The following is a 144,179-nucleotide window of genomic DNA, read 5'->3' as shown; positions in this document are numbered from 1 at the left end:
TTTCTATCCTTTGTGCACATGCTATGCAAATCGAGTGTTGGCAAACGCTTGTGCAAACCTTCCCTCCATCATCTCCATGTTCAGTTCTCAAGATGAAAAGACACCTGAGTGGCTTCTCCATGGACGTAATACAGATGTGAGGCTATGATGAGACATCTCAATGACAACATGAAATGGAAATTTTTAATTGAATGGTGACCTCAGATGTTCTTTAGGAAGTAAAACACACATATTTCTATGCAAATGAGAAGACAAACACAAACAAATATGCTAGTCTTATGGATCACCACATATCACACAGAACCAGGTGCCCAGACTATGCTACAGACTGAACAAATATGTATTGCCTCTTCTTTATTCATTGCTTTTGTGTTTAGTGTGTTTCCTTGTTTGTTTGTTCAGAGTATTATTCTTCTCCAACAGTTATCAGACAGCGGACAGTTCAATGTTCACACAGCGATGGAGACTAATGTGTTTTAATTCAGAAACAATGAGGCTAATGTGCAATAAATCTAAAACAACAAAGAAAACTAAACAGATATATTCAGCACGAAAATGTGCTTTAGAAGGGAAGATTAGTTTGACTGCTACAATGACACACCGTTTACCATGAGGGAATCAGTGTTGATACATCTCCTTGACGATAAGCCATGATTATCTGATGACTGATAAGCAAATGCTGATTTGTTATTGCATTTGTTGATTAGAACAGTTCATAACTTTAAGTTGTATTAATATTATTATTATAATTATTAAAACATTCTAAGAAACTATTTTTGCCCTCAGCAATTCTACGTGTGTATATGGTTTATTTCTTGTTCTGGTCTATACAGTCACAGATAGATCTCACATCTACAGATCTCCCGTTTAACACACTGTCAGCAGCACATCAGCACTTTTCTGCAGCTCAGCTGTCAGACTTTCAGCTGCAGACAGAACATTGAATAAATTACTTTTTCTGTGTTTTCTATCGTTTGCCTGGGCAGGAAACCTTTCAATTGTATAACCACAAACCAGACTGAAGAATGCAAGCCAACTTAATGGATTCCAAAAGGGATGCTGAGGAATGAAGTGATTAAATGTTGTAGGTCATCACTGGTGAGCACCAAGGCCTTGTTATGTTTATGCTGTTTGGATAAAGTATAAATTGATATATCAAGGAGTCTCCTCTCTTACGCACGCCCTCTCTCTCTCTCTAAAGACAAATGTTCAAGGTATCAGATAAGAGGCCATGAAATCTTTACGGTCCCAGACCCAAATATTACAATTTCAATGAATTATAAGTCAGATTAAGTGTGAGAAAAATCAATTGATGACTTGGTTTTCAAGACAAAATACATAATATGAAAACGAGATTGTTTTATATTCACATGACGTCTGAAAAATGTTGGCAGTGTCTCAAATAAAAAAAATCGAACTAAACTTGAACAGTTTATCAATTTAGAGAAATATCAACTTAAAGGGATTTAGGAATTTTGCAGTGACTTGTACAAATTATATGAAGTATTTTTACTTTGTAGTTTTGGAGTAATCCACATCACGCATATTTGTCTGATTTTGATTTGGCATTAATACAATTCCATATGTAGTTTATGGGCCTTATATCTTTTCAGTAAGTGCTTGTTATCCAACTCATATTTACAAAATGCTTATACTATCTTTATTTTAATTGTTTTGTTGAAAGAGGTTATTTATTTTATATAATTTTTCATTTACATGGTGACATTCTGCAGCAGTAAAAAGAAAAGGACATATTTTTTTGCATTTTAATTTCATCAGTGTGTTCTAGGGAAGTACTTGTCATATCTCACATGTGGTTTTGACTTACAATTGAACATTTTGTATGAGATAATATCGATAAATCTTGTATTGCCACTCAGCCAAAATGACTGAGATATGATTTCTGGCGCAAAGGGTCAGCCCTTAGCAGAGATCAGCCAAACCAGTCCGATTTCATGTTACATTGGTCGGATACCATGACATTTACCTTTTCTATTTCACGGTAGTTTACCAGACGGTTGTGGGAGGTCATAGAGGAATTGTTGCATATCAACGACCATCCTGTGATTTATGCGAAAATGCGACAATTTATCATACATGATATTTAACGACCTGGCTGCCACTTTATAGGTAGGTGTTATAGGCCTGAGTCTCTTCGAAAACACAGCATTGTGTAAAATACAGGCTGTTTAAAGTGATTACTCGTTAATTCATTAGATTTAGTCTTTAGAAGAAAAACAAACTTTTAATCGCGATTAATCGCGATTAATGAATTTCAAAATGTGAGATTAATTAGTTAATTTTTTTAATCTATTGACAGCCCTAATATATATATATATATATATACATATACATCATGTATATATAGTATCCTGTGACAATCTTTCCCATATTTATTCTAGCATCTCTGCACCCTGCATCATTGCACTATTTGTCCATTTCATTGTCAATGTTGTTGTGTTTCATGTTTATATATACGGTACATTCTTTTGTTTATATATTTATATTCATACTTGTACATATTAGTTAAATGTTTGCATCATCTTGTACTGCTTTGCTGTCCTTGTTCTTTTTGTTTATTTGTCTCTTTCTGTACGTTGAGAGCAGCGGAAAAACTGAGTCAAATTCGTTGTATGTGTACGCATACATGGCCAACAAAGCTCATTCTGATTCTTATTGAATGTCATGAAATAACAGCAAATTCTTAGAACGCTGATGTTTGCCTGACCATAACCTTGCATTAAGCTGCTTGAATCACATCTCTTGTATGTGACTGCATGGTCAGTGATGAGAAAACTACACTGGGTATATCACGAGTACATTCTTCCTTCCTGGTACTCATCGGCAGACAACAGAGGATTATAGCCGTACTCTGCACATCTCTGTAGTGAATTTTGTGTAGGCAGAAATTGCGGAGCTGAAAATACCAGCGTGCAGCACTCTGAGAAAACGTCCCTGGATAAATAGACGTTCTGAAATGTGTGAGAAAAGGTCACACGTTCTCAAGGGTAAGGCAAAAGGAAAGTTTTATTCATATTTTCTTTGTTCCCTGAGGGTCACTAACACATGCACATAGTGGCAGGTTTAAGCTGAACCTTGTATAATTGGCTAGTGTAGAAAGGTGCAAAGCATGACGCCATAATGTTGATGCTGCTTTAGCAAAGATAATTAAATTGCTCTGAGCTTCAGTTATGGCCAGTTCTCTGTAAGTGAATTGCTACTGTTTGATGGCTTTCAATGAACAATAAAGAAAGACACTTTGGCATGGCACTTTTTTGTGCCGAGAACTGTCATGTCTTCCTATTATCTTGTTTGCCTTTGCAGAATTGAAAGATCTGTTAACTCCAGCTGATTTCGCCAAAAAATAGAAGAAAAAATAAACTCTTGCTGTAGCTGTTACTGAGCAATGAATGCAGGTGGACAAGGTCATACTGGTTGTTTTTGTAGGCACCAGATCTCGTTGCTGCTTCTTTGACAGTGCCGTTATTTAAAATGCTCAAATCCATTTGAGAGAATCACATAAAAGTAAAGTTTGACGCTTACAGTGAGCGACAGTTTTACTCAAGACTGAAGAGATGACCCCAATCATCTGCGTTTAACTTGCATTCATATTTTACTTACTTGTAAATCATTAGCTCAGCCAGTGGCCTTTATTTATGGCAGCAGAAGCCTCTGTGTAATGACAGCAAATGTTCTTAAATAGGATGAAATGTCTCTGCTTAATGCTTAAGCCTCATCCTGCAGCAGAAACACTACATCGTGTACAGGGCAGAGAGTTGTTCTCGTGTATTTATAAATGTTGTCAGTATTAATATCACAAGTGAATCCAGATAAGCGGATAGATCTCAAAGTGCATTTAATTTCTTGCTCATTTATTTCTCACTGCCACACAAAAGCTCAAGTTACAGTCCAAAATGTATGATCACTTGGATTAAATGGTAAATGGTCTGTATGTATACAGCACAATTCTAGTGATGACCACTCAAAGTGCTTTACTGTACCACTACTGTACCCATTCACACACATTTATACAGTGCATCTATGTTCAGCACTTTCTCTATCACACGTCGGTCATGTACTGCAGGCACTGCATCCGTCAGGGGCCTATCGTTGTTCAGTGTCTTGCCCGAGAACACTGTGGCACAGGGAAAGGAGAAGCCAGGGATCGGACCATCTTGCTATTGGACGACTGCCTGCATCCACAATGGAGTTATTGTTATTTGTCTTCTTACAGCAGAGTAGGCTTTTTATATTTTCTGCAGTTGACTGAGAAACGTCAGAGTAAAGTACTGAGGTATTAAAGAAAGAAACATAAAACACAGAGTAGAAGATGATGGAGAGCTGAAAATAACAAGAAAAGAGAGAAAAGATCGATTTTTTCTCAGGTGACTGAATGAAAATTACCTTGAAAACGCCACATCTTTTAATTTATCTGCTTATTGTGGACGTGGGCAAGATAACTGCAGCCCAACCTTTCTTTCGTTTCCCCTGCACTTATCATTGCACAGCGAAAGCCTCTGACATCAAACTGTGCACAAATATCAGTATGTAATGGAAGCAAGGTCCTGAGATAATTAAATCTGTTATCACTTGTAGAAACACAAGAATGGGGGTAGTGGATGAACTATCCTCATAAAGCAATAAGAAGGGGCGACTGCAGACCTGCATGCAAGTTTTGCTGGAGGAGGCAGGAGTGGAGAGCAAAGAAGATCGAGGTGAGGTGAGAAAGAGGTTAGATAGAACAACATGATATCGCTCACAGGTTCTTGGTTTTGTCAGCAGGGTTTGAAGTCAGTGGATGGTAGGGAAGGGAAATAGGATTCAGGAGCGAACTGGACAGAGTTTGCATCCAAATGAAGGACAGAGCGAATGAGTCCATCACCACTTTTGATGTCTCTCATCTCAACTGGAAGTCTTATTCTGCCCTCTACTGGGACACTGAAGGAAATGCATATGAATGCAATTTTCATAACCAATAGCACATCACTTTTAAAAACCATGTGTCTATCATTTTGGTAGTCTGGTCATATTTCTTTCCCCTTTGTTCGTTTTACTGCTACCATTCGCAAGACTCAGCTCACATCATAACTTCCATTGAATAATAATATGGCCGTTTTATTTGAAATGCAAGTTCTTTAAGGTGAACAATACATCCTCTGTGGTATTTTCCTCATTTTAACTTTCTCCAGAGTACTAAACTGGCACTGGTAAATACAGATTCATCCAGAATTCAGTGATTATATTCAATTACACAATAGCAATCCCTCATTCACTTAGTGTGTGTGTCTGGACCTTTTCCAAAAATTTAAACTCTGACCTTGTCAGGACTAGATGACTTTATGCTGTTCATCAATTTTTTTCTTTCACTTGTACTACCTATCTAGTAGGCCTGTTTGTTTGCACTGTCAAAGGTCATCCCTCAAGGGTTCTTTCAAACAAACATGACAGCAGCTCATCTCATCTCACATTGAGACAGGGGAGACTAATCACTGAAATTGCTTTACCTTTGGTTTGGAGAGAGAACCTGCAAACATTCTTCGGGGGTTAGAGCTCTCCAATGTGATGTTTCAGGGTTAAATATTGAGTATTGTGTTTAGATGTTTCTAGAAAACCCCTTTATGTCTCACTTATTGTCCAGTTGTGAGTTGGTGTTTTCTTAGCAGCAGTTGTAAAGGAGAGAGGGGAGGTAGAGGGTTGATTAACTGAAAGTGCCACAGGGAGTTTTGGGTTGTCTAGGGTTATGGAGGTCCCCAATTATTTCCCTCGCTACATCGAGAAGAGGAGGTGATGACCCCACGCCCCACATCCTCCGCACACACAGAGTGATGAGTGACAGTTTGCCTTCAGCCTGGGCTGATGCTGCTCCAAACCTGCCAGTTGTAGTGATAGTGAAGTGAAAGTGAAGTAGGTTTTATCTGTTCAGGAGTGGACTCTGATTAAAAATGGACAGTTGAGTATGGTCAGCAGCTGTGATACATCAGCACAGGGTGGATGAACTCAGAGGGTCATGGACTCAAGCTCCCCAAAAAACTGCAAATATCAATGAAACATTCCAAAGTATCCTGAAATGTTAAGCATCTACTTAATACTTTACTGACAATTATCAATCCCTGTCAGAATTAACACACACACATACATACATACATACATACATACATACATACATACATACATACATACATACATACATACATACATACATACATACATACATACATACATACATACATACATACATACATACATACATACATACATACATACATACATACAGAATCAATAACCTTTCATAAAGAGTTTGTTGAAAATCTACAACTTTTTATAAACTCATTATTTTGAAATCTACCTACTTAAACAAAATTCTTGCTCCTCAGGAAAACCCTGAAAAGTTTTTCCCTCAGAAATACAACTGCACATAAGTGATGGAATGAAAATTATTTTAACAAATGAAATTGAAAAAGCAATTCAGTCCAGTGTTTTATTTTTAAGAGTAACATTTGAATTAGTAGTTCAACCTCACAATGAAAATATAGACCTTATCTTGAAAACAAAATTTTTCCTATTGTGTTGTCGATCCGAATAACTGTTTTAGCTTTTCATTACAACATATGTAAACGCAACATATAGCCTGGCCTGTCATCTTAAACATGTAAGGTTGAACATCTAAGTACCCATCCAGGACACCACAAGCCATTCAGAAAGGGAACTGTCTTTCTCAATTGTTTGAGGTACTCCAACTGAAAGAATAAAAAGGCAGCAGCCAGGTCAAGGGAGATGTCCACGCTGCTGTCATCAAGAAGCATCGAAACGCCATCCGTCTTCACAGTGATGGCCTGCTCTGCTGGAGGGAATTGGTTCATGCAGTCACTCAGAACACATGTTGGTGCCAAATATACTGGATCCTGTAAAATACAATAATAATAAAAAGTCTGACACACTGCATTGTCTAAAAATGCGATGGGTTGTTAAAAACAATGGATAGTTCACCGAAAAATGAAAATGCACACATCATCTACTCACCAATGTGCTGATGGAGGGGTGGGGGAAGTGTTTGGGTCCACAAAACACTTCTGGATTCTCAGAAGCAAACATTGTAGTGGCATAGTCCAATACAATTGAAGTCAATGGCGACTTACACTTAAGTAATAAAACAAGAGAAAAAAACATAACAAGCCTCCATACTGCTCGTGTGGTGTCACCCAGCTGTCCACAAGCCCCCCCATTCATATTCGACTCGAAACAAGGTCATTTACACTGTGTTTTATGCCTCAATGTCGACTGCAAGTTGCCCAACCAGTGAACGTAGTGTGTCCAAGGCTCCGCAAGTGCATACATATATAAATAAATAATAAGATAAGATTTTTTGATCAACACACTGGGGAAATTCAGTTGTTACAGCAGCAGGCAATTCAGAATGAGGTAGATTAGAGAAGTGAAGAAATATAAAAAGGCAATAGAATAAAAAAAAAAAAATGTTTTGATGAGTATGAGGCATGTAGATGTATGTATGACTCTGGCCCCTCTTGAACAGGACGTCTGAATTTGTTGACCAGTTCAGTTTGTTGTTGAAGTGAACACCCAAGTATCTGTAGTCCATCAGGATCTCAATGTCCACATCCTGTATGGTCTGGTGCGACTTCCTACGAAAGTCTATCACTATCTCCTTTGATGTTAGGCAGAAAACATTGGTAAAGGTGTGTGAAATGCAATCATGGTTAACTAAGACTCCACCATGGATAAATAATTTCATCACATTGTTTGACTGAATTTACCATGACTGTACTTTTCCAGCGCCAGACCAGAGGGCGGAAAAACAAGTGTTGTCGACATGAGCATTCTTCTATGAAATGTTATATCACCTGACATCCATGGTCTTCTTTTAAAAAACAAATGTTTTTCCATGATTATTTTAGAGGCTTTGTCCCACATGTGCAGTTACTGGTTGAGAATGATTGTATCCCTGATCTCTCTTTTTTTCACTGTTGTCCCCTCCCTTAGTTCACCACACACACAAACACACACACACACACACACACACACACACACACACACACACACACACACACACACACACACACACACACACACACACACACACTCTCACACACACAAAATAACATGCAGTGTTTTAAATTACAATCACATCAATTTCTCTAGGGCTGACTCAACGAATCCTTTTGAATTCACCAGTCTAAGGAGCTGTCAACAAAAAAAGATGATTCAACATGAAAATGTTCTTCAAAGCACCAAAAGTGCTGTACAGTGTGTTTTGAAGAACTCTTCTTTTGAATTCAGTTCCCCAAAGCACCATAAACAGCAAAAAAAGGTTATTTAGCAAGAAAAGGTTCCCCAGAGCACTGGAAAATGGGATTGTTGGATTTTTTTAATGTTACCTCATTTAAATATGTTTCTATTTATTTAATTATAAAAATTATCATGCTATAATACATCCAATGTAATGAAGATGTCAAAAATATTTCTGAGGCTGTGTTAAAAAAAAAATGGTGGTTTTATAGCTCAATCAAGGAGGCTGCTTAGCACTGCTGCCTCATTCAAATCCCACTTCTGTGTGGAGTTTGCATGTTCTCCTCATGTCTTTGTGGGGGTTTTCTGGGTACTCCAGGTACCCACCAATGTCCAAAACATGCAGATTAGGTTAGTTGTATGTATGTCGCCCCTTTGATTCGCTGGTGACCTAGACGTTCCATGCCTCTCTCCCAATGTCAGCTCGGATTGGCTCCAGCTACCCCTGTGGCCCTAATGGGTAATATATATATATAGGTAATAAATGGATGGTTTAAAAGTATAATTCTTAATGAAATGTTTGCCCTGTTTAGATACTCACATACTTTTTTAATCATACATAAATATACACTCACATAGTACTTTATTAGGTTCAACTGCAAACCTGCAAATGTCAAATCGGTCATATGGAAGCAGTTTAACGGATAAAATCCTGCAGATATAGATCAGGATCAGGAGCATTCAAAAATAGGATCTCTAGGACTTTGACTGTGTATTTCTGAAATCTCCTGGGTTTGTGACACTCAACTGTCTCAAGAGTTTTAACTCAGAATAGTGAGGCTAAAACTAAAGTTAGAGCTGCAGATGGAAATGCCTGGTTGAAGAGAGGGGGCGGAGCAGAGTGGTCAGACTGATTGCGCCTGTCAGAAAACACACATATATAACCAATCTAAAACTGTTTAAAGCGATTGAGAATTCTCAACACACTGCAGCTTGAGGTGGATGGTCTGAATTTGAACCAAAATACAAACACTAGGCTTCTTTTTAATTGTAATCACTTGAAAGTAAGACAATTGAACAATAAAAAAAAATTGGGAAATTGAAGTCTCTGTACTTACTGTGAAAACTAATTAGATAGTTCTAAAGTGTAGACTGTGCCTCCACATCTAAATAATGTTGTGATAGCAATAAAATAATATGATGCAAATAAGCTTCAAGAGCAAAATGAAAGGTCAATTCTCCTTTTTCAGGAAATTTGCTAATCTTACATTTTTTTGCGTGAGACAACGAATATTCACAGATGTTTTTCAATACATCCTTAATTCATTACTGTTCACACTTCTGTACTAAGCATGTGTATTTTTCTTTTCCTGGTCGGGCTTTGTACTTACTAAGGATTCATTTAGATCCTGTAGCTCCATTAATCTGAGCTGATGAGCAATGTCTTCTCCTGCACTGCAGATATTAAATAGCATGTCAATCAACTACAGGAGGCGGCCTATTTTGTTCCACAAAGTCTCTCATTGGATGAAGTGTGCCCACCGGAACCGCCTTGAAGACAGTTCTCCCTTGCGATTGGCCAGAATCGACGTGGCAACAAAGAACGTGACCAATGCAAATGGTTGACTTCTCGTCCCCCGTGAGGCAGCAGCTCTCTCTCTCAGCCCGCGACCGCAGACGAGCCCGGCTGCGTGGAGTGTGTTGATGTTTGTTTGTGTGTCCGTGCGCTCAACTCTCAGCTCTCAGCGTCCAGCTTCCTCACGTCCCTCACAATACTCGCGTTCCCTCTTCAACTGTCTCATTTCTGCTTTGGAAGTCACACTAAAATACAAAACTGAAGTTGCTTTGGTAAAGGTAAGGCCGATTTTCTCCCTTGCAAAACCGCACCGGTTCATCCAAAATGGCTTCTGCTAGCTAGCAAGCAAAGATGTTGACGACAAAACAGCAGAATCTTGCTTTAGCTAACTGTAGCATATGAGCTTCTGAGCCGGGGTGTCGCGTCAAAAAGAGACCCTCTGTCAGAAACTGGTCGTGGTTCGCGGGAGCGCGCACAGTCAAAGCGGAGTCTGGTAAAGATAAAAAGTTTCCCCAGCAGCTACGAAAGCACTGAGCCTTCGCGGCTGACAAATACCACCACCAAAGAAAGAAAGGTCGTGGACGAAGTCAGGGCATGTTGAAGCAGAATAACTTCTATAAACAAATAAACCAAAGAAGAAGGAGCTGCATTCACTCTGTCGAGAGGAGTTGTTTGATTTCGACCCGTTTTCTTGGGGCCCAGAACAGGTGGAACAGATGCAGTCATTAGGATGATGTCAAAAATGACTTTAATATGTAACTCAGCAATAAATACGGGTAGTTACAGTGCAGTTTCCAAATGTAGCTTGAACATGGACATTAGACGGCAAGTAAATCAAATCCACTACATGATCACCATACTGTCATGACCTCAACTGAGATCATTCGGTTACGATAAACGTATCGTGTTTACCATGGTGTATTTGCACGTGTGCACAGTTCTCAGTCAGGTCCTCTATATATATATACAGTCTATGGTCAGGTCAAAGCAGCTGAAAACAAACGGGGAGACACAACTTCAACAGACTGCGTGCGCGCTCCCGCTAACGGCCATCAGTTGCTGGCAGATGATCCTTTTTGGCACGACACCGGCAGATAGCCTAGTTTACGAATGGCTCAGCTGATTTACTTTCAAGAAGAAAATGGCGTCGTCGCCTAGTCCAGCCTTACAAGTATTTGTAGAAAAAAACTATTCTGTGCCATGTTATAGGACTTCTGGCGTGGATCACTTCTAAACAGTAAATCCTGAATGTCAGGCTCCAGCCGCGATGGATGGCGATACAAGCACAGTGGTGACGTCAGCGCCTATCTGACGTCCTGCCCTGTCCCGTTGCTCTGCATTCTGATGCACCGATCATGTCAGGGTTTGCAGGCTCGTCCCCACCATCGATCAGAACAACACACAAACAAAAAGCCTCTCAGATCCAGACCGCAGCATTTCCCCAGTGCAACACCACACACCCCCGTCCTGAGATTAAAACACACTGCATGTCAAATCCTGCATAGACAACATGTGTAACGGCACCGGTGTGTGTCAAACACATCGACGTGACGTAGCTAACTGGGAACTTAACAGCCTAGCGGGCTAATTGTCAACAGTTAGTCCGTTAACTGCACATCTGCTTTGTTGTAGCCCAGAATAGACGAGCAGACATTCTACGTGTAACCCTTTGATGTTGTTGAGGAAGGACGTCGGTAGTTAACTTGTACATGAGACAGATCATGTTTCTATTTTCTATAGTCAAGTTTTTGCTATGATGATTTTTGCGTTTGTCCAGATGCTCGGCCAGTAAAAGACCTTGCTACTGAACATCAGTATCAAGCTCAGCTGGCTCACTGATATTGTCATTATAAATAGTCTCACATGTAATAGTACTATTTTAAATGCCTGGTAATGTTGTTATAGTTGCTGCCCAGTGTCAGGTCTAGTTAATCCCTCGTTTCCCACATGCAGTCACTAATTGCATTTCCCCCTTTCTCTCCTCAGCACCGTTTTCCCCATCCCTTCCTATTATTCTTATTCTTTTGAGTATTCTTCATTGTCAAGCCGCCAAAGTGGAGAGTGTGATTGCAGAAGGGGGTGCTTCTCGTTTCAGGTAACACACCAGCGCTTGTGCAGGAAATATTCCATGGTTACTTCTCTGTTAGCTGTCTCTGCTTGCATTTTGGAAAGGAACTTCCGGCCTTTAAAACAAATTAGGATGTGGGGAGGCTAAAAATAGCTGTCAGACTCCTCTTGCAACAGCAATGGGGGGATTGGATAGATATTATGTGTCATGGGAGGATGCCGGTTTCAGTGGATTGTGTTGAGGTGATGACTGCCCACACCCAGTTCAGTATCCAGGGTTATAGGGTGGGTGTCTCACAACCAGGACAAAGTATTAATGTCTCTAAACTGCTTCAAATGCTCTGCTCTGTTATCTCACTGTGAGTGTAAACACCACCTCGCTCCCAGTCTGAGGAGTCTCAGAACGCATTGTCTCTCGGTATACCACGTGATGACCTATGTATTGATGAACGGTGTCATAAACGTGAGCAGCATTTTCTCTAGTGGGAGTAAACACCGCTCACATTCGTCATTTGTAAACTGATTCGTTCAGTACAGCGCTCACTAAAAACATGAACGTCATGCACAACAGTGGTCCCAGGTTATTAATTAATTTGAAACATGAAACGGATGAAAGTAACAAAGGCAGGCTTTTGCAGAGTCATACGGAAATAAAAAAAGTAGTTAGACAGATACTTCGTTTGAACTCAAGGTAGCTGAAAAGGAAAATTAAATCTCACCAGGAGGAATTGCAATCCTGCTTATTAGCAGATGGAGCTTGCAAAACTCATGAGACTATTGAAAGCCAAATTAATGCTAAATTTATTGATAATGCGGGCAGTAACCCAGCTAAGAAGAATGCAAGGAAGGAGGTATGCCTACCTCTGCCAAGTCTTGCCATGTAAAAGAAAAAAAATACAACAATCTGCTTCCTGTTTACATCAGCACACGCATGCCCCAGTGAACGTGAGCGGTCATGGGATTTGTGATGCAGAGCTAAAATGCTCCTCCCGCATTGTTTTAAACTAAAGTGTAATAATAAAAAGGACACACGCGTTTCAATATACAACATGTATTGAAGACATCCATCTAAATGCCTTTTGTGTTTCTTGTATTCTTGTAGATATGTTGTGGGGGTTATTAAGAAGTTAATTCATCTCCTATCTATTTGAGGGCACTTGGTCCTCAGTGTCTTTCCAGTTTAAATTAAGGCGATTTGAATGAATGAGCATTACAGATAATCCTGTTTTGTATGAGAGCGATATAAAGGAGCACTACATTTTGTGCAGTGATGCTTATACCTAATGTGTTCTAAACTTTGTGTTTGCCTCTGCAGTGCTTCTTCGGGGGGAGGAGGTGGTAGGGGTGCACCTCAGCACTATCCCAAGACTGTCGGCAACAGGTTTGTGGTTTTCTTTTCTTTCTTTTTTTTTGGAGCATATGTAATGTATTATTGATTTAATTAATGACACCATGGCACCAGTAACTATTGTAAGCAGCTTCCTAAACTGCACAACTTTGAGTAAGAGAGGCTGAATTCCTGGAAACTCTGATTTGAACCTCAGATAGTTCACATACTGTATGTTTGACGACCTGGGCAGTACTTGTACTGGCAACATAAACATGTTAATCCCAATTAAGTGAAACATAGAGAATAAATATAATTTCTAGTGCTTGTGCTAAGATAATTGTCTATACCTAACACCTGGATTTTATTTTAGTAAAAGTGTGTGGGGGGGGTGTTCTTCTCTATAGACTAAGCAGTACGGACATTAAAATAAGCATTGGAAGTGTAAGGTTGTATGCTTGAGCATCAGCCAGATGTCATCAGTTTGTGTGAGGCTCTTCATTCAGTTTCCTATCTTGTGCTCCTGCAGCGAGTTCCTGGGGAAAACCCCAGGGCAAAGCCATCAGAGATGGGTTCCTTCACGAAGCACTAAACGAGATGCCAACCCCAGCAACGAAAAAGAGCGACATGATGCAATCTTCAGGAAAGTGAGGGGGTAAGGTTTAAAGCTATATGCACATTTGAGGACTCATCTAATACGAAAAATCCGATTTATCTATCCCAAAGGACAAAATGCTCGCTCTCTTGTTGCCCAAAGATTGTTGATATTCAAACCATTTCAGTTTTGTGCAGATTCCAATTCTCACTGTATGTACAAAACCTATTGCATCAACAGATTAGTATTGTTTGGTGACCACTGGTATATTCTAATGTCGCTATCCAATCATATACATAATGCAACTCTGTAAAAGCCCAAAGTTCCACTGGCACTCTCTCAATACAGAAATAATCTGTTGTAATGAATGACCACTTAAAAGTTTAACCATGAAAAACGTACATGTGTCCTATAGGGCCAGAACACAATCAATTCCCTCCAGAGCAGTAGAGAACTCTGGGTATAGTTGAGGTGTTGGCCTGATGTTTTACGTGGTTTAAGAAATCTTGCGCAAAGATTATTTGTGAAAGCATCCTGGTATAAGCGGGCCAAGTGTCAGAAGTAATTATTCTATGGAAGTACTATAATGTGGTAAATGTAACAATCTTGATCTTACACAGTCAAACTTACTTTCTTCTTTGCAGCTTCTCATTTCACTCTTGATTTAATTTCTCTAGCATACTCAACAAACTCACGCCTGAGAGGTTTGACAAGCTATGCCTTGAGCTCCTGAATGTGGGCGTAGATTCAAAACTCGTCCTTAAAGGAATCATCTTGCTGGTAAGCGTATATTTTTTGTCAAGGTCAATCTTATTTATTCAGCACATTTAAAACAACTTGGTTGTGCTTCACAAGGTCAATGGTACCCTTTTGTCCTTTGCTAAATGGATGTGAATTCATCCATGCTTGGCAGGCTACTCTCAGTGACTCATACCCATACACTGCTTGTTTAAATGACCTTGAGTGGTCTGTCTCTGGTTCCCCCCGCTCTTCCTCTGTGGTTCAGATTGTAGACAAAGCCCTAGAAGAGCAAACGTATAGCTCACTCTATGCTCAGCTATGTCTGCGCTTGGCAGAGGACGCACCAAACTTTGATGGCCCTTCATCCGAGATCCAAACATCCCAAAAGCAGAGCACAGTAAGTGTGACTGTATCTTTCTACGGTAAACACCCTTTAAACCTCTAGTACATTTATTTTACCTCCATAACACGAGTCCCTGTCATGTTCTGACATTTGATAAAAGCTAATAAGGATTTTCCTAATGATACATTGTTTTTTAAACCCATTTGAACTAAAAAATGTAAAATACAAATGCTTTCAATGTATTCTTCGAAACCTAGCCTTTAATGTTACTTGCTGTAAGGTTAACTAATGGTTGTGATGCTGCTGTTGTAGACCTTCAGAAGACTGCTGATTTCCAAGCTTCAAGATGAATTTGAAAACCGCACGAGAAATGTTGAAAGTAAGTCTCCATCTTTGTGCACTTTGTCACACAATCAGAAGCTCATCTTGTCATAGCCTGTTCACTCACTGCCTTTCCTCCCCTCTTATTCCAGTCTATGACAAACATGACAACCCTCTTACTTCTGAGGAGGAAGAGCAGCGGGCCATTGCCAAGATCAAGATGCTTGGCAACATTAAATTCATCGGGGAACTTGGCAAACTCAACCTCATCCACGAATCTATCCTTCATAGGTGCATCAAAACAGTACGTCCCTTTTGTAATCCCTGTTTTCATTTGAAAGACTTCACAAGGCAGTACAAGTTAGAATTTAGAGAAATCCTGCATGCCATCATGCAATTAGAGTACCTTGTGTGACCCCCCTGCTTGCCTTCTCTCCTTAATCTGTTCTGAAGCTTCTGGAAAAGAAGAAGAGAGTCCAGCTCCAGGATATGGGGGAGGATCTGGAGTGCCTCTGTCAGATAATGAGAACAGTGGGGCCGAGACTCGACCATGAGAAAGCAAAGGTAACCAGCCCTTCATGGCTGCCTAAAAGAGGTGCAATTCCCATCGCTACTGCTCCTTCTCACTCCTACCTTCCTTCTCTCTCATTTCTTTCTCCAGTCTTTAATGGATCAGTACTTTGGCCGTATGTACTCCTTAATGAACAACAAGGAGTTGCCCGCTAGGATCCGCTTCCTGTTGCAAGATACAGTGGAACTGCGAGTAAACAACTGGGTCCCCCGCAAGGCTTTCATTGACAACGGACCAAAGATGATTAACCAGATCCGTCAAGAAGCAGTGAAAGTGAGTTTCAGTAAAAATAAAGAGGCTCATTGTGTAGATCGCCCACATTTTGGTATGATTAATAGTTGATCTCCTACAAGAAAAGCTGAGGATACCACATGCATGGCTTAAAGGATTCCATAAATAAGAGTATAACATTGTTGTTATCATGCCTTGCTCACAAATGTCTGCACAGCAACCAAACATGTTGTTGCGAGGAATGACTCGGCAGCACAATGACCTGAAAATAAAATGTGCGCAGCAGGATGTAATTAGGTTTTCTAGTTTGATAACCACCATGTACTTTAGTCTTACACACCTGGAAACTTGAGTTAATGATAGAAATTGCAGTTGAGTCCTAGGTTTTACTTTTAATCATGTCAGACAGTTTAATGACACTGTCTGTGTTCTGTGTCCCCTAGGATTTGGGTGTTTTCATCCCAGCATCCATGTCTCAGGGGATGAGGATGGACTTCTTCCTGGAAAGCCCCTTCTTGCCCAATAGAATGAAACTGGACAGGGAGACTCTTGGGGGATTGGCCGACATGTTTGGACAGATGCCAGGTACATACTGTTCTTTGGTGTCTTTTAAAGCCACATCCCAATCTTTTAATCTTCACTTTCCTTCTCTTCAGTGTTAATACCTCACTCACTTGTTGTACTTGATGGTATTATAACTCTTTATAATGTTTAATTAATTTAACCCATTAATACCAAATAAAGCATTTTTTGAAACCCACCAACTAAACCTGCAGGTTTTCTTAAGAGCTGACAGAATTGCCAACATTTACAAAACTTCTCAGCCTCTGAGGCAGATATAGACATGAAATAAAAATCATTTGATTACTTAAACATTTGGCTTTCATTGTTAACCATACCCTTTTTGTGAAAAAAACAACAGCAAAGCTGTCAAACTAGCAGAGATCCCCCTTCTTTGTCTTCCTCATTAAACATGTCTCTTACTGAATGATCCTTGGTCAACAGTAACATCTGAGGTGGCGAATCCTCATCACTGTTATTTTCATCTCTGCTGAGTGTTACTTAGATTGTTCGCCTTTTCCGTCTCACCTGCTTGGACTCGCTCCAGTGTAAAATCTGTACTAACGTGATCTTTGTACTTTGGTTTCTCAGGCAGTGGGATTGGAACAGGCCCTGGGGTTATTCAGGATAGGTACTCGCCCACGATGGGACGCCATCACACCAACCCGCTCTTCAACGGCCACAGCAGCCACATCGCCCCTCCACCACAGTCACAGTTCGACGGGGGGCCCAAGTCTTTTGTTAAGTCCAACCAGGTAATCTGGGGATGTAATATTATCCTGCAAACACTGAATGATATTTCTCGGCAAATCCGGAGGTCAGCTTTCTCAAGAATCCTTCATGACTTGACAGGTTCAGAACCAACATTTCCTCAACCAGAACCAGAACCACATGGCCCAGCAGCAGGTCCAGTCCAAGGACATGCCTCCACGATTCGGCAAGAAAGGACACCTCAATGCTGATGAGGTAATAAGACCTGTACAACACTGAACAATGTATAAAATATGTAGCCTTCTATCTTTTTCTCTATCACCGTCTCCTTTATCTTTCTTCTCCATCCTCCTCTTCTCTTTAAACTGGTGGCTGGTCTGCTGATTGTGATTATGAGATATGAGGGCATGGATTACCAGTGCATTCGATAAAATGATTATGATCTTTACAAAATTCATAACCTGCCTATTTCTGTGTCCATTATGCCTCATGGCCCCACAGATTAGCCTCAGGCCTGCTCAGTCATTCCTCCTCAACAAGAACCAGGTACCCAAGCTCCAGCCACAGATCCCCACCATGATGCCACCCAGCACTCAGCCCCCACGCACTCAAACTCCCCCTCTGGGTCAGGTAAGAGATAATCTCTTCTCACAATTGACTAGGGATGGGTATCGTTTGGTTTTTATCCGATACCGGTTCCTAACCGATACTTTTAAAACGATACCGGTGCCTAAACGGTGCCTGAACCGATACTTTTTTCAAAAAAGTGCACAAAACGATACTTGACTAAGAAAGGCTTTTTTATTGCCAAATATATTAACTGTATAAAGTAGATTATAAATATGAATAAATACAAAACCCTTTTGAACTTAAAACTATGAATAACATATGAACTGTTAACAAAAGTTTACACTATACTTAAATAAATAAAAATAAATACAAAACACACACACTCTGACTCGTGACTCTGACTGAGGTGCCTGAGCCAAATGAAGACTGAGGGTCGCTTTCCCCCCCCCCCCCCGTGTCTCCGCGGCTGGGGCTGCCGCAGGCAGGCTTCGGCCCGCCTTCGTCCCCCTAAAATGCGGTCGCTTTTATGAAACATTTCTCGGCGTGGTCTTCGTTCCTCCCGCCCCGAGCCTTTCCAAGCCGAGCCGGAGCCGGTGCCGGAGCCGGTCCCGGAGCCGGTCCCGGAGCACCGCCAAGGAGGAAATGCGCCCGGCGGGGAGGGGGGGCAGCCAGCGCTGGGGAGAGGTCTCACCAGGGGGATCCCCCCCCCCCCACCTGCACGGGAGCCTGTCCTGTCAGGAGTCTGTCCACTGGCAGCCGCGCCCGCGGGGGCCCGGTGGGAGCCGCCGCTTCCCGTGAAGGAAGGAGCGGAAGTGTGAGGAGGCGGGACGAGCGGAGACCTCAGTCTTCCATTGGCTCAGGCACCGAAATGAGGCACCGAAATCTCCGTTGCATTTCGGTCCGGGTAGGTACCGGTTGTATTGGAACCGGTTCCGTATTGTGGAACCGGTTCTCGGTACCCAACCCTACAATTGACCACTACATTAGTTAACGTAACAAACATATAGGTAGGATAGATTACATTTAAAACATTCATAAATTATTAAATAAATAGATATATAAATAATAATGTTCCCCAGCAGGGCTGTTTGCTACTCCCCAAGTAAACACTCTGGATAATGTCCCAATGAGCTTATGTGAACACATCGCAGGAGTTTCTCTGGAGGATTCATGAGTCAGAGATTCATGATGTTTCAAACAAGCGACAGACGCAAACCTGAAAAAAATATATAAACAAATTCAAATATCTCAGGACGATTACACGTAAAAGACATTGACAAAGATGTCAATAGAGCTTTTGGTGCTGTGCCACCCCTCACCTGATTGCTCTTCAGATTTCTTGTGAACGCACCTGAGTGGAGAATCTTATACTGAGTTGCTCATATGTGAAAGGCAAACTCCAGAGGAAGTCTGGACCCAACTGTGTGGACATTCTCCTGTTTGAACACAGCTTATGGTTTAATCATAAACACTTTGACCTCAGCCTCCGCAGCTTGGCCTGAAGACCAACCCTCTGCCCATCCAAGAGAAACCTCAGAAAACGAACAGGAAACCGCCTCCTGCCAAGGAGGAACTGCTCAAGATGACCGTAAGAAAAATGATTTGGTGTGCAACCACATTTGATGACCACATTTACTCTGTATGTTTATGACGCAACATATTTCTTTTGAAGCAAAGGTAATTGTGATACCAGAAATGCAATCATAGAAATAGTGGACAAACATGGCTAAGTCCAGTTTCCTTTGAGGCTCGCCTTTTTGGTAAAACTTGTAGTTACTTTTTATTGCAAGCCATCAAGGTAATCAGCGTGTTATAGGTTTTTAGAAATGAGGCATAGTGCCAGAGCCATTTGGGACATAAACAAATAAATCTATAAGGCTGGGCTATTCATGAGAAAAGCAGAGTTTTCATTTGCTCACATTGAATCTTCTCTTTAGGAGGCAATCATGACTGAGTATTTGAGCAGTAAGAACCTGGCTGAGGCTGTGAGTGGTGTCCGAGAGATGAGGGCTCCCAAGCATTTCCTGCCGGAGATGCTCAGTAAGTTCATCGTGTGCTCCCTCGACCGACCCGATGAGGACAAGGAGCATGCCAGCACTCTGATCCACATGCTCCGCACTGAGGGCATCACTGGAGAGAACTTCATGCAGGTGCGCACGTTCAGCATCAATTTAAGATCAAAATAAATGCCAGTCAGTGGTAATGCAGTCACAGCACAGAAGTTAACAACTCATGTGAAAAAATTTGACTGATGAGTCTCTCCTAAATATAAACTGAATAAATAGCCAGCACAAAATATTTCTGGTATTTTCAGAAAAATTATTGATGATTATGAAATCATTAATTACATGTTTTACACAGATGAGCCCAGAGGGCAGCTACAACATTATTCATGCTATGGTATTTTTCCTGTTTTTCTCCTGAAGGCTTTCCTAAATGTCCTGGACCAGTGCCCTAAGATCGAGGTGGACGTTCCCCTGGTGAAATCCTACTTGGCCCAGTTTGCAGCCCGGGCTATCATCGCCGAGCTGGTGAGTGTGGCAGAGCTAGCTCACCCCCTGGAGAATGGCACCCACTTCCCCCTCTTCCTGCTCTGCCTGCAACAGACAGCCAAGCTGAAGGACAGGGAGTGGCTCACCGATGTCTTCCTGCAGAGCAAGGTCAACATGCAGAAGATGCTCCCAGGTATTTCCATCCTTCTCACACTCCCCTCCTCTTTCCTGTCGAAAATGGTCTTTGCCTTCATCAGATTACCTCCCATTATCCCTTTGACTGATATCTCATCCCTTCTACTTTAGAGAACGCTAAGGGATCACATCAGAAACAAACATCCCAATAACTCCTTTCTGTATAACTGACTACTTGGCAGAAATCGATCAGAACAAGGACCGCATGCTGGAGATCCTGGAGGGGAAGGGCCTGAGCTTCCTGTTCCCGCTGCTGAAGCTGGAAAAGGAGCTGCTGAAGCAGATAAAGGCAGACCCCTCTCCACAGTCCATCTACAAGTGGATTAAAGACAACATCTCTCCCAAGCTCCACATCGATAAAGGTTTTGTCAACATCCTCATGACCAGGTAATTAAACCCCTGAAGGCTGTGGCTCAGTGCCCAAAACCTCCAGTATTTGTACCTCAAATATTTATTATTTATTTATTTTAAAAGGTGACCTGACTAAATTCAAGATTATGAGTCTGTATGAAAAGGCCTGTAGTATGACTAATATGTCATTCTGTTACCAGTTTCCTCCAGTACATCTCCCAGGAGCTGTGCATGGCGGAGAGTGACGAGCAGCAAGCAGCCCTTCCCAAGGAGCAGCTGGAGCAGGAGAAACAGCTGCTGCTGGCCTTCAAGCCTGTCATGCAGAAGTTCCTGCACGACCACACCGAGCTGCAGATCAGTGCCCTCTACGCCCTGCAGGTGCACTGCAACGCCAGCGGGCTCCCTAAAGGTACAGTACCCCAATGGTCTGCTAGAGTCCGACCCATAAAAATCAGGCAGGCAGATATAAGCCTACTCCAGGTATATTGGTTATGCTGCATGCAGTGACTGGTTAGCAACAAACTAGACAATGAAAGTGTTTGGAATCAGTGTTGCAGGTGCGTAGTTTGTCCACCAGAGAGCAGTGTCAAGTTTGTTTCAGCAGAAGGTTTCTGCTTTATAACAGTCCTCGTCATGATTCTTGTTCCAATGTGGGTGTTGTTTTTAGTTTTTATTGAATAGAATCAGCCTGTGTCTGTTTGAGTATATTTAGAGCAGATGGCATGTTCTGACTCAAGAAACCAAGTTTGACGTAGACGTTTTTTTATTTGAAACAACTCTTTTCCCCTGTGCTTAAAGGTATGCTGCTGCGCTACTTTGTCAACTTCTACGACATGGAGATCATTGAAGAAGAAGCCTTCCTTGCATGGAAAGAAGACATTACCCAAGAATTCCCTGGAAAAGGAAAAGCTTTATTCCAGGTACAGTGATGTCAGCACAGTGGGTTTCATTATTTTATTTATTATATGTCTGCATTTGTTTGAAAAAACATCAGAGGAAACGAGTCAATGTCAGAGCCAGAGGGATTTTGTCGGGTAAAAGAATGACCAGAAGTTGCGCTTACCTTGTTCATCCTTCTCCAGGTCAACCAGTGGCTCACCTGGCTGGAGACGGCTGAGGAAGAGGAGTCTGAGGACGAAGCAGATTGAGAAACCCAAGTAGAAGCATCATGGTGTAGAAGATCGAACTTTACCTTATTACTACACTCCCCTTTTCCTTTATTAAACTGCATGCTTAATTGAACCACTACCGCGTGGCACTCAGCTGCTTCTGTTTTGCAAATGTTAACGAAAGCTTGTACCTGTAGGTCCTTGTGTGTTACCACCCACACCGCGACTTAAGGCTGAGACGCATCATTTGAGCTTTTGCCTGATGGTTGTTTGATTTTGGAGCTGTGTCCTGATCAGCTACATGAAATCTGGAGTGGCTGATTCATGTTTCTTTTTTTGTCTTTTTTGCTTCTTCTTTATTAGGGGTGAAACCTAATTTTCACTATTAGGTGTTTTTTATTTGCTCTCATTTTCCTTTCAGATTTGAAACTTCCTCAATAGGAAATGCCCTCTTAAATATGTCAGATTAGTGGTGATCTTCACTAATGTTAGTTACAATTAGAAGACCAGGTAAGAAAAGGTTTTGTCAGCGATCTGCTCAGTGACCTTGAGTAAAGGCTCAGCCCGGATTCCCTTTCATCACACACACAGTGATTTAATTCACTGCACAGCCTGCAGAATCCTCAACAGTAAAATGTATGGGCCCTCTGAAGTGGTAGTGAGGCATAAGCTGGCAAAACATTTCATAAGAAATGAGTTACATGTTTGGTTAACCCTTTCTTACTCAACCTTTCTTTAATATAGAGGTGTCTTTATAGTCACTGATGAGCATCTTCCCTTTCTTTTGTTTCCCCCTCATCAGGAGTTTCACCTCTTTTTGATATCTGTCTCTCTTCATTGTCTTTAATTTCATGAGTGTTTGCAAAAGTAATCCAAATGTAACAATAAGTTAGAAAAACGAACTAATCATTTTGTGCCGCCGTAAACGTTTCAGAGCTGCCTGTGTTTCTACCTCTTAGTTAGATGGGCTTCTGTTTGTTTTTTGTGCTGTAATAATGATATCTACTAAGAACCTAGAGGCCAAGCAGAATATGAAGTATTTGATTTAGTCCTGGCCAGATTGCACATTATATTCATGAAAGCAAACGCTTCCCTTTGAAGCTTCACATGATTTACAATTGTTGATATTTAAGAATGAAGTGTTCTTGTTTTTCAAGTATTCGGCTGTTTAGTGTTCCTGTTTTGGTTTACACACTTAAGTCTCACCCAGAATTTGAAGTCACAGTGCTTATTACGTTGAATATGGAAAAAATAAACCAAAAGTGAATTTTGTATGTTTTACTAAAATTGGCAAAATAAAAGTAAAAACTGTTACATTGGTTGAAATCTCCCAATCACCTCCCTCAACAGCTACACATGAAAATTCCTGCTCACAAGCCATGTTAATGTAGAAGGTAATGGATTTGGATCATATTGTAAGATAAAGAAAATGTATTGTGCACCTCTATTGCTTTAATGCCAATAAAGTCCAGGACATGAGCACCAACAGTACTTTTTAATTTTATTTCTACAATTTCTCCTTAAATATCTGAACAGTCTGAGCAGCTCCACTCAACCATCTGAACTTCTGCTGCCTTGCTTAAGAGCACATGGGAAGTGTCAGATGTGGTGTAATTCCCGATCACTCCTGGTCAGTAGGGATCCAGAAGTATTCCACCACCTTCCTGCTCCTGCGAGTCAGTGCAGAGTCTGGTCGCTCTCCTCCGAAGGCGGGCAGCTCGTCGAAGTGGCTCGGATCCAGACCCCTTCCTGTTTGGGGGGCGGAGACCCTCAACATGGTTCTGAGTAAATAAAGGAAGGAAGGACAGAACATATATTTGCCTTTAAAATTACCTTGATTCACTGACAGGACTTTGGATTTTTTTTGAATTATGGTTTTCTTTCCTGTGGTAGCTTGCCAGTCTATCATCAAAAGTTTAGTAGAGTAATCAAATTGCTGTGTCACATGAGCACAAAGCTACTACACCCAGTGTGTGTGGTGGCCACAGGACCCACAGCAGCTGCTGCTTTGACCCTTTGTTTACCTGGATGAACTCCTCTCTGGCTCCTCTGGACTGGACGCCGGTGTAGAGATGTACACAGGATCTCCCTCCTGAACAAAACCATATTACATCAGACTCACTAACTGGTTTCACAATGCTACTGTCAAATTCAATGCCTATTCCTGCTGGCACCAGTTCCAGATGTGCAATTTTCTGCCTATAATCGTATGAGTTGTTAGATTTACTTAAGAAAATTAAGATTTGGAATCATCTCACTGTGAAATTTCTCGGGGTGCCATCTTGACCTTTCAGTATTCTAACCCTCTGGTCGCTCTCTGTCATGCAGAGGAAGTAGCTCTTGATGCTGGCTTGACACTGCGGAGGAAAACACATTTTCAACATTTACCTTAAAACTCTGTTCAACACCAGACCCAGAAATACATTCTGAGTTTACAATAAAAATGTGCATTCATGCAGCTATTTTAACGACTATAAAGCACTGAAGCAAACAGATGACTACTGTTAAAACTTGTGTTATATGCTAATGTTTTCTCACTGCTTTGTTCTGCCTCAGAGCCTTTAGATCCTCTTGAGCTCTGAATTGTTCTGCCAACCCCTGGTGCCTCTCCCTCCAGCTGAGGCACTCGGCCGTTCTCTCCCGCCTCTCCTTCTCGGCCAGACGCCTCTCAGCCTCGGCCTCCCGCTGAGCCTGGTTGGCCTTTTTGCTCTCCTCCTCAGAAGCAGTGGCTCTGCGCCGCGTGTTCGTCTCACTGTAAACAGAGCACTAAAAATGACGTCGCAGAATATCCCATATTTGCAACCAGGCAACAGAGAAATATTTCAGATTCCATTTATTTCATTGGGTGTTGTTACTATATTAATTTTCTTTAAGATATGTTTCACAATCAGCTTAATTTGGCAAGTATGTGTACAACAAACTAGGAATTTCACTCCACAATTGTGTTCAGTGTCCTTACACAGATAGACAGACAATTAACAACTGAATACAAGAAATTATGAAAATAAACATACAGTAACTACCATGCGCAATTAGAGATAGGCTGTGCAAGGCAGTAGTGCAACCAGAAACAAGATGTGCAAAGGTGGACAAAAAGAAAACATTTATCTACTATTAACTAATACTTTTACTAATACTACTAATTGTGACCAGAGGACAACAGTGCAGTGGTGCAGAGTGCAAAGATGCAACAATAAAGCAGGTTACTTATATAAATGAGGTGGATGAATCATTTGGTGCATAGTGCAATTTTGTTTGAAACTGTATATTAATGTTCAGAGTAGCAGTAAAGGATAACAAACTACTGGGGCTTGTGGTGGATGACTAATGTAGAGATATATTGTCCTGATGTTGTTCCTGGAACTGTATGAGTGGTTAGGTGTTCAACAGACTGATGGCCTGTGGGAAGAAGCTGCTTCTGAGTCTTCCTGTCTCCTGACTCTGGACGAGAATTAGTCTTTGATGGAGGGCAGGTTTCCCCCAATGAGTTCAAAGTACTCTGGCGAGGAGGTCATGTTTTCACCCGGTCCGTTTCTTCGACAGCAGAAGCACTGGATCAGGGGGAGGATCAAGGAATTTGTTCATAATTTCTCTTACACATCGTTTTTCAACTAATTGGTTGAATTCTCTGAGAATAATTCATGGATCTTGGGATAAATAAAATCTGACTGGGGACTGATATTTATGAATGTGTGGAATTTGGTAACGGTCCAATGTTAAAATCTAGATACTAGTAAATTTAAATGTGGATTCATGAGGGCGCTGTTGGGCCTTGGTTAAATTATCCACGCTGCAGAGTACAATTATAGTTAGTTGTGTTTTTGGCCAGGCAGTTTGTCTGTTTTTTTGTCAGCGGGATTAAACACTGACTACTGAACAGCTCTCCATGAAACTTGTTGGGAGAATGGAACAAAGAAGAACCCAATACATTGATGCAGATCACAACTAAGGGGCGATTGCAGGGATGTTTTTGTTTTGGACAATCTCAATAGTTTCTGTGGGACCTTGAAAATCGGACATTGATAGAGACTGATATTGATGAGTTTGTGCTCTACTGATAGACATGCTAATTCTCCCTGTTTTGCAAAAAACTTCAATGCAAACTTGCTAACTGAAAATAAATTTCCTTCAACTTTAATGCAGATACAACATTATGATCAAGTAATCAGACCTTGTGATGTACCTGTGTTACCACATTCACGTGGTGCGCTTGCTTAAACCTGTTCTTACTGAGCACATCTGTTTTCGGGATTTTTACCCTACTGCTCCCCTATGAAGAATAACCCAGCTTCACTGGCAATTGATAGGGACCACCTGCACATGTTAAGATTAAGTGTGATGGGTGGGGTGGTGGGTGGGATGTGATTTATAGGGCTATAATTGATTGGAGCCTTGTGACATGTGTTTTAGTATCAAACTGTCCTTCCCTTCTCTGACTTTCATTCGTGTTTTGTCTTGTTTCTACAGTTTTTTTTCTCCGACGGCTATTTCCATCTCTTCTCTCTTTCATCTCATCCTTTCCTTTCAGCTCTCCCATCCTCACGCAACCTGTTGGGCTCTGACTATGCTCAAAGAGTTGTTATGTGACATCTCATTACTGTGACAATTGCCCAGTGTCTGACCTCAAGGATGCCTTTAATCATTCTAAAAGCAATGTTTCTCAGTTATAGCTGATTGAAAAAAAAAAACTTAAACACAGAATGTTTAGCAAGGTCTGTCAGAGGATGGACAAAATCAGTGTGTTGAGTACATAGCATTTTAAAGGGTTTTGAATACTCTTCTAGTTCAAACAGATACTGCTGAATAATGTATGTTGCTGATGCATTGCAGCAAATATTACATGTATTATTGTTTATTTCAATTGTATTATTTTTACTGACTTCTCTGTTAATTTTTGTGGATTTTAACATGTATACACGTCTGACTCTGCCCTGTTGAAATGTCTATCCTTTGTCCTCTTTACTTTCTTTAAGCAATACATGTTTACCCTCTAAAGTGTCTAGTGGGTTAACCATTATTTCTTACCCTTGTTATCTGACCAACTGTGACCAGAAGAGGTAAAGGACTCCCTGTGACTCTGAGGCAGGTTATGTATGGCTCCAAATGAGAAACTAAAAATAAAATGAGGTAGATCCATAATATCTCGGTCAGAAGGGAGGGGATTTCTCTACTCTTCTGTTATGTTCCATACTTTATTTTGGTTTCATTGCCAGATGCCATTGAAATGCACTGACCTCTCTTTAAGCTTGACATTTTCTTGTGTGACCTGTCTCAGCTTGTGTCGGAAGTCGTCTCTCTCTCCCTCCAGGCTCGTGGTCTCCTGCAGCACGGCCTGTTTCTCCCCAGATACCCGGTCCAACTTCAACTTGGTCTCAAAATAGTTATTTTCTTTTTGTGCCAGTAAAAGCTGTAGATCGGTGTGCTACAAAAAAAAGACCAGATGCCAAATGAATCAATAGATTCAGTCCACTGAAATTGTTATTTCCTTTGTATGTTCTCAGGAAAAATGCTGTAATAAGGAGAGGGTACTGTCTCTGTCAGAAAACTGCACTGAAATGTCCTTTACCTCATTTGCTGTTCATTGCACTGCGAGATTGTCATGTGTTTCTTATTAGCACCATAAAGACATCACTACTGTACTGGTCTCACTCTCTAAATCAAAATGTTACTGTATGTTATTATAGCAACTGGTGACCTGGAAACCTTGTACGTCTCAGGCATTTGAAATTATCTTAAATCATCCGAGGTCTTCTGACCTTACCTGTAGAGTCAATAGACCAGACTATGAAAAATGGTAGGGATCAAGCCTTTTTCTATGGACACTAGTTTATGGAGTGCTTTCACAAATAAAACCTTGTAGGTACCTTTATGTCCCTGTCTGTGTTTTACAATAGAACTTGCTTTGCAGAAACAGGCAACCAGCAGAAAACGGGTAGGGGCAGTGTGCCTTAAGTCTCTGGACTGAGTTGAACAAGTCTTCTTCTATGACCTCAAATAAACTACAGCAGTGGTCAGCAACTGGCAGCCTACAGCCAATACTATTTTTCCCGCCAGCTCATTTACATAATTTGGATTATTTTTTTTTATTTCACCATATCTGACTGACACAGACATTCAAGAGGATTGATGGTGCTGTTCGCCTTCATAGCAACAGCATTCAAAGCATAATTTTCCTCTTTAGCAAATTGTAAAAGCACAACGTTTGTTTTGTTGCAGCGATGCTTTATACCCAGCTGAAATGCAGAGCTTTTATTTGTTTCTGTGTTGTGAACTTTGGTCTGAAGCTTGTGCTTAACACACCTCTGAAATGGTGTATATGTTCTCTCTGAAAAACAGCAGTAGAATAGATTTATCAAACTTATATATAAACCATACACTTGAATAGTAACAAAGCAGTTTCATTTTATGAAAGATGTTGACTGTAAGATCTTCATTGTAGATATGGCAAACATAATAAAGACAATAATTTCTGATAAAAAGAGCCTAAAATAATAATATAAAAGAAGCCTCTAATATTCACAGTGTTACAGAAATGTAATTTGTCTCATACTATTATATATCTAAACGGCCTCTATTCCAATTTAGCAATATTCCAAGGAGCAGTTTTTATTAATTATAGAGTATAGTAGATCTAGTTATATACTAAAACTATTATACACAGACACATGTGTTCTGCTTACAGTTGCATAACAGGTGCTTAACCCAACATGCTTTTCTAGTTGCACTATGATTACACCAACTGCTGTCTCTAGTTATCTCTGTTATGTTGCTAACAAGTGGTTTGTGGGTGAGTATGCAGGTCAGGTGATGATGTTTGTGTCGTGTTTGTGTGCGTACATCTTTTTTAAGCTGCCGCAGCTCCTCGCTCAGGCAGTTCCTGTCGGCCTCAGCGGCCTCTTTGTCCCGCTGACACCCGAGGGCCCGGGCCTCGGCCAGGGCCCTGCTCTTCTCTGCCTCCCCCCTGGACTCCTCCGCTTCTTCTGCAGCACGGGAGCATAATGTCGCCCTCTGCTGATTCTGATACAGCTTCTGGTTCAGCTGATGGGGGTCAGAGCGAGGTAGAGAGGTAGGTGTATGTAGTGACTTGGTCAGGAAACAGTAGAAGCCGGCATTTGTTTCTAGATGTAACAAAACACCAAGCACTCAGCGGAAGAATAAGACACAACTACATGACAGGAATGGATATGGGTTAATGGTACTGGATGGAACTCCTTTACATATTCATGGAAGAACACCCTCATATTAGATTTAATCTAAATATATATTCCTCTTTATAAACCTCTGGTTTTACACATGAAACATATCTTTATGTCAAATGCAGGCTTATTCCAGCTGAGCTACAAATGAAAATACAATTCTTGGCACCTCACACACTGTAAATCTGTTTTTGAAGGGTAAAATGTTACCTTTATTTCAGGCTGTCAATAATATTTATGACTTACAGTAAACAGGTCATTATATTGCAGCTGATGTGAGGACAGAGGATGTATTTAATGTTGACACTGATGTTGATACTTTCTTTTTACTAGTGCTTTGAAGAGGCAGGCCTTATTTTCTTATCTTTTGAGTGATGCGCTGGCTGAGACTTTGTTCGGTGCTTGGGTTTACCTCTTTGACTTGGGCCTGCAGCTCCTGGTTCAGGTTCCTGAGGTTTCTCATGGCCAGTTCATTCTCTGTGCGCATCATGATCCGCTCCATGTGGATCTCATTTGATAAGTACTTGTTTTCTTTCTTCAGATCCTCACATTCCTGAGGAAAGTTTGAATCATCGCAGGTATATGATATGGAGAAAAAAAACAGACTCCTTAAATGATGGATTACACATAATTAGGACAAAAGGACTAACAATGACCTTGCATCAGAATTAATGGTTAACTTCTCTACTGTACAGTGCTGAAATATATCTGATCTGTCACATAAAAAAGTTTTGACTTGTAGCAAACTGACTGGCGCCAGCAAGAAGTTCCTCATTCCAACATGGTAATTTTGCTTCACTCTTATCAAAGTGAATAGTTGCTTCTCAACTTCCACTATCGCTGTGACCATTTTAGGTTACATTTCATCTTGAAGGCCAGAGTTCACTGCAGACATTGAAAACATGTCTAAGTAATGTAGGTTGGAGAGAAACAGTCTCACCACAAGGGCTATTTATTACTGAACCTTTTATTCTATCGACTAGATGATTTGAATTGTCATGGAACGTTCACATTTCCCCTTCTTCCTCTCTTCTTGGACATACTCCAGTTGGGGATGAAGATTATATATTTGGCAGAAAGCCCCAGGATAGATTCTAGATGTAATTTGTGGTGAGAATGTGTTTGAGTGTTACTTTAAACCAGGTTTTGTTCTTAGTTTTGCATCCTTACGAATATTTTATTCATCATTTTCACAATAAACACCAACAAACAAGCAGATCACACAGACCCGCCCACCACACAGACTGTCATCAGTCCAGCTTTTAGCCAAACACAAACAAAATACTATCATAAAATCATACACTTTTTTTAATGGATAGATTTTTTAGATTTGTAGATCAGAGTTTAAAATGGACTATGAGACTACAATAGCTTTTTGTCCTCCACACTCTTAATAAAGCAAACTAAATTTCTCATGATCGCCCTGATCCAACACATTTCCACACTCATCCCTCTTCCCGCTCACCTTCCTCTTTCTGACCAGCTCTCCCTGCAGGTGGTTGATCTGGATGAAGGAGCCGTTGGAGTTGATGGCGCTGACGGGCCTGACCGCCCGTACAGGCCTCCTGGCTGGCCTGGGGAGATCCTTTATTTCTTCAGTTACCCCGTTCCCGAAGCGACTGCCCCTGTTGAAATTGCTACTGCTCATGGAGAAGGACTTAAACAAACTGCCGTCCAGCGAGGATGTCCCAGCTGTCTGCAGGTCCGTGTGAGATTTGGCTCTGAGCGACATTTTAAAGTCGGTTCGAGGTCGTGCACTTCACCGTCACTGCGATACTGCCGAGGGAAGATGGGGCTGGTTTGTGCCCAGAACATAGGACAACAACTTGAATGACGTTCTCAGTTTCATGTCGAGTTCATGGGGTGATCCAATCACCAACTGAGCATTATTCATTATTCATCAGGTAATGTGATAGGACAAACGTATGTAGGATGCAGGCAAACCGTCTCTGTGTGTTTGTATGACACCGTTAGTCTTTGATGACTTTCAGGGAGGATTTTCACATGAAGTCTTCCAATAGATGAAGTATAGTGAAACATTCAACCCTGAAGAAAAAGGTTTATGGCAAGAGGCAGGGACAAAGCTTTGATGGACTCTTCAGGAAGACAGAGCAGTGAGGACAAAGATGTGCTGGGTCAGGTCAGCTGTTACTGAGACTCAATAGGAAATAACTGTAGGATGTCTTTTGTTGCACCTAATAGACAACATCGGTATCACTGTGCATTCAAATAATCCTCTGGAGGTCGTTATTCCTACTTTGGTGTGTTCATGTGCAAGTCGGAATGTGGAAAAAACATGGATGCTGTGAACAAGATGTTTTGTATTTAGAGCATTTGCATTGTAACAAGAGGCATAGGGCAAGGATCAGTGGATATAAATCCTGTGTAAATCGGATGCACGTAAATCATGAAATGTCTGTATTGGCTAAACATTATGGGTGTACTTCAAATGACACATACAATGCTGATATTAAAGTTCCTTATTTTAATTTGCCCTAATGTTCAGTAAACACACCATTCTCTGTCCACTGCTGCAGCTCTTTTTTTTTGTCTGAAACACTTTAAGTGTTTAAGTTCCCCTTTAAGCCCCTCCTCCTGCATAATCCCAGTCTGCTCTGATTGGCCAGCTGGACCACTCTGTTGTGATTGGTTCCAGCATTTGTAGGAAAGGTTATTATGTTGTACGCTAATACTGGACAAGCCTTATGCAAAGGTAGAGTACATAAAAACCTATATAACACAAAAGAGGAGGGAAAACTCAAAGTATAATACCTCTCCCTTAAAGAATCCAAATGATCTGCTCACATACCAGTTGTGCTGGTGCACAGATGAGCTTTAAACCTGGAGCAGGGCATTCTGTTAAAGTATCTCTCCAGAGGTTGACAACAGTTAAGATGCCATGACGTGAACAATAACAACAGTATTCTTTGTTCAGTGCATGTGTATTTCTTTAAAACATTGTTACAATGAGGAGAAACAGCGCAAACATTTGGATGCAGAAAAGTCTTGAAAAACTGTTTCAATTACAATCTGTTTTTATCCCCGAAGGCAACATTCTGCAATGATGCGGAAGGAAATTGCTGCACTTTCATCCCTCAGTTATACTGTTCCCCCCGTTGGGGGAGACGAGACTTGTACTGCTCTTGACCAGGGAACTCTAACCATTTAGCCTCTCCTCCATGCTCTCTAACAGCCTGACCCCAGTTATCCACGCTGGAGCCGGAAGCATGCAGGAAGGCCCATTGTTCACATGACATCTACTGAGTCAGGAAAGAGGGATTTGGTGAACTCCCTGACCTTCTGCACCACCGTATATCAAAACATCCTCGCTGTCAGCAAGTGATGATTAAGTGAACATAAATACTTCAGAGTGACATAAATACTTCTGTCAGCTCTCATGCTGACAGACCTCTATTTTCTCCAAATTTAGGGTTTTCCTAATGCTGGGCTGCAGAGATTAGAGAGGCATGCAGGCTTTTGAGTGAAAAAGAGTCTGGTTTGAATACCTTGAATTCAAATAATGTGAAATGTTGAGCACTTCAGTGAGCTTAGAATATTGAGGTTTGGTCTTATTTCATTGTTTATTTCATCTGACGAAAACTTCAAAGGCCATGAATGAAACCGTTTTTGAGCCCTTTTATTAAAGCTCTGAGATGTCTGCATCAATAAAACAAATGAGGAATAGAATAATACATGGTTTCACTTTGCCTGACTTTGACAAGGTCAGCTGTTTTTACACTTTGATACATTACTCACTGCCACTAGATGTCAGACTAGCACCAGCATCAAATCACCACAGCACTTGCTTCTATCGATCGCCCCTTCACCCTTCAGATGTGTCTGAATTAACCATGTCTGAGGAGAGCGGGGGTCCTGAGCCGTTTGAACCACTCGCACGGGTAGTCGTGGTCTTATCCGCTCGGAAACTCTGAAGGCAAGAAGCCCTCTACCTCACGCAGCAGTTCTGTTGCAGAAGAGTGTGAGGGACAGCCGGGGGGGAAAAGAGGCCTGTCTGAGGCCCTGCACACACCTGGTATTAACATGTGGTTTTGTGATCCAATCTCAGTACAGGTCTGAACGCACTCAGAGCAGATATAGATCCGATCACACCGGACAACATTTGGAAGGATGGTCTGGGCCACGTGTCCACATTCTCTGCCTCTCTTTTGCTTGCTCGTGCTCACACACACAGTGACACAGAGCCCAGTCTTGGTATAAACAACATAACTTGTGTTATGGAAATTTTCTGGAAGCTGGTGAAAGGAGAAATCAGGCAGCAGCTGATGTCTTATGCAGAATAATTTAATGTAGACTTGATGCCTCAAGGAGACCAGAAGGTGGAACAATATACCAATGCTAACAGAGTAACATCAGCAATTGTCACCCCCAACGTCTGAAGATGTCTCCCACAGCATCCCAGTATATCTTCCTCTACTTGCATCCCCCATTCCAACAGCACATCCATGAATGGCTAGAATTGCTGTCACTCTATGTTACATGTAGGTGTGTGCATCCTATTGGATAGTTAAGCCTAAAGTATGCATTCCTAAATCACATTGTGTCCTTATGTCTTGCCACTGGTGAAATTTAGTGAGTTGAAGTTGGTGCCTCTCTGTCTGGTACATCTGAATTAGATATGACAGTCCCTGAGTGTAGAAACTACAATGTACTGTTGTTGGTCCTTTATCTATAATCTGAACTTGGGTACTGCTTAGAGAGAGAAGGGAGTATCTGTGGAATTAGACAGGCACTCAGGGAGAAACGTCTATGGTGCAGCTTGATATCGCAATGATGATAATTTCTTAAAACATTGCGCAGCCCCAGTAAAAATAATGATAGTGTTTCTCTGACACAACTGTGACTTATTTGTCACAATTAAAACAGAGTTAGAGGATTCAAAATGGTGGAAAATTTGTTTTTCATTTCACATATAAAAATACAATCTTCATACATAAAAGCCCCACGTTGGGCCGGTGTGTTCACGGGGTTTTTCTGCTCTGACGTTACATAATTACTTAATAAACAGTGGAGCGACTTCATGCACACACACACGCAGTATCACACCACTTTAGCTTTACATAGAAAGCAGTTGAGGGCTCAGTTCGACCGAATACAAATAACATCACATTCTGGGACATCAATACCCCACTGTACATTTCCTTTGTCTTTTTTGTTAAATAAGATGAATATATATGACGCAGCCTGACTCTGAGCTTTGTCAACAAAAGAGGGAGACGGACGAGGGATGAACAAAATAACAAGTATTTATTATAACACTAGGTTTAACAGTAGCCGAAGTCAATAACCAAGTGAAAAACAGCCATCTGCAACCGGGAAGGGATTCCCCCCCCGAACTGGAAGAGTAGTCTTGATATACCCAGCCCGGGCACAGGTGTGGCTCATCGGGCCTGATGACCCATCACTCTCACAGGACACCTGAAAGACAACCAGCAATAAAGAGAGAAGGACACCTAGTGGAGTGGAGGGTCGTCACACATTATGTGATCATGTAGAGCACATACAACATATAGAATCAAACTATTTCCTTATTGTGTGTAACTCCAATGCCATTGCTAATGTGTTTTGTCACCTTAATCGAATGTGAAAGCTGAGTCAGGGAAAACCATATAATCATGTCAACAGTACCAACTGGGTTTTGTGACAATGAATGAGTGGAAGCAACCCAAGGGATTATAAGTGAATGTGCCCCACACAGTGTCAAAGTTGGAGGTCTGGTCCCCGAATGTGTCACTAAAGCTTAACATGCAAACAGATCAAAGATGCTACGCCACTGATGCCATGTTGTTTCTGTTGGCTTCTTTGATGACACGCTGCTCTGGTACAGTTTGAAGCAAAGTGTAGAGGTCTGAACCCTTTTTTTTGACAACATGGGGCTGCAGAAACATTATATGAAAGAAATATATTAAATTACCGCAGCGTATAGAAGAGTTAGAAGTGATTATAGAGAAGAAGGGGGAAAGTGGTTATTTAAGAAAGAGACACTAAGAAGAAAAGACAGAAGCACAGGAACCGTGTGGAGGAAGTCCCCTTGCTGACAGGCAAACATACGTCTGCGTGATAGATGCTGGCGAAACAGAAAACCACAGAAAACACAGAAAAAAACACCGGGTTGATAAAGACTCATGAAACGCTCTGAGCATCTCTGTTTGAGCGACACTTATTACAACGTCTGTTTGAACTCAGTTGTTATTTAATGAGTTAGAAGTATCATACTGAATAAACAAGATTGTATAATCAGAACAAAGGGCTTGGATCATACACAGCGAGATATACTTTCAAGGTCTCTCCGATGTGGATGAGGGTGATATCTCGATACAGGGCGTCAAGCAGATTTGACCTCCGCTTCCTGTTTCCTCTTCTCATCCACGTCACATTTGTTCAAGGGCTTTTCGCCTGCCTTTGCATTATTTGGTTCTTCACCTTCGCTCCTTGCAGTTAAACTTGTTTTTTAACACAAACCATGGCAAGACTTTGGATTATGACTCAGTTTTTCCTTGTGTGTTTTGCAGCCTCTATTCTTGCCTCTGAATCCAATGTAATGAGAGGTAAGTGTTTTTTTTGGTTTTGACTAAACATTTGCATATTTATTTACTTTTGTATCTATTTATTTATTTGTGTATTTATTCATATTCCTGGGGTGGAAATGTTCACAGCATAATGAATGCATGCATGTGTCACGTTCAAACGTGTATTGTAGGACTGTGTTGTTGGTTGAATATTTTCAGGACCTTTTGGCACTTCTGTGATCTTTGTTGTTTTTTATTCTTTGTTGTTTTTCATTCATTTCATCAATCTGAGGTTAATTATATTGTTACAGACAAAAAACATTCTAATTATTACATTTTTTTCAACCAACTGTACCAGGAATTAAGGTTTAGCACATGTTTACTTATATTTTGTTCCTATTTATTATTTATTTCCCATACTGTACTGTTTATATAACAGTATATAGTGAGTTTACATTGAGTTTACCACTGAAATTAGGATACAAATTACAGTAGGCTGCTTTTAATAGCAGAGAAAGCAAATAACTTTGTATAACATGTAATATTATCCAGAATTTACTCCAGAATTAAGTTTGTTCTTTGGACCAGAACATAACTGTAGAGGACATACCATATATGACATGTTAATGGTGCTGCATGCTTTTTGTTATCTTCACATCATTTCAGCAGCTCCTCACAGTCCCAGAGTTGCCGGGGTCTTCATGCTCATCGAAGGAGGAAAGTACACGTTGAACTTCACGTCTGCCAGAGCTGCCTGCTTGTTACTGAACGTAACCATAGCGACCAAAAACCAAATGGAGCGAGCGTTGCAGCAAGGACTGGAAATGTGCAAGTAGGCTGAAAACACATGGTGACTGTTGCGCTGATGCAGCTGTGAATACCTGCTAAGAGACTGGCTCTTGTGCAGTGTTGAAGTTTTTATTGTGGTAAAATATTCCATCACTCAACTATTGTTCAGTTATTCAAAACCATATTGAAGCAAGCGCATTATGTCATATTAGCCAACAACACCAGCTGAAAAAAATATAAACACCCATTTATCCATCATCTATACCACTTATCCTTTTTTATCCATTTTACCCCCCAAACTGTCCCTGCTTGTACATTCCTTTGTAGTGCTGACGATGCCTGACGGGTCGAGTCCTCCAGTATTTTATATTAGTCGTTCAGTCTCTGCAATAATTTGTCAAATCTGTTTCCTGTCTAGCATTTTGGGTGTTTTGAACGTGCTTTGCTACTAGTGCTTGAACCTTTTGTTGCAGTGAAATCTGATAGGGTGAAGGAAAGATGTTTTTCTGGAGATGGATGATGTCTTAAGCAGGAATATTTATGAACTGCCATCATCAAATCTGACCTGCTCTTGCAAAAAATGTGCATTATAAGCCTAAAAAGTATGGGTGGCTGGATACCATTAAGCCATATATGGAATTGAACCAACAATGGCAGTCCATCCATCCATCCATTATCTATGCTGCATACTTTTGAAGTTTACTGGGGATTAGCTGGTGCCATAACCTGGAGCCAATCCCAGCTGAGACTGGGAGAGAAGTGGGGTAGAGTCAGGTCACCAGCATATTGCCAGGCCAAGACAATGCATAGCCTGCTAATTAAATAAATCAAAAACAAAACAGGTTTAAATCATAACAATATTCATAACAAACTCAAAGATCCCATTTCAAAACACAAAATCCCAGCCAACAGCAGATTTTGAACTGGAGTTTATTATAATCTCCTCCATGTTTACTGTTGTTGTAAACTGTTGTTGTTGTTACTGTAGTGTTGTTCAATTCATACGTTGTTATCGATGTGATAGAGTCCTGTTCATTGTCGCCACCTGGTGGACTGCGGTAGCTATCGACAAAAGCAGTTTCGCTGTGGTTAACAAGAATGACCCTAGCATGCCTATCAGCTTTCAACAGTTCCATCCTCATTCTGCAGTTTTCAGACCCAACCAAAGCTGCAAGTGACATCACCTGAAGCAATCCATCACATTTTTACAGCTCAACCTGTCGCGACAAAAATCTTTGCTAACTTTTTCACATTTGCAGATGTAGACTCCTGTCAGACCTTGTCTATAGACTTGGAGCTCCACCTTAAAAATTAATTCAGTCACCTTACAAGTCTATTCATTGTGTTATCACCCCTTTATTCACTGTTTTAACAGGTATGGCTGGATTGCAGAACAGATTGGAGCCATCCCACGGATTATATCTGACACAAACTGTGGACAGGGCAAAACTGGGTTGGTGCTGTGGTGGGCTAGTCCAGATAAACCGTTCGGTGTTTTCTGCTTCAATGCCTCAGGTACGGTTTATTTTAACCTACATAATCAAAGGTTTTATTGAAGATACTTTTATAAAAATTATAATCTATAGAAATCTACAGAAACATTCTCACCTGCCCCCTATAAAAGTATTAATACAAACCTTTTATCCCAACACTAGCAGATTCAGAGGAAACTCAGAGTACGACAGAAGCCGCGCCCCAAACCTCCACATCTCCAACCATGCAGACTTCACCGACTCAAACCCCAACACCTACCACACCTACGGTTAAATCAACAACCAGGGCTCCATCTTCAGGAAAGCCCAGAACAACAAAATCCCCTGAGCAGACATCTGCTTCTGCTCTCCTGTTCAAGACAACCCGTTCTACTAGGATGTCCTCCACCTCCACTTCTCTCGATCCTTTCTCCACCCATATTCCTACATCTCTCTCTCACCTCATCAGCTCAAAACCAACAGTCGACACTGTTGCTCCGTCTGAGAGCTCTGCAGAAACCTCTCTCGGAGGTACGGCCATGTCTACTTTCGTCTTTAGATTTTCGTCTTTTGGTGCCAACAGATATACAGTGCTATTCTTAACTCGATCTTATTCCTGGGGAGAAGAAAGCCTTACAACTCTATTATATATGATGAATTACCATTTGATTATTATGCAGATATGTTAAGAAACACAAATGGTCTTAAAGGTTTTAGCAGTCATTGGTTCTATAGACTGTAATGGTAGGTAGTGGAACTACGGTGGTCAGCTGCAAAGTAATACTGCAACAAGCTGTACCACGCTGTATTGTTTAATAATGCTAATTAACTGACGACTCATGCCCAACATCATCGAAAACACAGAATAGAACAGAGCGGAACAGAATTATTTTATGAACGTGTTTACATGAGCATCAGCATTCTGGTTTTGTTTTGAGCATGTAAACATTTCAGGAACCTGGATATCCCACCTAGAGTAGTCTCTGGATACTTCATCCAGGTTTTGTGAAAGAAGCTGAAATGGAGAGAAATCAAGAACGCCAGTGGATAATCACAAACCTTGGTACTGTTAACAGAGAATACATACAAAGAAAATGAATAGCAAGTGTTATTCAAGTTCCATTGAAACACCATATATTAAGTATAAACAGAGTATAAGGCTCAAAACCATAATGCTAATGCACGTGTAAATGGATTCACTGTGGGATGTAAACAGCAGATTCTGGAGTGTGAATAAACCCACATCCGGAGATCAAGGATACGACTCCTGTATGTAAACACCCCCTATTTTCTATCGCTTGGACCTGAATCTGTGAATTTCGCTACATGATATGAATAATACAGAGTTTATGTCAGTTATTGATATTTTTCTGTTTATTTTCCAGTTGTGCCTACAGCCCTCATCATACTTTGCGTCATTCTCTTACCTCTGGTAGCAGCAGCCACGTGGTACTACAAACGGTGAGTCATGTTTTCAGATAATTGGAATCACTCTTATCCCTGCATCTCTCCTTAAAACATGTGGAACAATGATGTAGCAGACAATGAGCTTCTTTAGTTTGAGTTATAGAATAATAAATGTGGATCCAACCTGGAGAGAATGTGTTTGAAGTCACCTCTATCTTTAATTCTGATTAGATCTGTTTTTTTTGCACACGTAAAACCAAGCTTTTATTACAGACTTTGTTAAAGGACGTCGTTTAAGGAACTGATACCAGAAAGATCTTACAGCCTCATCAGGGTTTCTACTGAACTTGATGTACTTTCAGTGATCACATTCAGTCTGTCATCTTTCTAATATGATTATTTATTTCAAAGGAACCCATTTTGTTGTCCGGGGCAGCAGAAAGACGACATAGAGACAGAGATGTGGAAGCACACAGACAGTGAATTGGACCTGCACAGTCAACATGGAGCAGAGGAAGGTGATGGATATGAAGAACCAGACAGGAAGTTCTCCAGTGATATCACGCTGTGTGTGAATCCAGACATCAAAAATCAAATGAATGGGCAATAATACCCAAATGTTTAAAAAAAGGTTTTATACAGACTCGAAGATGGTTTCTTTGACTTTTCAATGTGATTGTAAATACTATGCATCTTATATGAGCTTTTTCGTCTAAACTTACTTTTCCTAAGATTGACGAGCTGCAGTAACTCAGTCTATCTGTCCCTAAAGAGCACGTTTAGAATTTTGAAATAATTAATTCAAACGGTTCATTTTTTTCCATCTGAAATCGGGAGTGGCCACAGGTCAGCCATCACATTCCTAAAATATGTGCAGGTTTGGTTTGCAGGTAAAACTGCATAGATGCAATTATGGCAAGAACAAAATTATCAGTAATGAAAGACATTAAACAAGTACTTATATGTTTGAATAGGTGAATTACCCCAGAAAGAGGCGTGCATATGGAATGACATAATCAGTATCTAACAGATGAAATTACAAGTGACAGTTACGGACAAATTAATGAAAAACAAGAATAAATATTTGGAGAAACAGGACTAGTGCCTCCATCCGTTGGACACAATGGCTTATTGAATGTTTATTGAATCATCAGGACAGTAATGCAGGGAATGTCTTTCATCTCTCCAGTGGAGTTCAGAGGGTTTTTAATGGAGGGAAAAAACTCATCTATTTCCTTAATAACTCCACCAAAGCAGGTTATGTTTTCACCTCTTTCCATTGGTTTGTTGGGTGGTTTATAAACAGGATTACGCAAACAGCTATTGGACAGATTGTCCTAAACGTGGTGGAAGGATGTGGTACATATGGGTCAGGGAGGAACCTATTACATTTTGGTGTGGACCCAAGGATTTTTGAGATAGAGCACATCTTTCAACATTTCCCTTGTGCTCTCAGAGAGTTATTAATGGATGTTGATTGATAACATCTGTTATGATCAGGAGATTAATGTTCAAGTGTGAGTGCAAGATCCAAATAAAATCTGGATCTAGTGAATTTAAATATGGAGGAGTCATTTATGATTGTTTTTATTATTATTAATTGATTGAAACTTTTTATGTGGAAAAACATATCATGGTAAGTTATAAGTCACAAGTTAACAGTAAAAAATGTTCATGCCTATCGGGGGATCTTTCTCAATATGTTTGAAACTAAACACATATTTCACAGATAATCCATTAATCATACAATAATATCTATATATAAAATATTCGAATCAGACTTAACTTGAGAAAATGATCCCACCGCACGGTGGCGAGAACGAGTCCCTTTCACTTTTGCCAAAGCAACATTAAAACGAGAAGAAGAAACGCAGCACGTGACCAGATGTGATCCATGATGCTGAAGCGTCTGTAGATACTGATGTTTTCTCATCGATCATTATCCAGCTGACAGAGGGGGACACACGCACACACACGCGCACACGCACACACAGAAAGATGCGGCGCCTGGGCTCCGTGCAGCAGAAGATACCGTGTGTGTTTGTGACGGAGGTGAAGGAAGAACAGTCCAGAAAACGTGAGAGTCAGGTGAGTTCTGCTGGCCGCCATTTATTTACCAGCACTGACACTAACCCGACCGATCTCATCATGAAACAGATGTTTTGGAAATCCTTGTGTTCTTGAACAATGAACAACTGAGTTGACTGAGAACTTTCTTTCAGCTGAACCTGGAATTAAACTATAGTGTGAAGTGGCCATGTGTAAATGCACAGGATATGAAATCATCACATCCTCTTTGGAGAGAAATAAACAGAGGGAGCATTTTTCTTCTGTATAATCCTCACATTAGAAACACTAAACAAGGCACACATGAAATACCATAACAGAAACAAACAGATACAATGCCAGTGGTTATATAGCTTCACACAAACTCATATATGTATGTGTGACTTTTAAAACCTTACATTTATGGATACACGGAGCAGAAAACACATCTGAACTCTTAGAATAAGAATGTCATGTGTGTCAGTGAAGCCTTCAGTCGATTTAGAGCAGAGTCCCAGAGGTGCTGCAGCTGGAACATCTGCACAGTCTGCTTCATCTGCTTCGCTCCCGCTGTCTTTCAGGTCACGTGGCGTTGCGTTCTAACCAGCATGCATTGTGTTAGGACCAGCATGCATTGTGTTAGGACCAGCATGCATTGTGTTAGGACCAGCATGCATCATGTGAAGTCAGCGCTTTATCTGGTCGAACGTACCTATGGTCTGGTATTCTTACTGCGTTACCCTGCTTGTCCCGCATTTGAAGGATTATTTGACCATCCTCACATATGACATCTGTACAGCACCATTATGAGAATAGTGCCTGTCTCATTCACTTGTGCTCCTTTCCCTCCAAGTCAGGTTACAGATAAAGGGCCAACTAGCAGTACATTGTCTACGCTCAGGGACTTTCATATAGCTAATTTAGAGGCCCCCAGACAGAGAGGCAGAGGGTGAGGAAGATGTACTGGGATGCTGTGGGAGACATCTTCAGACTTGGGGGTGACGATTGCTCATGCTACTCTGTTGGCGTTTGATTATTGTTTCACCTTCTGGTCTCCTTGAGGCATCAAGTCTACATTCAACTGTCTCGCATCTGCGTAAGACATCAGCTGCTGCCTGAATCCTCCTTTCACCAGCTTCCAAACTTGCATCATACTGACCTTACAACCGTCGCTTAGCAACAGAGCTCCTGGAGAAAAAGTGATTTGGTTGATTAAAAAACACTTTTTTTCACCGTGAGCTGTTCGGTTGAGCACTAACATCTAAAAATCAATTTTTCTGTTGTTCTTGTCTTCATCTCTGGATAGTGGGAGGGCGTGGACAAAATAGATTTGTTGCTGTTGTGAATGCATCTGTGCACAGAACCTGCTGCTGTGTTGTGCATGTGTAAAGGGCAAATGTCTGAAAATGAGTTTACTGGGTCCTACCAATAAAGGCAAAAATCCCCCCCAAAAATAATCCACTATACTTTGACTGGTCAAATCTCGACGAAATTATCCCAGAAAGACTTAAAGGGATAGTTCACCCAGAAATGAAAATTCACTCATCTACTCACCAATATGGCGATGGAGGGGCGGGTGAAGTGTTTGAGTCCACGAAACACTCAAGGAGTTTTAGGGGTAAACTGTTGCAGCAGAATCCAATAAAATTGAACAAATTAGTGACCAAAGCTTCAGACGAAACAAATTAATAGAAAAACATAACAGGCCTCCCTGCTCCCTGCTCGTGTGGTGAAACACATTTTTTGTTTGTGAAAATGCAAAAAAAGTGACATTACAGCTTTTTCACATCTAGACCACATTGCACCAGGTCTAGATCACATAACCCTTTACGAAAGCTCGTCCAATCTGGACTAAATTACCCGCAAGAGGCTACAGCGTCTTTAAAACTATTTCAGATTTGTAAAACCGTTGTTGCATATCTGTGGCAATGCAAACCAGTTAACAGCTTTTTAGTACTGATAACCCATCAGACAAGGTCCAGATGAAAATCCACAACACTTAAGCATGTCATATCTGGACCAGATTCCAAAAATATTCCTCTAAAACAGTGTCAGATTTGTGAAAAGCTAACTTCTATTCATAAAAATGCAACAAAGGGACATCTCACTTCTTTATTGTTTTAACACCTAGACCACATCAGTTCAGATCAAAACTGTTATACTTTGACTTGTCAAATCTGAACCATATTATCTCGTCCCTCTTCACTATGAGCTTCTTGTCCCTCTCTGGTTTGAATTGACCGTGTTCTGTGTTATAGTTCTCTCTCCTCCATATTTGTTTGTGTTGTCCACATGAATATTTACCTACTTGCATCTGTGACATGTGGAGGAACGCAAAGTTGTCTAATGTGATTTGTGACTAAATGAAAGAAGGAGCACAGAAGACTCTGGTTCATACCACACAGTCCTAATGTCGAACAAAATTTTCACACATCAATTTCTGGATTCGCACAGTTTTAGGCATACAAACTTATTGATCTCCTCATTAGCTCTTACTCTATTTTTGTCTGATCTCTGCCCCCCTGTGTGCACACGTTTCCCCCGACAACGTCATTCAGAAACCTGTCTGTAGCAAATTAGGTCAGACATTAGAAAGAAAATGTTATATCATAAATGTTTTGGCAAAAAGTGCATAATGATGAACCAATAATGAATAGAATTTGTTTTGGTTTCATAACATGTTAATAGGATGGACTGATATCAATATTATTCCTGGCTCTGTGCAACGTGTGGAAGATTCATTTAAGTACTAACTGCTCTCTTGGTTTTGTAAGTGAGGAAAGGGGTTTCCTAGAAGCTGAAACGTTGTCTTTCAGTTATCTGTCCAACGTATAATGCTTAAACATTGTCTGTCTTTCTGTCTGCAGCAATTTCGGGTTCTTGCTACTGAACACGTGAACCCTGTTGCTCTGGAGGCTGACATTGATTGTGCAATTGCCACAGAAAAACTGGACGGTACCTGCTGTTATGTTACACTCTACAAAGGTGAGTGTTACTGTTTTTCGATGAGAAGTCTTTCATGTTGTGATTCTGTTTTAAGGTGGATACTCGTCGATTTTAACACTAAGAGTAAAGTGGTGTCATTTTTTTTCAAACCTGATTGATAAAGGTGACTTCTGATGGGATGAAGTAAATGTTTTTTGTTTCCGTAGGGCAGCCTTACCTCTGGGCTCGATTGGACAGGAAACCCAACAAACAGGCAGAAAAGAGATTCAAGAAGTACCAGCACTGTCACATAAGCACCAAAGGTTTCTGGACGATATGTTTTCTTTTGCACATTACACGTCACCATTTTTTGCAGGGGAGTTTTTGACTGGTTCTGTCTCTTTTCAGGTTTCACGTGGAACGTAGAGGACGACTTTAGGACGGTGCCAGAGTCGTGGATCCCAGCTCACCGGGTCAAACATCACAACGGCTATCCAGTGCCTGATGACCTCGGACACATTCCAGGTTATTGAAAAATTCTATTGTTACCTATAAGGATTGTTGTCAAAAACCTAGTAGTGCAAGGTAGCAAAGCTTTAAAGCTAATATAGAGTAAAAGTATGACATGGACAGCTCCCTGGAGCTCAGTGCACTGTATGTGGTTCCAGAAAGTGGATGTCTGCTTGTATGTGATTCACATTTCTCCAGAACCGTTCATCTTATCAGCTTCACACTTGTTATGCGTATTGTTAAGGGCTCAATGAAATACAATGTTGATTGTGGTGGGATCTGGGCACATTATATGCTCAATATGAATAAACTTTGACTAAATAGACAACCAGCGCTTTATAGCAGCGCCGGCTGGGACTCATCAATGTAAGTGACGATGTTGATCATGAGAACAACACGTTCAAAATGCAACTGATTCTGCAGTTCAGGGTTCTACGCACTGATTTGAGATTCACCGAACTTTGAATAAACAGGTGAGCAGCTCAGTGCCCTGCAGCTTGGCTTCCTGGCTTCCTGGCTCTGGGGACTGAGTCCTGCAGCAGGTCTTAGCGTGCAGCCGCTCAACTTCAGTGTCTGAAAGAACAGGCCAAGCAGGTCTTAAAATGTAGGAATAATATTGCCCTGTCCTCATTCTTATTGCTAAGACACAATTTTACTGAGCAGCTACCTTCAAACCAGCCTGGTACAATTTCTCACATGGAAATGATCATCATCATGGTGTAAGGGCAACACTGATTTTGCTCTTGTGAATGTTCAGGCTGGTTTCCAGTGGAGAAGGACAACAAGCAGTACTGCTGGCACTCGTCTGTGCTGGATTATGAAGTCGGGGTGGCTCTGGTTCTCAGACCCAAGGCTAACGATGAAGACATGTTAGAAATTGTAGCAGTTCCGCTGACTGACCTCATGGAACAAACCCTGGAACTCATTGGAACCAACGTGAATGGGAACCCTTACGGTAATGTGATATATCCTTTCACAGGAATCTACGTCATTGTGTAGACAGCTTGTTGTTTCAGAACAGCCTGTGCTTTTTAATGTCAAATGTTTTTGCTTGCTTTAACAAGTACAGTCACAGTTTTAATGCAAAATGACGTCTTTATTCAGCTCCTCGTGAAATGAAAACACATTTTTCACCTTTTTAAATTTTGTACCGTAGCTCTGTTTTAATTGTGACAAATAAGCCACAGTTGGGTCAGAGGAACACTATCATTATTTTTACTTGGGCTGCACGATATATACTTGGGCTGCAAAGACGGCAAAACTTGCGATGAATGGTGTTAAACCGCCACACATTCACACTTTGCATGTCACAAATATTTGTCAGATGGAGCCCTGCTGCCCTAGAGGTTAAATGAAAGATATTCAGATCGACAGGTTTTTCTGTCAATGAATAATTGTCGGAAGCAGAGAATAAGAAGAGAATAGAGAGAAAACAGAGAATTAATAAAAAAAAAAAACGATTTGACAGAGCGAGGCAACCCCCGTTAAATCTAGCTCGAGACTAAATTCTACGACATCACGTTTGCCCGACTTAAATTCAACACTATGAGCGGTTGATTATATAAAATAATACAGTTTAAAAGTTGATTTGTTTGTCGCCATATTATCAACACTGATCATTGTTGAGGGAATATTTGACCATCCTCTCACATTACTGTATATGACACAATATAAATGATGTATATAGTGTATATTATATCTGTACAACATTAAAAGAAGAGTGCCTGTCTAATTACACAGATATTTCCTTCTCTCTCTAAGCAGTACCCAAGTTCAGATTATAGATAGAGGACCAACATTACATTGTAGTGTCTACGCTTAGCGACTTTCATATCTAATTCAGATGTGCCAGACTGAGAGGCACCAACTGCCACTCACTAAATTTCACCAGTGGCAAGACATAAGGGCACAATGCGAATTAGGAATGCATACTTTGGACTTTTTACTTAACTATCCAATAGGATGCAAACACCTACATGTAACATAGGGAGTGATGTTCTGCATAGGACATCAGCTGCTGCCTGAGTTCTCCTGTCACCAGCTTCCAGAAAACTTCCATAACAATTATCACATAATGATCGATTCTTTTATTAATGAGTAAACTCAAACAGAACAGACTTTATAACTTAGTAAATTAATAAAGAGCCAGATAGAGATGGTGGCGTGCTTGGTTTGGTTTGACGCACAGTGTGAATGACTGAGAAACAAGAAAAAGGATGTAAATTACTGACAGAGCTGCAAACAATGTAAAAAGAAACAACTTTTCACAGTCAAAACATGTGTGAAAAATCCCAAATGAACACTGTAAGTGGACTTAGTGGAGCTGTGCATGGTTCCCTGGTGCCTGCCCCAGACTTGGTGGAGCTGCCCGTGCTCTCTGCGTCAGTAGCCAGGGGCGGTTTGTGTTTATTTATCACAAATTGTATGGTCATCGCAACTTTAAACTCTAAATGTTACCGCACATTGCATGTTTTCCTAATATCTTGCAGCCCTAATTTTTACATTTATATCTGACTTTCTCTTCTTGTAAAACGGTTCAACTGTTTGATGATGGCACTCAGGGACGTTCTTCAGGACGCCTTTCCCTCCCTTTGACGATAAACTCTGCCAGTTACCAACCAGCGTAGAGAGACCTTTACTATGTGATTCATCTGTTATGTTCACTGGCGTAGGTCAGGGCAAGAAGAAGAAGAAGTCATTGACAATGGAGAGCAGGCTGTTGCCATGACCTTGCCTGTTGACCGACGAGTTACCGCCAACTCTGCTGCTTGGCCGTGACACACATCCAGTGCTGTCGGCTACTGCAAATGCCAAATAATATCTGTTGCTATAATATCTATAACTTTGTGTGTTGACCAAGCACATCAATATACACATTTAAATGGGACTGTGACTTCTGCTAAAGGTGTTAAAATACTGGCACTTGAATAATGAATAATATCTGATCATTCAGACCTCATCAAACAACATCACATATAACCACAAGGTCGACGGAGAGTGATGTGTGACAGAGAAAGCTCTGTGAACAGGTGAATAGCAGAAACTGTACTGTGAAGTGCTTTGAGTGGTCAAGACTAGAAAAGTGCTGTTTAAATACAGACTATTCACTGTTTGGTCTCTGCAACTACAAATGATTTTTGTGACTATTCAGTCGTGGTCACAGGAGACACGTTCAGAATTTGTGAACAAACCAACTTAGAGCTGAGCACTTGTCAAGGGATGTTAATAACAGGTCTGTGACATCACAGGCAGCTGTTTGCCTCTGGAGCTGATGAACACGTGTATTAAATATATCAAAAATATTTACAGTGAAATAGGTTCACAAACTTGACATGGTGTATTTGATAAAACTAGAGTCTAACTTTTACCCGTCATAAGTGGAACAACTTCAATGACATCGAAGCTTTTCAAAAATATATATTTTAGGAAAAAAAACAATTAAAGTAGCTGTATATGAGAATTCTTACTAAATTAAATAAAGTTAAATGCTTATCTCAGGTATGAGGATATTTGTTTGTGCTAAACTGAAGTTGGGTTGTTCTATCCTGACAGGACTTGGGAGTAAAAAGCAGCCCGTCCACTTCCTGGTGTCACACGGGAGTGTTACATTCCGAACGCCTCCATCAGTGGACTTCCAGCAGCTGCGCTCCTGGTTCCACGAGTGTCCGGAGAGCCGAGTGGAGGGCATCGTGTGGCACTGCAGCGACGGCACTCTCCTCAAGGTGGAGTGAGGCTCAGGAATTTCACATTAAGTGTGAATAGTTTGGAGGGAAATGAAAGTGCACTTACTTATGTGATGAATGCAGATGTGGAATTTTGAATGCAGTTTATTTTTAGACTTCCCACATATGAATGAACACTTAAATGTACTTAACTGGTTCTAATAGCTTTCAAGGATGTAGAGGATTATGCTTTAGCTGAAAGATGAGTGGGAAAAATTAGAATTAGATAAAAAGATGAAAAAAGAAATGAAATATTAAGTGTACGTAAGTTGTCATCTGAAGGCAGACTGTATACTAAAATGTTGGCGTGCAGGTGTTGAGCTGTTCTGTGGTTGTTGGTAGGTTCATCGTCATCACCTGGGACTGAGGTGGCCAGACGGGGAGTCCTGCTTTGGGAACAGGTCGGTGGGGATTCACGTGGACGGGACAGAGGAGGACAACAACAGGAGAGACTTGTTTGCCTCTTTCTCTGCCCTGAATGGACGCAGCTTCAGCCGACTTCAGGACGTCCACTTTGACTAATAAGCCCTCAGGCTGAGACAATGAAATATTCCCTCTCCTACAGCTGCTGTGATCCTGTTAGGATTTACCAGCTTGCTGATCGCTGCCTGATAGTTTGACCTGTTGGTAGCGATCAGTAAGTTAACATGAACTATTTCAGGTTATTTTCACGTGAGACCCGTAAGTACAGCCGTGGCCAAAAGTTTTGAGAATATTAATTATATATATATATAAAAATAAATATTAATTTCACAAATTCTGCTGCCTCAGTTTTTATGATGGCAATTTGCATATACTCCAGAATGTTATGAAGAATGATCAAATGAATTGCAATTAATTGCAAAGTCCCTCTTTGCCACGAAAAGAACTTAATTTCCAAAAAACCATTTCCACTGCATTTCAGCCCTGCCACAGAAGGACCAGCTGACATGTCAGTGATTATCTTGTTAACACAGGTGAGAGTGTTGACGGGGACAAGTCTGGAGATCTCTCTGTCATGCTGATTGAGACAGAATAGCAGCCTTGAAGCTTTAAAAGGAGGGTGGTGCTTGAAATCATTGTTCTTCCTCTATTAACCATGGTTACATGCAAGGAAACACGTGCAGTCATCATTGCTTTGCACAAAAAGGGCTTCAGAGGCCAGGATATTGCTGCTAGTAAGATTTCACCTAAATTTACCATTTAACTAATCATCAAGAACTGGAGAGAGAGAGGTTCAATTGTTGTGAAGAAGGCTTCAGGGCGCCCAAGGAAGTCCAGCAAGCGACAGGACCATCTCCTTAAGTTGATTCAACTGCAGGATCGGGGCACCACTAGTGCAGAGCTTGCTCAGGAATGGCAGCAGGCAGGTGTGAGTGCATCTGCACTCACAGTGAGGAGATGACTTGTGGATGATGGCCTGGTGTCAAGAAGGGCAGCAAAGAAAGCCACTTGTCTCCAGGAAAAACATCAGGGACAGACTGATATTCTGTCAAAGGTACAGGGATTGGACTGCTGAGGACTGGGGTAAAGTCATTTTCTCTGATGAATCCCCTTCCTGATTGTTTAGGGCATCTGGAGAAAAGCTTGTCTGGAGAAGAAAAGGTTATCGTTACCATCAGTCCTGTGTCGTGCCAACAGTAAAGCATCCTGAGACCATTCCTGTGTGGGGTTGCTTCTCAGCCAAGGGAGTGGGCTCACTAACAATTTTGCCAAAGAACACAGCCATGAATAAAGAATGGTACCAATACATCCTCAGAGAGCAACTTCTCCCAACCATCCAAGAACAGTTTGGTGAGGAACAATGTCTTTTCCAGCATGATGGGGCACCTTGCCATAAGGCAAAAGTGATAACTAAGTAGCTCGGGGAACAAAACATAGAAATGTTGGGTCCATTTCCAGGAAACTCCCCAGACCTTAATCCCATTGAGAATTTGTGGTCAATCCTCAAGAAGCAGGTGGACAAACAAAAACCCATAAATTCTGACAATTTCCAAGCATTGATTATGCAAGAATGAGCTGCCATCAGTCAGGATGTGGGCCAGAAGTTAATTGACAGCATGCCAGGGTGAATTGAAGAGGTCTTGAAAAAGAAGGGTCAACACTGCAAATATTGACTCTTTGCATAAACTTGATGTAGTTGTCAATAAAATCCTTTAACACTTATGAAATGCTTGTAATTATACTTCAGTATACCATAGTTACATCTGACAAAAAGATCTAAAAACACTGAAGCAACACACTTTGTGAAAATCAATACTTGTGTCACTCAAAACTTTTGGCCACAGCTGTACACTGAGGCTGAACAAGGCTTATTTTGTGTCGGGGCCCCATACCAACCCTAAATATTTCAGAGATGAACCTTTGCCTTCCATTCACTCTGTGTGAGAAAGGGGGGGGGGGGGGGGATAAAAGATTAGCTGCCTGTGTCAAGGCAACAGCACCATTCCTGCGCATAGAGTTCAATATGGGTGAACTTTGACCTCCGATTTTCCCTTCACATTTGCATGTCCGGGCCCTAAATCAAAATTAGCTGAAAGTCTTCATCTGTGTTTTCAGTGAGGCCTGGCTCACTGACACAAACATGAAGTTGGATCAAACCTACAGCGCCAAACAGGAACTGTGTCTCTTCATGGATCACTACGTTTGAGCATTTCTGCTCAGTACTGCAAATATGAAATGCACTTTTTTTCAATCATCACAGAGTACAGCTTGCATCGACAGTCAACGGGCTTGGAACTTTTGAATTCTGCATAAGCATTTTAGTGTGAATAAAAGAAATTGAAAAAAGACTGACCAATTGAATGTTTTTAGCTAGAAGCTTAAAGGTTCAATCTATATACAATAAATTCTTTGTCAGTTATTTCAATTCTAAGTGACGATCATATGAGCTTGTAAACAATCTGATTAGTATCAAAACTGCTTTATTCACAAAGGACATTAACATTGAAGTTCAATATGTCAGAACTGTACAATATACAAACCTTATAAATATGCTACTACACCAGCCAGAGAACTAGTATATTAACATAGAAAGCTGCCTTATGGAAGAGGGTGGGGGAGCTTTGTCACACTAAAAGGTCAACTTAACGATTTGTTCCTACTCAATCATTCACACACATTTCGCTCAGGACCATATTAAAGAAAGATGAAAATTCCCTCATTATCCAGTCACCACTATGCCGATGGAGGGGAGGATGAAGTGTTTGAATCTGTTTACCACCCCGAGATCCCTAAAGGGTTTTGTGGACTCAAACACTTCCCCATATACTTCATGGCATAGTGGTGAGTAGATAATGAGTGAATTTTCATTTCGGGGTGAACTATCCCTTTAAGGTTCAGCTGAGATCTAAACTGAAACTGAGTGCTAAAGTTAAAGATAAACTCAAAGTTTAATTCTAACAGTGTAAAGTCCACTGAACGGCTCAGTAACTTAGTGTCAACTGATGGACACACTGGGCAATTCAACTTTTACACCAAACCGGTCACACACTTTCCTCAGCTGCTCCTCCAGCACAATGTTCTTCTTCACCTCCACATTGTAGTTATATTTCAAGTCCTCAATCTCCTCAAAAAACGTCGGGTCAAAGTTCTCCAGTTCTTTCTGCAGCTTGATGACCTCATCTTGAAGTTTTGTTTTCTCCATCTCTGCTGCCTGCAGACGACTTCTGAGCTTCCCGAGATCTACGAACACAAGAAAAGAGTCAGCGGAGGTGACTGGTGTTCATCATGACTGCTCACGTCAAATACATTCAGATGTTTGAGTAGCTAATGATTAAACTGAGACCAGATTATTTGACAGAAAACAGAAAACCAGCAGTTTATGATGTCACGTTGAAGAGACCAGACATGTTTTGTGAGGCCACAGTGACTTTGACCTTTGACCAGCAAAATCTAATCAGTTCAACCAAAGTTTGTGTCAAATTTGAAAAGTGTATCTCAAGGCAAGAGATATATTTTGTTCACAAGAATGGGAAAACATAAAAACATAATGCCACCATCTAACGGCTATTGCTAGTGCGGAGGCATACACAATTATGATTGCAGCAGAGTAACTAGAAAACCCAAACACATGTCACACTGTTTCATCTCACTGCTTTACAGCAGCAGCTGTGTGTTTGGAAGTCTCACCTGTTTTAGATGAAGTCTCACCATGTCGCTGACTGTACTCACTGAGGCTGTGCTTCAGATCTCTGTTCTCCTGCTGCAGCTCATTGTTGACCAACCTGACGACCAAATAAACGTGGAGATTTTTGTACAAATCAAACTTTCACAAGTTACATAAACAAAACAAATATACTTGATCAGAATAGGAAAATACTGCCGACGCTATATACTATACATTGTGTTTGCATTCATTTGGTGGCGCTTCAGACAACTTCAGCATTGGCTAGAAACCTGACTTTGTTAGATAAACAAAGTTTTTTCCACCAGTCACGGTCTCTGCGACACGCATCATAAAATTGTGCCGGAAAAGGGCAGAGGATGTGCACGGTCACTCGGGTGCTATGTTTACATCACTGACCACCAGACCTGCAGCTGGTTAACACCCATGGCTACTGCAGTCACTTGGTGATGTGAGTCCTATTTCCCACAGAAGACAAACCAAATCAAAAGGCCAGATGTTAGTGGGTGTCGTTGGGTTTTGTGTCCAGTGTGAAAGAGGCTTCACAGTATTGTGATGATATGATCATAGTGTTTTCCAGATGTTCAGTCATGGTGATTCAAATAAACTCTCTTAAAGATGTAATTATAAGTAAAGTCATTATTCATTGAAGTGTCTGTCTGCTTGAAGTTATGCCACAATGTAACTAACACTCATTCAACACCAATCGGGTTATATATCACTCTGCATATATTAACACTATGGGGACAAATGTGATTATGATCAAAATGATATTAACTATATGGCCCATCCCTAATATTACTACATCATAACCAATACTCAACAGTGCACATAGCTTTGCATACCTCATTGCCCTGAACTCCTTGGTGAGTCCAGCATCTGTCTTTGCAGCAGTAGGGCAGATTTTAAACATGTCAACCTGAGAAATGACAAACAAATAACAATTTAAACCCCTTTATAGGACACATTGGGTCTGATTGCTCAGCTCACCCAGATAGTGATTGAAGATGAGACGAGAGGAGAACTCTGTAACGTGAACAAGGTGGTTTGTCAAAATAAATGAAAGAGTGGCAACAAAAATAGTGAATACAGGTTTTCCACCAATTATTAAATGATCAGCACTGCTGCTTCAAGAGTGAGTGTCTCTGTCTGAGTGTCCTCCTACCACACTCCTGCTGACCTGCGCTCACTTAACTCTTTAACAATAAACAACAACACTCATCACAAGTTATTAGGACCCAAACTGTACTTAAGTTTACTTTGTGTTTGTTTGATTCACTTCAGAGTTTATGAAACACACACACACACACACACACAATCCTAGAGGAAACGGTGCAATACAATTCAAAGCTAAAAGCTCATGGAAATCATAACATTAACATCCTGTTTACTGGGCTGTTACATATCTGGACCCAAATGTATAATATTTATTTAAGAGCAAATTTTGTTAACAGTTAGAGAGTCTATCTTATTTATTGTTTTAGTTCTGTGGTTTATTATATTAATGTTCTTTAAATATTTTTTCAATTATAATTTAAATGTCAGACTGAATATTCTTAGGAATTTAGCTCATTTCTCTTTTAAAGGGGTGTACTAGCATGATTATGATATAACATTATCAGCATATTAGTGCTATACAATGGTTTAAAATTATGACATCATTTATCAAAATGTTTTCTGGGACAATATATATCGTCCAACATAATTTGTTACCTTGACAGGCCTACTTTGATATTTTTAATAAGTTAAGAGGTTTCACATATCCTAGCAAAATTGGTATTGTAAGATGAAATATCCTTAACTGAAACGATATTGACCAAGTTTGTGAATAAGTATATAGTTAACCAACCAGTCAACATCTCTGTAAACCAGGCAGACACAGCGACAAGTGTCTATCATGCTGCACCTTACCGAGCTGCGAGTGGTAACATGTTTATGAGATGGGTCGAGCCACGGAGACTTTGGACTTTGACTATCAGGGGTCTAAATGTCATGACATCTGCCTATTCTTAAATTTGTCTTGTGCAATACTTAATTGTTGGATCTCTTGAAATCACCTCTTACTGGAAAGACTAATCAAAAAGATTAGGACTTCCTCCAAGCTGGTTATATTCTCATTTAGTACTTATGCACCCAACTCTAGCTGAAATGAGGTCTGACTGTCTGCATGGACGGTAACAACTTTATGCACGATAGCAAATGGCGCTGCACTAAGCTATAGGTACAAGTTAGAGATCTCATGTGTTACTATGAGAAGTGTAAAAATGTTTGGTTAATTATGAGGCTGTGACAGGACCAATTAGAATATGAAGGGCCACCCCAGTCTGGATGGTTAATGACAAACACTGCTTTCACATAGTGAGATAGGGAATTAACCTTGGCGGAGGTATGCAGTCTCAGAGCAGCCTTGTAGCTTAGCATGTACCTGATCTTCAAGCTGTCGGATGCTGGTCTGTGCTCTTTCCTCGCGCTCGCTCGCCTCCTTCAGCTGCTGTTTGACTTCAGACAGCCTGGAGGTCTTCTGGGAGAGCTCCCTCTCCAGTTCCTTCATCTTGCTCTCAAACATTCTGCAGAGAGGAAGTCAAACAACCGCGGTCTCACACTCTGTTCTCTACTGTTTGCTCTTCATTAAAGCTGTGAAAGCTTTTGAATTAGACCCAGATGGATGGCGTAGGGAGCAGTTTGCTGACCTTGTTACCACAGAAGCCTTCAAGGTCTTTGTGTCAGCTCCCTCTGAGACAGGTTTGGACAGAGCTGCACGAAGCCGCTGTTTGGTTTCCTCCAGCTCCGCCTCCAGCTTCTCGTTGTTTACCTCCAGACGCGTTTTGGTGACTCTCAGCCTCTCTGCGGCCTCCATTTCCTGTTAACAATACCAATCATGCACAATCAGGTGATTCAATGATGATGACTACAAATGAGAAATCCATGTTTATGCTCCACACAGCTCCTGTCCTTACATTACCAAGTGCTGTAATTGAAAACTTCATTAAATATTACCAGAATTAATTACTTATTCAAACTCAGTCATATTAAGTTTCTCTCTGACTGGGACAAATATTTCCATTAGCCATTGACAGGGAGGAACACTGTTTGCTCACATTTACACGTAGTTACACGAACTAAATTGGAACGTTATACCACTAAATAAAAACTCACCCACTTTTTAAAAGCGGGTGCGAAAATATAAATTCAACTTTCCTTCTGAAAGTACTTTTGAAGGAATAGCATGTTGTAGAAGTAACATGTATTACCCTCTTGATCTCCTTGCGTAGACGTTCGTTTTCAATCACTATTTTCTCCAGTCCTTTGGTCCTAGATTCAAGTTTTGATCTCAGCTCAGCTTCACTTTGGCTCTTGAGCTTCTCATATTCAGCCTAAAAGAAAATAATAGATGGATAGTTTATTGATCCCGAAAGAAATGTAGGCATCCAGTAGCTTATACCACACGCACAGGTCATGAAAATCACTTTTATGAAGTTTATGGAATATAGTGGTAAAGTTAAAGTAAGAGGCTGTGCAACTAGTCAACCAATAATCAGTAATACATAATAACTACATTAGCATATGTATAAGTGTGTTTCTATCGACGGTGTGCAATATTGACTCAGCTGTAGTAACAGAAAAATAAGTTGATATACTTACAGAATAAATATGTATGACACAAAACATGGAGTGGTGACCAACCTTTAGGTTTTGGTTTTCTTGCTCCAAGGCAGAGACCTTGTCTTGACTTGCCAGTGCACCGGACTTCTTCATCGTCTCATTCTCCCTCTGCACCCTCTCCACCACCTTCTTCATCAACCCAATGGTTTTCTCAAGTTCAGGTACTGTTTTACCACTGTGACCAGTCTGGTGAGGAACACGTGACAAATCATCATCATGATAAACAGGACATGGTGAAATACAATTTAATGGAGAACCTCAGTAGAGTTTTTTTTTACCTCATTTATAGATATCTTAAGGAATCTATCTTATTATTTCTGTAATTTCTTGAAAATGATGAATAAAAATAATCCATCATATAACGGAATCACCAACATGATGTCCCCACCTCTGAGTACTCAGTAGTAGTTAATACAAATTATTTCTAAATGTAGTCTTCCTTTCGTTCTTTACACACCTAAGTTTTATGACAACTTTGCATGTTTGTCATGCTATGGTTTTGTGTAAAGCATTAACTCTAAATTGTCTGTTTGTCATAACATTATCCATGACAAATTCATACCTAACCACAACTCCCATCTTACCTGTACTAACCAGGACCTCATTAGTTTTGCCTCACTAGGCCTGAGCTTTGGTCCTTTGCTTTGGACTTCAACTTACTCCACTTATATGAGCCAGGTTTTTCTTCACCTCTGCCTTATCCTTCTTCAAAGCGTTGCACATCTCCTTCAGGTCTGCAACTTGGTTCTGTGAGATAACAGAGAAAAGGGGTATAAAGTAAAATAAAACACATTTTTTTCCTTCAGTTTATGTTGGGGTTGAATTATGGGGTACAAAACACTGGCAAAACTGATATAAATGCAGTTGAAGATAAATTGATGATGCAATGAATAAACTCTCCATTCACTAAAGTGAAATTCAACACATTGGCTGAGAGAACACAACATTTCATGACAAACATCTTCAATCATGAGAAAAAGCTGCCAGCTCTTAGTGATGTCTGTACGGTAAATATGAAGCTAGCAGCTGGTTAGAACATTTCACTGACCAGCCTGCTCTGTGTCCCTGTTCTGCCTACCTTGAGTCTTGGTAAGTCTTTGTCGCTCTGCTCCAGCTGAAAGCGCAGCTCCAGGTTCTCAGAGGCAAGCTTGAGGTTTTCTTTTTGAAGGTCTTGATCTCTCTGTGAGGGTGTGCCAGTGCCTCTACCTGAAGTCTGGAGGGAAGCAAAGATACAACCTGAGCCAGAGAAAATGATTTACATTGTATGGTGATAACAACTACTACGGTGGAAGAGATTGCATCCTTAAAAACTAAATCACTAAGGGAGTGTAGGGAACCAGCATCTTTGTTAAATCCATGCCCTTGTTCTAGGGGTCATGAAACTGAAACACACGACCACATCCATCAAGGACAATGCAGGGGATCCAAACACAAACAAGCCACTTCTACTGTTAGGTCCTTGACTTCTACTCTGCCACATATACTGCCATGCTACCACATCACTTAAGCTTGGGTGACTATAGAGCCTGGAGTACCTTTTGATATCTAAGACATCTGCTTTCTCGTTTTCGAATGCACTCATCCCTTCTTCTTCTAATGAACCCCAGGTGTTTGCTCTGTGTGGTGCTGTATTCCACATCTGGCTCTGCTGAGCATGACTGTTCTGGATTATCTTCCTCTGTTGCCTCCTTTGTAGTCTTAACTGCTTCATTTTTCAGCTCAATCTGCTTATTATCCTCTTGTGTCTTCTCTGCCCTGATTCTCACATCATCATCATTATCATCATCATCAGTGTCTCGATCCTCTTGTTCAGCAGCACTCTCTTTAGTCATAGTTTCATTTGTTTCATGGCCTGTTGCTGCTGCCCTTGGCTTAGAGGATGACATAGCTGATCTAGGTCTTTCTAACAGATCATTGGACTTGGCCCCAGTTTCTTTTGTGATCTGTGGTTGAGAGAGCAAGGTGCTTTCTTCTTTTTCTTCAAGCACGCCAAGATCAGAACCATATGGGATGTTAGTGCCTTCTACATGATCTGCTTCTGTTTGTGTCTCATCATCTTTAGCATGATCAGCTTCATCATCTACTTCATCATGCGTTTTGTCAGCTGCTGCGTTTTCTTCTACATCGGGGCTGGGTTGCTCGTGGTCAAGGCAAACATCCTCTTCCCCAACAAAGCTGCTTTGAGTTTCACTGTCTGTGTGACTCTGCTTTGGCGCCCTCTGATGGTGAGCGGGCTCTTTGACAGCTTCAGGGCTGATGGAGCAGCTGGAGGACTCAGCGAAATGGGGTGTAACATTCCTTTCGAACTGCCCATCCGCAACATCAAAAGTGACAGAACAAATCCCTTTCAAAGCCTGGGAGTAGGAGCTTTTTACCTTCAAAGGCAATGAATTAGATTGAATCCAGTGTCAATGGAGATACATGAAGAAAGAGGATAAAGAATAATGAATATTGGAATACAACAAAAGAAAAATGTCTTTTAATCCTGTGACAACTCTCGTCCACCTGGGAAATAGGAGTCTCTGTGTCCATGTGGTTGTGTTTTACAGGTGTTTAATGGAGGGTTATCAGCATTATGAGGTTTCCCTAGGCCCAGCATGCTCTGCCCTGTAAAGTACCCTAATTCAGCCTCAGGGAGATCTCCTCTCCTCAGCAGATCAGATCAAGGCTGTGATTTTCCTCTGTCTTTGTTTGATCTTTTCTTTTCTTACATTGGTTGAATTATTATTCTATTTTAGATAAGCTAAAGTTATTCTTCACGAGACACCATGGTGAGGTATTGTCATCTATGCCTTAATAAATTATAAAAACAATAATAACTTTAAATATATGACACTTTTCAAAACAAAGTTACAAAGTGCTGTACATAACACAGAGCAAAACAATGAAACACAAATAAAATCTGACTGTACGTTTTATATTTGCAATTAAGATCAGTTTTTACTATATTTATCACATATGAACTATCACATTTCATCTATAATAATTGATAATAGTGAACGTTGTAAAGTTAAAATGGAATGTATAATGCAAAACAGAGAAATAGCAAATTCCCATTATTAGAATGTCAACTTTGCTGAATAACTTTCTTTGATACAAATTAAATTGCGTGGTAATATTTTTGTAAGAAATAATAATAGGCCATTTTCAGACATGAACTCCAGATAATTTGAAGACATTGGGGAATGGGGTTTTCAGGAGTCGCCTTTCACATGTGAAAGCCGCAGCAGGAGATTCTCTAGTCAGACGCGTTAAAAACAACAGAAAAGTGTCCACAGCGTTCAGGTGAAGGTTGGCTCAGCAGACAAAGATAGGATATGATTTATTACTTTCGCTGCAGAGATCATCTGTTTTTGATTATAGCACATAAACACTGGAATCAGCCCTTATCCCTAAAAAGTTTCTTGACATCTTTGTTCTGCGTCTCCTACCTCTTTTTCATCTTGAGATATCCGTATTATTATTATAATATATATATTTGAGGTTTTGCATTGATTGCATGTAAGAAATGTCATCAACACGTCCACATGCTTGCGGTTAATCTCCCAGAGGACCTCCTGCACATGAGCTCATTCGGAAAAGCTCCAGAGTTTTTAGTAGTTGGCAGGAGAAACTCCTGAGAATGTCTTTAGCCTCTCACTTGGACATTTGTGGCACCTCTAGAGAATGTTAAGAGATTATCCTGATTTCAGTTTATGTCTGAAAGCAGCTTAATTGTTTCACCACATTAGGTTTTCAAGCACACAGGTGTTTTACTGTTTTCTTGTATGTCAATGAGCACTTACAGAGGGTCTTGACGAAGGCTCTTTGGACATCTGACTGTCTAAAATGTGGATTCTGTCCTCTAGATAGCGGTTCTTCAGCATCAGACTCTCCATGGCATCATCACGAGGTAAAGCCTGTTGTTGTCTGTGCGTTCAAAAAAAAATATAAAGGTGGATTATTTGGACCAATAATGAGCCTCAGCAACAAAAACATGGTTTAAAAAAATGTGATGTTCCTATAGGCTCCACTCTGGAACCTTCTCTGTTAATTCTAGGAAAGACAAGGAAATATCATGAAAGCAAGGGATTCAGTTTCATAGCTACGTTGTTGATACACAACTGAACATTTCATTATCACGCGATGAAATCAGCCCTATGATAAACTGGTTCAATGCATAAGTCATATCACTTATTTAAAAAAAAATGTATACTCTCCTACCTCCCCCTAAAGCACCTACCAAAAAAATCTTGATATGGTTCTAGGCTATGATTTTTATTTTGAATCTCATGTCAGTAATATAACTAAAAGTGCTTTCGATCATCTAAGATACATTGCTTAAGTGCAACAATTTATCTTCCAGGCAGATACCATCCTTTTATCACTAGCAGACTTGACTACTATAATGCTGTCTTTTCTGGTGAGTCTAAGAAAGCAATAAATAAGCTATAAATCTCAAACAGATGGACTAAGGAAGACCAAAAGCAGAACACACATTTCACCTGTCTTCATTGTTTGCATGTCCGTTTTAGAATGTATTATAAAATCCTTTTAAAATTTTTAAATTCCTCAATGGACTAGCCCATATACTTCTCAGACAGGGTTTTAATCTATACTCCCCAGAGACCACGTAGGTCGTTTGACACTGGCCTTATAACTGTTCCAGTATTGAGAGCAATTGAATTCTGGGAAGTGTATTTAGAGTATTTTGTACATCGATGGAACATCCTTGGAGCTGTGGGAAAGACAGTGATCAGGAGATGGCATATCCCCTTCGGCAAATGCAAAATATCAAAAGGAACTTCCTGATTAACATAACTGTGAAGTTTCATGAAAAAAAATCCTGTGAAAACTATGCTTCACTGGTCTCTCTATTCTACCATGTCTCTTATTATCATTTCCTTATGTCTTTTTTTAATCATTGCCCTTTTTATTGTACTGTAAAGCCCTATGTCTTTAGGGTACTACATAAATGAAGAATGAATTCATTTGAATCGCTTTCTCAGAATCTATTTGTAATATTAATAAAGAACCTGTTTGGCTTATCACAGAGACAGTTTATGATCACTAGCATATTTGGTTGCTTAAGTGAAACAAAATTGTGGTACGCACATGTTTGATAGCAGTAGTACATCAATTCAAGGGGCTAGTTACAAAGATTGTTGACCTCACCATTGAGCTTATTCATACATGTAAGGTAATTTACCAATCTCTCTATCCATAAAATTGTATCAAACAATAATAACTAATTTCAAATAATTATTTTGGAGAATTCCATGAAATTAAGATACAAGATAATAAATGTTAAATCATTAATTTCCGCTCTCATAGCTCAGATTGGAGTGATATCAAGTTACTTGATTGATTTTGATAGGGCCTTCCGTTTAGTTTCAGGGTTGCAACCAGCTTCTTGTTTAGAAACACAAGAAGCTTAATTTGTATTTTGTGAAGTGCATTGCCTTGTGTAATTTTTACGTATGAGATGTGTTAAATTAATCTAATTTGATAGTATTTATGCAAACCCAGCAAATGAAAAAAGGATTCCTGTCCATCCATCTATCTATCATCCACTTATCCTTTTGAGGGTTGCAGGGACAGGAGCCAATCGCAGCTAATATTGAGTGAGATGCGGGATACAACACGGTGTATCAAACAACCATGCAAGCTCATATTCGCATTTATAGGCAATTTAGAGAGGCCGGTTAACTTAACCTGCTCATTTTTGTATTGTGTGAGGAAGCTGGAGTACAAGGAGGAAGAAAGAAACCATTTAAAGACAGATTAGGAACCCAGAACCCATAATCCCCGTCCACATGAAATATCTCCAGAACAACAAACTAAAATCAGGGCAATGTCGAAAATTTGTAAAGACTGATACATACTTTATGGTGAGGATCTGCGTCTCCAGGTCTAAGTTCTTCTTCTTCAGCTCCTCTAGTTCCTTCTCCATTTCAGTGGTTCTCACACCCACTACCTGGTCAGCAGTCACACCTCGAGCCTTGAGCTTCTTCTGCAGTGCACCCTTCTCTTGCTCCAGTCTGCACACACACAGTAGAACAGGATGAAAACAGTGATGCACATTGATTGACATTTCAATCTTGACAGTGGCAGTAGCTTTTTATATAATCAGACTGATACTCTCATATACCTTATATAATGTTTTCTAAATACATAGGTATTACACAACTAATCAGTTACTAAACATTTTCGGTTTCTAGCTTCTCTAATGTGATGCTTATCACCTCTCTTTGTCTAGTATAAAAGGAACTTGAACCTTAGGCTTTTGGACTGTTAAAACAGGGAATTCAAAGACTTTAGATTTGGAAAATTATAAAATGTCATTCTATGTGTTTTTTCTTTTCCTGCTAGGTTTCTCTACCTCCCTCCAGTTGAAGGAATTCTGTTACATAAACAAAAAGATGAAGAGCTGTGGTATGATATTCACACTGACCTGGCGTAGAGGTCTTTCAGAGTGCTGAGCTGTTTGGACATGGACTCGTTCTCACGTTCCTTCTCCTTCAGTGAATTCTTCACTTTGTCCATCTTGGCCTGCCATTTCTTACCCTCCTCCCACCGCACGATCTCTTCTTTAGACTGCAAGACAAGTATACACATATCCAATGACAATGCTACTATAAATACAATTCAGAACAGTTGGAATTTTTTATGTTGGTTTTTTGGTCCAACGACTAAAGGAGTGACAGTTTAATTTGCAAGCTCGGTTCGTCACGTTCGACAGCCGCGAACATGATAGAAAACAAGCTGAAATTGGACATGGCAGCTGATGACAACCCAGGAAGGGATTGGGACATAATCGGAATTTTTCTTTATCAGAAATCACATGTAGGGCTGAGTAATAAATTGTCTTACACATATTTGAACTATTGGAAACCGACAAGGAAAACCTAAGTTAATTTACAGATGGATAAAAAAACCTGGTATTAAACAGGCTTTAGGGTAAAAACTTGCATAAGAATGCATACATTCCAGCATTGCTTTTTCTTTACCCCCTGCGGTCTATGTGACTCACAGGTAGAAGTAGGTATGAGAAATGTAGGCTATAATTTTAAAGGGGAAAAAACTCTGGTCTGAACATTTAATTATACACCACAATGTGCCTTAGAGGGATATTCCATCATAAGAAGAGATAAATTATGGTCCTCTCATAACAAAATGGAATACCACACCTTTCTTCAGCCTCAGAGAGTTGACGTTGTAAAAATGAACATTCATCCTTGATATCTCTTATTTTAAGCACCTCCTGTAGAAATTCACTTAAAACAGTTTTCTTAATTGAACAAAATCATTTCCAGATTTATTTGGCAGTGGAAGAAACCTTAAAAGAATATTTAAAACTCCAAAAGGAAGAGGGGGGCACTGAGTTTATCCAAAAACTAAGATTTCAATATTTTGCCCCCAGTTTATTTATTGTGTTTATTGTATTATTAAACTTATTGATAAAATAAACAAGCCTTTTTTGAACATCCATGCATCGCATGAGATATATGGTAACTTTAGTTTATACTACATAATGTCACAAATACTTAAAATCTCAAATATTTATTGTTTAGTTCACAACATTTAAGTACTTATACTTTAGTATTTCCACTTCTTGCGACTCATACTTCTACTCTGATACATTTAAAAGAGCATTGTTGAATTATTATTTATTATTTTACTCCATTACAAGATTTCAAACAAAAGATAATTTAATAAGCTGTTAAAACGCATTGTTAAATACTTAACCAGTGGTTTAGAAAATCTTTTGCTTCTGTAAAAGCAATATAGTTTTTTCAAATGTCTGTGTTATTAATAGCTTTTTCTCTCTGAAGTTCTCAAATGCTTCAATGATCCAGTATCTCACCACAAATTAGAAAGAGAAACAAGCTCTAACTTCCTCGTAAATAAAACTGTATAAAATGTATTTTGCTCTCGCTCCACCTCCTGCTTACACAACTGCTTCAATAGTAATGATCTCATGATGTCAGAGCATAATAAATTAATATATATAATCGGTCAAACAAGTACTTTTAATTTAAAATCTTAACTAAAGTTTACTAGCCTATATCTGACGGTGTAGATGGGGTGACATTTAAATATTTTAGCCCAGAAACGGCTGCAAAATTAAGCAAAAACTTTTTGCGGTTGAACGTGCCCCTGAAAACATAAGACATTTGACCAGTTATGGACAGGAAGCAGATTGTCTACTTGGCAGTTGGTTGCTTAGTAACAGAAAACACAACTAACATGGAAAAGCGATGGTGAGAAGTCAGTTTTCAAACATGAATGTCAGTGAATAATATAATATTGACAACGCAGCAGGAGCTTCTCTGCCCAATCGCCTTCACAACAACAACACCACGCGACTGAGACACGCTGCTTGCACTGCTGATTCCATGTTCCCCATCCCAATGCGCCGGTCACGCAGCCAGTGTGACCAGACACATTCACCGCTGGTTGAGGTTCAGTTGCTGTGACGTACCACTGAAAGTGGGGACTGAAAATGATTTAGGGCTTAAGAAAAAAAAGTCAGGCAACGCTTATAGTGGAAGGCAGTAGAAATTGCACTAATATAGACCATGCAATATCAGAGGCTGTTCATTGATAAAGACCTTAAAACAATTTTAAATGTTGACTAAATTAATGTTCAAACCTTTCCATGATCATCTTTAACATGTTTCATTTCTGCCCTTTTGTCAAAGTCAGACTCCAGCCTCCTGATCTTCTTCTGCAGATTCTCGACTGTCGGCCCCTTCCCATCTGGTTCTGGTTGATTCTTAATCATAAATACAGAGAAGAGAATTTTCATTCATGCACCTCAATGTTCTAAGACCGGGTCGCACCACATGACATTATGTTATGTTATTTATGCTGAAGTCCTGAGAAACTAAGAAGTCTACCTTTAATTGTACTGTACATGCTTGGTGACACTGATCCACAACAAAACCTTACACAAGAAGAATTAAAAATGTTAGACAAATGACTCAATTCTTTATGCATTCCTCAATTTAAAAAAGAATGCTGTGGAAGAGCCTAGCAGGCTTTGCTTGTCTTTATTATATTTGATCATATCTCAAGGTCTGGATGTCATGCCTGAGTCAGAGGATCCCGATCACTTGACAACTTGATGTTATGCTGACGTCATGTGTCTGGTGATCACAAGGGTGTTGTTGAGCATACCACTGTATTATTACCAACAGCGACAACAATACGCTCCAGTCAAAATGAGTTGCATCTTACAAACACTAACCTGCAGAGCGCTGCTGAGCCTCTTGGTTTGTTGCTTGAGCTCCAGAATTTCCTGCTCCTTCTCTTCCCTCTCAGCCTGCAGACGTCTCTGGGTTTTATGACTCCTCTGGAGGTCCTGGTTCAAGCAGTCCACTTCCTCTTTCAGGGTGCTCTCCCGACCTCTCATTGCCTTGGCGGTGTCCTTTGCAGCTTGAAGGTCTTCATTGAGTTCTTGCACCCGCACCTTTGGAGAAGAAGGATTTAAGGCCTTTTGAGTACACAACTGAAGACATGTTCCCAACATCCACGGTAACATCCAACTGGTTGTAGGCATTAATTAGAGCTCTAAAACATACAAGGGATATTCTCCATCTTGCCCTATGTTCTAAAATGAGAAATGATGTCTGATCTACTGAGCGGGCCACATGGCTTTCATTGTACTGCCATTTAAGCCAGTAGCCAGACAGATTTACCTTTAGCCCCAATGTAACCTCAAGTTCGGCCTGTATCGTTGATTACAAGGACAAAAAACTTGATGACCCTAAGGTGCACAACTGAAGTTATGTCCCTAACATCTGCTGGCGGCCGATAGCACCTGCTAACATCTAACAGCAGTTGGTAACTTTTATTTTTTAGAAGATGTTCAAGAGATATTCAACATCTTGTCCAATAATCTAACACAAAAAAATTTCGCTAATCTTTTTCTTTCTTTACAATAAAGCCAATGAACAATCCCAAACCATACACATCAACCAAGTCACATCAACAACATCAAGTATTATCTGTGTATCCAAAGCCTGTGTTATATTTGTAAAAAATGTTGTATTTTCTATTTGTGATTGTTTTCAAAGGAAGTAGGCAAATACTCAGAGACCAACAAACACATTGCATATTTTAGTTTTTTATAGGATTTGTAATAACCAAAGAATATAACCAGATTTTGATGTTATTTGGTGGTTATGCTATCTGCTATCAGTATGTGTTTTTTCAATTGAGACAAAATAAATCATGATAAAGTTTTAAATCATTACATATCAGACTAAACCCCAACTTTCCTTGAAGATGTGATTAAGGAAAACAACTATTCATTATGTCAATAATTCTGTCTGTGCAACAAGGCTGGCCTGTTTAATGTGTTCACCAACGTTACCGGGGACATCGTGACAGTAAATCAAAACAGACCTATGTAAACCAGCTGTAAACTTTCCATACATGTCGTCTATGAAATGTAACACACATGAAAACCTCACCTTCAGGTCTTTGGTGTGCCTGTCAATCAGCATCTGCACATTGAGGCTCTCTTCTTTTTGTGCAGCATTAGCTATGACTTGCTGCTCAGCAGCAGACGTCATCTCTGCCCGCAGCTCCAACAGAGCTTTACTGAGAGCCTGAGAGAACAGGGAACATAGAGATGCCCTTTATGATACATATGATAAGTGCAGTGGTAAACATGTTTGTACTGTGTGTATCATTACAATTGATCTCCAGATCTACTTAGTTGTTACTTGTTATGAAGCTGAAAAGCTAAAAAGCAACATTCATACGCTTCTTTCAAGTTTACCAACAAGTAAATGCTGGGCGAACAGCAAGAAAGCATCTAGACCAGGCAGCCACTCCATGACACTGACCAAACACAGACCAAAGCACTCATTTGTTGCTGTATGAAGTACTTTGTGCAATGTGTCCACCTGGTATGCACATCTTTGGAAAGGGATGAAACATATGCACTCTGGGGGAATGGCGCCAACGAATGAAAGCATTTCCTCATTCCCAAAGATATCTGGGTACTTTTGTAAAGCAACAGGAGCAAACAATTTACCTCCATGAAACAGAAAAGTACATTAAAAAGTAATATGATAAAAGAACAACCTTGAGCTGTTTCTCTTTCTGAGCGAGCTGAGCTTTGAGTCGTTCAACCAGGTTTTTCATGGTGTTACTGGGGGAGCGGACGTTGGCCTCCCTCTGGGCCTCCAGCTCAGTGCGGAGGTAGTTCATCTCCTTCTCCTTCTGGGCCATTTGGTTTCCCTGATCCTCAACCTCAGCAGTCAGACTCTTTACCTGGGAAACATGATGCTCATCTATCCTGCAACAAGACTCTTCTGTTAGTTTGTTTTTATAAGAGACTTTTAATCCCTGCAGAGGTTGTAGACATGAGTAAATAAAATAAACTTAAAATGTACATACTTATTCAAAAGATTAGCTTGCAGCAAAGGGGGGGAATAATACAAGGCTACAAATGCACACGTACATAGATTGTATATTTAATGTTATGTATATTCGAAAAATTGAAACCGAGGCAAAGTACACTGGAAGTGAGGATTTGATGGTTTTCAAAAACTCTTGACATTGTATCACAAGCGGCTGATTGTGTACCAGATCAATATAAACACTGTTCAGTTGCCTTCAGACAGAACAAATTATCTCCCTGCATAATTATTGACACTGTTACTGTTAGTGTATGCCTTTTAGCAGGTCACTTTTAAGATACAATTTCAGCCACATTGGCAGACACATATGTGCAAAGCAACTTCACTTCATTCAGACACAGGGGCAAGAGCTTGATCGCATCCACTTCTCAAATACACCTCCTTTTGATATAGACCTGCCAGCCCTGTTTGGTAGGCAACACAATCCTCCCATGTATGTCAAGGCCAAATCTCTTAACAGATTATTTAGGTCAATACACAGAATCTAAAGGCGAGGGACCAGATTTTGAGGCTAGACGCCTCCTAGTTTGACCAATTACGTTTGAGGTAGCTGTGGAAAGCAAAACAGGGGGAATACATTGACCAAAATGCATTAACTCGTGGCTTTTTAATGGATCTGCATTTATAGGTATAGGTATAGAAATTAGCCAAAATGCCATCTGGACCTACACATGTACGAAAGATATTGTGTTTGACTTGTGAGTAAAGAAACTGGTCAGACTGTAAACAGTGTAAAGTGAATGGAAGACTAAGTCTTGGCCTGGATATCCTTTTTCCACCATAGAAGCCCCAAATATAGGCAATTGCTCCCAGAGGCTCTGAAATTGTGGCCAAGTTATATTGACTATTGACAAAGACTCTATTTCTACCAAGCACAAACATATTTGGGCATGCAGGTTTATTCTGCATGGCTGTTAGATCTCCATGGTGTCTGCACCGCATCTTTCTAACAGGGCAAGTAAGAGTTATTATCAGTTTGTGTTGCCATAAGCAGCGTGAATTCTCTACCAGACAATCCTGGTCGGCTTGAAAATCATAGTATTTTGTTTGCCCCTGTCGGTGCCATGCGGTGCGTTCTCATAAAGCTGAATGGCCTTGTGTCTCAATGGTACAAACAAACTAAGGAATCTTGAATGCTCTCTTTAATCTGCTTCGCTTTTGCTGCTTCATATGAAATTTCTGAACCCTTAACATCAGGTGATCTTGAGTATCCCATCAATAGCTTTAAGGTTGTATAAATCCTCTTATTCAACCAAGCTGACATGATGAACTTATTCTAAGCTGTGCTTTAGGCTGGTCAATACCCTAAGTGGAATATATGTGGAATAAATATCCACAGCAAAAGCAAAAATATGGAATAATGTAATACTAAACCTGTTCTGTTTATTGATTTAAAAGCAATGATTTTTTTCCACAGTAAAAGCCCTATTTACTATTTAATACTATATTTAAGTCCTTCGAATAAACAACAGTTAGGAGTGAACTTTTGTGTGTATCGATTTTAAATTACTCTAGTCATAAAAACAATGAAGATAAAGGAAATATAAAGGATTCTGATTCTAATATAATTTAACCTTCAGACCTAACCACTGACTCAAACTCAGAAAAAGCTTCAGGGATAATTACTTTGACATGTCATCAGAGTGTCTCTTAGCCTGTGCTTCCATGGCGGTCCTCTGTCGCTGCAGCTCATCGGTGGTCAGCTTCAGCTTTTCTGTAGCAGACGACAGCGAGAGGTCCAGCTCAGCCACGGTCTGCTCCAGCTCAGCCAGGCGCTCCAGATGCTTGGAGGTCGGCACCTTGATTGTGGGCTTCTTCATTAGCTCCTGGAAAAGGATTTAGGGAGCATTAAACAAAACACTTACAACAGTGCTCTAAGACTCTGGAACATCTTCTGAATTCCATCATTTTCCATGAAACAATGACATTATACAGACAGTATCCTTAGAAATACAATATAGGACCTGTTTGTATTCAAATAAGGCGTCTCTGGATGGATATATATATATATATATATATATATATATATATATATATATATATATATATATATATATATATAAATGTGATGTCATTAACTACATGTACCAATGTTGTTGTGTATCAAAATTGTCATAGCTGAACTCTTTTCAGCCCTGTTTTCCCATTGTTTTGTCTGCCAAGGAAATTGTGTTTTCATGGGTAATACCGCTGCTCATCTGCCTTCATGTTTGCTAGCAGGATTACACATAAACAACTGGAAGGATTACCATGAAACTTGGTGGAAGAAAATAATTTATGGATCTTGATGAAAAAGATCCAGCATTTTTAAGGGACTTTTAAATGTGGTTTAACAAGGACACTGTTTGGCCAGGGCAGAGGTATTTGTTATCTGACTGCCAGTTAATCTTAAAGTTTATTTTCTTCCAGTTCCTGTGTGTAACTACAGGGACTGTGTATTGGTCTCTGAGAGTGGCCAAAATGTGGGAGATCTACACTCAATCCTGTGTAGACTGCGTAGAGTTGACCCCGAAAATAAATACATAAATAATTAAAACAAGAAGAGATAGAAATGCTTACCATTGCTGTCTGTTTGAAGTGGTCCAAAGACGTGTCAGAGTGCAAGTCAAGCTTCTGATGTAGAATCCTGAGCTCCTCCTGGTGTCTCTTTATCATCTCCTCTTGATCCTGGGATCAACAAGGTGTAGTGGGAGTGAAATATACATTTTGAAGTCATTCCATCCATTATCTACACTGCTTATCTTATTTGAGGGGTGCGTTGGGAACCGGCAGCCATTCCCAGCTGACATTGGGAAAGAGGCGAGCTGCAACCCCGACAGGTCACCAGCATATCACAAGGCCAACATACAGAGACACGCAAACAGGGGAATAACACAGAAAGACCCCCCTCAAACTGGGAATCAAACGTGGAATCAAACCACTAATACCTGCTGCTGGCTCCCCTACCGGCCTCATCTGTCTAACACTCTCATCATCTCATTCAGACCATAATTACAGAGCACAAGCATCCTTGCCATATTATGACAGAAACGAATGCAACCTAATGAATACGAAAAACAATGTTGGTGTTAGTGAGCCCCAAACCAGAGCCATTAACGCTTGCACTCCTGAGCATAAGCTAAATGTTTTATATCAATTAATTCATTTCAACTGAAGCCTGGTTTACTTTGACTACCTCGGTCCGAATGTGAGTCTTCTGTAATTTCTCTTCTCTTAAATTTTACTTTTTTATTCCAGGGAACAAAATAAAAGTGTGTGACGTAGCCACTATTTTCTCTAGTTGTTTCATTTGCTTTTAAAGTCAATGGCAGTAACATTTAATGTGGGGTTTATTTACTATTGACTAAAGGACCGTGGATTTCCTGGGATCACCACCACATGTTTGTGGAAATAGACTGCACATATTTATTACGTGTACTAGAGTTCTGTGTCTTTTTGTCGTTTTTTAAGCACTCCTGTTTTTATACCAAAGTACTGCCCAGAGACTGCTGTCGTGAAGCAGAACATAAACAATGAAGCTGTTTGCAAATTGGATAAAAACCTTTCCTCCAGCAACCACTGGTTTAATCAATGATATAGTTGATGATGTTATTGTGAAAGCTAAGATCCTCATTAGATAAAGTTGCTCCTCCACAAAAATATCCATCACTATGTAAAACTGCTTATTCATCCTTAATAAGGCATCTAGGGGATTGCAACTCCATTTTAACTGGAGTACCTGAAAAGCCTATAAGAAAAACTGTTTGTAATTTAAAGTGCCGCAGACGGAGTCTTAACTAGAACAAAGAGAACGGATCACATTACACTGCAGATTAAGACTCTTCAGCGGCTACCTGTACTTTTTTAGAGACAATTTTAAAGTTCTTTTACTAGTCAATAAAACTTTGATCGGCCTTGCTCCCCCATACATCAGAGATTTTCTTTCATTTTATGTCCTAGCCAAATCACTAAGATCCTCCAGAGCTTTCTTTTAAAAGATCCTTATGTGTCCCATAAAAGTACTGCTGAGGCTTTTTAGCCTTTACTCTGCGGAGCATGTTACCGCTGGTAATGGTTAGAAATTAAAGACCAATTTTTTCATCTGGCTTTTCATTTGGATTATTGTTCAATCTTTTGCTTTAGTTTTTATCTAATAATCATTTTAATTTAATTTCTATTTTACTTGAGAATATACATTTTGTTACGTTTAACATCTACTCCTCATCTAATACCTATCTACTACTAAAGTACTGACTAAATTCTATGACTATAAAGATTAAGCTTGTGGTTCCCCTTATAAAAAATACTGGTGTGGACATCTTTGAGGTCACTGATTTCTGAGAATTTCTCCCTCTAAACATCTCACATGGTTTCATTTAAATCATTTTACAAGGCTTAAAGAGGTACGCCTGTGTATGGCACTGCTGACATAAATTCTCTCTCACATTCACACCTACGAGAAATAAGGGTCCCCAATTAACCTAAGCTGTATGTCTTTGGACAGTAGGAGGAAGCCGGATTATTTTCATGCTGTGAAGTGACAGTACTAACCACTGCAACACACTGCGGCCACTTTTAAACACCAAACAGGAGTCACTTAAGGATTAATAAAGGGGATTTGTTGCATTAGGAATCACTGCACGCCCAGCACTTCTACTTGCATCACTGTACCTCTCTGGCTTGAGCCAACTGGTTCTGGTATTTCTTTAATACGTCCTCCTTCTTGTCAAGTCGACCCTGGAGGTCTTTGATGGCCTGCTGAGCCAGCTTGAGGGCAGGCTGACAGTCCGACTGGCCCTCCTCGTGCTTTGCGAGGTCAGCCAGGAGGCGTTCTCTGTTGGCAGCAGCTGGGAGCCGAAGACGCAGTTCATTGATGACTTTGTCCCTGGACACAATGTTCTGTTCTGCCTTCCACAGAGCCTCTGCTTTCTCTTTCAACTTCTGCATGTGAAGGATAATTCAAACAATATACGATGGGCTCGACATGGAAGGAATACTTATGAGGAGGGATGGAATACTATACCTCATCCAAACTTTTGCAGGTGGCCTGTGTGTCCAAGATGGTGCGGACATGCTCTCTGATTTTACCAAGAGCAAAGTCTAACTGATGAGCAAGAGGTAGACTGGGGTCTGGTAAGGAGCCGGTTCCTTCATCAAACTGCAAACAACCAAAACAAATGTTATTACATTATTTTTTAATATATTTAATGTATCACTAGACTAAGTCCAAGCTTTATGACTGAATTTGAAAACTGAGAAAGAGCTCGAAAACCAGTCCATCTCTGAATAATCATGTATCGCATTGCCATTATTTTTTACAGATTTCTTTGTCAACCACTGTAAACAGTAGCTTACCTTTTTCACACTGCTCACAATTTCATCTTGGTGTTTCTCATACTGATCCACTTGGCGCTGCAGCTCCACCTCTCGCTGATCCCACATGAGCTGCTGTTCTTCTTGAAGCTTTAGATGAAAAAGAGTTTTCTCCTTTACCTTGACATCGGCCTTGTAAGCTACATTACTGCTGATACACATATGTACTGAAAAGCTCCTTAACAAGTTGTTGTCAATGGCGACACTTTTGCTCAATCTTTGTAATTGAGTTCATTCAACTAAAAAACCCTTATTATAACTCATTATGAAAATAATAATAGACTGATTTGTCTATTTCTAGATATTAAATTTGTAAGCGTTTGTAAAAAATCGTCACATTTGTCTTTCCTCTCACCGTGTTTTGCTGCACATTATCCTCTTCCAGAGTTTGGACGTTTCGCTCCTGTTGCTCCACAAGATTCTTCAGGTACTTTATCTCCTCCTTCTGGACCATCAGTTCTCTACCTTTGCGCAGCTCCTGCAGACGAGCTTCTTCCATCTTCTTGTGCCATTCAGTTATCTGTTTGAATGAAGTTGTAGGTAAGAAGTCCCAAATGTTATTCTGCCAATTTCAAGTACTTGTATTATTATGCTATAACATAATTTGTTTGTATTAATATTTGTAAATGGTCTCTATTTATATAGCACTTTTCTAGTCTTTATGACCACTCAAAGCTCTTTACAGTAGTTTTTTTTTTTCTGCATTCTCCCATTTACACACACATTTAATACATTGAATCTATAGGCAGCACTTTTTTTTCTATGAGGGTCAATTTGGGGTTCAGTATCTTGCCCAAGGACCCTTCAACATGCAGATTAGGAAGACTTTGATCAAACCGCTGATCTTCTGGGTAGAGGACGACTGCTTTGTGTTTACACATACAACAATTTTCAAAACTAACCTTCTGGGCTCCTTTCACATCCTTCAGTGTTGAGATGAGCTCCTCCAGCCCTCGAATCCTCAGTTCCAGCTCCTCAGCCCTGCCCTCTGCTCTTCTCCTCTCCTTCTCCGCCTTCCTCTTTTCCTCCCGGGCTTTCGCTCTGTCCTCTTGGAGGTTCATCATGGTCACAGAGAACTTTTCTTGCTGGGGGAGCGGCAGCGCTCCGGCAAACTGCCTCCGTAGTGATTGGATGGTCTGCCGCAGGTGCTTGGAGCGATTTCTGCCCTCCTGGCGGGCGAGGAACAGAGTGCGCTCACTGGCATCCAGTCGCTGTTCAGCACGCAGCTTGTAGGCCTCCAACTTGTGAATGTGAGAGGTTGTAGCCTCCAGTTTGGCAAAGGCGGCGGACTCACTCAGCTGCAGAGCCACAATGTGCTGGTGGAGCTTCGCAATGAGGGCTTTCTCATCTGAATGGGACTGAGGGACAGAGACAATACTGAAGACCAAGGTTTTCACACAACTCACAAATACTAATGAACAGTATTTACAGTCTGTTATACAAACAGGTTTGTGTGTGTTTGGATTCCTTAAGTATACAAATTCACCTCTGCAATAATGATTATACTATAATATAATATGAATTTTCACACATTCTTAAGTACCTAACGTACTCAAACTGAAGTCAAATTAATTTAAAGTAGATCATAGAATTTACCTAATCTTAATACTGCTGACTTGACTGGCAAGAGTAAACACTTTGTTTGAATACATTTTTTTAAACAATTACCTGGAAGTCCATTATTTGTCTCCTCAGAACTTCTACCTCCCTCTGATTGGACTGTTGTCTCGCTTGTAGAGCAGACGCCTGCATCACAGCCACATCAGACACCCCTTGAAGCCTGTGCAAAAAAAGAGGGAAAAAAAACAAAACACACATATTACATACTTAACGAAATGTAAAATTAGACCTAATGTTTAAACTGACTCGCAACACTTACAGGAGTGAAAAGGCAAGTGTAACAGCTTCCAACCATGAAACTAAATTAAAGAATGGTGACATATAAATCAAGCCAAATTTATTTTTAAAACCCATATTCACAATTTGTCTAATAGGGCTTTAACAAGGAGTGACATCCTCTGCACATCTTGACCTTCAACAAGAGTGACGAAAAACTACTTAAACAAAACTTTGAACAGGGTGATAGAACGTAGAAACCTCAGAGAGCCACATGTGAGGGATCCCTCTCCCAGGACAGACAGAAGTGCAATACATGCCACGTGTAAAGGAGAACATCAGAAAGATAAGGCTATTTGCAGCATAGATTAGAATAAACACTTTGTAGCATAACTGAAGGTCAATGAATTGATGGATAGTTGTCAGTAGTGGTCGAGTATCTGAGGATAAATATTGTATATCAAGCAGTCTTGTTGTATTCATACAAGCTAGAGGCACCACACTGAAGAACCATCTACTCAGCTGACGTCCTCTGGATACATAATGAACACTACAATGTTTCATATCCATTGATTTAATTGGTGCCACAAAACAACTCTTTCACAAACACAGACACACAAGCCCATGCAAAGACCTACCAACACATACAAAACATTAACAATCAACCCATCTTTAGATTTCATCAAGATTCCCTCATAATTCTCAGAGAATTTCTCAGAGAACTTCCCATCTCGCAATGCTAAAGAAAGTAAAATATTGGATTCTGCCCCCAACCTCCTTGGCAGATGTAATAGGTCCATTTCATGATGATGTCATCATGATGTAAATATACCATATGATGCGGTAGAGCGTTTAATCTAAAAAAGCTATACAGTGTCTCTAATCTTATTGATCGCAAAAGTTAATACATTGCTCCACTAAATGGCATTTTCTGACTTCATAGTGATAACATGATGTAGCCTATCTACCAGGTTGTCAAAAATGATTTTCTGATCTACACAACATTAAGGTCATGTTTTTAAGTCCTAAAGAATCCAGAGGTATGATCAATATCTGATTAGGACTTTAGATTATCTCTGTTATCTGTGGAAGTATCTTTAAAAAAGTTTGTTGACCAAGTTCTAGTTTTTTGACGATCTTTTCCAAAAGTTGGAGATATCCCCCAGAGTAGTAATCCCGCCAAGTTAGGTAAAAGGCTTGCACACATGTCCATACACATGCACGCACACAAATTTAACACGGATGGCGTGCAGGGTAATGACATATGTGAGATCAAGTGGTCACTTGAGACACATTGGAGATATTCTCCTGATGTGACCTGGACAAGCTTATCTTTTACAGCTTTTTCATTAACACACAAATTCTTCATTCTACTGCTATGACCTTACTAAACATCTCTTCTCATATCATTCACATGTACATATTTCCAACATTATTCTACGACTGCAACTTCAATCTAATGAGAACATTAATGATTTATCTCAGGCCTGCAGATTGTTAAACTTACTTAGAAACCTCGATGTGGAGCTCGGCTTCGGCCCTTTCCAGCTCTGTGATCCTTGCTCTATCAGCGTCACTCACAGCTTTACTGATGCTGTCTGCCAGCTCATCTCTCAGCTCCCGCTCGATCCTCTGGACATCTACGTTCATGCGAGTCAACTGAGGAAAAATAATATTATTATTGCTTGATAAAATTCTTGGACTTAGGAATTCTTGGAAAAACTGCTCTTAATGACTAAAAATTTGGCACAGACACTCTTGTAGCAGAGTAGCGTTGTTGTTTTTGGAATTTATGTATAAACCAAAATGATGATTATTCCCATCACGCTATCGCATAAAAATTACTCTTCATTTGTAGAAACCAAAACAAATAATGTATTTATCACAAGACTGCGTTTCTGGGTGTATGCGGGAACTTTGTGGCCTTTATCATGAAGCACTATTTATTGAAAAAACAATCACATTGACGCCCTTGCGTGAGAGAAAGTCATCAGTCTTCTTTCTTGAATCTCCTTACCTCTGCAAACTTGGACTCCAGCTCTAAGTTGCGCTCTTCCATTTGTCTGAGGGAGCTCCTCACATGTTCAAACATTCTGTGGGCATGCTCCGCTCTCTGCCTCTCGTTCAGCTCCTTCATCTCAAGAGTGGTGATTCGTCTGGCAGTAGATACCATTTCATTGTTGGCCAATGCCTTGCTTGCCTTATCCATACCATATTCGCCTCCTGATTAAGTAGAAAACATCATTAGAGATATCATGGCTGGGTGTTGAGCTAAACAATTCTTATATTGCATCAAAGCAATTAAGACCTATTCTTAGTCCAAATTAAACGCTGCTGATGCAGCCGATGCTGACCAGATTATATTTGTAGGAGTTCTGATGGCAAATTTGTTTATGACGTAATTTTACTGAGTATACTTTTTTATAAACAGGAATATTGAAACATTATCCGACTGTATGTTGATAAGAATAATAGCCAGAACTTAATTTTGTAAAATAACACGCATTGTCTTCTGAAGCCCACAGGAATGAAAATGGTGAAAGACAAGTGAATGCAAAGCAGGCATCGTGGGTCCAGGTTAAACTGCGCGTGTAGCCATGCTGCAGTTTGCTGCAGACCCAGCAGGAAAATGTTATATTCGCCTCTTCGCTCACACATTATACACAGCACATGTGCTTCAGCGCTCTAATGCTGTTTGACTTTCACTAAACGACATTTAAAAAAACACAATATAAAGACATTCAATTAAATACAAAAGGCTGAACTTGATATAATGAGCACTATCCCCCTTTTACCAGTTGAACTGATGTTCTCCCATGCTTGCTCCAACGTATTCATTTTCTCCTTAGTGATCTCCAGCTCTTTATTCATGGCAGAGATTTGCTCCCGGAGAGACTCATTCTCACTCTGAGGCAGGAAAAAAAAAAGAAATATCTTTACTATTATTCAACTACAAATGTAAGTATATTGAAGATGAAATGACTGACATGTTTTAATACCTCCAAATGTTCGAGATTGGTGGTTCTCTGTATGAGGCAGCTGTCCCTCTGCAGCATGTCTCTGTACTTGACTGTGAGTTCTGTGTACTGTTTGTTAGCCTTCTCCAGGTTTGATGAGGGCACACTATCATCCAAGGCCTTTTGCAGTGCTGTTATCTGATATGAAGCCATTTCCTGTGGACAAAACAAAGAGCAGTGTATGTTGGTAAGCCAAACGCGACCTTTGCTTGTGATGTTTAAAAAGGAGTGTTACTTTTACATTCCTTTTTAAAATTTACAATATTTACCACAAAAATCTACAAAGATTTTCTGCAGCATTTGTTCTGTGACAGGTCATTGAAATTAGAGCCCGACTAATATGGATATTGGGGCAGATGCCGATGCCAGTATTAGGGAGTGAAACATTTAAACTTAAATATAAATATATCAGCCAAAATATAAAAAAATGATGATTCCTATGATGTCTTACTCAAAAACTTTTATAGAAATGTAAGAAATGAAATGAGGCTTGATATTTTACAGTTAAACCATGATTGTATATAACAATAAATAGAAAAAAAATACAACTAAATATTTATAACGAGAATTAAGAAAATAAACATAATATTTGTACGTAAAATGTAAATGCTCATCTTTTCTGCATAGTTTATTCTGCAAGATAAAAGTTTTCGTAAAATTTCAAAATCAATATGTCTGGTTAGTATCAGCTGATGATATCTGTAAACTTATTATTGATCGGGCTCTAATTGAAATGTTCTCGGCTTAACTTGACTTGTGGTCACCCTAAATTAGAGTCTAAATTTTCCAAATCTCTAAAACCTAAAATCTCTAAAATAGTTAAAATGGCCTCAAGTTGATCAATATTATAATTTATGTATAACAGAAGTTCTTTACATTTTAATATCCAGTATGAAAATAATATTAGGCTCAGTCAATTATGATAAATGCAGGGTTTTTTTCTTTTGCACCTGCACATTTCTTTTATTCAAGAAGTTATCAGTCATTAGAGGAAGATATTTAAGACCAAACACCACATACTTTCACTTAACACATTATCGTTGGATAAAACTGGCTGCTTCACTTAAAAAAAAGAAGAGAAAACTGCTCTTCAACTCTGGGTAGATTATGTGAGAATTGGTTTCAGTATTAGGTCAATTTGTTTGGTTATAAGATTGTTTTTGCTTGATTCTCTGTACCTTGTATCTCTGCAGATAGCCTATCCTCTGAGTGACAGAAGCCTGCATGTGGATGCTGTCGTCCTGTAGCTTGTTGTTCTCCTTGCGCATGTGCTGTTCCTGCTCCAGCAGGGTGGTGTAGCGCCGTGTCAGTTTCTTCTCATTCACCTTCAGCACAGTCAACTTTCGCAACGCTTCGCTCAATTGTCTCCGGACTTCCACTGGATCCTTTTCAAGCGTGTCTAGCAGCTCCTGATGGTTGAAATAGATACATGCACCAATGAAACGGTTTGATCCACCGTGAAATTTCAATGGGGGAGTCAACATGAGGTAAAATAAGCAAAATGAGGCACAGCAGTATATCTTTCACTGGTTTTACAAAGGCATTAAAAAACCAAAAGGTCAAAACTCAAATCATTCTTCTCGTAAGGTATTCTGTGCCATCCTAGATTCTCAGGGGTCTCGTCATATTTTTAACTGGAAGACAGGTCACTGGTTTGTTCCTGCTACACGTTTTTCATGTTCAGCAAGTTAGAAGACAACATCAGACGGACACACAACAACATGGACATAAGAGATTGGGAGAGATTTATCTGTAATAGATTCAGTTCCATATTGCAGTTTTTTAAGTGTTTTCATGTGTGTCTTTGTGTGTGTGTGAATATTTCAGACTGTAAAGCACTTTATGCGTAAGAGACACATAAATGCAGTGCACCTTGCAGCCTTTAAGTTCCATTAACATTTTTTTGGTCTGACTTACGTTGAACTCTTGGATTTTAACAGCGTCCACCTGCTTCTGTTCCTCTAGTTTGTCCTTCACATCTTCAAATGTCTGTTTCTCCTTCTGCCACTCAGCCTTTTCACTGAGTGATAAAAACACACAATAAAAACATTGATAAAAGGGAATGGCAGCAAATCCGCCTGGCCCCTAATAAAAGACAATTTTAAATTTTGCACTTCAGGTCACAAACCCCATATTAACTTGTGAGAAACTTTCTTGTTACCCACCTCAGGTATTCTTTATAGAGGAGTCCCTGTTGGTGGCTGATAACAGCAAACTTCTCTTTGTATTCCTCCATTGTTGTTTCAAGTTTCTTGCTTTGGTTCTCCTTGTTTTTGAGCTCCTGATTCATTGAAATATTATTATTTAATTGTCAAGAGTCAAGAGATGTAGTTGATTTATATTTAGGCTTTTTCGTGCAGGTTTTCAGAAGATGGCAAGACTGACCTGAAGAAGTCGAACAACATACTCATTTAAGGAACTGATGACCTCAGTGCTACTGGGCTCCAGGCCCTCAGGGAGGGTCAGAGGTCGGAGAGCTAGTCCACTGTATCCTGACTTCCTAAGCAGCTCCAATTCACCTTCCAGTTGTCTCACCTGAGAAGCACAGACATTTTTTTTACCTCAATACCCATTTCTGCTTATGTTATTTGTAATGTTATTTGTGTAACAGCAGTTACACAATAAGTTTCAGAACAAGTTTGAACAATAACACAGCATTACTATAAACTGCTAAGCAAGAGTCATTGTCAACCACCTGATGCATACAATACTGTTTGTCCTTCAAACAAAGACAAACAGTATTGTAGGCATCAGGTGGTAGTCATAAAAATGCAAGTCCCATTCAAATACATTTTTGTGAAACATAAATCACTAAAACCGAGCAAACTAATAAACACAGAAATGAGAATAAAATGTAAAACAGTATTCAAGAGCAAGCGAGGAGCAAGGAAATTGGGGGGGGGGGGGGGGGGCAGACAAAAGACACACAAAAAACGCAAAGTAGCATAACAGAATAAGAACTTCTAAATTAGCTTGATAGCTGCCTAAAGGAAAGCCTTTTATACATGACAAGCCTTTCAGATTCTAAGAGGAGAGATCCAATAAACATTGTGTTGATTTGTCCTCTGGATATACTCAGAAAATACTCAGTTGTGTTGCATTGAAACTGAATGCAAGATGAAAAGATTCTTTACCCCATTTCTACTATTATAGGAAACAGAAGCAACACATGTTAAACACAGAGAACACTGGCTCTCTAAAGAAATATTCCAGCTATGCTAATTGCTCTCAGAGACTGTACAACGTGTCTATCAATCTTCATTATGTAAATTAGAAAATTGTGCGTGGTTACATTCTTTCATGTGAAATATTCATGCTTTGGATTTCGAAAAGAGAGTTGCGACACATAGTTGAAAGCATTTGGAGTTGGATTTGAATAACCAGCATTCAATGGCGGCTTGACTTTGAAAAACCTGTCAAATGATATTTATGTGTTGTAGCATGCTTGTTGTAGCATTTCTCATGCATGAGAAACTTGAGCCGCCACAATTCACGCATGTGAATCGAGCACCCTGCAGAGCAGCAGCAAGGCAATGTTTGGTGTCAGCTAACAATAGGGTTTGAAATCCTCAATTTAGTTTGTGTTGTTATCAAATGAAAAGCATCAGAGGGGCAATGCATAGCCAGTACCCTGTTCATATTGTACATGGCCCTGGTCTGGATGTACCTTTTCTTTTGCTCTGGCGAGCTGACCAAAGCTGCTTGTGGCCTCCTCCCGGGCCATTTTCAGTTCCCGCCTCAGTTCTACGTTTCTTCCTAAGAGCTGATGTAGTTGGGGCTTGAGGTGCAGGGTTGACTCAGACTGCCCACTCATGTTGACATCAATTGCCTGTGGAAGAAGATGACAGTTGAATCTCAATTGAAACAAACATAAATATTGGATGATAAATAAACCCTGTTTGTAAAATAGAAAGGATCATTTGAAGTGTCCTTATCACAGCTCCTCCACTATCATATTCACTTACTGTTTAGACTTGTACATAAAATAAACAGATTTTGCTCGAAATCACACCACTGACAGCAAATATCACACTAATATCACTAGTTGTGATTGTGGGTATTTCTCGCTACTTCCTCTTGTGCTACACCGGTCTGATGCTGTTTCCAGGAGAGGGAAATACAAGTAAAAAAGATCTCTTGTACTTTCACAGTGCACCATGATCCACCAAAAGTCACACAGCTCTCAACTTTTTACTGCCTTACCGAATTTGTTGTTTAGTTGCTATGTGACCAGCCCTCTGCCTCACCAAGAAACTGAAATACCTGGGAGGGGAGTATGCCCATTGTTTTCAACGCAGCACATCTAACTGTAAAAACACTGTACTGAAGCGTGATACTCAAACCCACTGCCACTGCGAACAATAACAAAAACAAAAGTCATTTAAATTTTACAATTAACTTTATAACATACATAATTCTATATAATAACAATAATATTGAGTTTAAAGTTAGGGCAAACTAATTATTCTGTAAATATTACACATCACACCTATTGTCTCCAGAACTGGCTAACGACCGAAATAACTCAAGAATACAAGTGGTGGTAATGAGTTTAGTCTGTCAGGTGTCTGGGCTCAGCCTTAGAAACAGGGTGAGGAGGTTAGACATCCTGAGTAGCTCTGAGTAGAACCGCTGCTCCTTCACCTTGAAAGGGTAAAGTTGAAGTGGTTCGGGCATCAAGTCCGGATGCCTTCTCTGTGCCTGTAAAGTATGGCTTGGGAGACGGATGTCTGGGATACCATACTTGGACCACATAAGTGGAGGACAATAGATGGATACACATTACACAGGCTTTATTGTTTTCTAACTGCATGTGTATTGTACTAGTTCAATCATGCCTAGGATAGAAGTTAAACTAGTGTAACTAGCTCAAGATGGGTGATACTGTTAACCTCCAGATTGCAGAATCCTTGACATGTGCAATTCTGCTGAATGAAACTGTGGATTTGGAAATCCATAATAATTTTCCCATTCTGCTTTAATAAGGCAGACTGATGGCTTATTGGAGAAAGAGGCTAGATGTGTGTCATACGCCTTGGTACGCTCAGTAATATGTAAATTATCAAGTCTGATTAGTTGCCATAATAATTTTTTATTGTTTATCCCGTAGTTTCATTCCCAAACTGAGAATCGATGTGTCTGTCCATTCATCCATCCATCTACTTTCTTCCTCAAGGTAGCAGACTAAGCAGTATTCCAGATGTCCCTTTCCCCCGACAAACTTTTTCAAGTCCTAGTATGGATTTCTGAGGCGCATCTATTATCCCTCCAGTGAGTTCTCGAGTCGGGTACCTGGTTTCTATTCAGCTGTACTCCACGTTGCCCTGACACTTTTATGGAGGAAACTAATTTCCACCGCTTGTAATAACGATTGTATCCTTTTGGTCAGTTTCAAATGACCATAAGTGAGAGTTGGAACATAGGTTTCCTACTAAATTACACTGAGCAGTGATGTAATTCAGGTTCCTCAAAACTTTGTGTCACGTAGCATGACATCTACAGTAGGTCCAAGTATTTTGCACATCTTAATGGGACAGTGCTTCATACAAAATGGCAGAAAAAGTGAGACCAGACACCATGCTAACTCTACATAAAAACAGTCTGTATGAGTGTTTAAGGACTAGGCTGCTGTGTTTGATTACCATTATGAGTAGTCGCAGGACTAGACAGGTTGGGTCAAGTCCAGTTTTGAGTGAGAGATAATAGCTGGTAACAGTCTTGTAAATATAACCTGTGGTCGACTGCTCGAAAAGTCCAAGGAAAATATCTAAAATGGATAAATGTGATATTTAGCATTAGATGTAGTGCAGGGGACATACTTACATTAGCTACCCTTTCCAGATTGGCAATATCGATGGCACCATCAGATGGAGCTGCCTCTTGATTAATCCTCATGGTTTGGAGGACGTCTTTTAGCACAACCTCAAGATCTTGTTTCACTTTTGACAGTTCTTCCACTGTAAGTTTGTACATGAATCAACAATATCAGCCACACTGTGGCAACTAGGGTATTTAATCTACCGACACATTTTTACTTAGAAAAAAGATACCCTCGAAATATATTCAAGGGTAATGTAATTACACAGACACAGTAATTGAACTGACTGAGGTTTTCAACTTCAGATGCATAGCAGGCCTGTACTTACATTTGACTTGAAACTGAGACCCTTTGACTCCCAGCTCTTGGTCCTTTTTGCGCAGTTCTTTTTCTAGGTACTCATTCTGCAAACAAAAGTGAAAGCATTAAAAATGTTAAAATTGTGAAGCTCAAACATTTATAGGTCTGTTCACAAGTGTATTTTGGGGGTAAAAAACTTGTTTAAGTAATAGTAAACTCTGAAGTAGCTGATTTAGTATCTGATTAATTGATTCTCAAATTGCTTATCAGTTTGTTTTATTTAAAAACTGAGATGCTCTATATCTTTTAATAAATGTCTGAGAAGCTTCCTGTTTTTCAAACCCTTGAATGTATGCAACACAGGAAACTCTACTGTTTTCCTCCAATATCAGTGAGTTGAATGTGGGCCGCAATAGTATACATTATGTAATGTACAATACGTTCTGCAAAAATCTATGTCATATTGATCACTATAAGCGGTTAATGACTATAACCAAATTGCGTAGTCTCTGTACGATAGTCCTAGAACTTGAGGGAAAAGTAACAGTGGTTTTTAAGATAATGGTGACATCACATTGTGCACTGACACAATGATTTGGTTCTGCTTAAACATTGATTTGCTTGAAATGACGCCACAGCATCAACACTGATCACCACATAATGATCAGTACTTTTCTTAAATAAGTCAAATCTTTCTTCACAGCTGCGCTTTCATAACTCAGCTCGCTTTCTTCCCCTCTCTCTCGCGTTAACACACACATGCACTCAAACACACAAACAGTGTGTTCGGACACATCTGTAAACAGACTTTGCTAACTTAGGCAATGTAAATAGAGCCGGAGGACATGGCGGAGCACACTCGGTTTGGCTCCATTTGGTTGACAGTGTGCAGACACAGACAGACAGAAGCAGAAAAATTGGTAAAAACTGTAAAAAAAAAAAAAAAAAAAAAAACGTTTATGAAAAGACCCGAAATGAACACTGCAAGCGTATTACTTGATCACTCCAAGTGAATTATTGAAGCAGCATTGGTATTTGACAATTCTGTCCTAAGCAATTTACTCCATATAAACGGTTGATCACTTTATCAGGTTTCCACCAAATAAATGAAAGTAAAAGAGTAAAACAAATTGTCAATCTAATGCCCTATGAAGTCATGGAGAAACGACGCATGTGTGCGTGTTGGGAGTCAGGAGCTTACCTTGCGTCTGATCTCTTCATTTGTGTGGGAGCTGCTTTGCAGTGCACTTCTGCTGGGTCTGATGTCTTCTTCCAGAAGTGACTTTGATGGTGCGATCCCTGCGGAACAAGGGATTGTGACTAACATATAAGAAGCAGGAAAATATTAATATGGACTAATATTAGGTCTGTTAAACCCTTCAAAAACAACTAGAATGGCCCTCAGCAAGTATTCTGCTAAAAAAACATATGTTAGACCCAAGGTTCATCATATGAAGCCAAATATAAATTCACTAGATCTAGATTTTTATTCAGATCTAAATCAAATTGAATTTTTCATCTAGATGTAGGAATTATTCTCTGAGAAATCAAGAAGAATGTTGAAAAGTGCCCTATTTCGCAATGTTAACAAAAGTGATTAAGTGATATCTCAAGGCAAAATGTTGTTCCATGCTTTGGGCATCACCTCCATCCTTCACCATGCGTCTAACTTGTTTCTTGAGTTCCAGTCTTTCCTCTTCAAGCCGTTCAATCTAGAGGTAAAAAAAATCAAGTAGTGACATGAGAGGATCTAAGAAAAAAACTGTTGTTTTCTAACTACTGTAGTTCCACCTTACCTCTTTGGTTAGGACTTGGTTTTCTGCTTTGTACTGACGACGCCTGAGATCTTTGGCTCTCCTGAATTCTGTCAGATCCACCTTCTGCATTGGTCCCAGACCTTTGGAGTTATGGAAAAGATGCAAATAAATTAAATAACTATGTATTTCACTAATCTAGGTCAATCATTGTTGCATTAATAGATAAAAAGGTGGGAACAGAAATAAAAATAAACCAAAATCTCACCAAGTCTTTCTCTGAGATCCTCATTTTCATCAATGAGGTCATTGATTCTCATTTCAAGGTGGTTGATCTCTTTGGTCATGGCCTCTGCATCACAATCTCTCACTCTTATTTGATTCTTACACTCTTTGATCTCCGCAATGGCAGATTCCAGGCCATAAGTTCCCTGTAATACAGATATGGAGCTGTGGTTACTCGTCCTTCAAAAAGAACCCTTGCCTTACTTCCTTTATTTCCTTGTTAACCGACTCACAGGCTTTTTGGTAATGTCATTGGACATGGTGACAGACAAACACTTGCTTGTACACCCAAAATCATGTTGATCACACCATGGTCACATAGTGATTTCAATGTTAAAAGTGAGAATGGACAAGGGGGAAAAAACATAAACTTTGCTTCTGGGAATTTAAGTATTAAGAAATTTGATTTGGGCTAAAACAATCTTTGATGCAAGCTAAGGGGAAGGATCTGGTATCAATAGACTTACAGACTCATACTGGCTCAAGCGGTTTGAGGCCTCAATGAGTGCTTTGTCTTTTTCCTCAGCATGATCTTCTGCCAGCTTTACGGCCAGCTCTGCTTCCACTGCTCGGGTGTCTGCTTCTTCTAACTTAGACTTCAGCTCCTCCATCTTCCTCTGCTGTGTGGTTGAGGGTAAGCCTGGAACAAGAAAAATAAATGATTCCTTTAACTGCAGACAACAGTGACCATCTGGTGATGGCAGAATATTTTCCAATAATAATAATAGAGCAATTTACCTGATTTACCTAATTAAAAATTACCTAAATTAAAAACTTAATTAAAAAGCAAAGTTACAGACTCAGGCAAGCTTTAGTGCTGTTAACAGCTGCCTGCTGCAAGTGGAAAGATGCGGATTAACAGTGACACTGAACCAGACAGTGAAGTTGTGGGGCCGTAAAACCAAAAGCATAATCTGAAATATGCTAAAATTCTCAGTGGAGGTCAGGCGAAATGCTAAGTTGGGCAATATTATAAATCATAAAGTATCAACAATTAACCTGTTATCATTAAAATGAAATATATAAATATATATATATTAATATTATTATAAAATATTTAATAAAATGTTCATGAGAATTCCCAAGTTTTGTAGAAAACCAAAGATAATGCCCTAACGTCAGCATTAAACATAGAAGAGCATTCCATTTGAGAAGCTGATAACAGAGAATATTTGGCAGTGTTCTTGGCTAATTCAACTGGGCAGCTCAGAATGTGAAGTGGGTCATTCACTAACCAGGATGTCAGCGGTTTGGTCCTAGTCTCCCCCCATTCTGCGTGGGGAAGACACTGAGCCCCAACTTGCCCCTTTGTGCTTTGAATTATGAATTATGAGTGATAAAGAAAGTGCTGTGCATAAGTGCACTGTAAGGATGTCTGCATGAATGGGTAAAATAAAGCTGCACTGTAAAGCGCTTTGAATAGTCATGAATACTAGACTGTGGCTATATACTGTAAATACAAACTATTTGTTGATCTCCTTACGTTTTGTAGTTGTTCTTATTTACATTAATAGAACCAGGGGACAGAAAATTATGTCATCAGGAGTTTAATTCTTAGACTTTCAATTATCTCTACAAATTTGTTTGCAGTTCAAAATTGAGAAAAGACAGTCAGTAGTCAAATAATGAGTGTTATTATCATTTCAGAGAGAACATTGGCTGACTTCATTACAGTTGTTTTTGGTTTAGAATGTTTTTCGGGCTGGAATATTAAGCAGGAATCCACCCACCTCTGTCTCTCTTTGTGGACGTCTTCAGGTCTTCAATGAGCAGGGTATGCTTCTCCATGTCCCCTGTGTACTGCTCCACCTGCTCACTCAGCATCTTGATTTGGTTATCCCGCTCTTGAACAGCCTTTAGGGAAACAATTTAAAATCATGAGACTTTATGTGCGAGACTGAGCATGGCTGTGTCACACTGAATTATTGGCACTTTCCTCATTAAGAACGTTTATGAAATGGAAAAAAGGGGGGAAGCTGGAGGTAAGAGGCACATGACAAATGAAACTTACAGCACAGAGTTCATATATGACCTGGCCCAGGGCAGCAGAAGGAAAGTCAGGTTCATAAAATATAACAAGAGAAATCAAAGAGAGTAGGAAAAAAAAGACAGAGCGCTGGAAGAACATACAATTACAATTACCACAGAGTCAGTATTCCCCTGCCCCCTCATGTCATGCAGCTTTTCTTTTTATGTTCAACTGTGTCTTTAAAACCACTTCCTGTGATGACGCCAAGAAATAGGTCAAGTAAATGTTTATTTTTTTTCCCATATACATGGTGGGTATGTTTTATGTCAATGTCAAACTACAGCTGTTTCAAGCCCTTCAAGATTATCAGGATATGTGCAATCAATATATAGTATACAGTTGCAATCAGAAATATTCAACCCCCTCACCTCAATAGACATTATAGTGATGTTGATGACAGATAATGACAAGAAATGACAAAAAACCTCATCAAACAACAAAAGATATTAATTTATAAGTATTTTAGTTATTTTGACAACAGAAGTTGACTTAACTTTGAAGTTCAAATGAAAAATGTGTATATGCAGTAAAATTCAACCCCCAGCTTCAGTACTTTGTGGCGCATCCTCTAGCTTTTATAACTTCTAACCAACGTTTTCGGTTGGTGCAGACAAGCTTCTTACACCTCTCGATTGGAAGCTTTGCCCATTTTTCACGTGCAAAAGCCTCTAGCTCAGTGATGTTTGATGGCTTCTGTGCTGCAACGGCCTTCTTTAAATCCCACCAAAGATTTTCAATCGGATTTAAATCTGGTGACTGAGAAAGCCACTCCAGGACGTTCCAGGATCTTTTTCTCAACCAAGCTTTGGTTGACTTGGCGATGGGCTTTGGATCATTGTCTTGCTGGAAAGTCCAATGATCACCAAGGTTCAATTTGTCAACAGAAGGCATCACATTCCTCTTTAAAATGGCCTGGTATTTCTGAGAATCCATGATGCCATGTACACGATCAAGATTGCTAGTTCCTGCCGCAGAAAAACAGCCCAACATCATCAATGACCCATCATCAAGCCTGACCTTGGGGATGGTATTCTTCTGGTCATAAGCCTGTCCTTTTGCACGCCACACATACCGCTGGTCCATACGTCCAAACAGTTCCAGTTGGGTTTCATCAGTCCAGAGAACTGTCACCCAAAACTCAGTCGTCTTATCCAAATTCCTCCTGGCATATTCTAGTCGACTTTGGTTGTTCCTTGTGGTCAAGAGCTGAGTTCGTCTTGGAGTCCTTTTGAATTCATTGCACGTCTTATAGTTGCCACTGAAGCACTTGTTACAGCCTTCATCAGGTCATCCTGTAGGTGTCTTGCAGTCACACAGGGGTTTATCTGAGTTGTTCTGACTATTGAGGGACCTTGATGAAATGTTGGGCTTTCTTCCAAGGCCAGCTAGGTTTGCAGCTGCTCCATAAGTTTAAAATTTCCTTACAATGCTCCCAATGGTGTCTCTTGGAATATAATTTTTTGGGGAAATCTTCTTATACCCAAGAGGTGTGATGAAATAATCTCCTCTCAGCTTTTGTGGAAGCTCCTTTGTCTTTCCCATGATTGCAACTCACCTTGAATACCTTCATGGGTGGGGTTTATATATGCATCACAGCTGAAGCAAATGAAGGCTCAGTATAGAGTTCTCAAAGGCTTAATTATGTTTCAATTCCACTTTAGGACAAAAAAAACTGTGAGTCAGCTTTAAAAACAACAATATTATATAGGGGTTGAATAATTTTGACATGGCTATCTTAACAAAATATACTGCTACACACAAATACTAAATCATGCAATTTTCGTGTTGATTTTCTGTATCACTCAACTCATAAAGAAGTCATCCGAAGCAGAATCTTGCTCTTTGAGCAGAATCTTGATCTTTGAGCAAGATTGATGAAACTCATAAAGAAGTCATCCGAAGCAGAATCTTGCTCTTTGAGCAGAATCTTGCTCTTTGAGCAAGAATCTTGATCTTTGAGCAAGATTCTTGATCTTTGAGCAAGATTCTGACAACTTTAATTGATAAATCCTTAAAATCTTTGGGGGTTGAATATTTCTGATTGCAACTGTATGCATACACTCTATACAGACTTCTACATCATTAACTAACTATCTATAAAAATATATATATTTGTATCAAATATATATACATCATCTACCTTTTAAAAAATGATAACAAATAAAATAAAAAACACACGCATACATATATATACATATATATATGTATATATACATATACATATATATATACACATCTATCTGTATGTATGTACTTATGTAGGGAGAAAGAAAGGGGAGAGAGGTAGAAAGGGAGAGAGGTAGAAAGAGAGAGAGCAAGAGATACAAACGAACCAGACCTGCTGCAGGGCTATAATGTTGCTTTTGTCCAAGTCCAGTTGGGCTGAACGCAGCTTTTCCCTGAGATCACGGATCATCTGCTGGTACGCGAGAATTTCTTCATCCTTCCCAGAGAGCACCCTCTGAGGAAGAGGTCAGCAGAATTGAAGGTCAACAAAAGAGCCAACTCACTTGTGACAGTTCAAGGGCCTCATTTATAACCGTTAAGTATGCACAAAACGGGCCTGAAACATGCGTACGCCACTTCTCATGCAAACGTTGGGATTTATAAAATACAAAATTTGCGCATTTCAGAGCCAAGAAATTCATATTTTTTAATACTATCTTCTAATACTGTGCCTGTATCATTACGGATGAGTGTGTGTAAAGTGTATGCAGTCAACGTGACTGTGCCATCAGGTCCACAGAGGGCACAGAGCACACTAGAGATCACTCACAAAAATAAAGAACTAAAGAAAAAACTATTCACTTTCAAACTTCTACTGCAAAATCATACCCCAGAGTGGAGGTTAGGATCCACTGATGTGTGACGTAATAGGTCCGATTGCCCTAAATAAATAAATACTAAGGTGACACTGCGCGATGGATGAACGCACATGGAAGAAGGAGGAGGAAACAAGGGTTCGATGACTGATCAGCTGATATAGAATCTATAGATATATGATCTTGGATCTTTGTTCTGAACTGAGTCAAGTATTAGATCGACCGAAATAACTGAATCATCCCAGTACAAACACAAACATATAAATAAAATTCTGTTAAATTGTATAGATCGAGGACATCACAGGTATCCGTTTTGGATGATTAAAATATGAACAGGCGACACAACAAGTTCCCTCACATTCTAACAGTGTGAACCAATTATTTTTTTGGCTCCACCTTTGAATTAGATCTTTTTATATTTCAGGCTCCATTCTTTCTAACTCTCTCACTCACTGTATTAACAGCAGTAGCAGCAGCAGTTTATTTTCTTTAATAATTAAGTGCACACTTCAATGAGTCATAATTGCAGCAATAATAAGCCCAGTGCCTAATCTAGGACCAGTTCTTTGTGTTTTGAAAGCCGAAAAAGAGTTATCGGCAAGAAAAACTGGTTCTAGAGTGGCCCCAACTCGTTGCTGGTCTAGAAGTCAGAATCACCTATGTCAGAGGCTGGGGGGGAGAATTATGATGACCAATAAGACCACCACAACTTTGAATTAGGGTTGTCACTTCACTGTGTCAGCACACGCTCGTACATGCGAGAAATAGAAGAGAACAGGCAAGTATGCATTCAATGAATGAATGGATATATATGACTCAATAGAAAATATCATGAGTGCCAGTTCATGGGTTAATTTATAGAGTTGAACGGTCAAACGTCAACAGTCATGTATATGGTGACGGAATGTCGTGGCTCTACAGTGGCTCTTGTCCATTGAAAACCAAACTGATTCTTAAAAGGTTTACAGGTTGAACCGGCATTAGCACCATCCCAGCACTAGCACTCTGTTCACTTTAGAAAAAAGGGACACGTGTGAAGGCGGCGTTTGAACGGATATTGCAAAGGAAACCCACAGAGATGGAAAAGAACAAAGTGTCCTCTCCCCTTTCTTAGTATCCAAAGTAGTATCTTTCTGGTTTACACCATGACTGCATTGACACAATTGCAACCAGTGTTTGCTCACTCTGAATCTGTATACACAATGGATTGGCCTTAGGGGACTTCACTCACTAGGGAAAAACCATCACCCAGATAGTTCCTTAAGCTTCAGAAAATCCCATCCCAGTTAGGTTTGTTACACAGGAACTACATTAAGCCCTGATTTCCTAGTTGAAAAGCATAAAATGTGGATTAAAAGATCTCTGGGTTTCTTAGAATGAGTTCCTGCTATCGTGCCTTTTAATATATTTAGCTCATCTGCCATAACATGTATGTTTTACGTACACCTGGCTTAAAGAGATTGTTTTTTCTTTAATACTGTAAGGGCTCTGCAGTGCGTTGCGATATATATGTTTTGATCTGGTGCTACATAAGTAAAAGTGAATTGAATTAGAAAAACATAGGATATGTTCCTTATTGGGAGCTTTAGACATTTCTTAATGACACCCACCTTCCACTCTTCCACTTTGGCATTAACTGCAGCCATAATTGGGTCATCCTCCTCAGTCATGGCATGGATCTTATCTGTTAACTCCCTGACCTGCATAGGAAACACACAAAAAGATGGGATTCCTCCCCCCCCACACACACACACACACACACAGATTTAGAGTGGTCACCTAATACAGAACAAACAAAGTAATTTATTGAAAAGGGTCTTTACCTGAAGCTTTGCATGATCCCTCTCTTTCCTGAGCTGGTCCACGATGGAGTCGGTCTGCTGCACAACAATCTTCATCTTGTTGTACTCGTCTGTCATCGTTTCCATCTCCCTCACCGACTCTTCCAGACTTTTCTGCATTTGCTCATTCTGTGTCTTTAGGTACAAGTTTTCATCCTCTAGTCGCTAATGGAAACAAAGAATTAGATCAAAGATAACTTGATTTGTAGATGCATAACTTTGCAAACTGCAAATCAGTCGCACAAAGAGCATGTCTTGAAAACAGATGAAAGCCAAATAGACGGAAAAAATTATTATTAAAATATATTATTATTCATTGATTTATTATTAAAATAAAATAGTCCTATCTTGCATGTTTTGGGATTCCAAAAGACTCAAGCATAGCTATATTACAAGACCTGAATCATCCACCAGTTGTTATAGTAGAAAAAATTGATATCCAAGTACCTGAAGATCTTCTAAGCACTGGTAGAGCTGGCGATTGGCAGAGTTGAGCTTTCTCTGAGTCTCAGCGCTCTCATCTCTGGAAGGGACAGACTCTTTCTGGTCCAGCTCTCCACGATAGAAGTCCACATCCTGGTGGAGCTGCTCGTTCTGTGTGGTGGTACAGTAAGGACATGATTACTCTCAGACACGAAACTGGATCCAGTGCCCCTGTGGTCGTACAGTAATCTAGCCATACTATGATTTAGATATTGTTGAAGTTTTTTTTAAATGTATGCAAGAAAATGCAAAACTCTGAATATCCCTACGTTCCCTAACATTAGAACTTGCGTACCGTCCTGCAAACGGATCAGGTCCAGTCTACATCAAGGACATGGTCAAACGTTACACCCCAGCCCGTTCACTCTGCATCTGCCAATCGGCTTGTTGCTCCCTCACTGCGAGCTAAACACTCATCAAAATCACGACTGTTTGCAGTCCTGGCTCCTAAATGGTGGAATGAGCTCCCCATGGACATCCGGACAGCAGAAAGCTTACACATCTTCCGCCGCAAACTAAAAACACACATTTTCCGAATATACCTTGAATACAAGTTTAAAACTAACAATTTAGTAGCACTTAAATGGCACGTTTTGCTTTTTTTAAGAAATTGTACTTTCTTGATTCTCCTTGTTCTGGGTTTGTACCCTCATGGTTGATTGCACTTATTGTAAGTCGCTTTGGATAAAAGTGTCAGCTAAATGTAATGTAATGTAATGTTTGGACCATTCATTTAACAAAATAAGCAATTTTTTAAAGCTGCCATCTTGGCCTCCGTCTTCTTGTCAGAAGTTATTAGTCTATTAATCAAGGAAAAAATTTGCCAGACTGAAATATGACAGGAATAATAATTTGTTTCAGGCCTCATTAAAATTAATAAATCTGGTTTTAGATTTAGTGTGTACCTGCCCAAGGACTGCGGATAGAAAATTTGCTGATAGCTAAATCAGGCCAGTGGCCTTTGGAGGAGAACAGTGAAATGTCTAACTTGTACAGTATTTGGATTTTTTTTGACAACCCTTCAATTCTAATTGTTCTATACATTTCAAATGGACTCTACAACTACCAAATCTACTGTCACTGTAACTGGGGCATGAGGAAACTACACACAACTACAACTACATTCATGTTACTCTTAATAAATGCACACTGGTATAGAATTGTATAAAGCATCTACTGCATATAAATGAAACATCTACTGTTCATACTTACCTCTATGCTTTGAATCTAATCTTATCTCATCCGAATCCGACACATGTTTTCAACCTATCTGACACACTCCCCTGGTCACCTTAAACTCTCCCTGACCTTTTCCAGAGGGCCATATAATTCTGTGGCTTGTGAATAACTGAAACCAAGTACTATGTAACGACACCACCTATATGTCTTACCTTCTTCTTAAGCCTTTTAATCTACCCCAATGGAAAAGAAAGAGATGAGAAAAGACGATGGATTTTGAGAAGGCATTAACGTGAACAAACAATGTTAGGTAAAAAAATGGATAGGTTACACTATGTATTGAATGAGGTTGAGATGATGAATGAAGAGATATTTTCAGAAAGCTTTAAGATGTGTATGATGCAGTGCCAGCTAACATACCTCTCTTTTCAGCTTCCTGGCCTCATCCTCAGCCTCTTCTGCTCGCACGAGCAACTGGAACAAATAAAAAAGGGTATAAAATACATCAACACAGGAAAAACCACACTAGATGCATATTTAACAGCTGTTGCACCCATTTGAACTGGGAGTATTAACCATACTTCATTGGAAACTGACAATAATGAACAATGTCTTACTAGAGTAAGAGTATTGCACTTATTATTCAAATAACTGCAATAATAAATATATGAGCCTCTAATTTTATAAAAATCAATATCTATATATATATATAAATAATTATATTCAGTTGAATGTAACCCAATGGCACTATCTTTTTCTGCAAACAACACAAAGCAACAACAACAATCTAATTCACAGTTGTAGGTCAGCCAAGGACTCAGCAACAAATCCATGGTCTAACACTAACAATGGACTTGTGGGTAACATGCCCATACCTCCTCGCTGGTTTTCTTCTCTTTGACCATTTCTTTATTCAACTGGATCAAGTCGTTCTCCTTTTGTGCCAGCTGGGTCTCGAGCTGCCGAATCTCATCTCTCAGAAAGCGGGAGTCTGGCCCGGTGCCGGAGTGCTGAGCCGAATGGACGGGAGACAAGACATTATAAACACCCAAAGAACCCCCCCCAAGAAACCTCTTAGTCTCACCTCCATGTGTTTACAATGATACCACATGCAAACACTATCATTTGCAATGTATTTAACAAGAATTAACTGTTTTCGTTGCAAAGCAAATCATGGAAAGGCAAATTCTGATGATATACACACCTTAATTACCAAGCAGAAACTAGAATCACTGGCTGTGAGCACACAAGGAATTAGCTATAATCTTCTTATGTGCTGTCTTATAGTCGCCACAACCAATCCCATTGAGGCAGAGTTACACAATATGACTGGCTAAAAGATTTGGCACTGTTGCCGGAAGTAAAGCATCATGAAGTGTGATTATAAATTAATGTGTTCTCTTTTCAAATGAATAATTCGGGTGGCATTGATCCTCAGTGGCTCAATGAATAAAGTAGATTGGATATCATGCTATATGCAAACATACATTACAGTGAAACAAAACCAGCAGGCAGACAGACATGTGTGGTGTGTTACCTTGCGCTCCTTTTCCAGCCTGAACAACTTGTCATGGAGTTCATTTACTATAGTACAGAAGTCACAGTCAATAAAGTACATGGTGATGTTTCTTAGCTACATTAAACATATGAAACATTTTGACTTTCTGTGTGCACTGACCAGTTCTAGCATGGTCTACCCCGGCGTCTTCGAGGAATTTGACAGAAACGGCAAGTTCCCCATTCTTCATCTAAAAGGCAGAGTGAGAGAAAGTCACTTGGTCAAACTTATATTTTGCTTCTTGATATACATATGCATGCAATGCTGGTTGTTAATATAAATGGTGTAGATCAGTATATAGCAATACAAGATTAAACACCTTGAGTATGGCCTGAAACGTTTGAAGGAGATGAAGAATGGTCTCAGTAGTTTTATTCTTGAGCTGCCAGTCTTGTGTCTGTGAAGGAAAACATTTGTTTGATTTTTTGTTATTATTGTGTGATGCAGATTATGTGCCCAGACGAAAACATACAACATTATTCAGGACAAGATAAAGGGGAAAAAAGGGAAATAAAGAAACCAGAGAATCAGCATCTAAGATTTAGGGGAAAAGGTAGCAAACTTTTAAGCATTTCAATTAAACAACCATTTCATTCATCACCAGTGCACCAGATCATGTCTGGATAGTCAAATGTAGAGCACTTAGACCAAAACGTGAGAGTGTGTCATGGACTCACTGAAGTTTAAATGACAGACAGCACTCACATTTTTCATCTGCATTAACGTCAAGGATAGCTTTATGCTGATGTAAGGCTGCTGTGTGACACATTCAGTTCAACAGTGACCACAGATGGAGGGGACAGGTCGAAGCAAAACTATCTGATAGATCGATCTTGCAAGGAGGAATGAGATATAACCCCCTGAACAGTGATATAGGGTTTGCAGGAACGTGGTCTTTATTTGAGCAACAAGTCACAGCAGGTTTAAGAAGCATGTGTAGTTGGGGGTTATGTGAATTTACAACTTGTGTGGAGTGTGGACTGTTACCATAATGAACATGTCGAAGACCTCGTCCACCTGGTCTTTATCACAGTCGAGGAGGGTCGCGGGGTCAATTCCCGTCACTTTGTCCCACTCAAGAGCAGCTGGCATCTTGGCACTAGCGTGTTTGTAGAGATTTAACCAACAACTGAGCAGACAGCTCGGTGCTAACTACAAGATGTTGCTGTTAGCTGGTTAGCTAGTAAGGTAACATAGACCGTCTATGCCTGGGAGCTGAGGCTCCACATAAATGCGGGACGATGTTCAGCGTTAAACACATTGTTCCAGAACATGTCACTAGAAACTCAGCGATAAAGCTACTCCGCTCGGTTCCATAAATAACCTAAATAACATTGAAACGTTAAAACCGAGCGCCTACTGTACTGTGTGCTAGCTCTGTAACATAAGGTTAACATAACACACGGAGACTTTAGGCTGCAGATAGAAAAAACATTTTTAAAAAACTACTGTAAACATCCATCCCGACACTTCCAGGGTGTGAGGGCAAGCTCAGACCGTGGTAGCGGTAGCTCGCAGAGGCACTTCCGGTGTCAACAGAAGCTGCCATTGATCCGTAAAAGCAGCTGCCTTTGATGCCACACTGTGTGGAGGCAGCTGTCACTGCCGCCACACTGTCCGAGAAAAACTAAGGCTGTTTGTGATTTATTTAATCAGATATATGGTTTATGAAGGTGTATTAGCGCTCAGTGGGTTGGACTCCAAATGAATCAAGACAATTTCCACATCTATCAGATCCATATGCACGATCTGGGTTTCTATCTGCTCCCCGGGCGCCGTACATGGCTGCCCACTGCTCTGTGTGTCCTGCACCAGATGGGTTAAAAGCAGAGGTTAAATTTCCCTCCTTGTATGAGTGTGCTAGTGCATGTCTGTGCATGTGTTTGGGACAAATAAATGTATCTTGAGATCTTGAGATCTATGGATAGATAGGAACTCAAACACTGTATACCCAGTATCAGTTACAGTGTGACTGATACTGTGCTGGAGTAAACTGTTATAAACCAAAGGAAAATTGTACACTTTTAAACTTGCCTTAAATTCTACATAAGATGGTGAATCACTCCATGCAATGATAGCAATGGTGCACAGAGATGCCACTGCTCATGTAGTCATGAATTTGACTACAACTGTACCAAAGTAGATGGAAGTACCATAAAGAAACAATGTTTTTAGTAACGGTCTTACCAGAAACCCTCTCTGTTTATATTTATTCTCTCTCGGATGAATACATGAATTCGGTATTTTTGTGTTACAAGACAGCAAAGAGAGACTCACAAAATGGTACTTTCCAATTGCATATAAACCATTTACAGGTGTATTTACATCCATATGAACATTTAAAATAGACTTATCGTTACTCAGCTTTAATATACTTTTTATGAGTTATGAGCTTCTATGGTTTAAAAGCATCAGTGCATATACTAGACAAAGGACAAACTAAGCTGTACACAACAAACAGCTACTGACCTACTACTTTATTTATTTATGTCGGGATTTGGTCGTATTAATACATCACATACGAGCACAGAATCAAACAGATGTGAAGGGATGACACAGTGACTGTACGCAGAGTCTCGACCAGCCATGCCCCGGAACAATAACAAGTAAGTAAACGTTCACAAACTAGTCCGAATCTCCCTGAATAAGTCACAACAACTGTGGTTGGTCTCAGACAGTGTGGCAGCAGAGACAGATGCATCCGAAAGAAGCCGGGAGCTGCCGCAGATACCGGTCTGTTGCCACCGGAAGTGCCGCTACGAGCTTCCTATCCCTCCTTCCAGTGACGCGTTGGCTGCTGCTAGGTTACAGCTGACAACAGTCTGCTAAAGAAGCGGTCGCTAAGGAAAATAAACCTCGTATAAATTCAAAGCCTGCACTCTGATAGGGAACGATCACCGCAAAGACCTGGTGATGTGACATCAAAAGCTATAAGCCCCACGTTAAACTTGGTCTTGGTTTTACACTCGCTTGGATTTCAAAACAGCACCCAGACTTTTGACCCTAACATTTACCATGCGCGGTCACCTCTGCCCCGGAAGTGGTTGCGATGCAGCCTCTGCGCTAGCTTGCACAAAGTTGAATTCCGCTCGATGAGTTGTGTTTTCTCGTGTGTGTGAAACCATTCCAAGTGCTTGTGAAAACGGTGAGTGGGGGGGATTCGAGAAAGACTTGAAATAATGCACCCGTCTTCTTCATTCGGCTGAGATCAAGCTAGTTAGCGTTAGCTGCTAAATTAGCTTTACTGTTAGCTAGCGGTGTGTTGCAGAAGTCAGTGGAGGAAACCGAACATGCTGCTGGAGTCTCCTCGTCATGTCATGATTCAGTGATCGACTAGTAGGACTGTGTGTGTTATTCGTTCACGCAACGCCTGCAGTTTGAAAACTACTTAAACCCTTTAATACTCTTTAGCAATTGTTTGTGTTTGTCATCTAGAGAAACCATCCATTGCTTTTGCTGCCACTGTACTGGACCTCTTGCTGCACTATTTGACTTTTCAGCATGTATCCCGACATTTGTTTGACCTTTTGCGTAGTTTACCTGCAATCTTATATATCAACATTTCCAGACTTGAGTCATCAACAAACCAAAGAGTATATCAGGATCATCAGAGATTTTAAGTCATAATAACATGGATGGAGGAAGCGAGTTCAGGGAAGCAATGAGGGATTTGGGAAATTGTATAATAATGCTGCACAATTCATTTGAAGAATTGCATTGTTAGTAAGATTGACCTGTTTTCAAAGTATCAGTCCAAATTCATAATCACGACAAGGTGCCTGTTTAATCAATCAATCAATCAAATTGGATTTGTATAGCCCATTTTCACAAATCACAATTTGTCTCATCAGGCTTTAACATTGTGAGACATCCTATGTCCTTAACCCTCAACAAGAGTAAGGAAAAACTACTAAAAACCCTTTTAACAGGGTAAAAATACATAGAAACCTCAGAGAGACACATGTGAGGGATCCCTCCCCCAGGACGGACAGAAGTGCAATAGATGTCAAGTGTAGGAAAACATCATCAAGATAAAGGTTTTAGCAGCAATGATGAGGGTAAACATTTTGAAGGATAACTTCAAAACTATATGTCAAGCATTCCTGCTGCAATCATAGTCTATTGTCAGCAGCCACTAAGATCATGATCCATCAACAAGATCGGATGCCACTATAGCCACTATATACTAACACATCTTGATGTCAGATAGTTTTGATTCATCAAATGTCTTTACTTATTTTTCCTGTACAGTGATCAATGACGGCTTTGGTCAGCCATGGCTGCTGTGTCATGGAAGGAGATGCTACTTTTGACTGGACTGGTGGTGGGATGTTACTGGAACAGTCTGGCGTGCGGCTTTGCGTTTGATGATGTATCTGCAATCCTCGACAACAAGGACCTTCGACCGTCAACGCCTGTCCGCAACCTTTTTCTCAATGATTTCTGGGGGACGCCCATGGCTGAGGTAAATGTTGGTTCAGCACACACCACTGTCCTTTAATAGTTAAGGCCTACTTTTAGTTAACAGTTAGAAATACATTTTCAGTACAAGCTCAAGAGATGCTTCTCTGGAATTTTTGTTAAGGATGAGGATTGGTTTATTTCCAATTTGATTTATGTCAATTAAATATACAGTATATTTGTCGCTTGAAACCTTGAGGTTTCAGTTACAACCTCCTTAAATTAACTTGACCTTGTGATTATTTTGAAGAATCACTCTAAAGCTTATCCAAGCATTCATTAGCTTTTATTATCTCTCTTGTTTGTCAACTTTTTTGCACATGTCAGCATAAATATGTGTCCCACTTCAGGAGAGGAGCCATAAATCCTACCGACCGCTCACCGTATTCACCTTCCGGCTGAACTACCTCTTCACTGAGCTGAGCGCAGCTTCTTACCATCTGCTCAATGTGGTTTTACACGCTGTGGTGTGTGTGCTTTTCCTGCGAGTGACCCGATTGTTCCTGGACGGGACTTTCAGCCTGGTGGCGGCTCTGCTGTTTGCTGTGCATCCCATTCATACCGAAGCTGTAAGTGTACTTTGAAAATATAATATATGTCATGGCAAAAAAATGTTTAACTTTGCATTAAAAACATTGTCATGAAAAAAATGGTTAACAGAAATCACAGTGACTGTTGCTGTGTTAAATCATTGACGTAGCTTGTAAATGAGAAGATTATTTTCTGCTAAAACTTCGACTGGAATGGTCTCATTATTAGTGCTCAACAGTGGCAGACTGCACATCAGGAGCACAGGGACATTTTTCGGTGGCCTGATAGTCTTTTTTGCCTTGAACTGGTAACTTGACCAGCAGTAATATAGCAAGCGGGAATGAGATGACAGACCTTTCAAGTCCTCTTATCTGGCAACTGAGGTAATGACATATCTTGTTAATGCACACAGTAGGCAAATGATATAAAAGCTCCGCTATCTTAAATAGCTGTAGCAGCCGTGCACCCGCTTCTGAGTATTATAACAAGCTGTGAGCAGAAGAAAAGGAAAGGTGGAGAAGAGAGGAAGAGAATTAAGAAGATAAAAGCTCTTGCCTCAGATGCAGATAAATACGGCAAAATAAGTGATATGTTTGCCAGGAAGGGACCAGGTCAGTCAAGTGACACTCACACTGTGACTGTGCAGCAGTACAGGACTGAGATCAAACCAGCCTCCACTCCGAAACACAGGCTTAACATAGCCCCCAGGCCCCCCACTCATTTCACAGTGCACATTGTTTTTAAGCATTAAGCTAAGAGCATGTTAATGGGATGTCACATTTGTTCAGTTTGTGAATGCATGAGTTAATTAATGAGGTAACATATTAATATATTAAAATACACAATGAATTGAATTGACGTAATGCTAAATAATAAAAGTTATGGTAAAAAAAAGTATGACTGTGTATGAAACTATTTCAGCTGAAAGAACCAATGATTTCTCATATAAAATGAGAGTGAAACTTTATAATGAAGGAAAAACTTCAAGCAACAAAATAACAGACTGACAGTGTTTCCTCTGTTTTCACTGACTAATTTCATGTCCTTATGACAGTTCACCACCTCAGAGTCTCACTCTCACTGTATCAGGACAAACTGATTAAGTAAAAGTCCTTGGAAATATCATAGTTTACTGTTTTGGTTGTGGCAGAAAGGGAGATTCTATGGCATTTGACAATAATGACGTCACTGAAAAGATGGCAGAGCGCAGTGAGCTTCTACTACCACCTACTTGTTTACTAGTCTGTTAACTGTTACATTAGCAACTAGGGTTAGCCTACAAAATTAGAGGTCTGGCGCTTTGCGTGTTAAAAGGGTGGCCCGGAAAAGAGTCAAATTCTCGGCCTGAATTATTCTCTCAGTCTGCCCCTGGTGCTCAATGTGATGTATTCCATTAAAGTAATCTGTGAGAGATCAATTTGAAATGTTGTGAGAAATGAGAATCAAGCTTGTGATGTTTGTTGGACTTTTCCGTTACACTAACAGGTGTGGTTTTCTTGTCAAAAGCTTTTTTATTTCCAGGGAATTCAAGTGTCCTCATTCAATTTGGATCTTCATAAGACTTCTTCAGTTTTAGCTAGAAAACACTGCTCATTTATCTTCAGCTTCAAGTGAGGCCCCTGTCTAAACTGAAATCCTTTCATCAGTGATGTCCCACCAAACTGGAAAGATTAGGATTGTTGGAGGAATGCTCGGGCTTGGACATAATATCTACACTGCAGGCAGCAAACATTTTCCTTGCAGTTCCATTGTCCACACTATTGATGACTAGTGAGCCATTCTCCTCTTTGACCTAAACAAATATATAGAAGTAAATAAACTGTCCACATGAACATTGTGAGATTCTGCCCCTTGTTGCCTGCTTGAGCAAACCTGATACAAGCCAACCCTTCTGCACTGTGGCATGTGTTGGTGTCCTTGCTAAGAGAGAGAGTAAGGGAGCCACAGTTAAAGCAGTCATCATTTTAATCAAGTTCTCTTTGTACATCAGTGGTTATTAGGCCTCCTTATCAGACGATGAAAGTTGCTTTGAGCTGCATTTGATTCCTTAAGTATTATTTATTTAAAAAAACTTTAGATAGAGATTCTTATTCAAATCAGAATTGACTTTTTACAGCTGTTGTATCATGGGTTGTTATCAAGATCATGCTATTGTTAGAACTTGAACAGAAACCCAAATCCTTTTCCTTATTGTTGATCATTTGATGTTAATCTCAGTCTCTTCTATAAAGGGCCTGTCTGAATAGCCTCTTCCCCAATTAGGACTTGTAATTCATCCTATTCAGCATAGCTGAACTGATGACCAGGCTGGATCTGACCAGGGCAGAAAAACAAAGAAAACATTCTGCTTCTTGGGGTGGAGTGCTACCGTTACACAGCATGCACCACTGCGCCAATCTTCCTCATGGCGTTCTGTAGTCTATGAGTTCCCGAGACTTCTTAAATGGAAACAATTTGCCTCACAAATGAGTCCTTAGAGTTAGTCCAGCAAGTGTCCTTTATGTTATCGCTGTCTGGAATCTTTCTCTGAACGGATCATTTGTTTTTGAGTTATGCTCCAAGCACTGAAGCTTCCTTCATGATATGTTCGTACAAAGAGTCTCTGTGTGTCCCCATGGCTCCCTCTTTGTGTTTTTATGGTTGTCTGTCTTTTTGAATGGAAACTTCAGTCTTTTTTAGTATCTCCAAGTACCTTCACATACAGTTATTTATTGTACTCCAACACGGTGTCTTAATGCTCTAAAATCGCATTATGGGAACCACTAACTGAAAGCAGCAAACCAATGGCTGTGCAGTCGGACAGAAAATGGGATTGTTACTCTGAGGAAATCCGCCAAATAGAGCTAACTGCAATCAGCTTTCATATCACTGTGCTGAAACTATTTTAAGGCTGTCTGTTGGCAGATGTTGGACTGAATGTTCCTCAGATTTCATCTTTAGCTTCCTTGGCATTGTTGAGAACTGGTATTAACTAGTAATCTGATCACATATGGACTGCAATGTACCCAAGATGCATTGAGGATGCAATTCAGATCCTGTCACTAGGATCACATTCAGAGGTTGTCATGTGGCCTGATTCATATAGCTGTGTTTATACAAATTTGTCCTGGGCCACACATGAAGAAGTACTCAGCTGTCTTCCTCTGACCCGATGCGTTTCACATATGTTGATTGTATTTGTGACCACCACTTGTCGATTTTATATTTTAAAAACCTGGTGTATTTTCTTTTTGTAAAATCTTATTTCATTGTAGAGCTGAAAACAAATTCTCTCTCTCTCTCTCTCTCTCTCTCTCTCTCTCTCTCTCTCTCTCTCTCGCTCTCTCTCGCTCTCTCTCGCTCTCTCTCGCTCTCTCTCGCTCTCTCTCGCTCTCTCTCGCTCTCTCTCGCTCTCTCTCGCTCTCTCTCGCTCTCTCGCTCTCTCTCTCTCTCTCTCTCTCTCGTCATGTGACCCATACCAATGTCTTACAGCGGTCAATGTAATGAGCATGATGATATTTTCTCAGTATCTGTCCTTGAATCAAAATGGCCACTTTATCAAGGGGGCTAATGCAACATTTTGGTTGCTCAGTAACATTTAAGCATAGGTTACAGACATTTCTGTTTTTGCAGCTGTCTTTAATGGGCAGTCAGTGACTTTTTTCCTTACAATTCATGTTTCATACTTGGGGTGGTCTTTAGTGACAAATACTTGTAATAATAGCCTCCTCTATTATAAAGTGCTTTGGAGCTCCATTTTTGGGACTTTATAAATGATTGTGAGAATGTTGTTTCTTCCACACGAGGGCAGTCATCATTTACACAAATGTCAGACAAAGCTGTCAGAGATCCAACTTTATGGATGTATGTGTGCTTGTGATCCGCTTAGATGATTGACCTCAATCAACCTCTATTCACAGCTGGATTCTATATATTGGTTTACTCAAGGTGTATCTGGAATTTCCTATTGTAGGAACATATTTTATCAGTGACATTAAAAGTTAAGTTAAGTAAATTAAGGGATGACATACTGACTGCTTTCTCTTTTTTATTTTCAGGTCACAGGTGTGGTTGGGAGAGCTGAACTTCTCTCTTCAATCTTCCTCCTGGCTGCATTCCTTGCCTACACAAAATCAACAGGTGCCGACCACTCCATTGGTAAGTCTAATACTGCTCAGCAGTCACTCATTTATCTATATACTATCTACAAGATATACGTGGTTCATGTAATTTTTTTTCTCCATGTGCCCTTCAGTGAAAACATTTTGAGGCAGAAAGGCAAATCCGACATTACTACATGTGACTGTAGGACATGAGTCTTCCTCATTCTTTAAAAAGCAAAAAAAAAAATACTCAGAGGAAGGCCCATTCAGTGTTCATTTTGAATTGTTTATATTAGGGATTCTGTGCTTTACAGAGATTTATTATTCTTGTCTACTACTACTACTACACTACAACTATTGTGCTCAGTGTTTTAAATTCTTATGCAGTTGTACCTGAATTCCTGTGAATACCTTTTTTTGACTTTGGAGTATCAGAAAATTACAAGCAAATATTTGTGACAAAAAAATGTATCCTACTTTGTTTGATAATCTGACTTTGTTAAATAAACTTTTTCAGTTACAGGACAGGGCACTGATTTGATTTGCCAAATTCAATTGAATTTGGAACTTATTCCAGATGCTTCACTTTTTATACATCTTCCTGGCATTGTTGTAATTTCTAAGCCTGTCTCCCTCTACACACAATGATATGGCTAAACAGTTATTTTCCGCGAACATATAATGGCTTTTACTTTCCTTTACTGTTGTTACTCATAAACCAGCATTTACACACAAATGTATGTAAAATAAGCTAAAACAGACCAATAAGATTAACCATGAAATTCTCTGGTTTATTTGTATTTATGTGCACTGTTGAGTAGATCACCTGCCAAGTGTGTGTTATCACTGATCCTCATATACCTGACACCTCTTTAAGCTGTATACAAATGTAAATGCTTGTTGTTATAGATTGTCTGTTATTTATGTATATTGTTCTTTTTTTCAGTTTGGCCACCCATCGCTTTGACAGTAGTTTTAGTGGCTGCAGCAACACTGTGCAAAGAGCAGGGAATCACTGTCGTTGGCATCTGCTGTGTCTATGAAGTGTTTGTTGCACAAGGGGTAAGGCTCCTTAATCTCGGTTACTCCTCTTTCCTGTTGGTCACACTCCACATGGTTCTAGCACATATTGTTAGCATACAGTTGGTTTAAGATTCAGTGTGCAAAACTTAGGTGAAAGGGATCTATTGGCTTTGAATATAAAATAATCCTGGTGATGTTTTCACCAGCGTAATCATCACATTTTTTACAAATTGTTGTTTTCTTCACCCTAGAATGGGCCTTGTATTTATATAATCCTCTCTACAGAGGCCGCTATGTTTTTTACAGTGTCCAAACTGGACAAACTAAACACCTTTTTAGATTTTTTTATGAAGGTTGCAATGGCTATATGACTTGCGATAAATAAACAAATGCTCAAGTATATGGAGTTAAAGTCTTTCTGCTTTGGGTTGGCTGCTAACATCGACCCCATACAGTGCAGACACTATTCAAACAATGTGGTATTATTGAAAAAAATCCACCTGGCTGTGGACGCTAGGACCACGGACAGCTCCACAGCCCTAGCAAGAGGTCACACACCCAGGGAGCCATGCATAGCTCAACTGAGTTCAGTTATCTGTGTTATGGAGGTTTTCTGGAAGCTAGTGAAAGGAGAACTCAGGCAGCGGCTGATGTCTTATGCAGAAGAATTTAATGTAGACTTGATGCCTACAGAGACCAGAAGGTGGAACAATATACCAATGCTAACAGAGTAACATGAACAATTGTCACCCTCAAGTCTGAAGATGTCTCCCACATCATCCCCATATATTTACTTCTACTTGATTCACCCATTCCAACAGCACATCCATGAATGGCTGGAATTGCTTTCACTCTGTTACATGTACATGTTTGCATCCTATTGGTTAGTTAAGCCTAAAGTATGCATATCAAAATCAGATATCGTTATCGTTAATTTATTATGTAGGGCAGCAGGGCTCCATCTGATTGGTCAAATATATTGACATGCAGAGTGTGGATGCATGACACATGGAACACCATTTAACGCTGTTCAAGCTGTCTTTAGCGATCCATATATCGTGCATGTTGATATCCCGATGGCGGTAAACTTTTGATACATATTGCTCTGCCCTAACATGTATGGATGTATAAATAGATATATATCTATATACACAAACATACACAGAGGCATTGATAGACAGACATTCATATTTAATATATTTGTGGGACTAATTGTTCCTTAATCGCATGGCAAATTGGATTTTAAAGTATAAAAGACTACTGCACACACACTGTTTAATTGACTTTTCCTTCTTGCTTTTATCCTAAATGCTACTCTTAGTTTACCCTGCCCATGCTGTTGGACACACTGCGGCAAGTTGTGCAGGGTAAAGACGGTTTTCCCTACGCTCTCCTGCAAACTCTGCTGAAGCTCATTGTCCTCGTCATCAGCACCCTGCTGCTCGTCATCGTCAGGGTCCAAGTCATCCAGTCACAGCTTCCTGTCTTCACCAGGTGGGCAGCATTTTCAAATCATAGGCATCAAGTTGATGCTGTAATTTCAAATGTCTGTCTTATGATATGTAAAGCGTCCTGGTTTGTTAAAGACTATATAACAATATCAGGCCTTGATCTTAAAAATACACTGAAAGTGAGCTTTTCAGATATTATAACTCCACAACGTGATTATTTTTTGGATATATTTTTGACCTCATTGTCAAATCCTCTAGCTCTTCAGCTGCTGCACTTTTCTGGACAAAGTGAAACATTTGTAGATGCTAGGCAGTGGAATACAGTCAAATTCATGGTTCTGAATGTATATGGATGGCAGGATTATAAACAGACATTACACACTTATGTGCGATTATGTAATAGTTTACATAATGTTTATGTTTATTTGATTAAAGTAGAACATCTTCCTATGGCCCCTGACTTCCTGCAGCTGAAGGATGTGACTAACAGACCTACACTTATTTTGTAGTGCCGCATGAATACACACATTGTACATTTTCATTGGAGCTGATTTGATTCTGTGACTTTATATCCAGAACTTACAACAAGCAGCTGTGTGGAGTTCGAAGGCCAATGCCACAACAACCCAACAAGCACATTAAAAAAAATATTCCCTTTAATCCCCTTAAACACCACAGTAAAGTAAGCTACCATGTTTTGTCTTTTTTCAAATTACTATATTTGTTCCTCAGGAGACACTGTTAATGTGAACTTGGCATGTGTATTGTTAAAGGGGTAATTCACCCAAAAATGTAACTTCACTCATTATCTTAACACTCGGTGAAGTGTTTGAGTCCACAAAACACTTCTGGAGAATTAGAAGTTAACTTTGCAGCAGCCGAATCCGATTCTAGTAGGACAAACAGCTAACAACAAAAAATCACTGTCCATCTTTCTCTCAATTCACTTTGTCTTTTATAAGCAGCAACAATCACAGATGAGTATGAAATAAAGACATGCTGCATCTGTTTGTATGGAGGCAGAGCTGTAAAGGGTAATACAGAAAATGCTCAGTATTTATATGAAGTACGTCACCAGAAAGAAGGCTATGCCAGTGGCCAAATGTTAACGGTTTTATTGGACTAAATATTTATTGCACATAAACTATGAACACTATGAAGTTTTCTGTACAGGATGCCACACAGACGCAAACTAGTGACTTTTCCTTAAGATAACATTCCAGACAATTAGCCGCAATTCACTAATCCCCTCACTGTAATCCTAAAGCTGTCTCCAGATTGTCTCAGAGAAATGTTTTGCTCAAACCATAACACGACCACATAATAGGATAATCATCTTTCCAGTTTTAATTCATTTCCAAAGCGGTGGTCCTGTAAAATAATTTGGGAATGCAAATTGCGCTAGAGCAGTTTGGATACATATAGGGGCTGGAGGTGCCTATCTTGAACACCAAAGAGAGAGAGATCATGAGAAAAGGATGTGTGGATCTCACCTATCAGCTGTATAGACTAAACATCTTCTCTGTGACTTGAGGATAAACAGACACACAGTCTTAATACACATTTTAGATAATATGTTTCCGTTGCCAGAGCTTTCAAAAGATGAGATATATATGTATATTTTTTTGTGTGATTGATTTTTGCTTTTATTTATTATTATCCAAATGTTTTACCTGACCCCAGATGCACTTATACCCCTGAGCAAACTGTCATAACAATAGATCATTTAGGTATTTAAGTGTACAGACCTTTTGCTTTACCCCGAAAAAAAAAAAATTCCATTGATCTTGCAAAACAATGAGATTTCATCTCTTAACTGGTGTTCTTGGGATTATGATTGTTATGATGAGTTTTGCGGGCAAACTGATGACAATGGCCGTGTGAGGGTATCCTGTACCAGATTTAATGCGAAAAATGTAAACAGTAAGATGCATTATTCAGATGCACTGAACTGAAACAGCTAAAAATACTGCATGTCACGCAACTAAATAGTGGTGTGGTGAGACTGTCTCCACTTTTTAAGAAAACTATTCCGACAAGAAAATCTTGTTGTAAAACGGAATAGAAAACCATATATTTTGGATTAATGTGGTTTAAACCAGATGCAACCAGCAAAATGTTCTAACACTAACATTTTGTGCAAGCATTTGAAAATACACCATCCTGCCAAGCAAACTATGCTGTGTGCAAGAGTAACAGCTCTGACATTATCATCTGACAAGCCCTTATTTACCATCCCCAAATCCTTCGTGGTTTTGCCAAAACTAGAACGATAGTGCGTTGGCTGTGTCTGGATATCTTACAAAAGATAAGATGTCTTTTCAAGTTGGGAAAAAAGGTCTTTCAAGGGCGTTCAAAACTACCATACTAGATCTCTAAAATAAGCTAGAAGGGTGCGTACCTCCTCCAAGGTTTTTCCCTTTAATCATTCAAAATTAGGTGACTCCGTATTCCAATTTGTCCTGCCACACAATGAACCAAAACATTCTTTACACGTCTCATAATAATCTTTCACAATTGGACGAATTCTCTGAATTTATGTTTTGCCCCGTTTCTGCTTTGAATAGCTTTATGCAGTGCTACTTGCTATCTGCTCACTCACGCTATCATCTTGACACTCTCTGCTGCAGTTGAGGGAGTACTCGGAATTGGCATGCATTGCAGTTTTCTCTCTCACGCAAAACTCATTATTCACACTTTAGTTTGTGTACATGTCATTTGGAAACGTTTGTGCGTCAGAGTGCATACGCATACACCCTGACTACCGCAATAGATTGAATGAGCTCCGTGGGAAACGCTGCAGAGAAAGTGAAACAAAATTCCTGGGATCATACAATTATTCAGATCCAGACCTATTTTTGTGTAATTGAGCTAAAGGACAGACAGACAAACAAAACAAAAATATAACCTGCTTAGTGGTGAAAATAAAGATGTTGCTTTATTTTAGTGGCATTTTTTAAATCATCATAGTCTCGCTAGTCTTACGCTTTTTCCTCACAAATATAATGCCAGTATTCCATAATGCAATTTTTTTTGTCTCCTGCTCTACCCAGCGTTAATGGTGGGATTAACTTTTTTCTTCTGTTTCCTCTTGCAGATTTGATAACCCAGCAGCAGTCAGCCCCTCTCCAACTAGACAACTCACTTTCAACTACCTACTTCCTGTCAATGCATGGCTTCTGCTGAATCCCTCAGAGCTTTGCTGCGACTGGACCATGGGCACCATCCCTCTGGTGGAGTCACTTCTAGATCTCCGCAACCTGGCCACCCTGGTCTTCTACACTTTTCTTGGCCTGTTGGCCTATTACAGCCTGCGCAACAGACACAGCTCTGCCAAGACTGTCATCATGGTGAGAGGAAGACTTCATGGCATTCCGATATTACATATGCGGTTACAATTTACATATGGTTGAAGGTTGGAAGTTAGACCTCTGCATTGGTTAGTATGTTACAGTCCAGATGCTGACCAAGCTTTTTTTGTAGAATCTGTAGGATATAAACAATATTTTATAGAAAAGTTCACGTGCAGAGTAAAAGAGACACAATGACTGGACTGCACCGGCCCTCAGGTTTTTAATTTATCAGCATTCATAAAAACGTTACAGAAGAAAGTCAGACTAAAAGCTGTACTGTTAATGGAAGGCGAAGTCAGTGGATATCCAGTGTCCACACCGGAGCCTCCTGTATTTTGTCTTTAGACATTACGTCTTGGACTTTAACTTTGTAGCTCCCCTTTTCTTTGACTTACAGACATGGGTATATCACTCCAAACTACTCAGATTAGGCTGAACACTTTCACTGGATATAAATAGCCTGAATTTGTAAGGGAAAAAAATGGCTTTTATTAAAGCCATCAAATAAAGTAGTTTCTCGTGTTGACCAGCCACAGTCCCACTTCAACAGAAGTGACAGATAGTATTTATTGAACTAAATTGGGTACTTGAATAGCCAATGCAAACATTACCATTGCTTGTACATTCTTCACGTAATTATCTATATTAGCTTTATCAAAAAATCTAATAAATTACTTTCAAATCAAGCAAAGTAAGTAAATAAAATGACACATTAGGGTTATAACTACCAGCACAAATGAACAAAGATAAAGCATAAGGAATAAATGAGTGGTGACTGCTCATTGTGGCGTGCAGAAAGAAATTAGCTTCTGTTGTGCAACAGGGTCGTGTACATAAAGGTCAGTAAACTTCCAAGCAGTATTGCTTTTAGCTTCGGATTCAGAAAAGGGCACCACAAATCACCACAAACTTAACTCAATTATGACATATGTAGTGTTTGCTCTCGTTTGCTAAGAGCATTGTGGAATATATTGCATAAGATCATACTGTATCAACCTACTTGGCATCATTGCAAGTCCACCATCTGTCTGAAATTGTTTTGGATAAGAGTTTTTTTTACTAGTGGACCTTCTCTGGAGTGCCTTTTCAATACCTTCAATATGGTGGCTGCTTGCAGTGCACCATGCCACACATCATCAACAAAGAAGAGTAGCCAGGGCTTTGGCCATATCTAGCAAACGCTAGAATCCTAAAATGATAAAAAAAACAGTAAAAACAAACATCACATGAAAGCAAGTCTATAAAAAATGGGTTTCAAGAAGTGATTTAAAAGAAGTCACTGACTCTGCAAGCCTTATCTCCTCATGTAGGCTGTTCCAAAGACGAGGGGCCCTGATGACAAAAGCACGGTCGCCTTTAGATTTCAACCTCGGAACAGTAAGCAGGGCCCCATCTGAGGATCTAAGGCTGCGTGCAGGCACATAAGGGGTCAATCATTTTGTGATGTAGCTTGAGGCCAGACCCTGGTGTTTTAAAAGTGATCACTCAATCCTAAAATGGACAGGGAGCCAATGGAGAGAAACAAGGGTCGGGGTGATGTGATGTAGCCTTTTAAGACCAGTCCAATGCTGATAATAATCATGATACAAAATGTTCCCCCGTTTCATCTCTACCTGGGGACCAACATTGCCTTGGGTGATGGCTCCACTACCTCTTAGAGATGTGTTGAATAAAATAGTAGTAGTGGATAGTAGTAAAACTGAAAATGGAAATAAAGTACATACACAAATCTCTGAACTTTGGTGTTTATTTAATAGTGGATAACATAGACTGACGTACTATTTTATTGTCTTTCACTTAGGCCCTGTCTTTGATCGTCCTTCCTTTTATTCCTGCATCCAACCTCTTCTTCCCTGTGGGTTTCGTTGTGGCAGAGAGGGTACTTTATGTGCCCAGTATGGGCTTCTGTGTTCTCGTTGCACATGGGTTCAAGATTCTCTCGTATAAAGGGTGAGTACTCGTCCAAAATTATGATTCTTTTTAATTCCTTATGATGGTAAAACGAGCAAACAACTATAATTTGTCTTTTGTGCAAACACTTAAAACTTGCTTGCCTCAGGGAAACATGAAAACTATATCTGCTGTAAACATATTTTTTCACAAAGCAGTTGTTATATTTTCTAAAATGAGGTTCAGACATTACTGCATACAAACAAAGTAAAAGCTATTGATAAAAAGTCCATGGTTCGCCCTTACTGCTCAAGCTCTGAAATAATGCATTTGAAAACCTTTCCTTCACATTTTCCCTTGCAGCCACTTGAAGATGTCCTGGTTGATGATTGGAGTGCTTTTAACTACACATGCAGTGAAAACCTTCAACAGGAACTGGGACTGGGAGTCAGAATATACTCTGTTCACCTCTGCCCTTAAGGTAAGATGGAAAGAGTTTTGGCAGCATTGCCAGAATCCGGTGGCCCACCTTACCGGTTTAGCCTGGCCACTCTCCAAAGTTAGAACATGTCTCTAATTACCTTATGAAATACAGTCTTACAAAAGACTAGTCTTTTTTCAATATAATAACGATGTGGCAGTTTTTATTTTATAAAAAAACATACAAATAATTCATTATGTTCCTTAAACTGTTTGTCACCTCAGGTTAACAAGAACAATGCCAAGTTGTGGAACAATGTTGGCCATGCTCTAGAGAACCAAAATAATTATGCAAAGGCTTTGCAGTTTTTTCTCCAGGCCACTCGTGTCCAGCCAGGTAAGAAACGTAAATCAGGTATTTATAAATCATCTCACTGTCTGCCATATGGGTAAACTCTGCCAAGGAGTTTGTGTTTTCATCAGCGTTCTCTTGTCTGTTTGTCAGTTAGCAGGATTACGCAAAAGCTACTGAGTTGATTGGTATGCAAATTGTGAGGTATGTTGTTAGTCTTGGCGGAGGTATACAGCCTTCTACTTTCTTTTAAGGGAAGAGATTATTATAAGCTTTCCCATGATGTGTTTCCTGCAAAGGAGCCCTCCAAGCTCTTTGAGGCACGAGGCCAGATGAGTCTGTGGCTGAACGTGCTCCTAAACTGCCTCAGTTCAGCAGAGAGATGACTGTTTGAATAATGTATTTTAAAGTGACTCTGATAGTTTTCACCCTCTATACCTTCTAGATGAAGAACAGAAATGAACAAAATTGTATTTTAATAACAAAAGGTTTTACAGTAGAATTAGACGGCAGCCCTGCAAACCCCAGGTTATATACAATAGCTCTGAAATTGCCTGGCCCCGACCTATCGCTTCTTATAGCGGCTAAAATGATGCTTGTTACAATGCAGTTCCTCTCTGACGTTGATGGCTTATTTTGCCCATGTTGTGCCATACATCAATTACAAAACATGATGTGGATGTGTTAACGAGTTCTTAAAACTTAATTTTAGAGGGAATTTCAAATATGTAGTTTATATTATGCACAGTTACAGGCAACCTCCCTGCGTCTATATTTTTCCTCTTACTTTATCTGTCAGGAAGTCTGTCATCAGCTGAGACAGGCAAACTTTTGCAATTTGATTAACGATTTGAACACAACCCAATGAGGATTTCCTGCTGTACTTTTCATGAAGCCTCATTTCGACTTGTCCTGACTGACCCCTTTCAACACCACACTTTTCTTACTGCTTCCCAGAAGGATTATTCTGCTTCTAAATGCTCCTTTTTGATTTTTTTCTCAGTATGCTTATCAAGAGTTATAGGTTATGTGTGGCATGTTAATGCAAAGTACAGATGGAGAAACCAGTCAAAATCCAGATTAAATAGACAGTCACAGGCTAGGTAAAAATCTATTTTAAAATCTTATACTATGTACAATGTATTTGCAGATGACATTGGTGCTCACATGAATGTTGGAAGAACCTACAAGAACTTGAACAAGTCCAAAGAGGCAGAAGAGGCCTACTTGGTTGCCAAATCCCTCATGCCACAGGTATGTCATCATGTTCAATCAGGCAAAGCGACAACTCTTGGTCATTTTCTTGCTTCCTTCTGTGCACTTGTTATTTATGATGTGGAAGTCAGGTTTGTTATATGTAGGGTGTAACACCTAGCGGAGGTTAATTGTTGTATATCCATTTCCTAAGAATAATACTTCTTTGAGCAACTGAGTGTTATATATATCCACAAAATGTTTTGGTTTATGCAGAGAGCCGTGCCTGTCCTCACTTGTCTTTCCTTCTTGTTTTGTTTGTGGGTGTAGGTATTTGTCTGTCATAATCAGTCTTGGCCACTAACTTGAACCAGGTCAACTGACACATGCCACAGCAATTTATTATTCACCTCTGGGTGCAGCTCCCACTTCACTTCCCTTCTATTAATCTTTGTACAATCTTTAATACAAGTGCTATGAAGGATAAAGCAACGGCTATTAACATCCCGCTCCCATCTCGACCGAAACTCCATTTAGAAAAACAGTGGTCATAGTCATGGCGGTTAAAGTTACAAAACACATTAACATTGTCATCATTTTTCTTTCCTTTAAATCCTCTGTAATTCATAGACTACAGTGAGACTAATGAATTCTCTCTCCGGTCATCAGGTTATTCCTGGTAAAAAGTATGCAACTCGTGTGGCTCCTAACCATCTGAACGTTTACATAAACCTGGCCAATCTGATTCGGGCTAACGAATCGCGTCTAGAAGAGGCCGACCAGCTCTACCGACAAGCCATCAGCATGAGACCAGACTTCAAACAAGCATACATTAGCAGGCAAGATTCCCAACTTTGTACCCACCCCTCTGTTGTGTCTATACATTCATGCACACACAATTACAATAACTTAAAATTATAATTCTGTTCTCCACCATTATTTCAGCTTTTTGGAGGGAATAAAATGTTAAATGATTAGTTCAAAACCATGGAAATGCCACATACTTGAATTTCCATTCAGTGCGGTCCTCCTCCAGCAGGACGTCCTGTAATGATCCCACACCTTCTACATTAAGTCATTGACAAGCAGTTGTTCCTTGTAACTAGATCTCATCTTTTGTTTTCCCTTTCTACTCTGAATTATGTTCTGTAGTGTTTCTAGATTATCACTTGTTTGCATAAAGTTCAATCACTAAGTATTTAGACCTCTTCACATTTGATATATTTTGTTATGATGCAGTCTTTTTCCATAATGATTAAGCAAAAAAAGAATGATGAATTTGCATATTTGTAAAAAAAAAAAAAATTAATAAGGAGAAACAGAAATATCACATAGATTTACGTTTTCAGGCCCTCTGCTGTGATGACTGATATTTATGGAAATTCTTTCACTGTCCAACTCTCCACTGTTGGTAAATTCAAGGTTTAACAGCTGACAGAGGAAAAACCTAATCCATTGCATCAGACTAGTCTCTCAGTGGACAGGTTTTACAGTACATCATCCCATCGTGAAAATAATTGTCAATCTATGACTTCTGTGACTTGATTTCTTGAATTTGGCTTTGACTCAGAGGGGAGCTCCTACTGAAGATGAACAAGCTCACAGAGGCCCGTGACGCTTACCTCCGAGCCTTGGAGCTTGATCGTGCCAATGCGGATCTGTGGTACAACCTGGCTATCGTCAATATTGAAATGAAGGACCCATCAGAGGCCCTGAAGAACTTCAACCATGCCCTGGAGCTCAATCCACGCCACAAGCTGGCGCTCTTCAACTCGGCACTTCTCATGCAGGAGTCAGGTGTGTGAGGTCTGCAGTGACGGCCTGAATAGTTTAACTCAAATCCAGTCTCCAGCTCGAGTACAAATAGTTATCCTAATGGAAAGTATTGTTTGCTCTCCTTTAAAGTCTTGTAATGTGAACTGCAGCTAACAAAAGGAAATACCATCATATTCACCTTCAGGGTGCAGCCAGGTTCTCAAGAATTGCCCTTTATCCTCCAATGAACCCTACGTGCACTGTTGCAGTAGCCAAGTTTCTGTCAGGGAAAAATTCAATCATTTGTTAAAACAACTAAATTCACAAAGAGGTGAGTCATTTTGGTAGAAGTTTTTCAGGTGCTTGTTTTCCATCACTCTCTCCTCGGGACAACTCTGAGACCAGTCCTTCTTTGATATGATGTCATCTCAGGTGTAAAGGTTTGCCTTAGAGTAGCAAAGATTTGATTTATTTCAGCCAGTTAAAAGAGACACATGCTGATTGATAACAAGTATTTTATTATTTCTTCAAGATGTTCTGTGTTTGTCACGAATGCGTCTCGCTTCCTCCATCAGATTTTATCTTTCAAACAAGGAAGTATCACATTCTTTAAATGATTCGCATATCACTTGCAGTTTTAAAAACACACAATTTTTTTTTTTCTCAAGTCCTGAAATGACTCAAGCGTGGTTGCCAAATGAAATGCAGCATTGTCTCAGACTTTCAGTGTGAATGAAAAGAACATGTAGAACATTACTCATACAGTTAACATGATTCGATTTCTTTTTACATTTCTTTACATTCTCCAGTAGCTCTGCTTTGTGTAGGCCATTTTTAATACTCAGCTATTTCTCAGATGACGAATAAAGTTCAACAAAGGGTCACTTGTAAGCTGCAGCACTACACACATCTCCTATAGCGAAGGTCTAAAGGACAACCGTACAAATGCTTTGCAGACACTTTTTAAATAATTATTCAGCTGGATTCTTTGTCACCCAATTCTTATAATCTTTTCTGGTTTTCTAGTGGGCTGTGGTGAATGATGATTTTATCCTCATCCCTACTTCATCCCTTCTTCCATTAATCTATGTGTTCACCTACACCCACAAATTGCCTGTAGCTATAATGGAGGTGTACTGCTAAACACAATCAGGTTCTGAACAAGAGGCAGATTTGCATTGTCAGTTTTTCTCTCTTCAATGTAATGGGGGCAGCATCATCAGACCATGTGCTTTGAGATCATGCTTTGGCCTTACTTTGACCTGAACTGTAACATATAACCAAACCCTGACGTTAATTATCTGTAGACATTTAGATTAGTATCAGTGGTCGAGAGGGAATAGGCCTGTCCAAAAATTAAGTTAAGTGGAGTTTGCGTAATTCATTTGAATGTACTATGACATTTATTCCTAACAATAACCATAACCAAGACATTAGTTATCTGTAGGCAATGTAGATGGATATCAGTAGTGGATTGGGGATAGAGCTGTTTTACAGGTGAAGGCATTTTTACGACCTTCTGGCAAGAAGCCTGCACAAGCTGAGTAAAATGAATAGTTCCAAGTTGTCTTTGTAGCATAAGACGGCTGCTTTATACAAAGTCCACAAACTATTATTTTTCTGGATTACTTTGCCAGGCTTTAGTATCATGACTGCCCCCTCAGGACGGCTTTGCTCGCGCGTTTCCTCCATTTTCGTTGCAAACATTTCTTGCTTTATAGGTCGGGCCGAGTTCATATCAATTTTCCCTCCATGTTAAACATTTTTCATATAATACATGGAAGGCCCTAGTAGGGATTATAAAGACAAATGTCTCATTATTGTGTGTCTCTGCTTTCTTTGACAGGTGATCCAAAGTTCTGGCCTGAGGCTAACCGTCGATTCCTCACCTATGTGGAGGAGGAGCCTGAAGACGCCAACGGCTACTTCAACCTTGGTATGCTAGCAATGGACGCCGATGAAAATGCAGCAGCTGAAAGGTGGATGCGCAAAGCCATCGGTTTGCAGGCCGGCTTCCGCAGTGCCCTGTTTAACCTGGCGTTGCTTTACTCTCAGTCCAAACGCGAGATTAATGCACTGCCTGTGTTGGACGAACTCCTGCGCCACCACCCGGAGCACATCAAGGGTCTAATTCTGAAGGGCGATATCCTCATGAACCATAAGAAGGACACAAATGGAGCCAAAGCCTGCTTTGAGCGCATTGTACACATGGACCCCACCAATGTTCAAGGCAAGCACAATTTGTGCGTGGTATACTTCGAGGAGCGTGACCTGCCACGGGCCGAGCGCTGCCTGGAGGAAACACTGGCCCTGGCACCAAACGAGGAGTATGTGCGTCGTCACTTGAGCATTGTGCGCAGTAAAATGGCTGCCATGAGCTCAGCCGGGCATCCGCTTACTTCAGCAGAGGGAGCCACTGTGACAGCCAAGGAGGAAGAGCTGAGCAAAGTCAAGGAAGTGATTGAGGAGGTTGCTGAGGGTGGGGAGGAAGGGAGGGGTGTTGATGCTGTTGGAAATGGGGCTGGGGATGAGAAGAATGTGCGGAAATCCTCTGTAGAAAGCCTCGGCCGTGTGGGCGTGGATGAAGCAGAATCTTTGGACAATAGCCAGTCTGACAAGCGGACTAAGGGTAAGTCCACAAAAGAGATTACAGATATAGAGAAAAAAAGAGCTGCTGCCTTGAAGAGACTAGAGGAGATTGAGCGCATATTAAGTGGTGATTGACATTTTTGTTTATAGCTGGACTACTTTTATAGAGCTCTTTATGCATTCTTAATCAATTGCCATTTTATTTGATTGAATCATGCAGGGCCGCTCAGCATGATCTTGTTGTTCTAACACTGATTATGTAAAGAAGGGAAATGGTTATCTGCACATGAAACTAATAATAATAAGCACAAAGCCAATTTGGGATAATCTATTTAAAGCTTAAGGCATACGTAGATGCCAGTGTGTGTGTGTGTGCGCGCTTGACATGAATGTTATCTTGCATATCATAGGTCTCCAGCAGTTATACGTATTTTTCTTCTTTTTTTTCAAATGTGTAGTCATTGTTTATCACTGGATTTGTCTTTTCTATTTGTTCACTAAGATGTGACTCACTCTTGTGTTATTGTCTTTAAAAACAGAATGATTGTATCATGGACAATTAAAGGAAATTATGTGCTCCCCAGATTTCCTCAAGGCAGGATGATATCTGCAGAGTCTGTGCCTCTAAATAACCCAAACCACACTGAGAGCAAAATAACCCGTCGCACCACATCAACTCAAGGCTCACGATCCATTTCAATGTCTGCAAATATTTATTGATCTTTTCTGCCACTTCCTGTCGACTACATCATCAGCCTGTACGCTCACAGCTGCCTTCACTTCAAAATTCCATTGTGATCCCATGTAAAGACTATTATTTCATTCCCTTTGTCACATTACCTAATTGCATCTCCACGTCCGGCTGCCATCCTTTTTTCCCCAGAGAATGTTTTCTTTTTCTCAGTAAACTGCCCCACTCAAAAGTCTTTGACCTGGGAAACGCCCGTTTAGTGTGACCGTCAACAATGATGTACTCTCATCCTCAGCGTCAGGCTTCATCATGTGTTCTTCATTTTCCTCCCACTTCACAGGAGGAATTTTTACAGCACATTTGTAGAAAACAGATCTCCTCCTTCATCCTGCTCCACAGTAGCAATGATGTTTGATCGTTCTGGTACTAAAATATCATTTGGATTTTCCACATTTTCAGGTTTTTGCAGTGTCCTTTGTATCCACTTTCTTCAGTATTATCACTCTGAGTTAATAAATACCCAGCGTCTCTCTGTAGTCACTTCCAAAAGCTTTGTCCGAGTAAACAAATTAAAACTTAGAACAAAATAAATTCAGAACTTCACAAATCCTTCCTGTTTGCGCTGTCTTCTGGCAGAACAATTTGTGTTATTGCACACATGTGTGTAGCATAGCCAAGGGGAGCCCCGATGGTCATGAACTTAACACGAGCAGACCTGTGACTCACTGTGAGGCACGTCCGCTGTGTTTAGCTCATCACACCTTTTACAAATCAAAGTGAGTATGACTGTTTCTTCCTTGTGTGCTGCTTTGAACTCATGATTTTCCAGTTTTTCGCTTCACAGTGTAATAATTAGTTTTCAGCTCAATGGTTATGCTCAGTGCAATTTTTCGAAGTGGCGTAAAGGAAAGAACACTAATTACTGTCACTTAGGAGCACGGCGGTGGTACTAAGGAGCCTTGCTATGTATTGACCCTGTTAAGCGCTGAAATTCTATGTACATATATTTCCAGTGTTCTTTTCATCCAGTGTTATTTATTCTTTTTATATGCACTGCTAATGCTGTTGCTGATTTTGTTCACCAATTACAGTATGCTTTGAATCCACGGTGCATTGTTTTGTCACCGCTCATTTTTCCTATTTACTGTAGTACATGTCATAGATGTTTGGAATATTAAATCAGAAAGTCTGGCCCAAAAAAGTAGGTACAGCTTTGAACGAGGAAGCATTTGGTTTGCAACATATTCTTTGTCACATCATTTTGCTGTGTGAATGACTTTGTTTTTGTACAATTTAAGATTTTGTTTTTTTATGCAATAACCCTTGGTGGTGGGGGTCTAGGTTATTAAATAAAGTGAGGTGACAACTCATCACGTTTGTCCTATTGTGTCTGTTGGCAATATGTATACAGTCGTGGCCTTCCTGTTGGTAACTGCATATATATCATTTAATGTGGATCATATTGTACCAGTCATATCGTGCCATCCTTCTGCAGGATGTCGAGCCCAGCACCAATCTAATTTCCCATCCCAAATTGAGTTCCAAATTGAAATCAAATGTACCAAAAGTACGCTAACATTTGTCTCTCTGCCCAATTCAATTTAGGATGTAATGTAGTTTATAAATACGCACAGCATCTTATACAACGACATGCATCAAAATGATTTCCGGCACTTGTAGTGTGGCAAAAAATCCTCATGACAACAATTTGTTCTGCGATTTAAGAAAGTAAAATAGCAGACCAGTTATTTCCATTGACATTGTAAAGATGGACGTCATGTCTTCACTTTCTCATTTGTCTAATATACTGGATACGGTTCCGCCCCCTTTGCGATTTTTAAATTTTTGACTAAAACCTTTTGTGAGCCCCTTCCTCATCACCACTACCATCGGACATCAGACACCCTGCCAAAAAGAAGCAACTGTCGCATTTAAGAGGTAAATAAGGATTTGTTTAGGGTAGAGGCCGGCGCATGCTTCTGCGTTTTCAGGGACACGCAAGCGCAAGAGCCTTTGCGTGCTTGCGTACCCCGTCTTGCGTGCGTCGCCCAATTTTTCTGACTATACAACAAAGCTACGCAAGCTTGCGCAGCCCGCAAGGCTGTGATTGGTCTGCTAACTACATTCTTTCCGGAGTCACATTTCCAGTTTCATGCTCCATAATACCCACAGAAACCACGTAGGATTTCGAAGAACCAATATGGACCAAATAGAAGAGCGTTTGGCAGAAGAGATCCGAAAGTATGACCACTATAACCTGTCATTGACTGGTGGATTTGTCCGCCAGAAAAAGGCTCTGAAGAGCCGCCGTGGCGATGTAAATAAACAGTCGACGATGACTGCCACACACAAAGAAGGCGTCTCTAAGGTCGTCTTCAACAAAAAACGTTACTCCACCTAGTGTTCTGGCGGGGAATTGCTTTGCAGCACGCGCAACCCTTGGAGAACCATAAATTAAAAAGACTCCGTTGACGCAGCTGCCTGAAAAGCCGCAGCCGCAGTTGCAGAACCATGCGCCGGCCTTAAGTGCTTAAATAAAGTGCTATTCATCAATAACAATATAAGAGTACAAAATTAAAATGATAAACGGGCTCTTTCTAGAATACTACATACTTGTGCTGAAATTTGTTTTGTGTGATATATATCTTTTGTGTTTTTAAGCATCACATATGACTTGCCATTCACACCCTCTGTCCTGACATGGATGCTAAAACCTCAAACTATCGAGGCAAGCTAGATCCTTTTCAGTTCCTTTACATTTATACCATGGATCTACAAGGATCACATAAACAAATTAACGAGATCAGAATATTAATAACCATGACAACACACTTGCATATGTGTATTCTATAAACACCAGCGTCTCTGCTTTGCTATTTCCTGTCTATTGCCATGGATTGGTTTGCGGTATACAGGGGAAGTTCATGTGTTGGGACAAGGAAGAAGGAAAAACATCAATATATGTGATGCATACCCTGAGAAAGTGCTGCATATACCTGAATCAGGTCATGCTAACTTTTATAATGCCATTTCATAATGATATGATCACAGCATTATATGAGGAATGATTGATGAATACAAATAAAGCTGTAGATTGAATCTCTTATGCTATGGTTTGCATAATGTAATGCATTAGCACACTATATGAAGTCATTTTCAGACTTCACAGTGGTGACTACAGTCCTACGGGATGCAGGGCTACATGGAAAAATGCTCTTTTGAACTATACTTCACGTAATTTTCTGTGTGATTTGTGGAGATATCTTGAAAAATGTGTTAACCTTGACCTTGAATCTGAACCTGATCTTGAAGTCCAAATCATTTGGAGATAACTTCAAGTATTTCAGCATTTACTTTGAACATCATGGGAAAAGTGCAAACGTGTCTTTTATCTTTGCTAGAGCCCATTCTTTCAGCATGACTGGAACAGAGTGCAACTGTCAAACTATTAGTCACAATGTGCTGCTCATGCAATGTGATGAGCTGTTGGCTTTGCTGCAGGGCTTTTTCTGTCACACATACCTGCTGTTCAGTTATTATCTGAGGCCCTAATGTCAGGAAATGGTACGGTATATGAAGTTTTTCTTTTGATTTCAGGCGCATGTCATTCAGAGTACAATCTGCTCCAGGGAGCACTTTGGCAGCGCATAAGAGATCATTTGTTTGTGCACTTGTCAATTACTCGCAAATGTGTTACAGCCATAAAAAAGAGACTGAAAAACAAAATGTAACTGGAAGTGCATTCAGTATAGTGCATTACTCCATCAAGGCCCAGGAATCCCCTTATAAAACCACATTTCAATTCACTAGATCCAGATTTGGATTTGCACCAAATCGCACACATCATTACGATCCATGACTTATTCTCTGACAAATCAAAAAAAAATGGATAGTGCCAATTTACGGATAACCAGGGAAAAGAGAATGATCAGTCTACCTTTCCATCACTATAGACTGAGTGGAGTTTCTAAAAGGACTGATTTGGACTTCAGGTGAAGCAATGGGGAAGAGACCTCCAAAAGTTGAAAGCCAGGGAGACTGATGCGTTTCCTCTGTTTTCTGTTTGACGTGTGGATAACGTTTTTCTACATTGCAGAGCCAATAGGTCAGAATAACTTGGGATTGTGATCCAAACTGGTGAGTAATCTCTGAACAGATTCTGCAAATGAACATGCAGAATCTTAAGGTGAGGGACAAACTTTGGGGTGGAAGCCTTCTGGTTTGCATTTCTAGTTCAATTCCACAGTCCTGGTGAAGAGCATAGGGGCGGAAAATATATACCCGAATACATCGGCTATCAGGTTTTTGATTTATCTGCATTTGTATACAGAAAGCTGGTCATACATGTTAGCTAAACTTTGGTCTCGACCTAAAACACCTACAAAAACTAAAGCTAATTTGTGTTTTGGGTGAAAATAAACGTTCAACTTGTGTAATAAAAGAAACTCTTCTGACTGTAAACGTGTACGGCGAACAAAAGACAAAACCCCAAAATTCATTATTATACGGCCCTGAGATTGGTTAGCAGCAAGCACCAGTGACTCGTGTTTTCAGTAATGTTAAATGACTCACCTCCACTCTGCAAGTTAACAACTGCAGCAGCATTTTCCTGTCTTGTCGTTTGCTCGCTGTTATATCCTCAATGGACTAAAATAGTTTGACACCAAAAGGGAATTGTATGGAGAATTGTATCATTTGTAATGCTGTGTTACCTATACAGTCTAACCCAGAGGTGGGCAAACTTTTTGACTCGCGGGCCACAATGGGTTCCAAAATTTGACAGAGGGGCCGGGCCAGGAACAGATGGATGGAGTGTTTTTGTGAACTAATATAAATGACATTTAAAAATCATTACATGAAAGGATTTTGCCTTTACCAAGTAGCATAGCACTTATTTGCAAGGCCATTTAACAAAAACCCGCCTTCAGAAAAAGGCTTGCTAGCCTTTGCTATTTCGAATGCCCCCCAAAAAACATGCCTTGGTACAATACTCTTTAATCGCAGTTTGTCTGTGAAAAAAAATGTTGCTGAGTCTGTAAATAAGTCGCCAACCTGTGAGCTGCAGCAACCCGTTCTTGCGTTGACTGACTTCGTAGCAAAGTGACGGCTGATGTTGTACTCTCTGTAAACTGCGACAGTTTCTCGGCATATCAGGCATACAGCCTTCGATTGGACTTCAGTGAAAAAGTACTTTGTTGTCGACTCCGTGTTAAACACTCGGCACTCATTGTCCACTTTTTGTTTCCTTGATCCTCTCATTTTACAGAAGGGCTCACAGGGCAAAGGGAAAAAGTGAAGGGAGATCATGTGCCCTTTCGAGCCCTATACACCACACTCCCTGGCAAATTTAATTTAGCTGACGCTTTTATCCAAAGCAACTTACAATAAGTGCATTCAACCCCGAGGGTTCAAACCCAGAACAACAAGAATCAAGAAAGTACGATTTCTTCAAATATAAAGCAAAACTACAAAGTTCTATAAGTACGTGCCATTTGAGTGCTACAAAATTGTTAGTTTCCAAAAAAAATTTTTTTAAATTATATTTTTTTAAATTTAATTTTAAATTTATTTATTTTTTATTTGGACAAGTATGGCAGGCCGGAATAAAAAGCCCAACGGGCCGTATACGGCCCGCGGGCCGTACTTTGCCCATGTCTGGTCTAACCCAAACTGCCCCTTACAATTTCTTTAACTCACGTGGATAGCAGTTATTTATTATTAGGGGTGAATTTCTCCTCCGTTGAATACCTGGACTTACCCTACAGTGGCTTCTTTTTTTACAATCCTTTAATTTAGTGCTTCAAGACACTGGGGCCACCCATATCTAAGGTCACAAGCTTATTTCTGATCATTTCATTTCTGATCTCGACATCAGCTACTTACTTTACCACTGTTGATCATTTTAACAGTATCTGTTCGGTTACTGTTTGTGTTCATGTACACAATTTTCCAGCTAAGAAAAAATAGCATGAAACTGGAAATCCGATTGGTATACCATCAAATTCTTACAGATTGTATTCCTGGTTACAAGAATGGTTTCCCCTCTGATCCGAATCAACTACCATATTAACAGAACCCGTTTTAAGGCAATAGAGCATCTTGACGGTGATCCCTAGAACTCTGACTTTCTAATCAATTATCACTCAAGGCAACAGGACGGTGACCTGTACTAAGAAGGAGATAAAGCCAAGGATCAGCCCAATGATGAGGGTGGCAGGTGAGCAAAAAATAGAGAAACATACTATTCTGAGGTTAGGCCGAAGAGCTCCATTAGCATTGCTGAAGAAATGATGGGGGGACCGCTAATAGTTTGAAGATGTAAAGACTGGTTCTATATTGTAGATATCCAGTTTGAAGTATTTTTTCTTTCAAAACAAACTTATGTGAATTTCTTGTTCACATTACAATAACACCATGGTTTACCTCATACATTCCAGACAGTATTAAACAAACACGACCATATATTGGTATGATCATGTTTGACCTTTTATCGAGATCGCCAGTAGATACGCAGAGCAGCCCTCTCGCTAATCTTCATGTTATTCAAGGCACATTTATGTAGATGGACTGTAGATAATGGAGTGAATCGTTTCTAAACAGTAATGTTCTTTAAAAGATGGCTACGATCTTCCTCTACTCTGTTTCTTCTATTCTTTTTTGGGGATCTGCCTAAAGGAGAGGAGGATGTGACATCAGCTAGACTGAGCAATGTGGACACATGTTTGTAAATGTAATCAGGTTCAACTCTTATCTCGATACCATCTGGGTATGCAACGTATTTTATTTCAGATTTAAATTTTACATTAGAGCTTTACTTTTCACACATTTGAATGGACTGAAATTTCAGTCAGTTAACTTTAAACTGTCTTGTTTATATTAGAATTCCCTTTTAAAGACCTTGCAGAAACAAGTTTCTCCTATATGCAAAATCTGTGCACAGTTTGAAAGACATTCCTTGATGCACAGTATGTTGGCACTGTATGTTTTGCTTTTATCTCAACGATTGAGGAATGTAAGCCTGTTGAGACACAAATGTCTAAAGGGGCCTGTCCATCTGTCCATCACTCAAAAGCCTGAACCTACTGTGGGAAAATGCTTAAGACTTCTAGGTGATTTCAATCTTTAGTGGAATGCAGCACTCTTGAGAGATGCAATGCATTCATCTGCAGCTGCCCATTGCATCTCTCAAAAAGCTATGTGTGCAGAGTTTTCTGAGAAACAATGAATATTCATGGTTGATTTACCTTATGAATGTTTGTCTAAAATGTTACCGGCAAAGGTTGGTTGAATGGATTTTAAGTACATGCCTCTAATGCCTGTTTAGCCCTGAGCTAATCAACAGAGAGACAATTACTGGTGTCATTTAAAAGTAAATGTTTCAGCTTGCCTCAAAACAGGAGACTGAAAGGAAATTGGCCAGATCATGCCAAATGTTGGAGGGCCGCACGACAGAAGTACGGTTAAATAAAATCACAGGACTTGAATTGGATTCAAATTGTGCCAGTACTTAAAACCAGCAGCCTGCATGCACCTGCAGCTTCTGGAGGCAGGCCTAAATACACAATGTGCACAGATGATTGATTTGGTTATAAATTACTTGTTTTAAAATACAATACAGTGACATGAATTCATGTGCACACTTTAGATCAAATTAATTAATTAATTAAATAAACTGCGCATTAACAGAAAAGCTTATTTGAGAAGGAAACTGGTGCATTTTGCAACACTGCCCTGCACCAGTCAGCACTGGTGATCTGTCATGCCAAACAATTTGGCATGACAGAGGGGGGCAGCTGAGACTAGAGGCCTTATGTTTTTGGGTTGTCCATCGGTCTGTTTAACTAAGGAACATAAGAGAACAGAAGAAACCATCTTTCCCGAAACTTGGTTGGTCGGTAGGATCGTACAACCGTAAAAGCTTGTTGGATCGACTGCTTAATTTCTTTCTCAATTTCTCCTTGCGCTTCTGATATATTTTTTTTATCAACAACATACCTCAGACACAGTGTCAGACACTGCTCTTGGTCTGGCTCCACAGATGCAGCTCAAACATCCCCAGCAGGACTTCAAACTGTTGCACAGACATACCAGATGTATGTCTGTCACTCTGGCCGTAGTGAGAGTAAACAGGTCCTGCATTAGGCAGAGGAGCTGTCCCTCTCTTCATCTCGCCTGTAAAATGAGAAATCTCTACTTTTTCCAAGTTATAACAAGAGCAAGTCATCATTTCTTTTGAAGAATGAGCTGGTGAAAATCAACCTGACAAAATGTTGTAACTTCAACTGCTCGGAAGGAACTGTTTTGCGTTTTTGTTTATTCTTAATGCCCCTGATGCATGTGTAAAGGCCTTTATTCACAAATTTTACGAGTTGGCTTTGGCATGCCATTTTAAATGATGTATTAATTTTTTCCATTTGTACTTATGATCGAGGTTTCTCAGTTTGTATAAATATAACTATTCTCATAGTACTCTTTTTCACAATTTACAGGAATCCTGTTCCCAGGATTAAACACTTGTGCGTACATGGCCTTATTAAATGTGGTCCCAGGTGTCTAGTTTCCCAGCAACCATCAAACAGTTGTTATGCTCGTATGCTAAAGGCCACAGTTCAACTCTCTTCATTTACTTGGTCGGTTACCTTTTACCCTGCTACATTTGTAGTTCTTTGATGAGGCGTGCAGCAAGCAATGCACATGATTTTATTTTGGCAGTGCAGACCATTCATCATTCAAGTGTCAGAAAAGCTAGCCAACCAAAAGGGATGAGTCCCTGGACTATCGTGACTCCTCACCTCAACTTTTTTAAAGCCCAGTTCGCCACCTGGGTGTTCGGCTCCGTCTGACCCCAGGTGGTAAACTTCACACTGCAGCGCAAAGATAATGATCTGTGAAGAAGCTGTGTGATGCTGGAGAGTGCACACTGGCAACCAGACAGTTGTGTGTTAATCAAATGAAAAATAGTGCCACACAAGATGGAACTTTAAAATGTTGTGGAAATTATATATTTATTAAATCTTGTTTTTTTTCATTAATTATTGTATTCGCTATTCATGCTCTTATTGACATTATTCAGTCAAATCGACTGAATAATAGTTTAGTTTTAGTTATTCATTGGTTAAAGAAAACCAAAATAACTTGTTTTAGAAAAAGAATTGTCTCAAAACCCCAAATCCATGTCTATAATGTTTCAGTTAAGGCACGCCTGAATTTTCAAGGCCAAAGGTCATATATGCAAATTTTGTGTTTAGTCCAAACAGCAAAGATACAGAAAAACTGATTTTTTTCATTTAAGCAATTATAAACGGCATGTTCTTTCTTTAAAGTGTTAAATACACTAAACTATTGACATGATTGTATTGGTTGACCTTTTCCTCTGCATTATTGTACATTCATTAACTAAAAATTTGTGTTGAATAATTAAAATAATCAGCTGATAAAGCAGCAATGAAAACAAAAGATTTGCTACAGTGTTAATGACTGTTATAGGTCATAAAGGGCGACTGGGGCTGAGGGGGTAGAGCTCTTTTCACCAAGTCAGCGGGTCTTCATCACCATCAACGACCTTTTCACCGAGATAACAGTCCGTCTCTGTGTCTGCATCACTGCCTAATTCAGCCACAGAGGGATTTCCTTTCTTCACGGTGGACACTTCCTCTTCTCTCTCCTCATCTTTCACAAACTACTGAGCCATCAAGGCCAGCTCTATTTGACCAGAGCCACATCATCTCAAGCTGCACTCTGGTTCTGATTAAGTCAAGCTGGGTGGAGGTTTTTAAGTCTCCCTTGTAAAAGGTTTGAGGAAAATCACGGTCTGCATTGTTTGCACAGTTTTCCTTTGTCCGATTTTTTTACTCAACTACCTCACAAACATCTTGTTGATGATTGTTGTCATGCTGGTATCTTCTTTTTACACTTTGATTGAAGCGGCTCTTAGTTGATGGAGCATCGGGATGACAGAGGATACAAGCCAGTAAATGAAAATGTCTGTGACAGTAGAAATGGGGCTAAAGCCACAGATACTACAGCTCCATATTTGATACAGATACAAACACAATGTTAAAAACCTGAAAACCCATGGGACACACATGTAGCAGCATGGTGTGCACTCACACATTATGGTGTGTAACTGAAACATGCCACGTTCAGTTTGAAACTGAAATAGTCACCAATAGTGGATTTTGTATTTTGTTTGGCAACTAGCACAGAAAAAGACACAGTAAAGACTCCTGTGAGATTTTATTTTCATGAACATAAGCAATAAATGTATCCCAAAAGACTTTAATGCGTCGCTAGCACTGTTAAGTATAGCTTAAATAGATGATAGTCTTGTATCCGATTGCTTGTTCAGCTGCCAGCTTGATTAGCCACATTTTTGTAAATTTGTTACAGCAGACTGAGAGAGCAGCCACCCTGTCTCCAGCAGCATTACCTTGAGGTGATAAATCGTCATCAGCAGCAGATGGAGGGGCATGCATTCATACCATTGGCCAATCAGAAGAAGCCCCAGCTTCAATGAGATGGTGAGCTTAGGTAGCACAATGGCTGAGGAAGACATTTGAACTTTATTTCCTACCATATTAGTTATTTGTCATATCGTCGTCGCTGAACAATGTTATTGCATATCGCAGATTTTCCTCATATCCTGCTTGCAAGACTTAGATGAGTCTGCCGTGGATGGTATACACTTTATGGATTTTTTCATGGTCCAGCTGGGCAATGATATAGCATGAGTTGTCCCTGTGCACCTGATGATCAGTGGAAAACCATTAACATGTCCAGCCCATTTGGTTTGTAAACTGCTGTTTTGAAGCATCCTTAGACAATTTTTCCAGTGCCATCTTGTTTTTTTTTAACTACCTGTAACCATATAAGAAGGAGCAGGGTGTGAGTCCTACTGAGAGCGAGAGGACACTGCACACTCACCTACACTTGCAATCTGCGCCCATTGGATGGAAATATCTGTCGGTCACACAGTTTCCATGCACCAATGCATACTGTACTTACCGTCTATTCTTCTCTCAATGGGATGACAATTTATTAAATGAACATGAGGTTTTGAAGAAGACTTGAAACTAGCAATAGAGACAATGAATTCTACGAAAAGTTTTCTAATGTTTAACTCATGTAAACTTCTTCTTGCAACCAGTCGAGGCGACCTCTGCTGGTCCATCAGGCATCAGATGGATGATGAGAAATGAGCCTTTGTCAATGTCTGAGAGAAAAATTGAGGGACAGAGAGTGACAGTGGGACAAAAGAGCACAAAACAGATATCTAATATATTATTATGAGAACTGTACTAAATGTTTTTGGTTCATTATGAAACAGTGGCGCGATCAGACAGTCTGTGTGATGGATGGGAAAACACTGCACACAGCTGAGCCATATTATGAGTACTTGACAGATGATAGCAGAGCTCCACAAAGACGACTTCAAAGAATATCAACTGAGATGTTGCATAGACGTCACATAACAGACGTGCCCATGATTGACTGTTTCATTCATTAAAGTACATTTATTAAAATGTGGAATAGATGAAATATGTGTGGCAGGAGGCAGCGTAAAGCTCACCTGGTAGAGCTGCTGCCCCAACAAGGCAAGACGTCGACCTGCGACCATGTATCCACATACAAGCTCACTCTAAACTCTTGAATCTTGAATCTGTCCTATCCATTAAAGGAAATAAAAAAGCCCCAAAATACATTAAAAAAAGAATCATGATGCATTATATATATATATATATATATATATATACAAAATTATATATAATTTGAAAAGTCAAAGATGGAAAAAAGAGAGATTTAAGATTATTTTAAAAGACATTTTTACAGAAATACATAAAGACTGAAAGACTAAATGATTGTTGGTCAGGTCCATCTTATAAGGTACCTGTAAGTTTAATAAATGCAATAAATGCATCTGATTGTGGCTGTCTTCTTCTTTGTCCGTTAGGCTCCGTCATGCATGACAAAGTGATATTTATTTGCATACAGTGGCAAAACCCTGCTACGCCCCATTGTAAACTGTTGTGAACACGTGGGAACTTGCTCTATAAGCAACTGATGTTGTGTGCAACCTGTGTGGCTTGGTTAACTGGAATTCTTTTAGAAGGTTACAGGAAGAATTCTGCTCGGGGGCAGGTACTTTGAACTTGTCTCCTCAACATGACAGTGACTTCAGCGCAATTTATTCGGCATACAACTGATTTAAGGTGATAGGTTCATACCCAACCCTTCAGGACAGTATGAGCTAACAGAGACCGCACCTGTGCAACAGTGAATATGAGGTTTGCCTGAATATTACAGTCAATTTGAGCGCTGGAATGAGGGGTGAGGAAACAGTTCTTCAGCTAAATAATAGAAAGGTTTCCGGGCTTCTCAGGGTTAATTAGTACATTGATTGATGTTCTGTATTGGGCTTCAGCGTTCATTAACAAAATACACTAAAGACTGGTTAAAAATAGAATTAAAGATGAGTTTCTTGTAACAGTTAATGAAATAAAACACATTATTTTATTTTTAACTTTTTGACATTAGTCTGCAACAGGGTATGACAAGGTATGTGAATATTTATTTGGGTGTTTCCGAAATGGGGGTCCACAGAAAACTGTCATGGGGTTTGTGAATTTTCCTCTAGATGCGTCGATTGTATATAAGATATAAAGCTGATGTTGCTCAGACATGTTTTAAAGCAGATACAATAGCAGGTTGGGACTCACTTCCAGTCTCATACTATCATAGAAAGCAGCTGCTTTCTTTAAAATGAACATGTTTTGCCTGTGTGATATCGTATTTCTGTTAGATTTTTCTTATATCATATTTTTTGGGGGATCTGTACAAGATTGCACACCTGTAGATATCAGTATATTTTCCATGAATCAGAGGTGCTGTCCTCTTTGCAAATGCAGCAAACTTCTTAATATTTTCAGTCACTTGAAGGTTTAAGATAAATCTTTGTAATTGTCTTTTTAAAGACGTCCGGGTCATTTTAACTGATCTGCAGTTCAGCATCAATGCTAAACCTACTTGTCCTACAGATTTCTTCTCCCCCCATAGCAGCAGCAGCGGCAGTGGTGAGTCTCTATGCTCCCCTTTGAAAGTTTAAGTTTACATTATTGGGGAAGTCTGTTGAGACAACAGGGAACTTGAGCGTGTGCTTTTATATTCATGTAGCTTTGTAAGCGTAGCTGGTGAATAGGGATGCCCTCCTACTATTCCTTCTTCGCAGCAACATGTAGGACACATCCTGATGGCCTCCCTCCCCCATTTAAACCACCAGGGGTGACTTTTTCATTTAAAGGGGGCAGCTAAATTAACCCTGAAAGTATGCCTCCATTTAAAAGCACTGCGTCTCAGGGAACATTTACAAGGAAACCAAGTGAGTCAGGTCACCTAACAGGGAAGTTGTTAAGTACAACACTGCTGGTTCCTCCAACATAGTAAACATATTTTTAACATTCAGACATGTTGTACCTTTGAGTGGTGACGGGGTACAACAGGCAAGTACCTTTAATTTCTTCCTTATTTCACATCACAGAATCAATGACATTTTGAATATACACATCCCATACCTCCCCTACGTCACCAGTTTATTCTAATGTTAAAGCACTGTCTACGCTAATGCAGATATTATGCTAAATAAACTATTCCTTCAGAGTTTGGACATCTTGTCCTCATGCAAACTGTGTTTTTAAGTAAAAGTGAGATTTTCAAAAACTGCGATTGGAAAATAATAATGTCAGAGCTTCCTTTGTGCATTGTGCACACTGTTGCTAAGTGCAATGAGCATGCACCAAAGACACAATAACAAACACAGATATCAATGGTTTCTCTATGTTTGGTCAGCACTGCCAGGTCTGATTACAAGATACATTTAGCATCACTGACACACATTACAAACATTAACAGTCCTCTGCCTTGCCCAATATTACTTGGACCACAGCGTTCCTCTTGGCTGTTTGGTAAAAAGAACGTCATGCCCACTGACTTCTTTTTTTTTTTTTTAAACGGAGGGGAAAATTTCCGGTAAAAGAGGTGGACAAAATGTTCTAAATACTTAAGTCTAATGTACTTGCTCTAAAGTCACGTCACTAACACCATTCTTCGACTATAGCTTGAGGACCTGATAAACTGAGTGTATTATAGCAAAGGTTGAACTCTTTACTTGTGTGTCATTCCTTAATCACTTATTCAGCTTTTTGTGTACTAACGCATGCATCCCATACACAAACCTCCTCTCATTCATCGTTCTTGTCGTACAAAAGATGAGGGCCTACATTATTTAGTTACTTATTAAAACTCATTCTTCACTGCACAATGCAATGCAGTAACAACCAGACCTTGTGAACAAGCTAAAGTTCCGGCAAAACCACAAATCTCACACGGTGACTGGAGGTGTCCTGATGACTGTGAAAAGCTGAATTGATGAAATTCCAAATTCCTTCAGATCCCCCAGCAGGCTGTGTCCCGGCTCTCCCCTTATGAGTGGGCAGCAGGCAAGAAAACAGATGGCTCATTGTATAGACATGCCAGGAGCTGCAGGAGCCAGCACGGAGACAAAGCCACAGTGGGCATTTAGAAATCATTAAGGCCTCAGGAGCCACAGCAGACAGATACGCAGACAGACTCGAGTCATGCTAATTGAAGGGGCAAATATTCTTCCCTCAATGGAGTTAAAGTGGTTTATATCCGTGTCATATAATCTCCAAGGGCTCTTTTCTCCACCTCTCATGCCTGCTGTTTAGTCTCGCCACAGCGCCGTAACTAATATCATGAGGAACATTGAAAAATGAGCAAACTCCTCTGGTTGGTTGTTATCCTGTGACCCCGCTAGACGTCAGACTCCTTTACCCTGGCTTAACTTCTAACATCCTCTCTTGTCACATATGTTCTATTTAAGTAACTTAAAAGTTCACTGAGCATCTTTCGTCCTTCAGATTAAATGATGTTTTGCAGCCTTTGAAATCCAGTGGTGTGTTGATTTATTCATTGAAATGCATTTCATCAAAACTGTGGAATAGGTAAAATATGTGTGGCAGGACATATATAACTTGATATAAGTTAGGGAATTTCTTACTGCAATGCCTTTCAAATATTCAATTAACTCATGCAACTCCAGTTAAAAATATAACATGATGCATTAAATATATACATATAAATGTAATTGTAAGTGTAATATGCTGTAAGAAGCAATCTTAAAGTAAAAAAAGGACAAAGTGTTTTAAAGGTAGAAGTGGGCGAGGGAGGAAAAATCTAAAAGACTAAGAGACTAAATCATTCTTGGTCAGGTCCATCTTATAAGGTACCTGTGTGTTTAATAAATGCATCTGATTGTGGCGGTCCTCTTCTTTGTCCGTTAGGCTCCGTCATGCATGATGAAGTGATATTTATTTGTTTACAGTGGCAAAACCCTGCTACGCCCCATTGTCAACTGTTGGGAACACGTGGGAACTTGCTCTGCAAGTGATTGGGGTTGTGTGCAACATGTGTGGCTTGGTTAACTAAAATTCTTTTAGAAGGTTACAGGAAGAATCTGCTCGGGGGCCGGAACTTTGAACTTGTCTTCTCAACATGACAGTTACTTCAGCGCAATTTATTCAATAATAATTTATTCAATAAAGACATTAGTCTGCAACAGGGTATGACAGGGTATGTGAATATTTAGGAAACTGCCATGGGGTTTGTGAATTTTCCTCTAGATTCGTCGATTATATACAAGATATAAAGCTGATGTTGCTCAGACATGTTGTAAAGCAGATCCAGGAGCAGGTTGGGACTCACTTCCAGTCTGATACTAAAACAAACACATGGGTAGTCAGAGGTCAGTTCACGTGACCTTTCAGAGTAAACAGGCAGCTCCTGTATGTGAGGATGTAAAGCAGCTCAAAGCACAAAAATATCATATCTCTGCTTACTCATAGTCTGCAGTGTAGTGGTGGCAGGAGAAGCTGTACAGTCTGAATTTATTTTTTTTAACAGCCCTTCAGCAAGGTACACACATTGTGTTATTAACAGTGACATGAAAGACTAATGTGGCATATTTTGTTCACCAAAAAATGTGTATTTTTCACATTGTCACTTAATTTCTGACACAGATTTACATCAATTCTGGCCCACAAATGCTGGGGTGACGCAAATCCATTATGATGCAATTTGTGTCAACTCGTCTATGGGCCAGTAGTTTTTTTTGTAAACCGTCACTGAACATTGTAGGCCGGAGTCTGCCCCCATTATAAAACACTATTATTGGGTCAGTTTTCAAATATTACTGGATAAATATTAAATTTTTCAAATATTACTGATATTACTATATTAACTACTTAATTCTGAATGATGCACATCAGAGGTGATTTAAAAGTCGGTGTATGCTGTGCTGATTGAAAGATAAGTTGGTATAGCCCATACCTACCTACACCCTTTACTATACCACTGCTAATAGTTCTAGCTTCTTATACTAAAATGTTCATCTTACTTCTTTATTGAACAAAAAAATCCATTAAGTCATGCAATCTTTTTTGTTTCTCGAAATATGTGCAAAGAAGATTATTTTGAGAAAATTACGTTCCCAATGGAAATAAATATTTTTGTGAAAGTTTTTCCCTTGAACCTTCTATTCAGAAGAAAGCCTGCTTCCAATCATAACTGTTCACAGTGAAGCCTGCAGATTATCCCATGGTACATGGGTTTCTTACTGTTATTCACAAATTCTCCATTGTATCTGTGCTGGCAGCTGAAATTTCTTAGAAAGCTTTAGAAAACCCCTGATCCTCAAAAGGATGGGTGAGAGAATGGGTTGATTAGGGTGAAGCCATTTGCACTTACATCCAGCTCCATCAGCTTTGTCCCATCATGGCTCAATATTCTTAAAGCCAAATTAATCAAGAAAAAATGAAACCAAGGACCCAGTGCCTCCAGTTTCCCTTTGGTGGATCTGTCTTGAATAATATTTGAGTCAACATTTGCACAAATAATGCCAAACTTTTCAGGGAGAAGGAAAATCATGTGAAAATGTCTAGGTGAATGCATCACAAGCAACTAATTACTGTTTTCAATGATGTGCTTCCGTAATTGCTTTCATGTCAAAAAAAGAAAAACAGTCAGCGAAACACAACCAAACCAGTTACTGTAATTACAGAAAGATGCTATGTCTCCCATTTTAGGTGAATGAAGCCAAAATACCTCGGAAACTTGCGCTGCCATCTTGAGTTGATGATGTCATCTGCAGCCAGACTTTGTGCAGGAGTCTTGGTAAAGTGGAGCTGTGCTATCGAAAGTACAGCCCATACGTCTGCACTGCATCTCCACTGTCAATGATGGAATTTGTTATTTAATCCACTTTTATCCTGCCTGGAGATGTGTTCACGTTCGCGTGAGTATCGCTGATGTGGTCACATGCACCTTGGGCGAGGACATAGTGGCGCAAGCTTGTGTGGTGTGTGCTCACTGCTCGCAAACATTTACGTGGCGCCATGCAGGATAGCAGAGGACATTTAGTCTAAAAAAACAGTGTAAATGACACCGTTTCGAGTTGGATTTGAAAGGCGTGGCCTACGGACACTTGGATGACACCACAGAAGAAGTATGGAGGCATTTTTCTGTTGTTTTTTTCCGTTTTCAGAAATAGTTCTCAGTTGTATTGGATTTGGCAGCAATGCTGTTTTCCCAAAAAGTGTTTTGTGGACTCAAACACTTCACCCACCTTTCCATCGGGATAGTAATGATAATAATGAGTGAAATTTCCATTTTTTGGTGAACTATCCCTCTTAGCTTATGACATTATCCAGGTTATCACAATAACATTGATTGGTTGTTGTGTTTACTGCACCTTATATTATCTTCTGCATGCATTTTACCTTAATTATTACTCAATACAAATTGTTCTAAATTGGTAGCTAACTTAGTGTGAAAATTACCACAGTTTGTGCTTCTCTTATGTAAATATTGTTTCATTTAAGCATACATGATTAACACATACTGGGACCTGGTTGAAAGGGAGCAACCCGAATACACGTGTGTTCAATACAGTATTCACCACTTGCCCTGTACTTGCTCTGGCCACTTCCCTCACTCAAATGGTTCTATTGGACTTCATGTATGCTACTGCTTGGCTTAACGTCAAAAATCTTATTTGCCTTAGAATCTATTTGCACAGTTACGGGGGGGAATCACTGTGCTCCTGCCCCTACCTGAATTGCTGTCCTCCAGCTGTAAAAACCCCTAATTCAGAGAATTTGTGAGAATCTTACTTTTATGACAAAATATTCTCTGTGACTCTCTACGGTCCTCTAAAAATAATGTTTTGGGAAACAGGAAAACCAGACCTAGTCATGGAAATCATGTGTTCTGCTTCGTTGTGTTTTCTAAGAGTGGCAGATAACAAACGGTTGTGTAACCTGCATCAGAAAGCTATGGCTCATCAAGTTCTCAAGAGAGTGAGTCAGAGGACAACTATTTGTCTGTTTGAATTTTGAAATGTGTTTTTGAAACCCCAAACAAGGTCATTTACACAGTTATTATAGGAGTTCACCAAAAGTGGCTAAGCTAGCTGATGTTGGCATTTGCAATGGTTTCTGAAGGCTCCTCGTCAGAAGATATCAGTGGATATTTAGGCTTAAAACTTGGTTTAAATTACCTCGTTTCAACTGAATATGAATGCCACGGCTTACGGACACATGGATGAACCACACCACATTGTAGGGGCCCTCACAGCAAAGGATCTGTCTCCTTTGGTATTCAGCCTCGATTTTTGGAATTGCTAGCAACGCCTTACCAGAGGATCTCAAGACTGCGACCAGGCTCGTAGGGAGATAATATATCTGTCATATAGGGAGGGGCCAGCCCATGCCTGACTTTAAAAGTTAGTAAAACAATACAAAAATCCTTAAAAAAACAGGCAGCAAGCACACCCTGATTTCTACCTGAGGACTTGGTAAATGGTGCTAGCTCATGGAGTTTACCGCAATATCCTTCATTCTGGAGGTGGGACCAAAGACAATTACATCGTATTTGGAGAGGTTTAGCTGGAGAAAGGTGTTTGCCATCCTGTGTTTTAGTTCAGTGTCATCAGCGTAGCATAGAAAGTGGACATATCATTGCGGATGATGTTGCCAATAGATTATAATTTAAATTTTATTTTATTTTACAACCCAGATATGGATACAGACCTAACTCTTATTTACTTAGTGCTTGTTGATTTAATTAAACCGTATGAGGGGGAAGATCAACAGGAGAACAGATCCTTGTTTTCAACAGCAGAAGATTAATATTAAATTGATGCCAATTACAATATCGCATCAGAAATATGCATCAGAATATTGCTGAATATTTCTTTTCATGTCTCTTCCACAATAAACTGAATGAAAAAAGTGATATTGATTAATTTCCCTGGTGGTGGGTCCTTTAGAGCCTAAACTCTGTTTAGAGTCCGATATGTAGTCATATCTGTCTGCCACAGGAACATCACCATGGCTGAATAACTCATTGTCACTTTCACTAGTTAAACCGGGGGGCTACATGACCCCGTTGGAAAATGCTGGATGGTCTGCAAATGCTTGGTTGGAAGAGAAATAAGAACCATCAGGAGCAGTGTTAGTTCAGATTTTGGCAGCACTCATTCTAGTGTTGAGTCTGATATTTTAATATTGTATCTGTTTTGTATACAAAGATACTGGTTTTCTTTTCTTTCATTCTAGAACATATTGGGGGACGATCTCTATGAGGCTGGATTGCTCAGGGACTCTGATATGTTGAATGGACGCTTCAAACATGAACAATACGAATGGACTGAAGGACTCTGAACAATTACAGGGATAACATATTTAGTTTTCTTCAGCCCAGATGGAGGGTTAGGGTTTGCTTTCTATAAGCATTGCACTCAAAGTGCAGTCAGACATTCAGAGATGGGGCTCAAGAGGCAGGCGTAAACAGCTTGTTCTGTCTGCAGCTGCAGACAAAGGCAGAAGAGAGGTCATGCAAATACACATTGCAGCAGTTTTTTCGACTTTAAACCACTGATATCAATCTATCAAATTTTATTTGTATAGCCCACATTCACAAATAACAATTTGTCTCATCGGGCTTCAACATTGTGTGACATCCTCTGTCCTTAACCCTCAACAAGAGTCAGGAAAAACTACTAAAAACCCTTTTAACAGGTAAAAATATGTAGAAACCTCAGAGAAAGCCACATGTGAGGGATCCCTCTCCCAGGACGGACAGAAGTGCAATAGATGTCAACTGTAGGAAAACATCATCGGGATTAAAGTTTTTTAGCAGCATCGATGAGGGTAAACATTTTTGAAGGATAACTTGAATACTATATGTCAAGCAGTCCTGCTGCAATCATAGTCTCTGGTCAGCAGCCAGCAAGATCACGATCCAGCATCAGGATGGGATCCACTATAGTCCACAGTCATTGTCCACTGCCGCCAGTTAGGATCCATCATCAGCCGCCACCTCGGTCGTGGTCCACCATCATCCGATGCCAACGCGACAAAGGATCCTCCATTACCACTACGATCAGCTGGCACGATACAGAATCCACCAAACTGGATCCACCATTGTGACCTCTGACGCGGGATCCGCCATCATAATCCATGGTGCGGCAGGGCCACAGTATATGCTGTGGCCCTGCATCTGATATATGATCTTAGGAGTACCAATACCTCAAATTAAATCTTAGAAAGGTGTAAAATATTGGCCTTCTAACCAAATGCTTCTTTAAGGGTTTGTAGTTGTTTTTGTGTTCTCATCTGGACAGATATTTTTTTTAAATAAAGCATGTTTCCGAAACAGAGAAGAAAATATCTGCAGTGTAGACAAGACCTTAATCTCCATCTGTAAGCAATGTAGAAATGTCCTGTTGTTGCAAGATGCTAAGATAATTATACACCACAGCCCTTCACTGTATGTTATCTGATCTTCTGTAAAATCATATGGGGCCTGTCATTGTCAATGTGAAAATGATTGCACTGTTTTTGTTCAGAATCAATAGCGCAAGATGATTGTCATTTTATGATCAAACGCTTTACTTCATTACCGTTTTTTAATGCCTATGGGTTTAGTTTTTACATTTAACATAAATTCACATTCATGTAATTGAAATTGGTGCTGTCTGGACCGTCAAAGGTTGTTTTCAAACATATCTATTAGTCAACATTTTTATCAAAGAAATTAGTACTACAAAGACACAGCATTAAATGTCAAACATAACATTTATTTCAAATTCTTCACGCCCTAAATGCACTAGGGCCACGTGCTGTAGATCTTGTGCTTAGAGAGTTAAAATAGAGCCCATTGAGTTTCGTTAGAACCTGCATGGGACTAAGAAAATGTGAATCGGGACACTGTTGTGTTGCTTGACTCATGGTGTTATAAAACACAAAGTCAAATATGTGACTCATAATATTCTCACTGTGAACATGAGAGAAAGCCATACGTGCCCTTCAAGGATTACAGACTGTTTGAACTTGGCTACAGTTAAGAAACCCTTTTGTATGTTTAAAAACAACAAAACCGACAGCGACAGTGTTCTCCCTTCACTTGTCTGCAAAAATATAAATCGATCTACTTCATTTCAAAATCCCCCTTTTATTCCTTTACACTGTCAGCCTTTACGTCAGTCCACATCTAAGAATAGTAATCCTTGTGTTTCCTTTTGGAAAGTCCACACTATGCACCATGCATAATTGCTGTAATGTGGTCTAAATATATACAGAATGTTGTATATTGAAGTTGTTAAACAAACGTCTCTTTTGTGTACTACACAAAGAGATCATTTATTTCCAAAATCTGTTAAACAAAATAAGCATTTCACACACCTCCCATATCCCTGAAGTTTTTTCAAAGAACTGTGCTGTTGCCAAGCATGGAGTTCACTCACATGCTGTATGCAACAACAGTACCACAATTATTTTCATTTTGTAAGAACATTTTGTTAAAGCATTCAGTGGTGCAAAGAAAAACAGGAAATGCAAGAACTGGGAAGTTTTTGAGTAAATGTTATCAATAAATGTTAACAGGGGTGAGACAACCCTGGCAAGAGATTTAAACGCAAGTGAATTCAGTATTAGGTTTGTGAGGGTATTCATTTTCTCTCTCCCTTTGAGGCTTTGGTTTGGTGTTTTTTTGACAGTAATTTTGTACTTTTTGATCATAGACCTTACAGAGTGAGGAAATATTTAGAAAGTGAGGACATTAAGGCCTCTCCTCTCTCCTTTTCCCCACAGGTGCTGCTCCCTGCCGCTCTTAAGATACATCAGACCTTTCACACCTCCCTCATCAAACCTGTCTCCACCTGTCCGTTGAGCCCTCCGGCCGAGCCCCCGCCACCCACCCGGCTCATCGACAACCATCCATCTTACACTGTCTCCAGCATCCTGGATATCCGAAGACGAGGCAGGTGGTACCAGTACTTGGTGGACTGGGAGGGATACGGTCCAGAGGAGAGGTCTTGGGTCTCCCGACAGCTCATCCTGGACCCGACCCTCCTTCGAGACTTCTATCGTGCCCATCCTGACCGTCCTGGTAGGGGGTACCAGTACTTGGTGGACTGGGAGGGATACGGTCCAGAGGAGAGGTCTTGGGTCTCCCGACAGTTCATCCTGGACCCGACCGTCCTTCGAGACTTCTATCGTGCCCATCCTGACCGTCCTGGTAGGGGGTACCAGTACTTGGTAGACTGGGAGGGATACGGTCCAGAGGAGAGGTCTTGGGTCTCCCGACAGCCCATCCTGGACCCGACCCTCCTTCGAGACTTCTATCGTGCCCATCCTGACCGTCCTGGTAGGACTCCCGGAGGCGTCCGTTGAGGGGGGGGGGGGGGGGGTACTGTCACAGTTCCTCTGTGCCTCCAGTGCCCTTCCCCTCTCCTCTCTCCTTTTCCCCACAGGTGCTGCTCATCTTGTTAGATGACTCGGCGGAGGCTCACCAGAGAGCGCACCTGCACTCATCACGCTGGCTATATCTACCCTGGCTGTGCGCCAAGTCATCGCCAGTTCGTCCTCGTCACTACCGTGGTAGTTATTCGTTCTCGGCCCCGCTATCTGTTTCTGCCTGAAACATCTTGTTGTAAACCCCATGTTTCTTTCCCTCTGTTCACCAGGACTTTTCCCTTGGACCCTCCTGCTATCCTCCCAGCTGAAGATCTCACGGAGCTATCAGCCCTCTTGTCTTCCTCCCAGCTGAAGATCTCCCGGAGCCATCAGCTGTCCCTACATTCTGCCTTCTCTTATTTAAATAAACACCCTTGAATACACCACCCTTTTTGGCATTGTGTTGCCTCTGCTCTGGGGTCCCTCCGAGACCTCAGTCGTCACATTTAGGGTCAGAAATAGGGTTAGGGTTAGGCATTTAGTTCTGATGGTTAAGGTTAGGGTTGGCAAAAGCATTATGCCAATGAGTGACCTCACTGAGATAAAAGTAGAAGACTGTGTTGTTTGTTGTGTCTGTTATACAAATTACATTAGTGGAGCAATCCCTTGTTTCATTGATTGATTTCCTGACCAATCAGCCGATATTCGCTGTTGTGAAAACACTTATTTAACGGAATAAACTATGTAGAATAGAACATTTTACGCTAAACAAAATATTAGTTCTTAATTCAAGTAAAATTTATGTTGTTGTATTTTTCCCTTTTTATTTATACTTAATAATAGTATTTCATTGTTCAAAATATTAAGCTTTAATTATTATAAATATTGGCCACAGATTTGTTTTACTCCCGGGTACTAGGTCCCCAAAAAATCATTATAGTTGTGGTTCTACTTCCTTGTTGGATTTTTCCAGCATGTATCTGGTCAGTATCTGCCTCTTCTTTCTCTGTCTAAAGGCAGTGTAGCAGTTTTGTTGTGAGACAGGTTGGATCGGTTTGAGAGGGTACAGTTCATCTCAACACCAATAAGGGAAACTTCTGTGCCTCAGCTGTTGGATTCAGGGGGGCTTTGGAGTGGAGGAGTTCTAGGGAGCTAGGTTAAAGGTGTTTAAAAATGTGAGTGCTCTCATTTAAATGTTTATTACCAGTAGGTATCTGCCAAATTCTGCTAAAATATGTTGCTGTTTTGCATTACACATCTAATGTGTATCCACAGATTCTGATGGGTGTTCATCCCAACAAGTACAGCTTTCTCTCTCTCTCTCTGTGTCCCTGACTGAGGGTATACAAAAATCATGTGACTGCTTCCTTTTTAAAATCAGCGCTCTACTGACCATTGATCATCTGTGGATGAATATAATTATTGATGGCCATTATCAAACTCAATAAAAACCGAGTAAAGCCTGCAAACTGCCACTCAGTACCACAGAGAGTTTAATCAAACAACACGTCTGTGCGAGAG

General features: G+C 40.0%; 5 protein-coding genes across 5 annotated transcripts; 4 read left to right on the top strand and 1 right to left on the bottom strand.

The window, feature by feature from the left end:
- The first annotated feature begins 11,330 nt into the window (after window positions 1–11,330).
- On the top strand, window positions 11,331–23,491 carry eif4g2b (eukaryotic translation initiation factor 4, gamma 2b). Its single transcript, XM_061077291.1, has 21 exons — window positions 11,331–11,346; window positions 11,807–11,915; window positions 13,203–13,268; window positions 13,744–13,869; window positions 14,487–14,589; window positions 14,816–14,947; window positions 15,206–15,272; window positions 15,367–15,518; window positions 15,668–15,778; window positions 15,876–16,058; window positions 16,460–16,601; window positions 17,169–17,332; window positions 17,430–17,543; window positions 17,790–17,918; window positions 19,342–19,446; window positions 19,796–20,008; window positions 20,285–20,543; window positions 20,728–20,932; window positions 21,097–21,305; window positions 21,695–21,816; window positions 21,979–23,491. Exons 1-21 carry the CDS (start codon window positions 11,331–11,333, stop codon window positions 22,042–22,044), a joined length of 2,793 nt encoding a protein of 930 aa, XP_060933274.1. The 3' UTR covers window positions 22,045–23,491.
- Window positions 23,492–35,710: 12,219 nt separating this feature from the next.
- On the top strand, window positions 35,711–40,088 carry lyve1b (lymphatic vessel endothelial hyaluronic receptor 1b). Its single transcript, XM_061077192.1, has 6 exons — window positions 35,711–35,767; window positions 36,395–36,560; window positions 37,893–38,032; window positions 38,176–38,520; window positions 39,375–39,450; window positions 39,808–40,088. The coding sequence occupies exons 1-6, from the start codon at window positions 35,761–35,763 to the stop codon at window positions 40,004–40,006; spliced, it is 933 nt and encodes a 310-aa protein (XP_060933175.1). The 5' UTR covers window positions 35,711–35,760; the 3' UTR covers window positions 40,007–40,088.
- A 1,201-nt stretch (window positions 40,089–41,289) lies between these two features.
- rlig1 (RNA 5'-phosphate and 3'-OH ligase 1) lies at window positions 41,290–49,357 on the top strand. Its single transcript, XM_061076397.1, has 7 exons — window positions 41,290–41,484; window positions 44,310–44,427; window positions 44,595–44,690; window positions 44,776–44,892; window positions 45,635–45,832; window positions 48,430–48,599; window positions 48,942–49,357. The coding sequence occupies exons 1-7, from the start codon at window positions 41,395–41,397 to the stop codon at window positions 49,119–49,121; spliced, it is 969 nt and encodes a 322-aa protein (XP_060932380.1). The 5' UTR covers window positions 41,290–41,394; the 3' UTR covers window positions 49,122–49,357.
- Window positions 49,358–51,505: 2,148 nt separating this feature from the next.
- Window positions 51,506–97,363, bottom strand: cep290 (centrosomal protein 290). The gene is made up of 51 exons (XM_061077123.1): window positions 97,046–97,363; window positions 96,378–96,455; window positions 96,179–96,248; window positions 96,038–96,084; window positions 95,376–95,510; window positions 94,921–94,974; window positions 93,286–93,432; window positions 92,821–93,003; window positions 92,608–92,697; window positions 90,514–90,636; window positions 87,877–88,000; window positions 86,614–86,786; window positions 86,130–86,292; window positions 85,904–86,004; window positions 85,753–85,819; window positions 85,309–85,406; window positions 84,136–84,211; window positions 83,813–83,946; window positions 81,657–81,818; window positions 80,375–80,524; window positions 80,155–80,270; window positions 79,907–80,009; window positions 79,168–79,398; window positions 77,972–78,145; window positions 77,768–77,879; window positions 76,990–77,195; window positions 76,480–76,631; window positions 74,805–74,916; window positions 74,039–74,494; window positions 73,492–73,656; window positions 73,119–73,226; window positions 72,787–72,921; window positions 72,435–72,704; window positions 70,344–70,451; window positions 69,411–69,610; window positions 67,447–67,660; window positions 66,828–66,965; window positions 65,600–65,821; window positions 65,003–65,125; window positions 62,801–62,943; window positions 62,232–62,387; window positions 60,153–60,276; window positions 57,446–57,580; window positions 57,028–57,114; window positions 56,389–56,553; window positions 55,956–56,078; window positions 55,395–55,564; window positions 55,130–55,271; window positions 53,550–53,623; window positions 52,710–52,804; window positions 51,506–52,262 (listed from the first exon to the last, which is right to left on the bottom strand). The coding sequence occupies exons 1-51, from the start codon at window positions 97,148–97,150 to the stop codon at window positions 52,018–52,020; spliced, it is 7,284 nt and encodes a 2,427-aa protein (XP_060933106.1). The 5' UTR covers window positions 97,151–97,363; the 3' UTR covers window positions 51,506–52,017.
- A 1,728-nt stretch (window positions 97,364–99,091) lies between these two features.
- Window positions 99,092–121,220, top strand: tmtc3 (transmembrane O-mannosyltransferase targeting cadherins 3). The gene is made up of 14 exons (XM_061076839.1): window positions 99,092–99,203; window positions 100,310–100,523; window positions 100,870–101,088; window positions 105,088–105,187; window positions 106,079–106,194; window positions 107,477–107,649; window positions 110,704–110,956; window positions 112,761–112,909; window positions 113,213–113,330; window positions 113,555–113,666; window positions 114,772–114,875; window positions 115,485–115,654; window positions 116,386–116,612; window positions 118,417–121,220. Exons 2-14 carry the CDS (start codon window positions 100,335–100,337, stop codon window positions 119,292–119,294), a joined length of 2,808 nt encoding a protein of 935 aa, XP_060932822.1. The 5' UTR covers window positions 99,092–99,203; window positions 100,310–100,334; the 3' UTR covers window positions 119,295–121,220.
- Window positions 121,221–144,179: the final 22,959 nt, after the last annotated feature.

Source organism: Limanda limanda, chromosome 8, assembly GCF_963576545.1.
Source record: "Limanda limanda chromosome 8, fLimLim1.1, whole genome shotgun sequence".
Taxonomy (NCBI): domain Eukaryota; kingdom Metazoa; phylum Chordata; class Actinopteri; order Pleuronectiformes; family Pleuronectidae; genus Limanda; species Limanda limanda.
Note: the sequence above shows the minus strand (reverse complement) of the source record. Positions and strands in the feature narration are given on the sequence as shown.

What these genes read in the sequence shown, in the direction of transcription:
- eif4g2b (XM_061077291.1), top strand. An exon ending in AGGAACTGCTCAAGATGACC is followed by an intron (nt 19,447 to 19,795) that starts GTAAGAAAAATG and finishes TCTTCTCTTTAG; the next exon opens with GAGGCAATCATGACTGAGTA. An exon ending in CTGGAGAGAACTTCATGCAG is followed by an intron (nt 20,009 to 20,284) that starts GTGCGCACGTTC and finishes TTTCTCCTGAAG; the next exon opens with GCTTTCCTAAATGTCCTGGA.
- lyve1b (XM_061077192.1), top strand. An exon ending in TGCAGAAACCTCTCTCGGAG is followed by an intron (nt 38,521 to 39,374) that starts GTACGGCCATGT and finishes TTTATTTTCCAG; the next exon opens with TTGTGCCTACAGCCCTCATC. An exon ending in GCCACGTGGTACTACAAACG is followed by an intron (nt 39,451 to 39,807) that starts GTGAGTCATGTT and finishes TTTATTTCAAAG; the next exon opens with GAACCCATTTTGTTGTCCGG.
- rlig1 (XM_061076397.1), top strand. Translation starts at nt 41,395, where the DNA reads ATGCGGCGCCTGGGCTCCGTGCAGCAGAAGATACCGTGTGTGTTTGTG. An exon ending in CCAGAAAACGTGAGAGTCAG is followed by an intron (nt 41,485 to 44,309) that starts GTGAGTTCTGCT and finishes TTCTGTCTGCAG; the next exon opens with CAATTTCGGGTTCTTGCTAC. An exon ending in CTGTCACATAAGCACCAAAG is followed by an intron (nt 44,691 to 44,775) that starts GTTTCTGGACGA and finishes GTCTCTTTTCAG; the next exon opens with GTTTCACGTGGAACGTAGAG.
- cep290 (XM_061077123.1), bottom strand. Translation starts at nt 97,150, where the DNA reads ATGCCAGCTGCTCTTGAGTGGGACAAAGTGACGGGAATTGACCCCGCG. An exon ending in AGTGCTTAGAAGATCTTCAG is followed by an intron (nt 93,004 to 93,285) that starts GTACTTGGATAT and finishes TGTTTCCATTAG; the next exon opens with CGACTAGAGGATGAAAACTT. An exon ending in ATGTTGTTCGACTTCTTCAG is followed by an intron (nt 80,271 to 80,374) that starts GTCAGTCTTGCC and finishes TCAATGAATCAG; the next exon opens with GAGCTCAAAAACAAGGAGAA.
- tmtc3 (XM_061076839.1), top strand. Translation starts at nt 100,335, where the DNA reads ATGGCTGCTGTGTCATGGAAGGAGATGCTACTTTTGACTGGACTGGTG. An exon ending in GGGGGACGCCCATGGCTGAG is followed by an intron (nt 100,524 to 100,869) that starts GTAAATGTTGGT and finishes GTCCCACTTCAG; the next exon opens with GAGAGGAGCCATAAATCCTA. An exon ending in AAGTGTTTGTTGCACAAGGG is followed by an intron (nt 106,195 to 107,476) that starts GTAAGGCTCCTT and finishes TGCTACTCTTAG; the next exon opens with TTTACCCTGCCCATGCTGTT.